Source organism: Sabethes cyaneus, chromosome 2 (assembly GCF_943734655.1).
Source record: "Sabethes cyaneus chromosome 2, idSabCyanKW18_F2, whole genome shotgun sequence".
Lineage (NCBI taxonomy): Eukaryota > Metazoa > Arthropoda > Insecta > Diptera > Culicidae > Sabethes > Sabethes cyaneus.
In genome coordinates, this window is record NC_071354.1 from 150,896,595 (window position 1) to 151,040,448 (window position 143,854).

Here is a 143,854-nt window from a genome sequence, read left to right on the forward strand (position 1 = left end):
AGTGAAGCTGATAGGCCGAACCACGATCATTTGTAGGCCGAACTAAGATCAAAAAATTAAAATCGTATTTTCTCAATAAGTCGTAATCTCGCTTTTTGTTTGGAATAAAACGATCCAATAATGGAAGAATATAGTTGAATCTATATTTTAAAATTGTTTTCAACCAATACTTCACAGACTAAAACACTTTCTAGGCGTTTAAAAAGAGAGCTTTGATGACGACATTAGAAGCCGCTTTTACATATGTTATAAATTTAATTATTTGAGATAGTTACATTAATTTTTATGGCAAATATATGAAGGCAATGCATAGGAAAATATTATAAGCTGCTTATAAAATTATTTTACCTTTAAATCTGTAAATATTTAATGAATTATCGATGATTATGCTAATAGGCCGAACCAGGATCAGTTTTTGCATAGGCCGAACCACGATCAATAACCCTAGATATTTATCAAAAACAGCTGGAGCTGATAGAAAACTGATGTCATATCTGGAGTTCGAAGACTATTTTACGTGACAATCAGAAGAAATTGTGTCAAGGTACGATAAATTTCTTTTTTACTATTGACATGTTGACTTTAATCGTCTTCAAGAAGATATTGGAAAATACTGCGTAGTAGAAAATGGTCAAACATGAAATAATTAAACTGAAATTACTCGAGTTAGAGAAAAAACCAGTTTTTTATATTCACATATGTTTGAGATAAAACTCCAAGCTTTCAGAAACGGCCAAGTTTGATTTTTCTCGTTTGCCCCTTTTTGAGATATTCTATTCCAAAAAAGACTAAAAAAACACAGGAAAAACGTTAGAACTCGTTATACGTATGAGTTTTCAACATACAATGTTCTACAAAAATATGTCTTTTGATAAGATAACACACTTTGTAAAACATTATGATGCAATAAATCCACTGCATTTGAATAAATCAGCGAAAAAATGATTTTTGAGAGGTCTTGTTGTAAAACACTCTGTAAGTTAGAAACGCCTAAAAATACGCCTACTATGTCTTTGGCAAAGTTACTTATATAATCTTTAGCTACAACTTTGTCGAAAAAATTATCCTTCTATCTCTTTCTTATAAAAAGTTATTATCGATTATGTGTTTACAAGCCAAACTGGAACTTAGTCGTTGAATTCGCATTATTTGTCTTTTAGAGTTGAACAACTTTGCTGAACATTGTGGGGAGCTATTATAAATCGCTTAGCCGCAAAAGTAAGTTTCCACTTAACTTTCGTTTCTGGACCACTGTGCATTGGTCGCATCACGCTGAGTATAATTAATTCGCAAGTCATAACGTTCGTCTAGTTAGTTGCTGAGAACCTACGGCTGGGTTCGGACGTATTTGCAATACTCCTAGGACGAGGAAAAACACATGTTATTGCAGTTCCGTGTTCAGTGTGTACTGTTAGAATTTAGTATTCCTGAGAGCCAAGCGGGAGAATAACGTCGAGGGAAACCCAGTTTCACTGAGTACTTCACATGCGCGCAACATTTCTACTCGTGCTGCATGTACTGAGACTGCTGAAGTGCTGAGAGTGGATACAGTGGCAGGAGTAAACACAGAGAAAACATTCGCTGAACGACCGTGAATCGATTAGGGTAGAAAACACAGTTCGGTGCAATATAGGCTAAATCCTGTTTCGGGAAAATATCGTGTGCGTGACTAATATCGTGGTGATATTTATTTTGCTCTGAACGACTAGAAAATTCAGTGAAAAGTTGCATCCTAACAAAATGCCTTCGGAACAGAAGATTTTCAATCCGCATCCGGATGTAGCGGCCAAGGCCTACATTAACAACATGGAGCAGTACGGGGAGTTCTATCGACAGTCCATCGAAAATCCTGGTCAGTTTTGGAGCAACGTGGCGAAGCAGTTCCACTGGGAAACTCCCTGTGACCCGAAAAACTTCTTTTCCTTCAACTTCGACATATCTAAGGGGCCTATTTTCGTCAAATGGATGGAAGGTGCTTCAACTAACATTTGCTATAATTTGCTGGATCGAAACGTAAAGAACGGATTGGGCGATACGGTGGCTTATTATTGGTGAGTTTCAGTTATGTAAGAACCAAAGTTTGATCCTTTTTGTGGACAATTGAGAGTGTCCTTGTCTGTGCGAAGGTTGGCAAAGGACGGAGGAAGAAGCCTGCTTTTCGCGATTCAGGAAAATGTATGCTGCTGTTCTGCTTACGTCAGTCATTGATTTTTTTGAGTTTCGCGATTGAATGTTCATAATTGCCTTTGTCTGCTTGTCAGTTTTTTTTTTGGTACGACAATAACAGAGCAAGTAGGTACATTACTAGCGAACAAACACTGTTTTCAAAGCCCATCATCCAATGCACAAAAAGCTACCGCATTAAGGTAGAATTTCCAACCGTCAGCACGTTGAAATTAATGAATAATTGAACTGCGCCTCGACCGATTAAAAGGGTGTTTTTTATATATTCAGGTCAGTTTCAAAACCGACGTGTGTTCCGATGAACACTAAGCCAAACAGTGTCGCAAATTTCGTACTCTCGATGCTGTTTTATTCTGCATACGACAGTAAAGGAGTTCAAGCAACCTTTGCTAACTGCATGCTAACGGCTGGGTAATATGCTTGTAGGAACACGACAAATCTTTAACACCACTACCGAATCGTTGATTCGGTAGTTCGAAATGTTGATGTAATCGTCAGACTCGGCAATTTGTCTATGTTGTCAATAATAAGTCGTGTGACAGACTTGGAATTGGAAAGCGAATTTTAATTTGTGATCGACAGGATTGTGCCGGATTTACGTCCTACAAAGTGGGTCACAACTAGTTAGTAATTTTGTCTATGTTGGGAGCTTTTATAAACATGTCAAATATTACCTTAACTGCAGTCTAATTGTTTCTTGTTTTTACTTTAACAATGATTGGGCGTTGGTTGTAGTTTTAGATATTCTCTCTGACCTACTGTTAAGGTTAAAAGGTTTAGTGCAGTTACTGGATCGCTTCATGAATCCAAAGTAATAAATTAGGTATGTGCTTAGAATAGATCGCGGGCTGTTTTTCCTTCCTATAACGTCGGTTTGATGCACGACAACACGATACTGCAATGCCATCCATCGACGTTCTAACCGACAAGGTCAAGTGCTGTTCTAACGTGCGCATGCATTAATCGTACCTTGGTTAGGTACCGAGTGGTAGCACCTGCTCTTAACGAAACGCGCTATGTGCTCTTGATTCTAATATAAAACACGGTAAAAATCAGAACAAGGAACGGCTTTTACTAGCCCAGGGCTGCATGAGGTCAGTGCCAGATGCAGTGTAAAGTGTTTAACAATCGGATGATTTTGAGCTTTAGTTTGCAGTATCTATGTTAGATCGAATAATAATAAAAAATAGACATATTTATAACTGTAAATCTTTGAAAATCTTTGACATCTATCATGAATACAAAAAAGGATGTATTCCACGGAACTAAGATTACATTATAAGCTACTGAAACATTTAAAAGTATTTTCGTAATGTATTAGATTGTTTTATGTATGCATAATGTGCTAACGTATCGTCTGATGATTGGTTTCTAATTAGTGTACGAGTTTATTTTGCGTCAATTTTAAAACATCCATTTGTCCGATAGCACCAAATAATCATTTATGTCTCAAAATGATTTTTTTGCAAAGTTTATGAAATTTTGAAATAATTGAAATTGACAAAGCCGGAAAGTATATTTTTTACACTTTATAAATACTACGTGGGCCATGCTACAACACAACTTGACCCTGCAGGCAGCACGCTGCAGAATATCCGTTAAATAACGTTTGCAAAGTCTTTTTATAATTACAAAACTAGTAACTAAATTTAAGTATTTGTATCACCATTGAGTGAAAATGGCTTTGGTAAACGATTTTCGTTCAACATCGCAGTGAAAAATATTATTTGTGAATTTAAAGTCAAGTTGTTAGCTTTTCCAATTGACCACTGAGCGGCATTCTATTCCGCCGAAGTTGTTCCACGCCGCACAGGAATGCTTAAGTGTATGATCGTTTTTCGGCCACTTCCCGTGGTCGGATCATTACAAATTTAGTATCAAAATAAGAGGAAAAGACTGCAGAATCAAAATCTGAAATAAAAAAAACAATGGTTTTTTCAAAATTTTTGGTCGTTCACGTCCCCTTAATGGAATTGAACTTCGTCAAGTGAACCATGAGAGTGATCTAGGTATTTTACTCCACACTATACATTTAATCTACATCGCAAATTGATTATCTCAAAACCAATTCGTCGGCTTTGCTCCTTCTTATTTTGCAGTTTAAATACCCGAGTAATTCATGGTGTCTCAATAACTTCCGATTTTCGTCAGCTGTACGCTTGGAATCTTCCCAAAGGGTGCCTGCAGCTCATAGTTCATACGCTTGCGCCGCTCTCCGTTTTTCGTGTGTACTTCAACAACGATATTCCGCAACTCCTTTCGTTCGAACGCGACAAGTTCACGTTCTTCCAGGCATAACATGGCTACAGTCTCCAGTCCGTAGAGGACTACCGGTCTAGTTAGTGTTTTATAAATTGTCGGTTTTGTACGGCGGCGTGTGCTTCTTGATCAAAACGTCTTGCGAAAAGTAAAGTAAATCCGCCTTCCAGCTTGAATATCCAGCTTCCAGCTAGAGCTGCGAACGGACAATGCTTGGGACTAGATGGACAGGCATTGTAAATAGCTACAGCTGAGGGCCTATACTTATTTTTGACTGCGTGCAAGAAGTGAAAAGGGCAGTCAACCCTTTCTCTCCGGGGGCTACCAATCGAAAATTGTTTGGCAGTGGCAGTATAAATAAGCACTTCAAAATCTTTTTCATGCCTGGTCGCTGCTCATTTGGTTGAAGTCCACGTTTGCCAGTTAAATTTTCTTTTACATATATGCATGAAACGTATTAACGTTACTTGAAAAGGTATTAAATTAAGGTATTACTTGATTTCATAAACATAACATAAAAGTTACTTCCGCAAACCGAATCACTTCCAATTATCAGTTTTTCTGTACGTTATCAAAATTTGAAAGTTCTGAATGATGATGGGAACGTTAAGACATCATGAGATAGCAAGAAAGTTGGATTCCCATCAAAAAATTTACGAATTTTAATCCTTAACTGTAAGAATCAACCACCTGTCCGTCTTACCCACAGTTCCCCTACGTGATTAATCATTGTGTAATCAACGGTTCCCTTTATGTTACCTTTATGGTACTCTCCGCTTAGATTCAAAATTTAGCGGATTTGGTGTGCCTTGTCGCCTATGTAATCTATAGTCTCTGTAGGTGCCATTACTGGTGGTTCCTCGCCATGTTTTTAGAGTTCTTTCGGGAGTCTGTCTCCGATAGCTTAATTGATCTATAGCTGCCTAGCTACTCCACAGATCTCCTCAAAAAGCCTGGGCACTACTATCGTTCTTGGGCACTCCCACGTTGGGCTTTTGCCGATCCTTTTTCTACACCAGTTCTTTCAAATTCTTAGCGTCTGTTTTGTGCTGGAGTTCGGACGCTATGCCCCGTACCGCCATACTTCGTTCAGTCATATCTCTGATTGTACAGCAGAACGAATGCGTTCTGATATTTTTCAACATTTTCGTTTCGATCAAGTTTCCTTTACCGTTTGGAGCTGCCAATGACTGCTAAACAGTCAATTGACTAGCAGTTACCACACTAACGAATGGCAATCGCGATATCGTATGAATCATTACCGTCATCCGGGGATGCTTGCAACACTTTTGAACTTTGACTTGGTATAACTTTCTAAGTGTACCGTTTAGGTCCAAGTGTAAGTAGCCAAAACTAGTATAGTGGTCGGTACTTTTGATTTATGATTATGAGAAAAAATATCATCTAAATGAATCTGTCGAATGAACCGAAAATAGGGATGTTGCGAGTTTCCCACTACACGGGGTTACTTGCAACACTTTTCTGATTTGGCGTTTCTTATGATTTTAAATTTGATTTCAAACCGCGAATGACTATTTTTAGATATTTTGAGAACACTCATGTCGCTTTTTACGCGAAGGATACGTCCCGCGTAAATTCCGAAATTCGCGTAAAAAACCGCGTAAATTCCAAAATTCGCGTAAAAAAAACAAAATTTCGTGTAAAAAAAACTTTGTGGATTTCAACACTACGAGAAAAAATAGACATTTTGAGCACATCCGCATAAATACCAAAAATCGCGTAAAAACGCGTTAATTCCGAAATTCGTGAGAAAAAAACCGCGTAAATTCTGAAATTCGCGTAAAAAAACCGCGGAAGTTCCGAAATTCGCGTAAAAATAGTCACGTAAAAAACAAACAAACTTCAGTGTATATTTCTAGTAAAACAAGAGATACTAGAGGCACGTTTTGTTTCTCAATTTCGTCTATCGCTTTTTCAAAGATATTCGGTGAAAATGCAGCATGTCGGCGAACTCCACCATTGCCTTTTCAAGGCACGTGGAATTTTACACAATTCTAACTTTTCTGGAGATGGCTGGGTGCTAATTCCGTTATCGAAATTTGACCTTCTGTTTTTATACGACAGACTTCGCAACCAGCTGTTAGAATACAGGACAGTGCGTGGTCAGTACTACGATCCTATTGACTCTAACAGCCTCTCCCAGGCGAGATACGAACATACTACGACTGGCTTATTAGACCAGCGTCTTACCTCGAGGCCAACTGGGAGGGTTCTGGAGATGGCAGTAGACAAAATAACATCGTACAGATGCAAATTTACTATGTGCATACTGTCTATTATGATAATTATCTATTTTACAAGTGTTGCAAGCCGCGTCATATTGAAAGTAACAACACGAATTCATCGTTTCTTCTGCAAGTTCAAAATATAAACAAAGCTCGAAGTTGCTATTTGTTAGTTTATATGATGCACTAAGCGTGTACAGGAACCAAACGATAAAAAAATAATTTCATATCAATAAACTGACGCAACTTTGCATATCCAATTTTCCTACTCTGAAAGGGAAATTAGTTTCCAATCGTATAAAAACAAGTAAAACAATGATATAATGGATTAAGCATAACTAAACAATAGGTAAACGTCCTTTCTTTAAAACGGCATTGGCTGCAAATGGTTATGTTAGCAAACAAATGTATAAAAGCTGCCAAAAGCGCGAAGCGCCGAAATGTTGCAAGTAACCCCGATGTTGCAAGTATCCTCGGATGACGGTACTATAAAAACTGCTCCCAGTCAGTTTGAAGTTTACACTCTTCAATATGAACTGTTGGATTCCCTTGAGAGGTCACATATAGATTGTAGGCTGCAGTCTCGCAAGTGGTAGATTGATACATTCAAATGGTCGTTTTGGAAGCGCAAGTTGAATGCAGAAAGCGTACGCATTCACGCAGTCACAGTCAACTTGCAATCCCTTTGAAACCTTGCTCCCACGTTAACTTCCGTTTCGTTTCCTTCCGTTATTTTGCCATTAAGATGCTCATCGAAGAACTTCTTTCACCTATCGACGCTGACACCTGTTGGAAACGTCTTTAAACTGAAGCATTGTCAGAACGTATCTTCAGCCTATTTTCCTTTTTCTTCGTAAAATAAACATTGCCTATGTATAACTCTACAATAAGTCGTAACTATTTTCTCAGAAATGTAAGTAATCTGCTGTTTTTTACTGAAAGAACATCAAAAGTATCTGTTCTTCTACCAGAACTAGGTTTAGGTCGAAGAAATGGAAGCAATCGCTTAATAGGCTAAAAATATCCTCTTTTACCCTTACATAGGCACATTGTGAAGTCCAAAGAGACTAACGCGATTCACTTTCCGTTACTTAAATCAAATATTTTATAGCAATTTAATCCCCTCTGATACAATTAGTAAGACATCGTTACTAGCGCTACAGTGGAATAAAACATTTAAGTAAGGAGCGGCAAAAGTGCGATAGTCTAAAAGTGCGATTCAATTGCACTTTTGAATGCTGAGTTACGTGTAAATGTTACGTGAAAATACGATATCAATAGGAAGATATTACTTGTTGAAAAATTGTATCAGTGTTTTACATCACTCACATATCTCTTTTGAAAAGGCGGTTTAAAGAATTTACAAAATATATTTCGCTTTTCCATAAATTCCATCAAACTCCGTCAAGTGCCTAGCGGGGCAAAAGTGCGATTCATGGATGAGGGAAAATGCATTAGTAATTATATACAGTTTTAGACATTGTATTACATATACTAGAAATAGAAAATCTGCAGAATACTGTGTGCTCTACAGATGCTGGCCGAAGGAAAAGAGTCTCTATCTGCTAATAAAACAAAAAAAATGTTTGGAAAAGTTTCGATCTGATGGAAGCAGCAAGCAGCGAAAACATATCGCAGATTGAAGATATTATGGTTTTATTAGCTACTGATGTGCTAATTTTATGGATGCAGGCTTGCAACTTTTGCCCCGCTGACACTTGATCAGAAAAATGAAGAATTTATTTTGCATAACACTATTACTCCAAATAAATATAAATAACAGAACGATTCTTCAGCGAAACCGACACCGATATGAAGAATGCTCTTAGTCGCCTTTTTGTTGAGAAGATAGTACTAGTGTATAGTGTTACATCTTTTTGAAAATAGTATAGGATAAGGGAGTATTTTGAAAAGGGAGAAGTGGAGAACCAATATTCAACACCCTTTTCGCACCTGTTCCAACGTTTTAAGGTTTAGTGTTTAAATGTATTCAGCGAACTTTCTTGAAATATTTTTTTGAATTTGTTGACACATTTGTAATGAACTATCAATTTCATTCGAATGCTGATTCGATGTAAACAAAATGATTAAAAACATAAATAAATACTAGCAACTTAACATTTCCTCGATAACCTCTCGAAAAGGGAAATTGAACAAATCAAACTCGAGGTGAGTTGAAAACTATTTACGGGAAAATTTATTGCATACGGTAATGTGACTTTGACTGTAGGACGCCTACCCGCGCGTAAAGGCGCGCTACTGCACGTGATGAGTAATCATTTACCGTTGCTTAGCCCGTCCGTGTCGTATCAGATTACTATCACCAGGTTATTAAATAAATTGTGATGCGATTATCACAAAATCGTGACCGATAAGCAGATTATACAAGTACGGATCGTAAACAGGTCATCCATCATCTAACATTGTTGAAGCATAAGGTTACTAGGAGCTACGCAGTTTTGAAATTGATAGTTATATTCATAAAAATTAATTACTAGAATAGGAAATTCTATCAATTTATATAAGTCGCTCAAACTTTTAGCTTTTTAACTATACAACTACTAGCAGGCGTATGAAAGTCACTTGAATATATTTACAAACGCGTCGAATCAAGTGGGAATCACATAATGTAGATAAACAGGCGCGCGTCGTTCGATTGCCCGATAGGTTTAGGTAGTTGTCGAGGGCAAAGTTGGTCGACGTCATCCGATTATGGCCGGAGAACCAAAAGCTTTTCGTTTGGATAGTGTTAATAGTTTACAGTAGAATTATGCAAACAATTGGAATGAAAAACTAACGTGCTAAGAGCAAATAGGTAGTATACAAACAATGATAAAGCAATAATGATTGACGCACGTGGTTGAGTTTGAAGAGGTAGTTTTTGATCACTCTAGTCGGGTTGCCTCGAAGAACAACAATGATGAGCTGAAAAGTCAGTCGTCATATCTTCGAATATCTTTTACAACTATGTTTTGGTCACTAACAGTAATCCCGTAATCTTCACAAAAATAACCAATCTAATTATAACCAATAACAGTTCTCAGGTGATATTTTCCAGTAAGTATATTGCGAAAACCAATTGAAAACTGATCAATAATCAATGAACAACGGTTCAAATAACTAGAAAAAAAAGTTGATGTCATTAAATGTTACCGATATATGATTCGTAACTTTGAACCATTACTGACACGTGCAGACAAAAAAGTATTAATTAAACAAAACTTGCAATTCATAGCAGAAAAAATGATCTAGCAGAAGTGAGCGAGGGATATGTTAACAACATAGTGATAATTGTCCGTCGAACAATCGACTCTCGTTCGATTAGGTCTGACTTTCGACGGTCTAACTGGGAATATATCAGATTTTTAAAGAAAGGGTCATTTGCCATAGAAATTCGTACTCTTTCTTATGCATCTAATGTCTCAAATAAGACACTAGATTTCATATTTACTGTGACGGAAACTAAGTCTGTGAAAAATTGATAACTTTCTTAATACACATTGATAACTTAATAACACAATATCGCATTTTAACAATATTTATTTAGGCAAAAACATCAATATCCATCATATCAGTGCTTGTTGACAAGGGATACTTTATAGTCATTCCAGTCGGACGTGATTTTAGCTTCATTGAACAAACGCCTATCTTCTCATCTGAGGTAATTTAGATTAGAGTTTTGTAGTGTAGTCATTACAAAACGTATATCAGCTGAGGAAAACCGTGTTTACTATCAGTTTCGAGGCCCTGAGTAATATATGACTAACACAAATGATCAAAAACAACTGGTTATCTGAAACTATCCTGGAAAAAAACATTCAAACCTATTTGAATGGAACTATAAAGCACCAACGGAGTCCCAGATCCCACTTACGCAAGGACTCGGGTTTAAACCTCATCCCCATAGAAGTCACGAACGACCAAAACTGCCAAAGCGACTATAGTAAAATACAAAAAAAAACTATAGAAAATATAAACCGGTAGATTTTATGGAAAATTAAAAAAAAAATCAAACTTGGAGCTCTTTGGAAAATACTAGGCTAGAAAATAATTCATACATACTGGGTTTAGACAAAATGTTTCGAACATGAAGAATTTTGACAAAATTCATGCGGACGAAGTATTTGTAGATCTGTGATGGCCAGAAGCACACTATTAAGGAATATGATTAAAATTGATTTTTTCCATCGCTTGTATTATTTCTAGTACGGTAATTCTCTAACATTTATGTTTTATCCAAAAACTACTAGAACACGTAATCATATACAGCATCTACACATAAATCAAAACAAATTGTACAAAAGATCGGATCGGATGGAAAAGATCGAAGAAAAGCCCAATAGTGAGAGTGAGAAGTAAATGATATTCATATTATTAGCGGGAAATATATATTTGCCAATATGAACTTACAGTGAAAAGTATGATTACATTTAGCTCAGACGCTGCGATTTTTCTGGGTCAGGTACAGTCAATCCACAATCATGGGTCACACACAATTATGGGTCATTTTAGCTTTTTCTGCTGATTAATGCGTGAATATTATTCGAAGTGATTGATAAAATTATTACTCGTAAGTGACACTAATAAATTGATCAATCATGAGGTGATATTTAAACGCTAATCAGCAGCTAAAGCTAAAATGACCCACAATTGTGTGTGACCCATGATTGTGTTTTTACCTATATAAAAACATTTTTCCTAGACCTTTTTCCGTCCTTCCTTCTGCTCCAGTTCATGCATCTATTCATGTTTTTGCTTTTGTCCATCAACGTACTTCATTGCGCCTTTGCTTATCCACAACTCCAACGGGATCGGACCTGAAAGAACGATTCAATGCTAAAAAATCTGACAAAATGATGCTTTTAAATGCGAATTACCGAGATATATGACAAATTCAGTAGCTGTCCAAATGGCCCACGGCTTATATTTACGGTTACCACTATAATACACATGAATCAATGCCAACATAATAAACATAAACATGACCAGTATCGCAGCTCCCCGATAGAGTATGTATTTTCGAAAACGTTGTATGTAATTAGGGTTGTGATATAGTACGCCATTCAACATGCAAAATGACAAAGCCGCATAATACGCAAACTGGAGAATTAATGGTACGAGGACATTGTTCTCAACTGCAAAAAGTGATCAAGTTTACAAAACATAGTCATAGAGGCGGTTTCAACAGTGAGATTACTTTGTGGTAAATATCTCAATGATGCAAAGATCACAAAGACGGGATTCAGGACGGCGTACAAAATTGCAAATTTCCGATACCAGCGTATATCCATGGTTTGTTTATGTACAGAATCGAGACAACAGAATCCACTAAATCTCAACTTGTCCGCTACTGCTCTGCTGGTGCTAAACAATCGACTGTCTGTAAAGAAGATGCTAGCAATTGTTGTATCGCATTGTTTCAAAAGTGGAATTTAGCGCTAAACCGCCTTGTTGCCAAACGATTTTGTATTTTCGGAAAGGGTCGCTCTATATTTTCCCAGTAAAATTAAAAAAACAATAAGGCGTTGGGTTTATGGAAATTTTTGCAAATACATGTGGGATATTTTGAAAAAAGATATCAGTGAGCAAATTTGAAAAACAAACATGAGATTAATGATACAATATTTATAGGTATAGGTATGTATGATCGGTTTGGAACGTTGGTTCAAATTTTTTATTTCAGTCTTCAGAGGTATAGACCTTATAGCTAGAGACCGGAGAAAGCCATTTTTGTCTCGACTACTTTTGATTGGTATTTAGCTGATATGTTGCATATCACGCAATAACTTGAAAAGTTGTAGGAAATAAGGTGCATTTTTAGAAGAAAAAAACTCTAATAGAAACATTTTTGCGAAAATATATAATACTAGCTGACCTGACAAACTTCGTATTGCCACAAATTAAACTATGTTGTACATAAATCCTGAACTGTGGATGAACTTTATCACAATCTCTAGTTTTGCTATTTTTTAGGAGTTCATGGGTGTTTTAATACAGTAGACTCTCGGAAAAGTTAACTCTCTGAAAAGTTAATTGTTCAGAAAAGTTAAGCGAATATCAGCTCTCATGCAACGCTCTAAAAAGTTAATTTTTGCCTTAACTTTTCTGAGAGTTTGAATTTATTGGTTGTCCAAGCGTTCGTCCACGCACGTGAGTTTACCTTATATCTTTATTTCTCATTTTTCGGTTTATTGTCGCCTTTCCACAGTTTCATACAGAGTCGCATCATAATTGGGATTAAATTAAACTTTTGTACTGGACCGTCGCAACAATTGTTCAATACGAGCATATAGTTACTTCAGAATTATTGATAATGTACTGGAAAAGCGCAAACTCAGATGAATTTTAAATGCAAAAGAAGGAACAGCAAGTAACTAAAAATAAGCGCGAACATTATCAAAACGTAGTCGCAGAAAAACAAAAGTAAACTAGTGTAACCGATTATTTTAAACTTACTGAAAGGAACTAAGTATTATTTCATAAAGATCTTGCTACATATTTCTTTCCATTACAACTTCCAAATACATAAAAATGTGTATCCTATATCCCGGAATGCATTTTGCGCTTTTGTATTTATAATTTTCAATGATTTTTAGGAATACTCGGAAAAGTTAATAGTTCGGAAAAGTTAATCGACCAATTCCCCAATCGATTAACTTTTCCGAGAGTCCACTGTATACAAATTTTCCTCACAGTAAAATAGAAAACAACCCCCTCATTGCTTAGCCTGCCAATTCTCGATTGACCATAAAGCGGAATATAGAGTTTCGCAGAATACCATTTCGCGAAAAACCTTACGCGGGATGTACCATTTCACGGAAAATCTTTTCGTATAAAGTACCATTTCGCAAGGGTAACCCCACTGAAGGAAATAATAGAGGTTACCTAGATAGAGGTGATCTCTACGGGGGGCCTACATTAGCCTACAAAAACACCCACATGCCAAATATGGTTCCATTTGATTGATTAGTTCTCGAGTTATTAGGAAATTTGTATTTCATTTGTATAGGAGCCCCTCCTTCTAATATGGGGAGGGGTCCATATTCAGCGTAGAAAGAATTCTTGCCTCCAAAAACCTTCACATGCAAAACTTGGTCCCGTTTGCTTGATTAGTTCTCGAGTTATGAGGAAATTTGTATTTCATTTGGATGGAAGCCCCTCCTCTTAAAGTGGAGAGGAGTCATAAGTCCCCTTCTAAAGAGGGGAGGGGTCTCAATTCACCATAGAAAAAATTCTTGTGTATGTATGTATGCACGTAACCAGGCTGAAAAAAAACCAGCAGCAATCGCTTACGCGTATCTGCTCTTGATGATGGTTTGAAAAACACACAATTATGATCACGTTTACTTATTCTACAAACTAAACAGCTGTGAATATGCTATCACAGAACAATTCTACTTCTTTTTATCACGGAAGAACACAAAAATTCCCCTCTGATATGAAATTATAAATCAATTTTCATTCACTAGCCATTAGCAGCATTTTGTTTTTAATTCCAGCATATGGTGCGTTATTTACACTACTACCAATATATGAGGCCTGAAACGCCTGAAATGCTTCTATCGTGTTGACATAGTTGGTATTTGAGTGACAAATGGCGCTAATGTATATGAACGATTCAATGATACACTAGCGCCAGCAGCAAGCTGTTGTCACTGCAAAACTAATTATCTTCAATGAGCTCGGAATGTAGGCAATAGCGAGAAGTTATCCATCAGTCTCTTTTTTCTTGTGTCTTTTGATCTGTTTTTGAAAAGCATTTAATCGCTGTGCTGGCTATTTCGGCCTGTCGGATTTAAAAAAACACATACACCACTATAGAAAATGGGCTCAATTTAGCCGCAGCGACTTCATCATTTCTCGCGACTATAACTCAAATTCAGTAACGTTTTATTAAGACCAAAATACACGCCGATATTCAGTAAATATTATTCTATCAACTGGTATAAAAATCTTGTCTCGAAAAAATATAGTTTTAACCAACGTATTTCTTGAATATTGTTCAGGCTACCGCTTAATGGGCTGGAAATACCTACCCGTACCCTATATGAATATACATTATATGAAGATATATAGACAAAAACAGAACAATCTCACCAGCAGTCCTTCGAATGGAATAGAGTTGCATCATTTGAGTTTACATGAGTGCTTCCATTTTTAATTTAATTTTTTCTTCTGGTATCCATGAGCATTATTTAAACTTTCTTCGGCCCGAGTTTTCACTATATAGTAGGAGGTGCTTACTTCATGAGCTAAAACGAAACAAATCATTAAAATTACTTATGTTAAGCTTACCTATTAACAAGGTCGTGTGGCTCAGTCGTCATCCAAACCCGCAGTCAGGAGGGCGGGAACCACCCATCATCGCACCTCCTAGCTTGGCTACTCAATAGAGCATTACCGGGTAAGGCCACGTGGAGGCGCTAGGTAGGGGCTTGGGATGGCTGGAGCTATGCTGGACGCTTCCTCATTTGCCTTCCCCATTTCAAACCATAGAAAAAATTCTTGTCTCCAAAAACACTCACATGCCAAATTTGCCTTCCCCATTTCATACCATAGAAAAAATTCTTGTCTCCAAAAACCTTCGCATGCCAAATTTTGTTCCATTTGCTTGATTATTTCTCGAGTTATGCAGAAATTTGTGTTTCATTTGTATGGGAGACCCCCTCCCCCCTCTTAGTGGGGCGAGGGGTCTAATCATCATAAGAACCTTTCATGGCCTCAAAAACCTCTACATGTAAATTTTCATGCCGATTGGTCCAGTAGTTTTCGATTCTATAAGGAACATCCTGACAGACGGACAGACAGACAGACATAAATTCATTTTTATAGGTATAGATAATGTTTTAATAAATGTTATAAATGACTTGCTTCATTTTTTTTTAAAGATTTATGAACCGAAGTCGAATGAAGACCTATTTATAGATACTCTTTTCTTCTACTTTCAAAAGATCAAACATATCCAAATTTTGCATTTTGTTTTGTTAAACCGAAAAAGAAAATAATTTTTACCCATCATTTTGAACAAATTTTCTTATATAGTAATGGCTCGATTTTGTCACCCCCATGATGCATTTAGAGTTGACAAAAATGGAATAGTACCAAAACTACTGAAAATCGACAAAAAAATTATTTTTATTTTTTTGTTGATAATGTTTAACAAACTGCTTATAATTCACGTTGACCACTTTTAGAACATTGAAAATATCATTCTAGCTCTCTGTGGACATTTGTTGCTTTTGTGTCTATATGGTCAATTCTTGGAACTATTTTAACTCTTGATCCAATCATTTGCCTTTTAATTAGCAGGTTCAATCATTGTTGAAAAGCATTACAGTTGGCACGGACAATATCCTGAGACATTTCATCTCAACTCTTCCCCAAACGTTCCCTGAAAGTTAATCCTTTGGTGCTCCCTAGTTGCATAGAATGCATAGAAGCCGAGAGGATTCAAATGAAGCGAAAAGGCAAGCTACTTTTACGAAGAAATAAAATCCAGAAAATTGTCCTTACCTTAAGCCTGTGAAGCTTTCGCCTGGTGAGGCAATGCAGAATCTTGTTGGAAGTAGTATGGTGCATGTTTATAGTATTTTTTTTGACGATGTCCAAACATCCCGACGAAACCCTGAAAACTTTTTGGAACCTTTGAACAGCCAGTTAGTTCCGAGTAATATCAGAAAGATGTGCTGCATATTTCCGGTCATTTTGATGGTTGTGGTGATCCTGTAGCAGGAACAGTTTTTTTTGTCCGAAAACAGTGTTTCCCAATCACAGTGCCGCTTGAGCAGTACCTGACATCTTTCGACTCTTGCAACCTTCTGATTTTCAGTCAAACCGTGCATCCGGATACTTTTTTTATAGAATCAATCGAAGAGCAGTTTTCAAAATATTGGGCGTCTCACGTCCAGACTGATCTGGTTTTCGTCGAATTCGTTCTCTCACTCGTTTGATGGCTTCCTTACAGTGCGTTTACTACCAGGTTTGGGGAGTATTTTTTAAGAACCGCACAGTGGTCCAAGTAGCGGAATACGTGATCGTGTGATATTGCGCCGAAACTTGAAGTTTTTCGCATGTAATGTCTTTAGGTATATTTCTGGGTATAACAAGCCCCTTCTTGTGAGAGAAATCTTAATTTCCTTAAAAGTAAGATACGAAATTTATTTTCTCGTATATTTGAGATACAGGTTTAGACAAAGTTGTCGTAAATATCAATGCAAATAACTTCGGAAAAGACACCATACTTATATCTCTTCATCGGAATTATCTATGAAGCGTTATTCGTTATGCGTTATATATACCCTGACTTAATCTGGTCAACTTTTACGTGTTCACAGTGTTCTGGAAAGTTGTTTATCTTGATAACCAGGTTTGGGGAGTGTTCAACGTTTTTGCAGAACATTATTATACGTTATTTTTAGAAGTTTCGGTAAAAAATAGTACTTCTTTTAGCTTAAATATTTCCCAAGGTGGCAAATGGTGGCAGACCAAACAACTCCTACTTAAAAGTACAATAAAAAAAACCTGTAAAAGCAACTGCCTCCGTCTCTGTCTCTGTCTCTGTTTGTATCCTCAAAAGTTATAGTCGTTTTTAAAATCCATCTCAGTCATGTTTACAGAACAATTAAAATGTACCATTTTGTTAACCGTGACAAACTTTTTCTAAAAAGTTAAGTTACCAGCAATTTTTTGCCTATTTTCGATTTGTAGTCTTAAAATTATTTGACGCAATTAATAAGAGAAAAGCTTCCAAATGCCTATTTTGTTCAATACTTTCGATTGGTGTCTTTTCAAAAGATCACATACATAATGGGTTGGTACCGAATTGCCGAGACACAAATGGTCGCATCACGAATGGCCGAAACCCAAATGGCCGAATTTCAACAACAGTCACAGAAGGCCGAATTTTCTCGGAATGACTAAATCTCGGGTGCTTTTCATTTCATTTTCATTTCAGAGTTAATAATGATCTCCAATCTGCCAGATCCTCTCTCGAAAGACCAAAAAACCTCTTCTACAGAACCGAGATTACTTTATATCAGAACAAAGCACGTCACAAAAGCTTCTGAGGTCTCGCCCGTATGATTACCCTAAGGTTCGTTAAGTTTAAACAAAGCAATAAGTGCACTTAAGTCTAATATATTGAAGAGCAATGGTCCGACAAGTCGGCCTTGTGGTACTCTAAATGGAATGTTAAAAGAACGAGAGCATGTGGATGCGGTGCGCTCCGACAGTAGCAAAATTCATCAGCCTTTAGTAAACAAAAATGTTGTAAGTACGGGTTCGACTACTTCAATTTGAGCATGCAGACTTACCAGAAATCCCATAGGGCTGCCAATCTAATCGCACTTTACGAGCCTATGGGCGCAGCGTGGGATTATGGTTTCGAGCTTAGATTTCGACACACGTCCGATCACTTTGACTGCAACACAAGAAGCCCCGACCCGCTTGCCATTACCAAACAACTCCCTCTTGCCAGCTTTAGCGGAACTACCTTCCTTGCGTTATGCAGAACACCTCTGCTCTCGGTCGGATCGCGCGATGGAGGCATTGGTGACCACGCGTCTCAATAAGGGGATTTTATTTTAAACTTCACCAATATTTCGAACCTATCTCCTAACATGCAAAAACAAATACAATAATTTTTATCATGATTTATGTATAATTAATATGGGACATGGTCACATGTTAAAATGAGTAGTGTCTTCTATCTTCCAATTACTGAACCGAAGAATTCCTTCTTCTCAACATGGACATTAGAATGTCGAAGGTCAAAATACAATTGCCATAGAATTGCACGGGTTTGTCTTATAGATTTGTCTTTTTGGTAGCTTTTTGGTATGCTGAAGTTGAAGAATTTGACCTCAACACGCTTCCATCGGATGACTTTAATCTTATAATTATCTAGCACTACGAAACTGACTCCATGTTTCGCTATATTGCTATTTACTACTGTGCTTGATGATTCATTTGAAAGACCTGTAGGCCAACTCTCCTGCTTACGCTTTCTCCCCTCACTTACTTACAAATCTACGAGTGCTTATGTCCCTCAATAAATAAAAAATGGATCTAATGGGCAAAATTGTGTAGATGTCGGATTGTTTTAATAAAAACATATGCACAAATCACTCGTTTTCAAATAACAATTTTAATTCCAAACACAATGTTCTACACATTCTCATTAAATTGGTTCAAATTATTCCTCTCACAGGGAAGGTAACCATCCGGATGACTACAGCCGGCTAACCTATCGCAAGCTGCTGGAGGAAGTTTGTCGTTTCTCGAACGTGCTAAAATCACGTGGCGTCCAGAAGGGCGATCGGGTGTCCATCTATATGCCGATGACGATGGAACTTCCGGTGGCGATGCTAGCCTGTGCTCGCATTGGTGCCGTCCATTCGATTGTCGTAAGTTTCTATTGCAGAGCTCTACATCATATCAAGGTTAACGATTTCTCATTTTCGTCAAACAGTTTGCCGGTTTCTCGTCAGATTCGCTGGCAGAACGAATGCACGATTGCCAGGCCAAAGTACTGATCACAGCTGACGGTGCATGGCGTGGTGAAAAGATTCTCCATTTGAAGGATCTTTGCGATCAAGCAATGACAAGGTCGGAAGAGATGGGACACCGCGTTGAGTCGTGCATCGTTGTAGCGCACATCAATCGCGTTACTCCAGGAAAGCAGGACTGGGATGGTGTATTCGATGTAAGTGGACTAGATTTTAATCTTTTGCAGCTAAATTTGATTAATGTTCACCAGACTCCCTGGACTGACGACCGAGACTATTGGTGGCATCAGGAGATGGAAGAAGCTGAACCAGCTTGCTATCCAGAGTGGATGGCAGCCGAAGATCCTTTATTTATGCTCTACACCAGTGGATCCACCGGTAAACCTAAGGGAGTGTTGCATACAACAGCTGGTTATCTGCTGTACGCTGCTACCACGTTTAAAATTGTATTCGACTACAAACCTCATGATGTTTACTGGTGCACCGCTGACATTGGCTGGATTACCGGTCACACCTACGTACTGTATGGCCCGCTAGCTAACGGCGCTACTTCGGTGATGTTCGAAGGCACTCCATTCTTTCCAGATAACGACCGCTACTGGGAAGTCATTGACAAGTATAAGGTTACACAGTTCTATACGGCTCCTACGGCAATTCGGTCGTTGATGAAATATGGCGATGAACCAGTGCTAAAGCATGATCTGTCTACTTTGAGGTGAGTTTGCCTTCTTATTCCATCGGAAAGCGTTGCAATTTATTCTATTTATGCACAGAGTTCTCGGAAGCGTGGGTGAGCCTATCAATCCTGAAGCATGGATGTGGTATTATAAAGTTGTTGGAAAAGAAAAGTGCTCTATTGTGGATACTTTCTGGCAGACCGAAACCGGAGGACACGTGATTACACCGTTGCCGGGAGCAACACCAATGAAACCCGGATCGGCAGTATGTAACTTTGAGCGCTGCATATTTGCAAAATAAATCATCAATTCACTTCTCTCTTACAGTCATTCCCATTCTTTGGAGTGAAGCCATCTTTGCTGGATGAGAGCGGCAATGAAATCACTGGCGAAGGAGAAGGTTATTTGGTATTTTCACAACCGTGGCCAGGAATGATGCGGTCATTGTTCAATAATCATCCACGATACGAATCAACGTATTTCTCCAAGTTCAACGGATATTATTGCACTGGCGATGGTAAGTTACATTATTTTCGATTTTTCTTGGGGTGTTTTCAATATAAGCCCTTCACATTAAAGGTGCTCGACGTGACAGCGATGGGTACTACTGGATTACGGGTCGCGTAGATGATATGCTTAACGTTTCCGGTCATTTAATGTCTACAGCGGAAGTCGAGTCGGTGCTCACAGAACATCCGCGAGTTTCGGAAGCAGCAGTTGTATCTCGACCTCATCCTGTCAAGGGCGAATGCCTATACTGCTTTATCACGCCCAATCAAAATGAGCCTTTCGACAAGACGCTTATCAATGAATTGAAGGTACTGGTACGGGAACGGATCGGTCCCTTCGCGCAGCCCGATGTAATCCAGAATGCACCGGGTTTGCCGAAGACTCGGTCTGGTAAGATCATGCGAAGAGTGCTGCGTAAAGTGGCGGTTAATGATAGGGAAATCGGAGATACCTCGACCCTGGCGGACGAGGCCATTATCGAGCAACTGTTCGCCAACCGGCCAACAGCTTAAAGCGGCGTCTCACACGAAAGATCTCATAAATTCTTTGCATCAACTGCTATTACCTTAACACGATCTGCGACGAGTTAAGTTTAAGCGATATCAGCCGATACAGATATTAGGCTCTAGAATAATCTAAAAAGATACAAGTAGCGAACCCGGCTCGTGACTCACGCATATATCGGAAAGACTTTATCGGAAACTACTAGAGAATGGTGCTAATAACTTGCGATGGGAGACTCTACAAAAGATTAGCGAAACATTTACATTATAACAATTATATCTATGTTGTCATGAGTATTCAGAACTCATCTGCCAGATTTTAGCATTTGATAATTTGTGTGCTACACAGCATTCAGTGTTGAGTGGAAATGCGTGAAAGGACATCACATTCCTCCAAAAGTGACAAAATGAAAAGAAAATCGATTGCGGCTCGCCGATATAGATGTATTCGTGCTTTGCATAATGTATGTTTTAACTCGTAAGATTAGGATTTGTTTTAGTAAAACAACAATATGAAGTTTGAGGATAATTCGTTTAAAACGAATCTGTAACAATGTAACGTTGCTGGAAGTACATCGAATGGTATGCAAATAACACAAACTTAAACTATTAAGAAGTAGAAACTTTGGCACACATTTTAGTTTTTGGTAACGCAAACGCTTTTTATGTTCTATATACTAGTTACTCAATAAAAGAAAACACATAATGATATTATTTTCTCTTAAAACCCACACACACCATTTTTTATTTGATCCTCACAAAGTAAACTCCACAACTATCAATGGTTACAACGTTACGGTTTCTATATGTAGCTTTCAACATCGGAACGACATTTTCTCATCACTCGAATACATATCATTTCCTTTACTGGTTGCAACCTAGGATGAAGGAAACTAATAGCTGTAAGTATATGAAACTCAACTACTCAGCAAAAGGTTACCAAAGAAATACCACGCATTGGCTGACAACATACATATCAAGATGGGGTGCCTGAATTAACGTTTCATGCCACCAAACTATAATAACTATAGAATATCAGAAATGTTAATTGTGCACATATCATACAACTGATAAAATTTACCTTAAACAAACAATTAGCCACGGAATACGATTTCAAAACTGTTATTGTTTGATAGCTTTTAAAATGTTCGTAGAACAGTAACTATGTACCGTATAATAGTAATAAACGAAAAATGTAACATTAATGCACTGACTGATGACGATGTTGTTTTGCTTCTATTATTACAATATAAACCCGTTTCACGAAGTAATTCACGAAGTCTTCAAATATTGAAACTTTTGTGCTTGATTAGTTGAAAATTGTAAAAAACTTTTAGAATTAAACTTTTAATATCTCGAAATAGTGGACAACCGATTATCTTTCTTTCCTGTTATCGACTTAACATTTCTTTAGTAAGCATTTACTCCTGCCATAAAAATAATAGCAAAATTTCACAGTTTTCTTATCATTATAATTCTCAATATAATTTTTCAAATTCGCTATGAAACAAACAACAAACAACACGGTTTTGTAAAGAGGAAGGATATGCCTTTCGAATAAGATGAAAAAAGTTGGCAACCATCTTAGCTTTAGTCGCCATATTGGATTTTATCAGATAATCATCTTTTTTTGCCATTACCGGTACACTATCCGATTTTAATTTTCCAACTGGAGCATAAAAAATTGTTTCACTAAGAAATTTAAGCTCGGGAATATTATATCTGCCTAAACGGGTGCACATGTACAGAATAGAAGTGTCAGATTCATCTTACGTGAAAACTTGAGTACTTGCGGATATAATTCTTTAAAAAACTCGCATGGATCGTGTTTACGTGTGACGAAGGGGGTCCATAACCCTTCCCAAAACGGTAAACTTGACTGCGAGACTAGGCATCGCAACACTTGTACTCAGGGATGGCACTATCACTTTGACTCAATTCACATTCATTTGACAGTACCGTCTCATCCAAGCCAAATTTGACAAAGTTTTATATGGGACATTTGTAGAATCAGTTATTATCTACAATTTTGCTGAATAAAGTTTTGCTTTATCTCATTAGTGACTAAATGAACGTTCACTTAGTAACTAAAGCGATACTAGCAGCGTAGCACCGTAAATACAAAAGATACAGCAATACTTTATTCGGAAAAGTTGTAGATAATAACTAGTTCTTAAATCGTCCCATATGTAACTTTTTCAAATTCTGCATGACTGCGACGGTACTGTCAAATGAATGTGAATTGAGTCAAAGTGATTGTGCCATCCCTGCTTGTACTACAAACAATTTAGAAAATAAACCACAACCACGGGGCGAATCACTTCAAATTTAATATCCCGCATTTTGCACCTTACTGGACACCGCTGTTTAAAAGTGCGACTGGCACAAAAAGTGCGACAATGCGAATGGTGTGAGTAAGAAAGAGAAAGACTGGCAACTGCAATGTTGCTGTTTTGTTTTGTCATATACATTGGCATTAGAGAAAATATTCTGGATTAACCCAGGTACAGCTGCAAAGCACAATCAATATATTAAATATATTTATGCTTATTTACCTCGATATTTACATACGGGTCATTCCACGGGAAATTTACAGTCAAATTTTTTTTTCTCTTCGGAATATTTTTTTTACGCTTTGTCCAAAAAAAATCGACACGTATTTTTCAGATCCCTGTCACGACAGTTGTCAGCTGAAGCCGCCTCCGATAGTGGTGGTAATAGAGGTAGACAACAAATTTTGAAACAAAATTTAAACGAGACAACGCATGTATTTAATGCTGCGCAGTATGACGAAAGCAGCGTGTTGTTTCCCTTTTTTTGTTTGTCGTAAAAAATAAGACTATCAAAAGTCAGAATTTTTCCTATCTTATGTTGCCAATAACACAAAAAACGAACATCGTTCATTATCTACATCCTACATGCAACATATTTTCTGAACCATAAAACCCTATGATTGCGTAATTCTTACAGATGCTGTCAAAATCGAGCCAGCAAGCCTGGCTCAAACGGCTTCAAGAAAAATGTATGAGAATGACGTTTGTGCCAGGGATGTGGTATTTTTCTATTTCGATGTTACTGTTGGAATTCGCAAGATATGATTTTTGAAAGTATTGTAATCTGAAAAAATCACTATTTTTTAAATGCTGATTGTAAACATAGTTTGTAATATCAAAAAATGACTTTCTACCAGATGTATTCACTATTCCACAAGCTTTCAAAATTGGTATAACATACCCCCTTTCGATTGTTTTTCAATAGTTAAATAGTGCATTTTTATAAACAATTGCAATTTTTTCAAAGTTGGAACTTTTTTTTCTCGATTTTTTTTATTTTAAAATATTTCTTCATCTTTCTCGAAGAAGCATGCAAAATTTGGAAATGGAGAAATGAAAACTCTAGAAGCTATGCATGTTTATATCGAAGCGCGCACATTAATGCAAACGAGCGGTTATGCTCAATCGATGCTCTAACCCACGGGCAGCTTCATAACGAGGCCGCCTTTGATGCTATTAAGTGTAACGTGTCGTAGAACCACGCGCGTTCGTCCGGTCGTTTGCATTAATGTGCGCGCTTCGATATAAAAATTCATAACTTCTAGAGTTTTCATTTCTCCATTTCCAAATTTTGCATGTTTCTTCGAGAAAGATCAACAAATATTTTAAAATAAAAAAAATCGAGAAAAAAAAGTTCCAACTTTGAAAAAATTGCAAATTGCATTTTTTGATATTACAAACTATGTTTACAATCAGCATTTAAAAAATAGTGATTTTTTCAGATTACAATACTTTAAAAAATCATATCTTGCGAATTCCAACAGTAACATCGAAATAGAAAAATACGTGTCGATTTTTTTTGGACAAAAAACGTAAAAAAAATATTACGAAGAGAAAAAAAAATTTGACTGTAAATTTCCCGTGGAATGACCCATACATACTTTTACCCGGGTGCTAAATATATTTACCGGTATTGATAAATATTTTACGAAAGTTTCCACCTTTTTCATACGATCTTGAGCTGTCAAGTCCCATCACAGTATGTAGCAAGAGTTGTTATGATGAGGTGGGCACATTTAAAATAGTAAATATATTTATCAATATTTATCACATATTCAATATTTATGCAGGAAGTGATTTACCCCGTGACCACAACTGAATAATCGGTCTGAATCCAAGCGAACGAAAAAGTACACCGATTGTTGGAAACTCGGTAATTAAAATGTCAGTACTCTACTGGAGCCGGCAGGCGCGTGTCAAGTGAGCCGTAGAAAATGAAGTATGAGATGGCAGTCATTCAGGAAGTACAATGGCCGAAGAAAGGGAGAATGCGAAGTCCGCACAGTAGATTCGCGCAGTAGATGTGTCTGGAGGATAAAGGGTAATTTTTTTAACTGCATCTTGATAAACGACATGACGAACGACAAACCCCATAACGCGAAGGAGGAGTTCTAGGGATCATCTATGCAGTTCATAGGACCCGAACCCTTTTTTGGACTATCTTCATGTGCCCTTAAAATGGAACTTAGGAATTGGGAAAAACTAAAGGCACAGTCCCATGCCCTTCTGGCATACAAAAAAAAAAAAAAAGGCACAGTCTAACTGGAATATTACCTCGAGTGCCCGCCAATCGAAACGTTTTATACAGCCAAATGCTCTTCAATCACAAAAACTATTAAACCTTTCAAAATCCCGACTTGAGCACATACACCGGTTTGATGACAGGACATTGTCCTTGTAAGTACCACCTGAAACTCATCGGTAAACTTAATGAAGCTAACTGTCGCTTTTGTAATCATGAGATTGAAAGCTCCGAAGATTTGTTGTGCGACTGTGTTGCACTATATCATAAACGACGTAGATATCTTGAGAGGGGCTGACTCAGCCCTGCGATATTTGGAATGCTGCTCCTAATCAGGTGATAAATTTCATACGAAATGCATCACCTGATTGGGATAAATGCCGACAGTAGTTGAGGTGGCCCATCAAACTTTGATAGCTCACTGATACGACATGGCATAAATTAAAAGAGGACACACCACAATAGATCAAAATAATGGTCGCGGTGGTAAGTCCCCAACAGGGGAAAAAATGATCTTCTCCAAACGACATATGGGGAGTACCCAAGGCATGACATAAAGATCATCATCAGGAATATAAAAATGCACAGGCCAGACGCGAAGAGTTCTTTTGCTCCGTTACTAGTAGAGATAGCCTCCATTCGATCATAAACGATAATGACCTTAGATTAATTAACTTTGCTACAGCCAGAGGAATCGCTACCTGGCTAGTTACGCACAACGGAACATCCGGAAGCATATCTAGAAACACCCTAACGAAGAGGCTTGCTCTCAGATCGACCGCATTCTGGGCACTTTTCTGATATCGTAGACGTGCGGTCATCCCAGGGACCAGCATCTCGTAGTAAGTAAGCTTCGCGACAGATTGTCCAACGTATTCAAATCGAAACCAACGACGAAGATATGACTGAACATTTGGAGATTACCAGTGGAAGGAGTTGTTTGCAGTTACCGTAGATTTACCAATACGATTCCATGCAACGGAGCTTTTTAAAAACTTCTTGCGGATATAGTTATCCGCCATTTACTCCATCAACTTGAGAAGCGTTGATGTCAGACTTATTGGTCTGGAATCTTTTTGCATTATTTTCAGTTTTTTATCTGTCTTAGGTATGCCTTTGGGTATCTGCCTTCTTTCCATCAGTTCTCCGTGATATGTCACAAAGTGAAACTGGTATGAAAAATGTTGATAAGCTCGGACATTCTATCGCTGTTCATTTTCTGTAAGAAAACTAGTAGCATTCCATCCGGATCTGAAGATTTCATTTGTTCAAAAGTCGCTAAGTCCCATTTGATCGAAGCTTCCGTAAACAATCCGCGTGCAAGCAAAGCCGTGTCGTTTGGCACATTACGTAACGACACATTCCAAAGCAGCGAGGTCTAATTTCATCAATGTTTTCTTAACACTTTACACTCTACATTTAAATAAAACAGGAAGGTAACAATCGAAATCATGCAAATATTTTTTAATGACCAATTGTGTTGTATACAGCCAGGGATTGTCCATTAGAATTTTTAACATTTTTTTCTGGTCATCACCAAGCGCGAGGCCCCCCTGAAGCGCGAAGCTCCGTTCCACCGCACGGGTTTGCCGGCTCTGGGTACTACACAGCATTAATTCCACATTTGCTTTTTTAACTGCTGCTGAATTGTTCCTTGGAAACTTCTTTACTGGTAAACCTCGATAACACTAAACGAGTATGCTGGCTATATATGGTAGCTAGCATACGTAACCTAGCAACAAGTATGGATTTTCTCACTCCACTGGGATCAGTCCTTACGATCTACTGTTACATTGATATCCCTCATTTTTCACCTTACTGGCCACCGCTGTTTAAAAGTGCGATTGGCGACTGGCGAATGCTGTGAGTAAGAAAGAGAAAGACTGACAACTGCAATGTTGCTGTTTTGTTTTGTCATATATTGTCAATTGCAAGGAAAATTGTAACATCCAAAGATCGATATCGCTCATAAAAGTGTTATTTTGCATTAAATCGTTTCGGTATCTCAGCGCACTTATTGCTTGGAAGATAACGAAAAAGTGCGCCGAAGACCCCGAAACGATTTAATGCAAAATAGCACTTTTATGAGCGATATCGCACTTTGGATGGTACAATTTTCCTTGCAATTGACAATACATTGGCATTAGAGAAAATAATCTGGATTAATCCAGGTACAGCTGCAAAGCACATAGTTCATAAACATATTCGTATGGTGCAGATATATATTAAGGTGCAGAGTACACTCTATGAGAAGCATGTACTATTCAGCCTTGATTCACAATGATGAAGTAACAAAAAGAGTAGGTTAGAAATAGAAACCAAATCTAAAATGAAACAAAAAACTTAACTCATATCTAGCCTGCGGCAAAGCACTCAACTATACAGTATAGGCCTTCCACACCGCAACCGCTACACATTGAACATGAACCACCACAAACCATCATATAACTTGGCCGATAAGGCTGATACAAAACTTATCGTTTCATTTCGCTTTCTCTCTCTCACGTGCTGGACGCGTGATATTTTGACATTTTAGTTTTTTTTGTATAAATACAGGCGTTTGCTCTTTTTTGCTAATAATTGCCATTCAAACCTAGTCAGCTGTTGCAAGAGGACGTGTTTTTAGGGAAATAAAAATTTATTTTTGTTTTTAAATAGTGACTATACTAATAAACAACTAACAATGACGTTGGATCTGAACGAGTGTTACGCTTATGTGTTCGGTTTGGTAAAGGATGCTGGAAAAGTAAGTATTTTCATTAAACCTCTGAATATATTTTTTAATCACTTGAGAAAGATAGTCCTAATTAAATTATAATCATTCATACAGATAATCGCTGCCAGAAACAGTGAAAAGAAGAGTATGGTCGAGAAATCAAGCGATATTGATTTGCTCACAGAAACTGACCAACAAGTTGAACGTCTGCTGATGGATGGAATAACAAGCAAATATCCCGATCATAAGTAGAGTGCTGTAAGTATTGTTTGGTGTGTCAATAACTAACATCACCCGATATCGGTAGGTTTATTGGCGAAGAAGAAACTAGTGCAGGAAAAAAGGCGGAACTGACAGACGCGCCTACCTGGATAATTGATCCGGTCGATGGAACCATGAACTTTGTCCACAGCTTCCCACATTCGTGTGTATCGATTGCCCTATTGATCAATAAAGTATAATCAGCATTCAACAGTTAGGTGTCAAAATTAAACAGAGTTGTACAGATTACAGAAATAGGCATAATTCACAATCCAGTGCTCAACCAAACGTTTACCGCATGTAAAGGAAAAGGAGCATTTTACAACGGCGAACAAATTAGAGTGTCGGGTGAAAATAGACTGGGACACGCGCTAGCTACAACCGAGTTTGGAACTAGTCGAGATGAGGAAAAAACCTCTGTAGTTCTGGAAAATATCGGAAAACTCGTACGGGTTGTGCACGGGTAAGTTATCAATTAACACTTACAATTAAACACACCTGGTAACCATTTCCATCCAGGATACGTAGCACTGGATCAGCTGCCCTGAACATAGCAATGGTCGCTCAAGGAGGCGCTGATTTCAACTACGAGTTTGGTATTCATGCATGGGATATAGCAGCCGGAGATCTGATCGTGCGGGAAGCTGGCGGGGTGTGCCTTGACCCGGCTGGCGGGCCACTGGATCTAATGTCTCGTCGTTTTCTTTGCGCCAGTACGCAAGAGTTGGCCGACAAAATTATTCCTCTGCTGACGCAATACTATCCTCAACCTAGAGATTAAAGTGTAAAACTATTACCGGATCTAGCTAATTTGTCAGTCTATGTAGTGCTAGTGTTACAATTTAATTTTTAATTAATGTCATATGTGCCGTGGTAAATCAAACACCTGGAAATGTAGGTGTACAAGTTTTAGCGAACTAACTATTCGAATATAATTATAACTTGGTTGTGGGTGTTCTATCAATATTGCAATATTATTGATTTCTCAGTGACTTTAGAACAATTCATTAATGTATTGTGTAATTCTAAGACATGAAAGTTAAATTTTCGCAGAATAGATTCCCTAAAAAAATCAGTTAATTTTCAGCGTTATTTTATGTTTTAGGTAATATTCGTAGAGAACTTAATTTGATGAACTTATGGTACTTAAGTAAGTAGCTTCAAATGTTTTAGATCATTAATATAGATTCATTTAATACATTTTTATTATTTTGAACGTTAAAATATATTTATATTTTTTTCTGTATTTCTTTCTATATTTGGGTAATGACCCAAATATATCATGATACATAATTGCGAATATTAAAACTTAAAAATTTCGAACATCCTTTATCTTAATGCCTCTATTTTGATTTTGACATTCGGTCTTCAATTATTAAAATGGTATCCAAGCACGAGGTGTAGCGCATTAAAAAGTTGATCACGCATCGTGGGATTCGGAACTACTTGCACGTTAAAAATGACCAAACAAACGTTGTCACCAATGTAATAGAAGTGTTTAGCGAACATTTATCAATAGCCAGGAAGCTTGGATTGAGGGAAATTCGAAAGCCGGATGCCTTAGCGATGACAAAAAGTGTGACCAGCGCTTTCAAGCGGAACCCCAGCACTCCGTCCAAGATTTCGCAAACAACCTGTGGGTTTACAAGCATACTTACTCAACTTTACTTTATTTTAGTGGTCACGGTCCGTTGTCGATCCTTCGCCGAACGAATTATAGTCCTCCAGTACTGTCGGTCCTAGGCTGCCGTTCTCCAATCCCCTCGAACACCAGCTGTACGTGCATCGACCTTGACAGCGCACACCCATGATTCTTGTCCGTAAAGGGCTACCGAAAGGATTAGTGTTCTGTAGAACGCTAGTTTTGGCGGTGTTAACAAGTTTCGTCGGAAAACCATGTTCTAGTATAATCTTTCACAGCTAATTTGATTTGGCTGAATCGTATGCCGCCTTAAAGTTCACAAACAGATGATGGGTCTGCAAGTTGTACTCCCGAAATCGGTCTAGTAATTGACGCAGGGTAAGCTACTAATCGATCGTGGAGCGATCTTCACGAAAACCAGCTTTGTACTCGCCGACGAAGAACGTTGCTAACGGTCTCAATTTACAGAAAAGGATACGAGAAAGCACTTCGTAGGCAGAATTGAGCAATGTATTGCCTGGATGGTCTTGCACTCCAGTCGATATTCTTTTTTGAAACTAGGGCAAATGAGGCCATCCAACCACACCTCCGGCATTTGTTGTTCCTCCCAGATTCTGACAATGATGCGGTCACCTTCTCGACATTGCTATCTTGGTCTACAGAATTTAACAGTACCCCCATTAATATGAACCTCTCGATACTGAACCCCAAACAACGATGACATTCCCATTGAATTTCTACGAAGTGATTTCCCGTTCAGTGTTTTTGACGTTTTAGATTCAGTCATAGAAAAATGGCGACGGGCTGGGGGGTCGGTTAAAACTCCATGTGTCGTTGCCGGAATTTGGCCACCGAACTTCCTGAATAGCAGCGATCTCTACTCTGAATCGATGTAGCTCTCGAGCAAGAAAGTCAGCTCGTGCGGGTTCATGGACATTTCGGACATTACTAGTACCAAATTTCTAATCATTATCCATTTACCGTTTGCTTGTTCTTTGCCGTGTCCAATACCAATTGATCCGTTCCATATTTCCATAATCATTGTTCGTAGTAAATAAAAGTTTCGGTACACTACCTCACCGCGGTCGCGATACCTATATCTCGCTGATGGGTTTGCCATCTTCGATATAGCTTGCGGAACACAGCATTTCATATTAAGGATGGGCGAACAGCTCACGATCCGGTCAAATGAACCAGTTCACAGAAAAGAGCATTCAAAGGAACGGCTCCTGAAAAAGAACCATGGTTCTCCAAACCTACCTGAAGGTGGCACGAGACGAGACGTGAAGAGAATCTCTCATTGTCACATAGGTCTATTTGAAAAATTACCCGAGAAGAGCTCTACCGAGAATGGAAACTATGTAAAGAATTACCAGCAACTAACTGACGCAAAGCAGCAAATGAAATGCGCAAAAACTATTCTCGGTAAGACAGTCGCTGATTTTTCTCGCTTTGAGAAATGCTGTGTCACGTCACATGCACTAATATCCCTTCAGCCCTGTTTTCGTGCAAGACAACAGTTCCGAACACATTCTTGCAGAATCGGGATGCAATCTGGAAAAAGGAAAGAATCACCGCTCACTTTTCTATGATGTTTCACTTTTAGGACAGCAAACTGGACTAGTTTCAATGTTTAAAGATAAAATCGGTTGAAGAAAAGGCGTGGTTTTATACTTTAACAAAATTGTCTACTTTCAGGACATCAAATTAGACTAGTTTTAACGATTAAACGATAAAATCGGTTGAAGAAGAGAGATGGTTATGCGCTCTGATGTACTTCCCAAGCAGAGATATCAAATTGGTATAGGCTTTAATGTCGTAAAAAATCTTTGACCTGTTGGGACGGTTTGATTGAATAGTTTTTCCAGAGGCGAAGGATTGTTTCTCCAGGCACGCTGTAAGCAGTTTCAATGAAGCAATCAATGGCAGACGAAATCAGACCGTGCCAAACCCCATAACGTGTATCGACAGGAGGCAAACTGATTACCGATAAATCGGAAATGACCGTTTGATCAACAGTTTGATCTACTGTTGAATGACGTAGAAAACGTTGTTGTTGAAAGAATCTTAGAAGAGGTGAAAGAAAAGATGAATGGCGAAGCATCTGAAAGTTTACCCGTTTACGTACTTTTGAAAGGTATTCGTTACTCTCGTTAACTCCACATACAAAATTTTCTCTCAAATCCTGATTTATAAGCTGAAGCATTGCAGAAAAAAAATTATTTGCAAATACCAACGTGATTTTTGAGGGCGTCAGTCTACAATGCACGATCCGACAGACCCTCAATAAATTTCAATGATTTGACTTGCAGCTGCAGCACATGTTTATAGACTTCAAAGCAGCGTTTGCATCAGTTAAGCGAAATTAATTATATCTGCAAAAAGCAAAGCCTTGGGCTTAAACATCTTTCCAAAACTTGACTCTTTATCAACAGACCTCGCAGCCGGTTTTTAGAGTACAGGACCATTACGGGACTCTATCTAGCCGCACAGCAAGCAGTTAAGTCAAGCAGGTAAGTTATTTTTTAAATTATGTCGAACCACTCTTAATTGTTTCACATCTTGATCAGGATGGCGGTTGAGATATCTGACTAGTTCTCGCCGTTAGATAGTTTTAAGTGAGGCTACGAGCTGTTAATCTTACCGTTTAACATTGCATTGAAAGGTGCTAAACGAAGGCTTAAATGCAAAGTTGTGGTAGTATTAACGCCAAGTCTCACATGCTGTTAGCGGTATTACAGTTCAAGTGAAGTAGTATTCCGCCAATCTTCGGTGGATTGAGGTAGATCAAACATTTAGTTCGTTTATTGGGATACGTAAGAAAAACATAAATAGCAAATCGGATCATCTTCATTCCTTTATTGGTTTCTTAAGAAGTCAGATATTTGCCAGGCATTAAAAAATTCTTACTTTCAAAATTGAGATTCATAGCACGTGAGTCCAAAAAAAAAGAAAAACAAAACAAATAATACAATCTACAAAAATTGCTTATCTAATCAGTTTGCAGTGGCGTTTCGTTTTTATAAACTTTTCCGTTCACAGTTTTCTGTTTTAATAAGAAGCGATAAAATACGCATTTAAATCAACAATCAAATTATAGTTCTACACAGACGGTATTATATGTTTTAGCTTCTTTCAAGACCGTATAACTTTCATCATCTGTCTAAAAGTCCTATACGTAAATAACAATACATATAAATAGATACTCCATTTCGCTAAAAAGATAAGTTCTCTTCCATTGTTTCAATGTAAGCAATGTATAAAAAGTCAATAAAATATAGTTCATTTCTACTTACAATTAAGCGAAGTGCCAGTTGAGCGGAAAGTAGGAAGCGGTCTCTTCATCTTCGATGCGGTATTAACTTTTAACGGAATCTAATACGCACATGTATAAAGTAGACTAAATAACAAAATCTGCTTGTGAATAGTTTCTGCAGAAATAGCCGAATAACACTTCGATTTCACAGCAAGTTTCGTGCCTTGCGGATTGTTTGTGATAATTTATCGCTTATTTCCGTAACAATCATTATCTTCTGTGCACTAACGAAATGCCTTAAAGCTACCATTCAGTTTAAAATTTGCCTAAAATTACAATTTAAAGGTACAGCACCAGTTCATTACTTATCGCTTCCTTTCACATCTGTGTGTATGTGAGTATATTTGTGTACATATTTTTTAAGTGTGCAGCACGTGTTTGGATGTTGATTGCACCCAAACGTCAATTTGAACTAAGGAGAGTCTTTATCAATTGCGCAATATACGTGCACTTAAGTTAACTAATCCTAAAAAACGGTATAAGTTGCTCAATAGTATCTTACTTTTCAAAAGTGGCTCAATTCACCAGGAAGGAATTCACAGTTGTAGTTATGTAGTACATAGTTATTTGTCTTCGATACCGTTTTCGTGTGGTTCTTGTTGCTCAAGCAGGAATGAGATGAGAAATGCGATAATTCATTTGTTTTTTTTTTTTCGACTAACCAACGTTGTGAAACCACCATTCAGCGGTTAGCTATTCATTCTATTAACCTAACGTATATTTTTGTTGTTGATAAGATTGGTTCTATATAAGCACCAAATGGCATGTTTCGTAATAGATAAAACGGGGTTCCACTTGTTTCTAAAGGAAGTAGCAGGAAAATCGATCGTGTGTTGCGGTTAAGGTCTAGTACTTTCAACTATACACCGATATCAATGATATGTAAATAGTTTATGATTCTGATATTGTGGTTGTTGCTCTATTAGCTTACTTTTCTATACGACAATGTTAAGTTAAATTCGACTATCTATGTATATAAGTGATAATTAGAGTCACGTCCTACTACAACCAGCGAGTTTGGAATGATTGTAAAGAAGCCAACAAAAACTCGAGTCAACTAACATTGATCTAAATTCTCTACGGTTACATAGATATATTGATATAGATTTGGCAAGTCTTGATTCGTCCGATATTACTATACCTATACGAAATATCATCAATTATAGAATGTATTGGCCAATACCGCAGTATCTGACTACTGCAAATCTTCCTCACATTTGGGAACGTCGAAAATCTCCGCGAACAACGGCGGCAATCGGATGGAACTCCAGTTCTGTCGGAACCATTCCAGGTGGATGAAATGTTTCTCACCCAGGGTTCGCAACTCGTGGATTTTAGCCTCTAGCGCTGGCATGATTTGCAGTGCACTAACTGCATCGGATCGTGTCCTAGTAATCTGAACTCGCAATGCTTCCGCAATGCATTCTCGTGTCTTCAAGATGACCTTCGTTTCGGTAAGACCGGGTCGATCTGAGAGAAGAATTAGCGCAGAATATAGCCCTATCTCGGTATCACTCAAACAGCAGTTGTTCAGTCCAGTAATAAAATTGAATAATGCGTTTGCGTAATCAATCTAGAATGAGATGTGTTTGATAAATGTTAATAATCGAAATTTGGTTTAATGATAGAACAGGACTTACGTCGTATATCACCTCTAGCTGTTGCCTTGTAACGTACACTCCATCATCGAACGTAAGCGAACTGTCGTTGGATGCTTTGGCCACATGACTTAACCATACTTCGAAAAATCCGAGCTTTATTAGTATCAGTTGGTCATCTTGAAGAAATTCGCTAAACCCAGGAACTCGTTTAGCGAACTCGACGATCCGCTGCACCGATGGAGTCATTCTCAGGGCATATTGCTGCCACAACCAAACGCGGTGATCCTCAATTGAATCCAGTGAGTGTAGTATAAGCTGAGGATAGCAATGCAAAACGTGAGTTTGATAGGTAGATTCGAAGTCGATTCAAGACTTAAAACTGAATCAGAAATTTGAATTAGGAACCATAAAATCAGAATTAGGAAATATGTAAATCAACCATAAAATACGCAACAGTAAATTTTAAACGAGATTATATTGTTTTTGCTATCCTGGTACGATTGTCGATTCTTCTTCTTTAGCAGCTCAGACCCGGGAAGGCTGCTGCCGTATTCATGAGTCCGTCTCCATTTCAAAGGAAATTTTCCGATTTTTTTAGATACCGCTTAATTGAGACATTCATAACTCTTGAACCAAGTACCTATCGCGGAACACATAAAAACGGGAATCAATTTTTTTTAGCAATTCGGAAAAAATAGTATCTGAAGATTGATTTTCAGAATAGGAAATCTGATCGAAAAGGATTCGATCGACCGATCCCTCAAAAATTTATGGCTCTTGAATTTCATCGTAAAGTAGATTTTTATATCAAAAATTAAACACATTATCTTATCAATTCAAAACACACTTAATAGTCATCTTAAATAACATACAGCAATAATTAAATTATACCATCAAACGGGGTAACTTGCAACAGCGGGGTAACTTGCGACAACGCTATATCGGTCGAATTTAGGCCATTGCAAATCATATTTAAAGTTTTTGTCACCCCCCCCCCCCCCCCCCTGGAAATTGGTTTGAAAAATCAGGGTGCAAAAAAATAATTTGTAGGATATGAGTCAAATATCTTTTTATAAAATCAATTGTCTCTAGGCTCTACAGTCTGAAAAACTCGAAAAATGAGTCTCCGAGTTGAATTAACGCTTCTAGCACGAAACAGAAATGGAAATTCGAACAATGGAATTTCCGAAAATCGTCTAAAAAAATTTCCTTCGTTCTTGTCTTTTTTCGTATATTTTTGCATAGAAAATTATAACGTTTCTATTATAAGCAAGAATAGATTCGGTTTTCACGTTTAAACCTTAAATAAAAATTCTTAAAATCCAGGTTTTATTGCTCGATTAAAAAATTCACTTTGATTTTTTTTCGCCCCCCCCCCCCCTTCAGTGGCCGAATACCGGAAGGACAAAAACTTTATAAGATATTTGTAATGGCCTTATTGTATTTTTTTACCGTTACTTAAATTTTTAATCTATATCAGTCACTGTATCTTGTTAATAACAGATCCAAGAAGCCATAAATGCTGTCCTCTTGGTTTTTTGCTGTTTTGGTGATTTTTGAAAAACCTCGCAACATGGTGTTAAATTCATTGTCATTTTTTGTCTGCAAAACTTTTGTTTCGCCATCAAGCAATTCAAATAATAGAAGTCCAATATACATTTTTTATAGTAAAGTGAATAATAGGGAAACAATATAATTGATCTATGATGACTAGTTTTGTTTATCCTGTTTGTTACCAAATTATTCGTAAAACAAGTGCTTAAACGGGGTAACTTGCAACAGCGGATAGATATAAAAAGCTGTGTTCCGTTAACATCTCGAGGCAGGTTATCATTTATTTTTGCATCAAGAAAAGCTGGAGAGTGTAAGATGCCTGCGGTGAGTCAGAAATGTGTAAGTTTTTCTCGGAATATACTGAGGATATATAAGAAGCAAAAAGAAAATATCACTGAGAGAGATAGGCCAGCAATATGGTAGTATCCAGTGATGATCAGTCGTAATGTAATGAACATTCATATATTACGTAACCAAAGTATCGATGATTTTCAACTCTCCCGCTCCCCTTCGTAACACGATTTTGTATAGTGGATTTACGACGTGTTATGCATTATTCACAACCCCCTTCTCCTAAGTGCATTACGTAATATGTGAATGGTACCTAAAGAGGGCAGCATTATCGGATCCAGACACGGAATATCAACTTCATGAATAACATAAAAACTTAAATTCGTAGTTGCCGTTACGGGGCTCATAAATAATTTTCACAAACGTAATGTAGGACATTTATGCGTTTCATATTTATGTTATTCATAGCAAAAGCATTAAAAATCTCATGTAAGATTACCGTTTGCATTTTTAAGTCAACAGAAACTTATACAAATCATTAAACTCATTCAATATCAAAAAAATGTAACTTGTTGCAAGTTACCCCGTCGAAGGGGCTACTAGCAACAAACCAGTATAAAATTTCTACAACAGCCAATATTGATTACATATTTTTTTTCAATACGTAAAATTTTTCTATCCTAGGTCTAATAACTTCGGGGTAATTAGATATCCTCAAATGTGCTGCAGATAAGTTTTTACCTGCACTCATAGTTAAAAACTGTTGCAAGTTACCCCGTTTGACGGTACTTCAGCAATGTTAAATAACATGTATCCTCTTACTAGAAATCTCAACGCGATTCGAAGAGATTTAAGAGTGTCCCGAAAGTATCGTCGTTTGATCTGGAAATGACACCAGTAGGGGCTTGGGTCCAATGGCACGGGTGTATCCGATCGACTGTATCATGTGCTGTCTTGAAATCGATAAAAGATATCTGGTACTCTCGATGTTTCTGAAAGATTTATTGGAGAGTAAATATCTGATCCGTAGAAGCACGGACCTTCATAAAACCCGCCTATTATTATCATACGAATTCCCTTGCCATTATGGACAGAAGACGTAACAAGATCTGGAAACATACTCTGTAGGCTGCGTTGATGCTAGTTAATATTGGTGGTGTCTCGGTAATTACAGCAATCCAGTCGGTTACTCTTTTTGTAGATGTTCGAATTTGAAATTTAATTTTAAATCTTATTTCATGTCCAATTTCATGTCTTTTTTCAAGTCCTATTGCCGTTCTATTCCAGTCCATTCAATTGCAGTTTTATATCCAATTTCCAGTTCAATTTGAAGTAAAGCTGCTAATTTAAATTGGTACACGTACAAGTTTAAGTCCAATTTTAGGTACAATTTCAAGCCTTCGATTTAAATGTAAATACCAATTTACAATTCAATTTGAAGTTAAGATTCAAGTTAGACTCTAAAATTAAGTTCAATTTCACGTCAAATTTTATGCCTATTAAGGGTTCAATTTCAGGCTCAATTTTAGATCCAATATTCTGTTTAATTTCAAGTCGAATATGTAGTCCAAACTCAAGTTCAACATTACCAGTTTACTTTAAGTTCAATATAAAGTCCACGGAGCTCCATAGCCGACAGGATTCAGAGTCTGCTTTGACAAGCGAGTGGTCGTGGATTCGAATCTTTATAAAATCAAGCCATTCGATGTCAAGTGACTTTATTATGGACTTTATTCACTGGTCTCTCATTCTTCCTTCATGCTGAATTCTATAAATATCAGTCGCTGAATCCTTTTGACAGTGCAAAAGTCCCTCCTATAGTTAAGTGTACTGGTCAGAGGAACGAATGAGTACTCTACAATTGATGAAGGGACGGTAAGGGAAAGTAATGAAGAATTACTTTCCCTTTCCGTCCCTTCATCAATTGTAGAATCATCGCTTCAAAAAAAATTAATATATGCCAGACCGCATTTCAAGGTCATGACTAAAATCACGAGTTTGGTTAAAGCGAATGAGTACTCACCAGGGACGGTTAAAATATGAGATAGTACAGTATGGTTCCGATTATATCAGTCCCCGATTACATCTACACCCGATTGTATCTACTCCCGATTATATCTACTCCCGATTATATCTACTCCCGATTATATCAGATTTTTTCCGATTATATCAGCCTCAAAAATAAATTTGCTGTTTGTTCTTTTTTAGTTATTTAATGATTCCTTGGAGGTCATATGAACAGTCAAATGAGTGTTTCAGGTGGTTTAACCCTTTATTGATCAGGCTGCTCAGTAGTGCAAACAGCGAAATCTGTGAACGCGTGAGACCACGCCGAAACGCGAGATTTTTCGCATATGGTGTCTTTGGTGGAAATATTTCTTTTTATAAAAGAACACTACGTTTAGCAGCAACCATTATGTGATTAATCCCCTTAAAAGTGAAATACGAAATTTATTTCTCACATATTCGAGATACTCCACGAGTCATATGATACCAAATGCGGCGTAGCCTGGGCAATTTTGTCAATCAAACAATAGCGACGCGAATACTGGAGCGGTAACCATAGCACGGCGGTAGAGGGAATGCTTCGTCAAACACGAGCGTCTGTTCACCAAGGGGGTGCGGCTCAAACAGCGTCTCTTCTCCATGTTGGGGAGGCTGATTATCATACTCGTCCTCGTACCAGCGGAGACTCTAAGCAGTGCTGTGCACGATGGTCCTCTGGCGAAACAGGGGGTTAGGGGCAGGCCCAACAAGCCACCCTGGAAAATAAAAAGTTACCAACAACGAAGAAGAAAATATGGATCGGAACAATCGGCGTCGACCTACGCGACGAAATAAGGACTAGGATTAAAAACTCGGGGCATGGAATTGCAAATCGCTCGGCCTCCCGGGTTGCGATACGATAATCTATGATGAACTACATCCCCGAAAATTCGAAGTCGTAGCACTGCAGGAACTTTACTGGACAGGACGGAAGGTATGGAAAAGCGAGCATCGAACGACTAGTTTCTACCAGAGTAGTGGCACCACCAACGAGCTGAGGAGAGATGCGCCAGCGGGTGATTGGTTAGCAACCGATCAACGCAAGGATGTGTAAGTTGAGGATTGAGGGCCGTTTCTTCAATTACAGTATCATCAATGTGCACTGCCCTCACGAAGGGAGACCCGATGACGAGAAGGAGGCGTTCTACGCGCCGCTGGAGCAGGTGTATGATGGCTGTCCGCGACGGGACGTGAAAATCGTAACGGTGACATGAACGCATAGGTAGGACCGGAAGGTATATATAGACCGCTAATCGAGCCAAACAGCCTGCATGCCGCAACGAACGACAACGGCCAACGATGTATACATTTTGCAGCTTCACGCGGTATGGTAATTCGAAGTACCTTCTTCCCCCGCAAAGATATCCACAAGCCCACCTGGAGATCACCAGACCAACGAATAGAAAGCCAAATTGACCATATTCTAATCAACGGTAAATTCTTCTCTGATGTTATAAACGTTCGCACCTACCGCAGATCGAATATAGATACGGACCATTTCTTAGTTGCAGTCTGCATGCGCTCAAAACTCTCGACGGTGTATAACACGCGTCGAAGTCGTACGTCACGACCCAACATCGAGCAGCTACGAGACACCGGAGTTGCCCAGGAATACGCACGGCAGCTGGAAGCAGCGCTACCAACGGAAGAGCAACTTATCGCAGCAACTCTTGAAGATGGTTGGACTGGCATTAAGACCGCCATCGATAGTACTGCTCTAGCGGCACTAGGTACAATGAATCCGAACCGAAAACACGATTGGTTCGACGGCGAATGCGAGCAATTAGTGCAGGAGAAGAATGCAGCACGTGCGAGAATGCTGCAACACCGTACAAGTGCGAATGTGGAGCGATATAAACAATCACGGAACAGGCAAAACTCGGTCTTCCGGAGGAAAAAGCGCCAACAGGAAGAACGAGATCGTGAGGCGATGGAAGAACTGTTCCGTGCTTACGATAACCGGAAGTTCTACGAGAAGTTAAACTGTTCGCGCAAAGGTTATGTGCCGCAGGCCGATATGTGTCGGGACTCAGACGGTAATCTTCTTACGAACGAACGTGAGGTGATCGAGAAGTGGAAGCAGTATTATGACGAGCACCTTAACAACGATGTAGCTGAACATGAAGGTGACGATATGGCAATAGATCTTGGAGCACGTGCAGAAGACGACAGAATACCAGCCCCCAACCGCCAGGAGGTAGCAGAAGAGATCGGTCGGCTGAAGAAAAATAAAGCGGCTGAGGCTGATCAGCTACCCAGCGAGCTGCTGAAATACGGCGGTGACGCACTGGCTAGAGCGCTGCACTGGGTCATTGTCAAGATTTGGGAGGAGGAGCTACTACCGGAGGAGTGGACAGAAGGCATCGTGTGTCCGTTCTACAAAAAGGGCGACAAGTTGGATTCTTGTAATCACACCGTTAAACGCCGCCTACAAGATACTCTCCCAACTATTATGTCGTCGATTATCACCATTTGCAAAGGAGTTCGTGGGGCAATATCAAGCGGGATTCATGGGTACCCGTGCCACCACGGATCAGACACTCGTGCTTCGGCAAGTGTTGCAGAAATGTCGCGAATACAACGTGCTCACGCATCATTTATACATCGACTTCAAATCGGCGTATGACACGATCGATCGAGATCAGCTATGGCAGATTATGCACTACTACGGATTTCCGGATAACCTAACGCGATTGGTCAAGGCGACGATGGATCGAGTAATGTGTGTTGTTCGAGTATCAGGGGCAGTCTCGAGTCCCTTTGAATCTCGAAGAGGGTTACGGCAAGGTGACGGGCTTTCATGTTTGCTGTTCTACATCGCTTTGGAGGGTGTGAATAGGAGAGCGGGGATAGACACGAGTGGCACGATATTCACGAAGTCCGCCCAGCTTCTTGGCTTCGCTGACGACGTTAACATCATCACACGTACCTTTGAGAGGATGGCGGAACTGAATCGGACTGAAAGCTGAAGCCAAACGAATTGGACTTGATTTTCAGACATAGAAACGGAGCCTTTCTCCGAAAACCCGCGCTGAGAATCGCGGCTAACACGCTGACAGACGAACAACGTCACGCGCAGTACCTTGCAAATCGTAAAGGCCTGCACAGTGCCGTCGTCCTGAAAGTAAAAACAAGTTAAATTAAAACTTCTCGCTCGCTAGTTTCTATAGTTGACGGAGGAAGAGGCACAATTTGTGTGTCTAAAAAAATAACCCAAAAACCAGATACGTCGCTACATTAATAAGGAGGGTTGCGCAGTCTCCTTTTGTCCAGCGCCTCTATGGTTCACAGGTACAAGTACCAGCGAGCCACACGCCCTGACGGGTGTTGTGGGTTCGAATCCGGTTATAATCTCTGATTATAGCTTGGTTCGACATATGCACCTTCCAGCATTGGACAAATGGTAGAAGACACAACGACAACGTTAAGCGTAGCTACCAATTAGGCCCCTCCCCCCCCTCTTACCTTTCCACTCTTTATCCTCCATTTTCCAAAACAAAAATCATAACTTTTCCCCTACCGTCCCTTCATCAATTGTAGAACCACCGGTTCAAAAAAATATAAAAGGATGGTCTATTTACGTTTATCTTGTCGACCAACTGATCCAAGCTTATTTGCATTTGCAATCAACTCTCACTTTTTCAACTGAAACATTCTTTTCTTTTCGATTTTAAACGCCGCTCTTTTACTTTTAATAACTTTTACCTTGTATTCTGTAATCCACCGAACACTATGTTTCTTTCTTTTTGACTGTGTCCAACTCGTAATTTTTCGATTCCGAAGACATTTTTGTACGACTGCATTGTGTTGCGAATACTGCTTACAGCATTGCTCGTAAATATTTAATGATAATTTTGTACCTATCGCAGCGCCGCCCTAGGTGATTATCGAAAACATGGATATTTGGGTTTCTCAAACAAACGGATATTTGCAACCCCAATTAAAAGGGGTTCGTGAAACTAACTTTGTCTAGAATTTTGAGGGAAGGTAGGATATCTATACCTTAGGATTCGAAAACTGTTAAAAAGTCAATTGTCATAAAAATGGAGTTTGTGGGGTTTATCAAACAAACAATTCATTTAGCCTTTCGGCTACGTTGAACATTCCCAAATTGTGTTGGGTAGTAAATTTAAACGATTGAATAATTTTGCAATTGATAAGCAAAGTTTTTAGCTAAAAATGTTTTCAAACCAAAATAGGTAGATAGGGTACGGGAAGATATTTTCAGCCCATTAAGCGAAGGCATCTATTTTTTCGGCCTATGGCCTAGTTCTAGTGGAAGAACATGTGGTTTTGACGTTCTTTGAAAAAAAATAGTAGGTTACTTACAGTCTTGAGAAAATAGTTATAACATATTAAAATTGTATGTCGGTATAGTATATTTATTGGCGAAAGAAAAGGCAAATAGGCTGAATTTAAAAACCTGCAGAAAATACCCTCCCGTACCCTATATGATTAACAAACCGTTGAAACAAAGGAAGTTACTTTTCTCGCAAATCACATTCCTGGACTTACATTATTCTTCTCACTGTAGTTGATCAGCGATATCCGGCTTAGCTCCTTGACCAGTTCCGTAGTGTATGTGCAATGGCCGCGGTGAGCCTGAGCCACACAATGGATGATATCGTAGATGGACAGTTCCGGAGGGCTGAGGGTCATCGAATCTGGCAGAATGGTGGTGACCGCGGCGGTCGACGTGCTGATTTCGGCACAGTTGGTCATGGTGCCGGGCCCAATTCCGATATTGTTATTATTATTATTGTTGTTGCTGTTGTTGTTGCTATTATTATTGTTGTTGTTATTATTTATATTATAATTGTTACTAGTATTATTATTGTTGTTGTTGTTGTTAGTATTATTATTATTATTATTATTACTATTAATATTATTGCTGGCACTAATCACAGCGACTGTCGGCGTGGGAGGACCACCGCAGCTGCTCAGCTGAGACACCGGAGTAGGTGTCGTCGAGTTTACACAAATGTTCATTTCTTCGGGACAATTTCCGGCTTCGCGAGATTTCTTCGGAACTCGTCCATAGCGGACGGCTGCAAAAAAAATAGTAGAAAAGAAAAAAGCCGGTTAGTTTTGTTTGCGAAAATCGAACATTTCAAACTCAGTGGGTGCATTTCATAAATGATAGTTGAATTTCCACTCCGTTGAATAGCACAAGAAAGGCAGTAGACTAATCGACGTGCAAAAACCGTGCAGTAGGTGAAACGGGCGGTAAACAGCCTGCATGCAGCATGCATTTTCCGCCTTTCTTCTGCGCCTATTGCAGCATAGCAACATAACATGTCTGCTGCATTGTAGGTACAGCGTCGAATATGCACTCGTGCTCCCACAACGTCTGTAAATAGGAACTAGGAGGCTGCTATTGAATTACAAATTTTCTCTTCCGGATTTTTACTGAATTGTTTGCAGTTCTCCTATCGTTCTCCTCTCATCTGGGTTTCGCTGCCGTTTTATTTTGTGTTATGCAACGAGTGTTGTGACGACGTGATAGTGCAACGCAGAAGTGAAACGGATTATTGTAGTAGGTAGCTTTCGGTAATAAACAAGATGTCCATAAATTGATTCTATCTTGGCAATTAGGCAAGCCTGTGTTGATTCTTGTTTAATGGTGTGCAGCATTTGAACTTGCATCCTTGCATTTTCATTTTTAAAGGAAGATTATTTTCTAAACATGCCTAATACAATGTAAGCATTGTTGTCAAGTACCATCAAATTTCATCAATAACATCATCATTTCAACTGCGTCAATTTTTTACTGAAACTTTGCTACAAATATAAATAGTAAACTAGGATTAATCTGGACAAAACGAAGCTGCTATAGTAAAACAATATAGTTGGAATCAATAACAAAGAAATAAACTAATCTAATTTCAATCAATTTCAATTTGCAGCTAACTTTAAGCTGAGAGTGACACTGAATAATAAAATAATATAATTATTCTGTTATACAGTACACATATTCTCCTTCGACGAAATTCTAATTTCTTATACGTGAACTATAAAGTTTCTGATGTGTTCTAAAATAATTTCTATCGCCCCTTCTTTGATTACAATTAGTTGACAATGTTCTTAGAAGCTTAAAGGCCAATGGTGTTCAAGCTAATTTTGCGCAAAATAAGTAAATGAATTTGAATTCTTCTAATTTGACCCAAACTTTACTTACGTACTTGATAGGTGAAAACACGCATCTCCAACAGGTATTAGCACCATTTTAATTCAAAACTCATTTGAAAAAGAGCGTATTTATTTTTATGAGTGTTATGTTCAAAAAAATTATCTCGAAAACTATCGATTTTTCCAAAATTATGTCTACGGATAAGTTGTGGAAACTTAATTTCTTAACATGAAAAAATGTTCACTAAAAAAATTAATATACCATTTTTTCAAAAATCAGAAAAAAACATCTTAAAACCAAAATACGTCATCTTCGATCTTTTTTTGCCAAAAATACCAGGATTTATGTCAACATATTGGGAGTGTCAATCCCTATAAACTGACATATATAATTGACAGATTGTTGCTGGGATTTTGCTTGCAACATGTCTGCAAGTTTCTTGCATTTCGCGTTTTTGAAGCAATTTGCAATAACTCGAAAAGACGATTATAATCTGTTTGTTCTACCATAATCAATACGATAAAGCTACAGATTAGATCATATTATATCAACTTTGCCTTCCCAGATTCAATTAGCATAGTTTATATATCTCCAGAATGTGACCATACTGTTTGATCCCTCATAAGCCATGTTAATGGACTTCGTTTTTGGGTTCTCTTGGTTTAGTCCATTTCGGTTTTATTTTAAAGTTTTACCGATTCAAAAATCATGTAGGGTATGTTGCTGCTTCGTCGTAATTGCCTATTCCTGTCCTATCCAACATAAATTATTAAAAATATAAGCATTTCTATGACACACAATGCAAACTTAGTTATTCGCTAATATTTTAGTTTGTTGTCTATCATACGCGATCAATCAAAGTGAGCTGAAATCTATTTATATGCTTTTTATCATTAAAGAAGTTCTACCAGCAAAATTTCCTACGTTTTTTCGTGCGACGAAGAAGAAAATGTCGACTAATCGTTTTAATTTCCGTCATTCATAAATGAAAGTAACTCATGCAAGGCATTGTCGTTATTCTACAGGCAGGAAAACTTGCCTGACCTGCAGAAATTTTGCAGAACAACATTTGTTATACCGGCCTACACAAATACTTGCGCGTTAGCTTTGTAAACAATGTTGTGATTTTTAGTTCGGACGATGAAAAATTTTGATGGACGGATTTTAAAACGGTACGACGAATTTAAAAAATAAAGTCAGTACCGTAGTTTCAATAATATGATTTAATAATCGCTTTTCAGTGATTTCAAAGTTCACGGATCGGAAGGTAAGTGTGTTTTAGTCGAATCAGCACAAGAACTTTTGGAGTATTCATCAAACCCATCCAAAAAATGCTGAAAATTAGAATGGCTTTACTTACTACGACGGGAATTAGAAATAAACCCTAATTGAACTGAAAATGTTCGTTAGTACTTCTAAAAATGCATTAAGCCAGGAAGTTTAGTGTTGAAACACTTTATTTTTAATAAGTCCCACTTGCCCCAGGCGCTCTGAAGTGCCGCCCTTATTTCAACCCATATATTTAATGCCGTGTGTCAAATTACACAACTAGTTTTCGAGTGTACCTTGTTAATACACTCATTATGTTTACCAACTGCCAGAAAAATATGTACTTTCACGAAAGCCTGCGGCCAAAATATCATATATACAAAGATACGTTAAACTTACAACGCAAATTCAAAACGTCGCTCAAATTCAAAGTTCAACTTTGATGTTTGGAATTCCAATTATAAATAATCTATCATTTTAATGTATGCGTTGGAGTTGTATCTTTCATTTCTTCTGATGGAGTTCAGTTGGAGAAAATGAGGCTGAAGCGAGTTATGAACTCTGTTCCCACTCAACCCGTATTCCTCCTTGCCCCGGGATACCTTATACATATATAGGGGAAGACTGTCCAGAACGCACCTGGGGGGGTAGAATGGCCCATGCTATTAATTGTTTAAAAACGCGGAAACTATTTGGTAAAATTATGAATGCGCATTTTATTTTGGTGTAAAACAAGCTAATTCATAATTGTATAGAATGTAAAAGCATCAAACATAGCCACATCCAATAAAATCAAGCGATTATCCGCGATCTCATTCCACATGTAAGAAATCACGGTTTTCTCTTAAGCTTTTACCACTAGTCGGTATGCAAATTTCATAATAAATACAGTCTATCTAATTGATATACTGTCATACTCGATGATTCATCACAAAAACGGCATTAACTAGGCATGTTTTTCACATACACCTATTGCAAAAAACTTCAAAATACAAAACAGGGGTAGAATGCATGACAGCGGGATCGAACAGTTATAAAATATTTTAAATTTGCAATACATCTTTTGTTTCGGATTATTTATTAAAAATGTAACAATATTTTGTATTGGTTAGGACTTAGAAGTTGCCTTAAACCTAATTTTACATTGTTTAACTTACAATATTTCATCACACATCAGTTGGAGAAAAGTAGATGATTAAATTTTATTGCCAACTAGCTGACCCGACAAACTTCGTATTGCCACAAATTACCCTGTGGTGTACATAAATCATGAATCTCGAATCATGAATCATGAATGATCTTTGTCACAGTCTCGAGTTTTGCAAGTTTCTGAGGAGTTCAACCTTAGATGATTCATTTTGGCAGTTACGTAACTATGAAAGCATCCCAGCTCCCAGGTAACCAATAAGCATCACCACTGCTATTCAAATATAGGCTAATAAGCATTTAAATCGCCCTAAATGCTATTTTGGCAAAATATACAGCTACTTTACTGATAACCTTCTTATAGTGCTGACAATGCTAATTTACAGCTAATTACCGACACGAAGAATTTGAATACAATTTTGGATGCCAATTTACAACACCTATGCAGTCAAAAAGCTAACATACAATAACGTGCAGTATAAAATGCCAGATACGCTGATATGCTGCTTACGTTAAGGCTATTAGTTACCTGGGATGGGTAGTTTAATATACAAATTTGCAATTTTTCCTCACAGTAAAGTAGAAAACAACTCCCCTGTCCCCTCATTGCATAGTCAGAAAGCGGATAGTAATATTCGCCATGATTGTACAACATTACGCCGAATATCATTTTGCGAAAAACCTTAAGCGGAATGTACCATTTCACGGAAAACTTTTTTGTGAAAAGTACCATTTCGCGATCCTCTCCTTACTCGCTGTCGCTCGTTCCAGGAAACCCAGGTAGACCTAGAAAAATAAATAAACCTAGACAGTAGTGATTTCTGCGGGGAGTTGCCTCCCCACAGTGGGCGGCGCTTCCGACGGCGGGTCGCCGGCAACACTCGCGGCCGTCTCGTCCTGAATGATCTAGTGTTACTATAGATAGTTTTTGTGGTCTTGTTATTGATTAATGTTTTATGGAAGAGTCTCGAATTTCTCGAGTTCGATTAGTTTTTGAGTTTTTGAGTTTCGCAAAAATTTATGTTTTATATGTATGAGAGTCCATATCCCCCTACCACCTCTACCACCAGAGACCTCTCACCCCGTCTCTAACTATCATAAAATAAATTCAAGACTCAAAAATCTCCTACATGCTAAATTTGGTTCCATTGGCTTGATTAGTACTCAAATTATAAGGAAATTTGTATTTCATTTGTATGGGAGCCCCCCCCTCTTAAAAGGGGAAGGGGTCGTAATTTACCATAGAAAAAATTTCTGCCATCTAAAACTCCCATATGCCAAATTTGGTTCTATTTGCTTGATTAGTTCTCGAGATAAGAGGAAATTTGCATTTCATTTGTATGGAAGCTCACCCTCTTAAAGGAGAGATGGGTCATAACTCGCTTTCTAAAGAGGAGAGGGGTGTCAATTCACCATAGAAAAAAACTTGCCTCCAAAACCACTTACATGTCAAATTTGGTTCCATTTGCTTGTTTAGTTCTCGAGTTATGAGGAAATTTGTTTTTCATTTGTATAGGAGCCCCCCTCCTAATGTGGGGAGGGGTTCTAATTCACCGTAGAAAATATTCTTGCCTACAAAAACACCCACATGCTAAATTTGGTTCCATTTGCTCGATTAGTTCTAGAGTTATGAGGAAATTTGTATTTCGTTTGTATGGGAGCCCCCCCCCCCTCCTAAAAAGGTAAGAAGTCCTAATTCATCATGGAAAAAATGGTTGCCTCCAAAAACACCCACAATGCAAATATGGTTCCATTTGCTTGATTAGCTCTCGAATTATGAGGAAATTTGTATTTCATTCGTGTAGAAGTCCCCCCTCTTAAAGTGGGGAGGGGTCCTAATTCACCATAGAAAACATTTTTGCCTCCAAAAACCTCCACATGCCAAATTTGGTTCTATTTGCTTGATTAGTTCTCGAGTTATGAGGAAATTAGTATTTCATTTGTACAGGAGCCCCCCCCCCCTGCTAAAGTGGGGAGAGGTCCTAATTCATCATAGAAAAAATTCTTGCCTCCAAAAACACCTACATGCCAAATTTGGTTCCATTTGCTTGATTAGTTCTCGAGTTATGAGGAAATTTGTATTTCGTTTGTATAGGAGCCCCCCTCCTAAAGTGTGGAGGGGTCCCAATTCATCATAGAAAAAAATTTTGTCTCCAAAAACACACACATGCCAAATTTGGTTCCATTTTCTTGATTTGTTCTCGAGCTATGAGGAAATTTGTATTTCATTTGTACAGGAGCCCCCCCCCCCCCCTGTTAAGGTGGGGAGGGGTCCTAATTCACCATAGAAAATTTTCTTGCCCTCGAAAACCTTCACATGCCAAATTTGGTTCCATTTGCTTGATTAGTTCTCGAGTTATGAGGAAATTTGTATGGAAGCCACCCCTCTTAAAGGGAAGAGGAGTTATAATTCCCCTTATAAAGAAGGGAGGGGTCTTAATTTACCATAGAATAAATTCTTGTCACCGAAAACACCCACATGCCAAATTTTGCTCTATTTGCTTGATTAGTTCTCGAGTTAAGCAGAATTTTGTGTTTCTTTTGTATGGGAGCCCCCTCCTCTTAGTGGGGGGAGGGGTCTAACCATCACTAAAACCTTTCCTGGCCCCAAAAACCTGCAAATTTTGCAAATTTTCACGCCGATTGGTTCAGTAGTTTTCGATTCTACAAGGAACATACGGACAGACAGACAGACAGCAGACAGACAGAAATCCTTTTTTATAGGTATAGATTATGTTGATATATGAACCCATTATATCCCAGCAAACAAGCGTATGTAACAAACGCTATAACGAACGCTTCCGCCATTTCGGCAGGAGGAGTTTTAGTTTTAGGAGGTTATACAACACGTGATTATATGTAAATTTGCTGGTTGCGTTTAACGCCTAGCTGGGCAAACTTGGTGCGTTTTGTTCACGGGATTTGGCGTTTTGCCCCACATAATGATTTTGACTCTTGTCAAAAATCGTCAAAAATAACAAAAAATACTGGTTTTTGTTAGGAAATTTCACCAGGAGTAAGTGCAAAAAAGATCCCAAAGTCTTCTAGAAGTTGAAAAACGTGGAACAAACACGCCGTTGCTCTGCAAAATGATGTTTTGCTTAAGCGATGCATTCTGCACCACTTTACCCTACATGGGGTAAAATCAAACTACATAATGTTCTCAAGCACGGACTAACTCTGTTAGAAACAGTTCAAGTTCAAAATCATACAAAAACGAAAACTAAAAAGAAACAATCATATTGATAGCATTCCCTACAACTTGTAGGCTACAAATACAGTTGTTATATAGTTGTTGTGGAAACATATTATATGACTAAATCCGGTTATAAATAAGTCTCTGCAACTGGAAGCATCAGAATTGTGTTGCTTGGGTATACATTAAAAATACAGCGGAAAAGTTGACTCACAGAAAGGTTCGGAAAAGTTAAGGGAATATTACTTCTCATGCAACAAACAAAAGTTAATTTTAATTTTTCTGGGCACAGTGTTTAGAAACCACAAATTCAATTTATGCAATGCACCTGAATTGATGCAATATGCTACTCATTCTCAACATACTACTCCTGCAGATGAAATGCACACAGCATTGCCAACCTGAAAACAAGGATTCGAGCGAATCACATGCTTTTTTTGCCGACAACGGCAAACGAAAATACAATAAACATAAACATTGCTCCAAAGTTTTAATAAATTTCCTTCAGCCAAATTTTGGTTGATGTTAAAATGCCGGCAGTTTGAAAAAATAAACTTTGAGATCTACATATTTTATCAGTCAAGCGCAAGAAATTTGACAGACACGTTAGTCGAGCAATCACTCAGCACTGCAATTCATGAATGAATTGTTTTAAAGGGTAGAAAACTAAGAGAGACAAATACTGTCAGCAGTTCAGTAGTCAGGTCCATGGCTAACAGATAAAAGAATACTACCAGGGGTAAAACTGTATGCGCTGAAAGCATTTTACATTCGCCTTCATGCAGGGATGTCAATTTTTTCGACCGCTGAGTTCACATACGTGTGTTTTTCTTGCATGTTTGTTTGTTTTTTTTTAGTGTATTGTCGCCTTTTAAATTAAACTCTTGTACCGGACAGTTGCAACTGTTGCCTTTTTATACAGGTACATAGTTACTTCAGAAGTTTTGGTAACACGCTGAAAAATCACAAACTCAGATTGAATTTTTGCATCTAAAATTCAACAAGGAACCGCAGGGAACAAAAAATAAGCGCAAACATGATCAAAAAGTAGACTACCGGAAAACAGAAGCAAATTAATATAACAGACTATTTTTAATTTACTGAAAGGAACTGGTATTAATTATATTTTGCAACATAGTTTCTTCCATTGTAACTACCACATGCATTAAAATGTGTATCCTATACCCGTGAATCTATTTTCCGCTTTGTGTTTATCATTTTCAATTACTTTGAAGACTTCTCAATTCTTAATCGCTTAACTTTTCCGAGAGTCCACCGTAGTTAAATTTGCAGGTATGTTAAGAATATCAAGCTATTAGCGCCAAAAGAAAGAAAATACTATAGGACATTTTTCAAAATTTTCGTCAAAGTGGGCTGAAGGTTGCCAGACTTTCGTAAAATTTTCTAAAGAAAACGGGCATAATTTATGAACTTATTCATAAAAGCAACATTTAAAAAAATTGAGATCGCTTATTTACTAACAAAACCAAACGAGAATTTTTTCAATTTTCTTGGATATCGTTGATTTTAAAAATTCATAGCTCTTGAACGAGCCAAATTTTCAATAGCTGTGGAAAAAAAATCGGAAAAACCATTGAAATTTTCAAAATATTTTTTTCATATTTGGTAAATCATAATATCGGTGCACCAAATTTCTTTATTTACCGCCATCCGGGGTGACATTGTGCCACGGGGGTGAGATTGTGATAAAAACCAAAAATGTTTATTTGTGAAAATTTATTATATCTATAGAAACTGGTGACCTTAATTCAAAATGATGATGAAAATAACATATTTATTCATAACTTAGAATGGAACACAGATAATATTAACAAACTATTTAGCCCAAACAAGGTTTCAAAGTTCGCGGTCAAAAATACTCGGAAATAACGCTTGTAAAAATGTCCCTCATAAGCAATAAATCGCATCAACTTGTTATTTTGAAGGTATATAAACTAATCATTTACAATGTATTGAAAGGTTATTATGCATTAGATAAGTTTTGATTACAAAAATAATATTTTTCGAAACTTTGTACTTTTCGAGTTTCACGGGGGTGAGATTGTGCCAAACCCTAATGATCGATTCATTTTGTGGATTTTACATACACGACAAAAATACGTCAGTATACACCAGTACACTCACATTCTTTACTATTGAGCACAATATTTTGATAGATTACATTGCATCATCCATTTTGGAGCAAACGGCATCATAGGTCTGCTAAATAATTTAAACTAATTTTTACTTTTTCTCTGGAAATTTCAGATGCTTTGAATAAACACTCTAATATAAGACCAATATATTATACCGTGTATAAACTGCCAGTTTTAAGGAGAGGAAGGGGGGTCGGATAGGCCACATGTTCTCGAACGAAGTAATGGTTACTTTTATTAAATGATAAAATAGGTATGCTCCCTTAGGATACACCCCTTTATATATCTCCCCCTTGTTAACCCTAGAAACGCTACTGGCTATATCTCGGAGGACCTTTATCACAATCTCGAGTTTTGCATGTTTCTGAGGAGTTCATGGAGGAAACAACTCACCCCATTCCTTAGCCTGATAAAATAAAGCGGATAGCATTTAAATATTCGCCATTTCACGAAAAACCTTACGCGGGATGTACCATTTCACGAAAAATCTTTTCGTAGAGAGTACCATTTCGCAGAGGTGGCCCAAATGAAGGAAAGTAATAGAGGTCAGTAGATTTAGGAGAACAAATAAACCTAGATAGAGGTGATCTCTACGGGGGGCTGAACCTCAAGGTATAGATTGACAGGTTTGAAATCAACTTAGTTCCTAAATTGTGTGTATACTGAGCTAAAGAACAAAAACATATGCTTTTGGCACAATCCCGCCCCGGATGACGGTACTTATTTATTTACTTTTTAATGAGGCTTCCAACCGGTATCGATGCATCAAAGAATTTCTCCAATTTTGCGCTTAGGTTCGATATTTTCACAGAAAGACCAATAAACTACCATTAATTGTCTATGAAAACGGATTAGAGAATTATTAAGTTTTTATTCGAAAATTTTTGAAGTTCCTTTATTTAAATCACCCTAACTTAGAAAGATGTACAGTCAGTCCACAATCTTGGATCACACACAATTATGGGTCATTTTGGCTTTAACTGCCGAAATGCATGAATTTTATACTAATTGCTTGACATAATTGTTACTCATAAGTAGCACTAATAATTTGATCAGTTATTAAGTGACATTTAAACGGAAATTAGCAAGTAAAGCTTAAATGACCCACAATTGATTATTATGATGGAAATCCCTTGTGATGAAGGGTAAATCTGCAGAGGATTATCGCTACCGTTATGGTCACATGATATGGAATGACCCCCAATTTCTATTGATTGATTTCTATAAATCGTGAAAGGTTGTGAACGGAGAATTGTAACTTTAAATCGATGACGAAAATTTACTCTGTAGCGAGTAAATGCCTAATTGCACAAACGTTTCAAATCAAAGTTATTTCCGTACATCGCCCGCTGCGGTGCCGTGTACCATAGCAGGCTTGTACAATGTAAACAGTGATATTCAACTGTGCAGTACAGTGTAACGGAACTGGTGTTTATTAATGTCCGGTATAATTCTTCTTTCAAAATAGTCTGGTATAACATTTACTTACAATTACAAAAATAATTTTACTTACAATTATAAAAATATGTATATTTCAGCTCTACATATTTTAACTGTCATTAGTGGAAGACCAAACTGCACTTACACCACTATCACCCAACATAAACATTTTTAGCCGTTAAGCTGAAATAATTCGGACACTTTCAGGATTTTCAGACTGAAGCACAATTACACTAGATGCACAAATTCTGCAAAGCAGTCAAATGCCTCTTCCCAGCACCACACACTAATAATATGTTACTCAAAGGGCTGCTTGTCACCTACTGGTCTATGTTTCACCCCGGGATTCAAACTCGAATTCAAAAAACCCACGAAAAACAATCGCACAAACAAGGAGCAGCAGCAGCAGCAGTGCCATAGAATGTCCAAACGAAAGTAAAAGTTGCAATTGCAGCGGCGTGCCCGTAAGAGTCGGCATACTGCAACGACACCCACCCGCGTCACCTTTCCGAGTAAGAGATTGCATAGCGGCAACTGCTGGCGTCACTGCTGTTGTTACTGCCATCGTCGTCGTAGTCCCCGCTTAAACGACGTAGGCTCGAGCACACTTCTGCCATTTTCACGGGTTTGGCTCACTAAGGTAGGCAGGAAAACCGACATACAAAAGTGAAAGAAAAATCCGGAAGAAAACTTCAAACTGCAACACCATGCACTATCAATGGCCACCAACTGTTGCTTTGCTTGCCTTAGCTCCGGCTTCGATCGCGGTCCGTGTTTGCATACATTAGCATGATCTGAAACCTTTTCGACACTGCCCGGAGAGGTACATCGAGTCCGCACCAAGGGTTGCTTCGGGATGGATCCGGCACTGATCTTCAAAGTTTGCAAATTTCTCTTCGCTAAATGGAGTTTCTTACTACTTCCCGTCGACGTCTTCGCACGAATGTCTTCAGCCGATGCACTTTTTCGTTGCACCGAGAAATGCACAACGCCTAGTTGGGTCTGCGAGCGCGTTTCTGGCGGAAGGGGGAAATTGAATGTGTAACGTAAGGGTATTTACTCTTACAATATACAAAGCATTATGTTAAGTCATTTCCATTTGGGTAACCACCGCCGCAAAGCTGGCCGTCTAGGGGCTAGGATTTGGAGTCGTATTCGGTCTAGTGCAACGCCGATAGCATCGATGGTAGTACCACCGACGGACGGCCGGTACACGTGTGCGAAATAGAAGTGTGCGGCTGCCGTTCATATAGGATGGGCAGGGCGCCATCATATCGACACCGCAAAACAGCGACGCTCAATACACGACAAAACGCTGTAAAGGCGCTTTTCCTCATTGAGATCGAACATGCTTTCGTCCCGAGTAGGAAAATGTTTCATGTATTGATCAATTATAGGTATCAATTTACTGCATATGCTTCTTAAATAAATTGCATTTCAACGATTCTAAGTTTAGAAATATATCAGACATCATATAAAAAGAAGGTTGTACCTACCTACATGTAATTTTATAAAAGCACAATAGAAATATATATTCGAAACTTGTGATATCCTAGCTACATCGGCCAATGAACAAACGCATCGTAAAACGAGAAAATGCCATTATTGCGGCATCGTGGCCGTGTAACCGATACAGCAGTTTAGCTGTATTCCCAAACCAGCCACACTTAGTCGCTTATCTTGCGAATCGAGCTCGAAATGTTGCACTTTCTCCTTGCAGTTTACAGTTTACACAACTGTTGATTTTGAATACTATTTCCTGGTTATTTTTACACGATAATTTGTTTATTTGAGTACATGCTATTTACCTGTAAGTATGTTTTTAAGTCGCTTTAAAACAAACTTGTACAGTATGCAAATTTGAGGTTTGTTATATCAAGAAATGGAGATTTTGAAAAACATCATCAAACATATACATAATAGAAATGTATCTTATGTCGCATAAAATCGTTCCGATCTAAACTATTAACCCTCTAACGAGCAACATCGTAAACACGATACAACCAAGCTAATGACTATTGAATGTACACTCAAAAGAATCTTAAGTTTTTTTGGATTTTTTTTTTGAAAAATAATTATCTAGATGAGTACCAGGTTAGAAATAGTGCTTTTTCTGTTTTTAAATTCCAACATGCTATCCATTTATTATTTCAGATCTAACATACTACAAAATTGAAATAAAGCATAGCAGAGCTTTGGGCTTAATCGTCTATTTGAGACTTCTTTATCGACAGATTTCAGTCGGCAGTTAAAGTGCAGGACAATTTCGGTGTTAGTTCAACGATCCTACTGACTCTAACTAGCAAGCACCGCCCAACCGAGATTCGAACATACGACGACTGGCTTGTTAAACCAGCATCGTACCTCGAGGCTAACTGAGCGGTTGGAATAAAGCATGTAGGTAAATTACTCGCAAAAAAATTGGAAGATTTGTTTTTCTTTTTTCCAATCCTGCATTAACCAATATCTGCGATCCACAGGACCTGCGGAAAAGTTGGGTTCGGTTCCGGTTCCGGTTAAACTTGGCTCTCATTATAACTTGGTTCGATCTGTGGATCCCTCAGCTTGGGTAAAGAGGAAGAATATACAAATTTAATAAGCGTGGTTTCTTTACCTAATTTTACCGCGCTTTCCCCTTCACGTCTTGTAGCGCCCTATGATAGAGTAAAGTGGTGCAGAACGCACTTCTTAAGCAAAACATCATTGTGCAGAGCCAATCAATCACACCGTAGATTGTTCCACATTTTTAACCATTTAAAAGACTTGGGGATCTCTTTATCCCATATTCCCGGTGAAATTTCATTACAAAATTAGGTATTTTTGTCACGATTTTTAGCAAGAATCAATATCATTATGTGGGGCAAGACGCCAAAGCCCGTGGACAAAGCATACCAAATTTTGACAGGCAGACGTTAAGCGCAACACGCAGCATTACATATAATTTCATGTTGAAAGTATTCAACTCACATTATATAAGCTCCTAATACTAGGCTAAAAAAATGGCCTAAGTTTCCGCTAAATGCCTGAAATATAATCCCAGCCAGCCCGTATATGAATGTACGAATATTACCGTAAATATTTCTTAACAAATTTGGATTCGAAAATTAAACATACATATTGATACGTAATTCTCACCTTATATAGGGTAGAGGATCCATATTTCGCCAGGAGCCATATTTTGCCAGTTGATGAATCCAAAGCCTTTTTGCATATTTTTGGTAGACTTAAAAGAAATTATTTGACGAATTGGTAAAATTGATGTCCTCAATGTCCGGTCGATAGTATCATATGCGGCTTTGAAGTCAACGAACAAATGCGTGCGTTGGAACTTGTATTCACGACCCTTTTGGATGATCTGCCGCAGTGTAAATATTGGATCCATTGTAGACCGACCTTCGACGAAACCGGCTTGATAAGTTCCCACAAATCTGATCGCAATTGGTGATGGCTGTTTTGATGGTGTTCCAACAATCCTCGAGAGAGGCTTCGATCCACACGTCCTCTTCCGGCAACTCAGCTTCGAGTGAATGCGCGTAGTTTGCGGCGACGTCTGGCTGCTTGAGCCGCGCGAGATCTAACCGAGGCTGGCTTCGGTACCGAACGTTGTTCACAACGGAGAATCTTGGGCGCATCTTAAACATCACAGGGTACCCTTCTAGCACAGTTGTTATAAACTAGTTGTGGTAACCGATTAATGACTGATTTCAGTCATAAATAGGTTGCAGCAACCAGAAGTGACAAAAGTGTGCTACTTGGGTAGTGGTCCAAATCAACGTTAGCGCTTCGATCGGCTCTGACGTCGATAATGTTTGAGAAGTGCCGATCGTCGATCAAAACGTGGTCGATCTGTGATTCTGTCTGATTTGGTGTGCTTGTGTACGATTCTGTCCTGGCAAACGGTACTACGTCAGGCCGTGTTCGGAGGCGGCAAAGTCGATAAGTCTTAGGTCCATTTCATTGGTTCGCTGGTGTGCGCTGTACCTTCCAATCACCGGTTTGTATTCCTCCTCCTAGCCGACCTGCCATTGAAATCCCCGATGACGATCTTGATATCATGTTTTGGGCAGCCGTTGTATTCACTCTCCAACTGGGCGTAGAATTCATCCTTGTCGGCATCGGTACTTCTGAGGTGAGGGCTGTGTACGTTGAGGATGCTTATATTGAAGAACCGGCGCTTGATTCTCAACCTGCACATACGAGGATTGATTGGCCACCACCCAGTCACCCGTTTCCGCATCTCGCCCATCACTATGAAAGCTGTACCCAGCTCGTGTGCTCAGCTGTTTCGCCGGAGGGCCAACGAAGCTCGAAAGAGTCCTCCTTCCGTGTCGGCAGACGACCTTGGTTTCCACCGGGGTTGGTTACCCGATCTCCACCAAGGTTGCTCGTATCTCGGCTGGTACCACGAGGAGGTAGGGATAGGAGTTGCTGAATAAGAGGCTATGAACGACTGTAGGGTCTATTTTATGCCTACAGGTGCACAAGGCATCGACGGTACTTATTATTAAGCCGTTTACCAGCCCGAATCGCGTCAACTCGAAGGTGTCATCGCTGGATGAAATTGTAGCAGCCATCAAGAGTCTGAAATCCAATAGAGCGCCAGGGATAGGCTGTATTTCAGCCGAAATGCTCAAAGCTAACCCATCTTTGTCAGCCCAGATGATGTATCAGCTTTTCAGCAATATATGGGACACCGCAACTTTTTCGGTGGACTGGATGCAGGGCATATTGGTCAAAATCCCTAATTAAGGAGACCTAACTGAATGCGGTAACTGGCGTGGCATCACGTTGCTCTGTATAACTCTCAAAGTACTCTGTAAGGTAATCCTCAACTGGATCCAGGAGAAGATCGACGCTACTCTCCGGCGGCAGCAAGCTGGATTCCGTGCTGGCCGATCATGTGTAGACCATATCACAACGCTCCGTATTATATTGGAGCAGATCAACGAATTCCAGGACTCTCTTCTGCTGGTGTTCGTTGACTTCGAAAAGGCGTCCGACCGACTCAATCACGAAAACATCTGGGGCGCACTTAGGCGTAGAGGTGTTCCAGATAAGCTAGTCCATCACATCGAGGCTCAGTGCGAGGCGTTCTCGTGAGAGATGTGATGAGATGATGAGACATTAGTTGGAGCAATTGACAGTAGACCAAATCGAGTCTATGGTAGTGAACACTGACAAATCCACCAACTTCACAGTAATGGGACAACAAGTTGAGCAGGTAGACGCCTTTCAATATCTTGGTAGCCAGACAACGCCCGATGGTAGTACCAAGACTGATATATCCATACGGATCAGGAAGGCTAGGGGTGGTTTTGCATATCTGCGAAACATTTGGCGCTCAAACCAGAAAACCCGAATCTTTAATTCAAACGTTAAATCCGTACTGTTGTATGCCTGCGAAACGTGGTGCGTCTCAGCGGAGACAACGCACAAACTGCAGGTATTTATTAACCGGTGCCTGCGATCTATCATTCGTGCCTGGTTGCCTGACAACTGGATATCCAATGAGGAACTGCATCGTCGGTGTCATCAACAGCCGATAGCCACAGAAATTCGTGAACGTAGGTGGAAGTGGATCGGACACACCTTGAGGAAAGGAGTAAACGAGGTCTACAGAGAAGCACTCGATTGGAATTATAAAAAAATAACATTTGTTTTGCTATTTTGCTTCATTTGGTGAGCAGACATTTGCAAATTTTTTAACAGTTTTTTCTATCAAATTTCCATCTTGCTTATAATTTCATGTGTAGAGATTTTTTCTATTATGCTTATTCTATGAACTACAAACCAGGACGTAACGTGGAGCAGGTTTCACCACATCTTGACGGTTGCTTTTCAAAATTAAATTGAACTTTTCTATCAAATTTTTAGTAGAAGGGTAAAAACTTTCAATCGCCGTCAGTTGAAACAATTATCAATTTCAATTGATGCTTGCTTGAATAGTTCTATTCAACAAATAAAACAAGTCACTTCATGTGTAAAGCGAAGGAAAGTCAGAATCAGCTTCATTTATTTGTCTCGATAATATCGTGCTACGAGTTTCTGAAATATGATATGTTCGAAAATCAAATTACATTGATAAGTGATGAATGACTGAAAAATATATTTTTGTAGCCTTTTTATAAATAATTTTTTTTTCGATAGATGTCACATTTGTTTACACCCCCTCTCCCCTCTGTCACAACTTGTAACAAAATTGACACCCCCTTCCCCCCATAGGCCGTGAACGTCATTATTGAATGATCCCCTTAGAGCGTTTAACAATTGTCGGGTAATTTTTCAAATAGACCTATGTGACAATGAGAGATTCTCTTCGTGGCTCCTCTCTTCCGCTTTTTACGGCGATACTAATGCGTTTTAATACATCAGCTTTGCATGAATCGGTTGCCGGAGTCACTAGTTAGCTAAATGTTTTGAAAATTTTCTTTTCTTTGCATTTATGTAGCCGTGAAAAACGGAAGAGAGGAGACGCGAAGATCTCATTGTCACATAAGTCAATTTGAAAAATTACCCGAGAATTGTTAATTTCAGGTATTAACCCATAGAGAATATGAAAGCTACCGGTAAGTGATTTAAATGTATGTTCATTTAGGAATGTTTAATGTGATAGACAAGAATAACGAAGAGACGAAAATCCAACAGGGGACATAGTATGGAGACGGAGGATGAACCATGAACTTGCGTAGCTGTCTGACGAACCCAGATACAAAAGGAGACTAATGCTAGGCGGATACGATGAGCTAGACATGTAGCAAGAATGCCGGATAACTAGATGCAATCCTTTGTTTACTTCAACATTGGTACCCAAGTAACAATGTGAGTTTTATGGTAATCTTATAGTGGTTTTTATGACTAATTTTGGTAATAAAAACCATCATAAGAGTGTGATAAAACCCAAATTGTTGCTTGGGTAGGAACAACCAGGGCGCAGCAAGCAAGATGGTTAGACTAGGTGAAGCAAAATATGGCAGCAAATACATGGTGTCCAAGGAATTGGAGTGTGGAAGTCCACAACCTAGTGAATTTGAGAGATTTTGATCATCAGGCTATTCCATAGAACGGAAAACTGATTTAGTAAATTAAATAAATAGTAATAAACAAATAGTAATTGGTATGTTATAAGCAAAGTCGCAGCGCGCGGTTGGTCAGACTGGCCGCCGATAAGGGCACTAGCCCTTCTTTCCGACTTCTTGGTCGGTGGTTTCTACAGTAGGTGGAGGAAGAGGCACAATTTGTGTCTAAAAATAGACCAACCCATGTCGCTATGGTTAATAAGGGGGGTTGTGTAGACTTCTTTTGTCCAGCGCCTCTGTGGTTCAAAGGTACACGGGTACCAGTGAGCGACACGCCCTGGCAGGTGTTGTGGGTTCAAATCCGGTTATAATCTCTGATTACAGCTTGGTTCGACCCATGCTCCTTCCAGCATTGGACAAAAGATAGGAGTCACAACGACAACTTGTTAAGCATAGCTACCTATTACCCCCCCCCCCCCCTTCCTTTCCACCCTTCCCCTTCATTCCCGAAAAAATCCTTCTTCATTACTTTCCCTTACCGTCCCTTCATCAATTGTAGAATCATCGTTTCAAAAAAAAAAATATTAAGATTATCAATGTACATTTGGCGAAAGTCGGTAAACTACAGTGAACTTGACACGTCGTAAGGAAAACGGTTCTATACAATCCAAATCCAAGATGGCCGCCAATTTTTTTTCACTTCGTTTATAAGTCCTATCTCTCCTCTTTACAAAACCGTGTCATTTGTAGTTTGTTTCATAGCAAATTTTGGAAATATCACAATAATTATATGAAAATTGTGAAATGTGCTTTATTCAGTTAATGCCATTGCACTAATTGCCTAATTTTATGAATGTTTCTTATAGCATTTTTTCTCAGCTTTCCAATGGCGATCTTGAAATGAAAATCGGTTGGGAGGCTCATGGTGAAAACGGCCATTTTTTGATAAAATCCAACATGGCGACCAAATGCAAGATGGCCGCCAAAAAAAATTTACTCCATTTGAAAGCCCTGTTCTTCTTCTTTACAGAACCGGGCCATTTGTTAGTTGTTTCATTGCAAATTTATGAAATATAACATGATATAGATCTCAAGGTTTGCTCAAAATTCAACTTTTTTTGGAACTGTTAGGCCCCTTGGCGAACGAAGGGTCCACTATTTCGAGGTATCAAAAGTGTAATTCTTATTTTTTAACCATTTTCAACCAATTAAGCGCAAAAGTTCTAATATTTGAAGACCTCGTGTCAGTAGTGGCCCCATTTCAGCAAGAATTACTCAATAGCATAGATCTTTTAGAACCGTGGAAAAATTTCGAAAAGAAAATTGTAAAGAATTTGGTATAAAGTATATCCAAAAGTGCATGAATAATTCATATACTCAATTGTAGTGTATGTTATATCCGATTCAAACGAACCATGATTATATATTTAATTGTCTAGTTAACAAATTCAAAAAATAAACAAGCAGATAGGCTTGAACCGCTGTTTTTGCTTCGATTCTGCTCTTTTGAGTAGACCGCCTCAGCTAAGCCGAATTGGAAAAAAGTGGTGTACCGGGCACTTTTAGAGTTAGCTATTATCTACTATATTGCTGAAATAAGCATTGCTATATTTTTTGTATTTATGGCGCTATAGAGTTGCTAGCTCTTGTCTTTTTGATATCACCATCCCTAGCGCTGCGTCTAAATCATTATGTTTTTATTAAACCACATCAATTAAATTGTGGTATATTATAGGATACAAATATAAAAAAAACAATGCAATTTACTTAGCATCTGAAAGACCAGCCAAACAAATTCTCATAATCTATCACCGTCATAAGCAAACTTACTTTGAAGTCGTATAAACTTCCAACATGCTTATTTCGGATTAAGTACGAGAATCGCGAGCAAATATGAATATGAATTGAATTGAATTGAATTTACTACTGCCGGCTTCAGTTCGGTAACGGTTTTGTTTTCGGACGTTCCAATTTTTTGAAAAATTGAGGAGAAAGACTCGCAAAGACCGTGTTATTTTTAGAATCTTTACAAAGAAATGGACGATCTCGCGGAGCTGTGCAATTGTATAATAGCCATTTTTTATTCAGGCATACGCCAGCAACTGCTTTGCTTTGTGTTATTCCAATTTACAGTAATTATAACGGACCCAGATAAAGGTCACGTTTCCATACATTTTAATAATACTTTACTGCCTATCTGCTATGTCAAACGTTGAAGTTTAGTACAAATGTAATAAACTGAGATACGGAAGATCCTGTTTCTCAACAGCAGACACATTAATCGCACAAAGTTCGAATGCACAGAGTTGGTCCAGTACTGCAGAGTGCATTCGCCTTTGTTGCAACATAATTTCATTCCCATTCTTGCCACCATTCCCTTGCCAGCTCACGGTAGGCGCGGGGCAGTGCGTTTAAATGCAATCGCGCATGTTCTTCGCGGACAACAAGAAACCATCCTCGATCATCTCACGCTTGCCAGGCGCAAGGCTGTAACTAAAACCGAAAGTTTAACTGTACTTGATGAGTTCAGCCCGGGAAGGGTTACTGCACGAAGATATGTTGCAGCATGAAGCTGCAACCGGGATCTGATGCTAAAATAAGAAACTGGCAAAGAAAGAAAAACATTCAGGTTTTTTCTTGGCTCGGCAAGAGGTCCACCGCAGGAACGAAGGAGAGCTTGTTTCTTTTCTCGCCGTATAGGACGTTTCTGTTAAATCATTACATCATATCACATGGTCGTTCATAACGTCGCACTCTGTCCCACTTAGACGGTGCAAAAGTTGCACTCTGTTTGATTACCAAACAATCGTATTAATTGCTCGCTTGTAAGGAAATTGAACCACCTAATAAATCTGTTTTATGCTACAAACACCACTTACAGTCTCTGCTCATCCCAACGGCTAAACATTTCTTAAAGCGACAGTACTGGCACCGGTTCCGATTGAGCCGTATCACCAAACACTTTCCGTCACGCAAGCAACGGTACTCGATCTGCTTCTGGATGCTACGTCGGAAGAATCCTTTGCAGCCCTCGCAAGATGTCACCCCGTAATGGTAACCGGAGGCCTTATCTCCGCACACTTTGCAGGCTACGAACGTTTTCGAGGAGGTCGTTGAGCTGGCATCCGAGCCGGCACACTGCTGCTCTGGAAATGAAAAAGAAAGGCGTAGTGAGAAGGGGTGAACCAAATATGGAGGCGGGAGGATGAAATGCGTACGGTGATTAACGTTCTTCGGATGAATGTCCGAGTCGATCAAAGTCGATAAAACTGTTGTTTTCTGGCGACGAAAAATACCATTAGGAACGTAATTAGCACTAATGAACATGGAGGAAGTGAATTAATGGACTGACCGACAGTTATACCAACTTCAGTTTGATTTCGATCGAGGATTGGAAAAAATGCGAACAGGAAAAGAGAACACCATTGGGGTACTGTTTCATAACAACCATTCGATTTCAAATGATAAACGAACCCATTGAAATGCGAGCTTAATGGAAAATAGAGCATAAATTACATTTATGACGATCAAGTGTTAACTAGAGTCTTATCTTCCGTATTGGTAAAGTAGTTTATAGTTTTACCGTAGTCGTTATAAAGATCATTCCTAACTCACAATAGCCTCAGCCCAGCGTAACCTACATAGACGCAAGGTGAATGATTTTGTGATGTCTCAAATAGATTAAGTATTAAAGCGTAGAGCAGATGTCCCATTGCATCTTGGCGATAGCAACGCTTCCTGTGGTTGGATATGCAAGCTTTCAATAGGGTTTTTTTTTGTTTGTAAACAGGTTCTACCCGGTCTACATTTTTAAAGTTGAAAGCTAGTGTAGTTCCGAGATATTTAAAAACGAGCAACGAAAACAATTGTGCACAGTCACCTCCAAAATCCATGAGTTGTAACCCGGGAGCAAGCAAAACTGCTGGATTATCCTAAAACTACAGTGACGCGAATGATAAAAAAGTACAAGGAAGTTCTCGCGACTACCCGTAAAGTGCAAAGCATGCGTCGCAGTCCATTATCCGAAAGATATCTTCAAAAACATTAAAGTTAGTTGATCGTTAGTGTTTCAATTTTCAATACTTAAGTTTTGTAGCAAATATTTATTCCTCAGAACAATCAAGACTGTAAATTTGCAGTACTACAATACGGACATTTTTCGGCAGAGTACGAACAAAAAGCGAAGAAACTGGAGGTACTACTTAGGGCGATTCCCATCATCTGGGGATGGGATCTGACCGTTTTCTTGTCCGTTGCTGTATCCTATGCCGATTGATCCGTTCCGTATTTCCATTTTCGTTTTTCGTGGTAGACGAGAATTGCGGTATACCTTACCAAGGTCACGATACCAATACTCCGCTGATGGGTCTACTATTTTACATCTAGCTTGCATTCCATGGATACGGCATTCCATATTCAGCTACTCGCTCCGAGACAGACGCTGTTTGAGCTGCCCCTCATCTGGGGAACAGGCGCTAAAGTTCGCACCCCCTAGCCTAACTGCTATCATACGTACATGAAGTATTTCCAGGTATGGACATCGATCGTCATCGTTTGACTTAGATCGAGCTAGGTAGAATCTTGAGAAGAAAAAACATACCGTTTTGGTATAACACTGAACGTGCCGCTTGCTCCGACGGTCGGCACCCGAATGCTCGCTTACTCTTATCACACTACAGTTGATAACCGTCTCTCTTCGCGGTGGTAGAAGTGAAGGGCAATCATAGAAAAATAGTTACCGTCGGCGGGGGAGCGTATGTGTGCGTGTATGGAATGGTTAAGACTGGAGGGACAAACTAATAGAAGGGTGTGGCTGTAGTTTAACTGCATAAAACACTCGGGTACCAACCGAGAGAGTGCGGGTTGAAGTCCCACCTGCCAATGAACGACCCAATATATTTTTGGCTTTATAACGAAATTTCCCAGCTTCATCCAGTTTACCATTCTTCTCACAAAACGCTCCTTCACTTTACTGAAACTCGCTACCAATTCTAAGAATTATTCTTAGCTATTGTGTTATTTTTTTGGTAATCATAATGTAGCCTAAACTTTAATAGTTTTTCCAATACAGCTCCAAGATAGATAGCCTTATCATTACGTTGCAGTAATCATATAACAACGTACGTTTTTTTAGGAAAACTGATTATGGCACATTTTGCGATGGGAATACACATACAGTTCCCTCATGTGCAGTGGTAATATGCCGTTTAACACACTGACATGATTTCGCGCTTATGAACATAGAAAACAATAGCGGTCCCGAAGTGCTACCCGGAAGCACTCCAGCATTGTTTTAGAGCCATCATGATAGAGTAACCGCTTAGTTGGTTTCGAGGTACGATGCTGGTCTAACAAACCAATCGTCGTATATTCGAATCTCGGCTGTGCGGTGCTGCTTGATAGAGTAAGTAGGATTGTTACACTAGCCCCGCAACTGTCCTGTACTCTAATAGCCGGCTGTGAAGTCTATCGATAAAGAAGGGTCAAGTCTTAAGAAAGACGCTTAAGCCCATGGCTTTGCTTTTTATGATAGAGATGCACTCAATTTAACAACTATTCTGCGGTCTTGAAAATAGGTATCAGACCAAGCAATTAAACCAGCAGAGACACCCAGCTTATTGAGCTTAGCGAGTAAAATTCCGTGGTCAATGAGTTCAAATGCTACCTTTAGTGTATATGGCATCAACCTAATGACGGATGACGCTAGTTCATTGCACATAAGCAAACAGAGGTAAACTCCAACAGATTAGTTGGAAACTGATCTTCTAGGAAAAGCCATGCTGCGACGTAGATATGTAATTCGTAACTTGAAATAAAAGATTCTTATAAATAATTGCCTCCAAAAACCTCGAGCAGGCGCACTGAAAAGTAATTCCGCGGTAGTATTCAACATTATGCTTGTCGCTTTTTTTAAACACAAGAAAGATAAAGGAGACTAACAACTCAGAGCAAATTGAAGGCATTACATAGAGAGACTGAACAATGAAGCCATTGGCGATTTTAAAGTCTCGCGACATTCTGTCAACAGCACGGTAGGGCCCAGAGCAATAGCACTGTTTCATTCTACTAACGGCTTCAGCAACTGCCACTTCAATAACTGTGAACGTTTGAGCTTAAGGGCTAAAACTCTCGAAATATATTCAGCAAAAATTACATTTACGGTTTACGATAAAGGCTTCGTCATTTTTAGAAATACGCTGCAGGGAAGATCTTACGTATTGAGTAACAGACTTCCAAAAACCTCCAACTTGTTGTGAAACTCCATGCCAAGCCATTAAATTTCATGATTAGTTTTTAAATCCGATTTGACTTAAAATTTTAGGTCCAAATTATTCCAAATGCAAACTTAATTTCCCATTTAATACTTAGTCCAGTCCAATTTACGATTCAAATTTTTTTTTAAGAGACTTTGCCTATTTGGCATTCGCTTCTGGATTCAAATTAAAAGATTGCTTTAAGTCCAAGTTTACGCTAACTCAAGTTCAACTTTAAATGCCATTTAAATCCTATTGCAGTTCAAATTTCATGACTAATTTCATCTCCAATTTCTAACTCAATTAAGTCCAAATCAAAGTCTATTTCCATGTTCGATTACTTACAAGCCCAATTTCAAATCCAATTTAAATTCTGCTTGTGTTCAATTTCGAGTCTAATTACATTTTTCATTTTCAGTTGAATTCCAAGTCGAATATTTCAAGTTCAATTTCAGGCATCGGGCCATGCTAGTCATCATGTCAATTTAATACTAGTTTCAAGTAACATTTCAAATTTTGTTTTAGGTTCGATTTCTTGTCTAATTTTAAGTAAATGCTCAAGTCTAACTTAGTGACCAATATTAAGTTCGGTTTCTAGTAAAACTTTAAGTCCAATAAATCCAAATTCATGTACTATTTCACATGCAATCTCAAACTCAATTTCAATTCCCTTTTCCAGCCTAATTTTCGGATCAATTTGAAATGGAACTTCAAGACTAATTTGTAGTCCAATTCAAACTTAGATTAAATAATATGGTACCCGGAAGTCCGGAGTTAACAACAACATCGGCCTGCAATTCAGTGATAAATAAATATAAATCCGCCTTCCCACGATTACTTGATTTTCCGAGCCAAAACCTGCTTCTGAACTTGAATTGTACTAAAAAACGGACATGGAATAAAAGAAATCTAAAATAGGACGCAAACTGGACTTCAAATTGTACCTAACTTTTGGACCAATTTGCACTTGCTTTATTTCAAACCAGAGCCGGCGTTTAGGGCGGCAAACCTCCCAAGCAACCAGAAGTTCGAATATTACTTGACACGCGAACTCGAAAGTTCACAATTAGTTCAAACTATACAGTTCTTCAACTAGTTCAACTTTCTTGCTGATTAGTAGTGTATATCAATTATACGTGGAACTAAATGCTTTAAGAAGTGCTGTGAGTACTTCATAGATACTTCAAAGCTATTAGGATGCTACATGAAGTTCTGAAGTAACTTTAGTTGCTAACATGTTCTGCGTGCATGCTTCTGGCCACTTTCACTCGAATAAATTTAATCCTCGCACATTTCTAATTACAACTATAAATTAGAATGCAATGCTCTTCATTATTGTGTTGTGTTGTGCTGTGTCGCATATGCTGTCGATATCTCATTACTACTTAATTGCTTGGCTCCAAAGTTTATGTTCTATAATTAACTCGCGCTGCATAAAGCTGCTGCAAGTTCTAAAACGAACTTTTGTGATTTTAATTAAGAACAAACTCATTGGCAAAATTCACATCGCTTGTATACGACAAAGGTGACGCAGTGGATCGGTATGGGTTACAACGCGGAACACCCGGGTTCAAACCCAACAACAGGCAAATGCAAAGAATATAGAAGTTAGGTAGAAGTATAAAAATAGAACATAGAAGTGGTGCTAAATTTTAGTTTTTTCTTAGTTCTTGACAGTTTATTTCATAGCTGCTTAGCGTTCTATGCAACGAACCCAAGACAGCTTGAAAGTTCGGTTAATTACTTAAAAGTGACGCTGCTTAGCAAGCTTTAGATTAATATACATAAAGCTGTTTAACCCTCGTTAGACACCATTATTTGAACTCTTGGTTACTTGGGTAAATTCTTACTGGGTTTTTCAAGTGAAGTGCGTTAAACGTATCCAATCCTTTGACAATCATTTAGATATTGAGGAGGGCGTACAAGCAGTAAATCCTCCAATTAGGTGGATGAGGCAATGCAGCGTGGTAGTTGGGACTAGCCGAGTTTTTGAATGTCGGAACCGGTACGGAAAACTTTACTGACATTGTGGTTTTCGGGAGACGAATTCCGTACTGGACCAAACATTTATCTTCCCACAATCCCTAGAATTTTTTTTTTTTTGTTTTATTTGGTTGGCCACCAGCACACCGAAAGGCTATTGGGCCGTTGGTTTATATAATTGTACATAGTTACATAAATAAACACTTACAAACTAACAAACTTACAATTTTTTTTGTACAATTTAAATGAGATCATACAAATTAATTTCCTTTATGAACCTTATACATTTTTTAAGAGAGCCAATATCATCTTTAAGAGCCTGGCGACATATTGAATAATTATTTCCAATACTCGATAATTTTGTACATTCATTAAATATATGATTTACTGTTAAAGGTTTTTTACAGTTTTCGCAGTCTGGGGGTAAGTCACGTGACATGAGATATGAATGAGTTAAATTGGTATGTCCTAGCCTAAGTCGTGTAATTACAACAGTATCTCGTCGATTTAAAAAATCTATACTGTTCCACCTTTTAGTAGATTCTCTTAATTCCTTATATTTGTTATTAGTTGTATTCGTCCAATTATAATCCCATGATTGGGCAATTTTTGCTTTTTATTTTTATTTTTTGTAATCGCTTGATATAAGTTTTAAATCGTTCGCTGGTTCTCCTAAAGCATTTTTAGCTGCATTATCTACTATTTCATTACCATAAATTCCGATATGACTAGGTACAAAATAAAAAGTTATCTTTTTATTAGTAATATAAATCTCTATAATGTTTGCAAATATAGCTTTAACAATGAAATTTTTACTAAATTTGTTTCGAAGTGCATGCAATGCACTTAATGAATCAGTTACAACTATATTGTTTGCAGAGTCGTTATGTAGAATTTCAGTTGTTACTTGCTTTATAGCTATTAGTTCGGCATTATATGACGAACTATGATCTGGCAGGCGGTACTTGCATATTTTGTTATGATTTTCGCAATAAAAGGCACAAGCAGAAGTTTCATTACATTTTGAGCCGTCAATATAGTAAAACGTACTATCTTTATGGTTTTGTTTGAATGCGGTGAATTTTGTTTTGAATACAAATGGATTAGTTATATTTTTTTTGCAGTTCACCTAACTCTATATTAATTTTCAATGTTGGAACTGTCCATGGTTGTTTTAAAGTAAAACTATTTTCGTTTTCTATGCATGGAAAATTAATTTGATGGTTTTGTAAAATTTTTCCACACCGCGCAGTAAAACCATTGCCTTGCTGATCGCGGTCAACAGGCAATTGCGTTAACGATTGATACATAGGATGATCTAAGTTTCTCAAAACCCGCGTCATCTGATCGAGAGTGTGCTTTTCTCTTCTGAAACTGAGCGATTGGAAGTTCGTATCCACTAACATACTGATTGCTGGACTTGACCTAAATGCTCCACAAGATAAACGAACACCTTGATGGTGAACTGAGTCTAATGACCTCAACAGTCCAGCTGTTGAAGAGCCATAAACGCAATCACCATATTCTAATAATCCCTAGAATTGCATAATAAACGTCTACAGACTTCAAGGCAACGTATGAGATAGTCAAGCGAATCGAATTATGGCAGATTGTACTTGAACATGAAGAAAAGGAGGCCAATCAGTAATCACTAGGCATCAATGCTAGAGAAATCCGGCTCCGTTAGATTTATACCAGGAGCTTCCCTCCGTTTTCCCGTTATTTTCCCATGGAAAGTTCGGAGATATTCCCGACTAAAACCAACCGGTCGACGAATGGAACAGTGTCATATCTCGATGCCAATTGGGACATAACTTGTCTGTGATGAAACTGAACCTAATGTAAAATAATCAAAAAATAATTTTGGTGTCAAAGTTAGCTTTATTTTGTTTCTATTACGAATTTAAATATTTAATTAGGCAATCTTAAATTACGATAGAATATATTTTGTAAATAAAAGTTGGAAGCTCAAAATCAACGTAAAATTCCAGCATTGCTTTTCTTATCTTATGAACAAAAATACGCTTATTCCTCTGGGATAATCTGCTCAAAACCTGAGCACTTTTTGGGTCAAAAATATTGCTCAGGGTAGGAGCTAGACAGATCATTCCATCCGATCTGCGTCGCTGTGCCTCGTAAGGGTCAACCGAACGGCAAACACTGCGGAAAGCGAATTGATTTGTTTTTCCAAATATTTACGTCGTAGGTCAATGCCGAGGGACGCTGAAGTTTGCATAGGATATAACAATGCATGAAGAGAAGACAGGCGGTTTTCAGTCAATCAGTTCTGCACACTCACTGCGAAGATAGGTTGGAATAAAATCTTTATTCAAATTGTAAGTAATAGAATACCATTCGAAACTGTCAGAAGGAAGAAACGCATAAAATTGGATTATATTGACGCTATTGAATTCACATGGTATTCATCAGCTCGACCTATTCAGTACATAGAATGCATCAAACTGATTGCTATGCTACAACAGTCCGCGACCATTACGGCCATGATAATGTAGCGAAATTCCGGAAGGCAATCTTGAACTATCACAGTTTCATCAGTTCCTTATTGTTTTCCTGAAGCGCATTGCCTCGCGATACCCCCGCGAACCCTCACTTGAAAATGTTTTGCAAGGGTCCATTTGACGGTCACCGATCGTGCGGTAGCAGTGCATTAAACTTGCAAATATTTTAATTTAAAACCCATTGATCAACATGATATCGCCCCGAAGCTCAGGCCGCGGGTTCTGTGTCTTTTTCCCTATGTACACATATTGATACATTTCGTTGTTTTTGCCATCCCATACACCTTGTTGTTGCTGTTGTAGCTTTTCTGTTTCGTTACTTTTAAACTACACACCTTGGTAGATCGAGTGCTACCTTTGTACCTTTATGTGTATTTTGTATGTGTGTATAGTTTTTTTTTTGCCCGGTGAAAGGTTCGTTGAACTTATTATGTTTATTTTCTTCGCATTCCTTCTGCCTGGTTTCCTTCTTTGGTTTTGTTTTGGTATTTCGTCCGCCATTCGACGCTCCGGGTTGTCCCGTTTGAAGCCGCGGTTGTACATATTTGCCCCCCAAGCACCCACCACGAGTTCGTGCACCGTCCTATGCTGGCGGAGATGGATGCCCGTTCGTACCAACAACGGGCGATCTTGTGCTGATTTCTATGTTGTATTTGCAAATTCGCTTGCTCAAGTTCAGTCTATATTGCAAAGTGGGATATCAATTAGATGGAAACCATAATGCTGATTCCATTGGACAGTATTGGTGCTAAATTTTGCAACAGAAAAAATTGAATAAATCCTATCTTATTGCTTTAAGCGCAGAACAAGGTTATGATTACAAAGCTGCAAAATCATTAAGAAAACATTGCAAATTTGAATCGCACAAGTAAACCGATAATTTCACAGCTCTATACGATCATAAATCAATCTGCAGGATTCATCTTAATTGGCTAGTTTATGTCGATTCTTATGTAATAATTTATGAATATTTCTAGCCCTATTTTAAAAGTGAAGACTATTCCATTCCGGTTTTCCATAACGAATATTAATGCATACATATAAACATAACGGATAAAAGCTGTAAAGATTAGAAGGTTGGGACAAGTTGAAATTTTTACCTGCGCACACTCGAATCTTTTGACCTACTAAAAGCCATCCATTCGAGAGCGTTGTGCTCATAAAGTGAAGAATTCGATCAGAAAGCTGTTATTTACTAGGCAATAGGTGATCTTGTCGCTATCCGTATCCGTCGTCATTGTGTACCATTCATCAAAATGTATTAAATGTTATCTATTTAAAACTTTGTAAGTTAAATAAGAAAACACAAAACGAAAGGACTCATCTGTAGTGCCCCCTCTGGGAGATTTCTGATTCATTTAATATGTAGGGTCAAAGGTTTTTATAACGGAGTGGTCAACAGAACAGATTCAGCTCGCTGAATCGTTACCACGTGATAATTGATAGTGATCTGATTTCTGCTATCTCGCTCATCACTTCTTTCTAAAGCGCTAACTAAGATCCGCACATAATTACAAAGATTTCAAGTTAGAAAACCACACAGCGAATAGGATTCTTCTAATTTCAGCTCATGACAGTAAACACCAACGCCCACGTGTCCTTTGTACAAGGAATCGTCAGTATAACAGACAGCTTCGTCGAAAAATTTCTTTTTCATAAGCACATAGGATGATAAGCACATAGAGTGATTGTTCGTGGTTCGGCCCATTCACATTGTTTCACATAGCACCCATGTACTTATTCACGTAGGGTTTATTTCTAATTCCGGTCGTAGTAAGTAAAGCCATTCTAATTTTCATCATTTGTTGGATGGGTTTAATGAATACTCCAAAAGTTCTTGTGCTGATTTGACTAAAACACACTTTCCATCCGATCCGTGAACTTTGAAATCACTGAAAAGCATATTATTGAAATTACGCAACTGACTTTATTTCTTAAATTGGTCATCCCGTTTTAAAATCCGTCCATCAAAATTTTTCATCGTCCGAACTAAAAATGACAAGAATGTTTACGAAGCTAACGCGCATATATTTGTGTAGCATGGCGTGGCAAATGATATTCTGCAAAATTTCTACAGGTCTGGCAAGTTCCTGGCTGTAGAATAACGACAATGCCTTGCGTGAGTTATTTTCATTTATGAAAGACGGAAATTAAAACGATTAGTCGAGATTTTCCTCTTCGTCGCACGAAAAAACGTAGGAAATTTGGCTGGTAGGACTTCTTTAATAATTTAAAAAGCATTTAAATAGATCTCAGCTCACTTTGATTGTTCGCGTATGATAGACAACAAACTAAAATATTAGGGAATAACTAGTTTTGCATTGTGTGTCATAAAAATGCTGATATTTTTTAATAATTTGTGTTGGATAGGACGGGAATAGGCAATTACGATGAAGCAGCAACGTACCCTATATTTACAAAACCACAATGTTTTTCAAAAAAAAAACTTAGAATGTATGGCAAGAATAACTAAAGACGATTCTATTTCTTGATTTAGCAGAAACCTTAGAAGACTAGTTTATTTATAATTTGATTTTTGAAGACAGTCAAATTATGATCCTGGTTCGGCCTATGTTGATCGTGGTTGAGCCCATCGATGACTTATCCCGATCTAAACTTTCCACAACGAATGTTTTTATATATTAAACAATCAGAAATGGTATACAAATACTTCTGGTGCTTAATATAGTTTCTATCTTCAATTTATCTACCTTGCAGTGTTAAGCAAAGTTGTACATGGTCCATATTCTGACTATTTCGAGTTATATAAATTTAGACAATTGTTTACTTTCTCCGGTCATATTCAATGAACACAAATACATCCTGTTAAATTTTGAAGCATTACAAACAGCGCAGACGTACTTTTGTTGCTTAATATAGTATCTTTTTTCACTTTATCTACCTAGCAGTGTTAAAGAAGCCTGTACATAGACAATAATGGTTATTTCAAATAAGATTAATTTAGATATGTTTATTAACTTGGCTCAAGGTACAACGCTGATCTAACAAACCAGGAATCGTATGTTGTAATTTCGACTGGGCAGGCTTCATTTTGCTCATCTTATGCATACAGAGGCAGAGCAATCGGCTTCTCACAACGATCAAGTGCTTTCGTTTTCTGTTCAACCGTTTCCTCTCCCTCCGAACGATGTTTAAATTCTCTGTTTTCTCCTACGACGTATACGTATTTCGCCTACAACTTGCAGGCTTCATCAGTGTCTATTTTCGAAGCCTATAAGTCATAGGCGAAATACGTATCTGTCGCGAATTGAAATAGTGGAATTTGATCGGAAAAAGTTTTTTCTTTTCTTTAATTTCAGGTTTCGTACTCTCCTAAGATGCTCCAAAAACTTCGGTTAATTGGCATATTTCTCGCTTTTCTTGTATTCAAAAGCACATTTAAAAATTGTAAATTTTAAACACATACACATACATATACGCACACACATAAATACATGCCTACATACATACACACATACACGAATACATTACTCATACATTGAATACAATCAACATTTGATTGATATATTTCAATTTTACACGTCTTAGCGGTTTAATACATGGTGCTTAAGTATTAAAGTTTGAATAACTTTTGATGAATAAATCGTCCGATTTTTAATAACTCGGTTTCGCTTTTCGGTTACTAAAAATACACTTAATTTTCTACAAGTTTACATATGACTTCATTTTAATCAAATCAGTAGTTTTTGAGCCATAATTTTAAAAAAATAATACCCTCATTTCTAAATACGCCCTTTTTAAAAGTTACTCTTGCCGAAAAATGATTCCTTACGTGATAACCAATATCCAATAGTTTTGCTAGCTGAGCTGGAACTGCTCTATAATACAACCACCACAAGTATTGATGATTTTATGGTTCTCCTCTTAAAGAACACTTGACTTGACATCATACATTTTTTATAGACTTTATGTCCTGAACGGGTTTGTTTTGAATTGACTAACTATCCACAGATTGCATTTGCATTGCATTGCATTTTTTCATGCACACTTAAAAAACTCAGCAAAATTTGCCGAGATTTGGACAGCCGAGCGTTCGGTAAAATTTTAAGTTTTGCAAATCGACGTTTACGGATCTTTACTAACGTTTGGCATCATAAAAAAATTTACCGAACGCTCGGCTGTCCAAATCTCGGCAAAATTTTGCTGACTTCGGCACTTTTTTTAAGTGTGATCACATCGTGCCATCGGTAAAAAGTTGGTTATTTACATGAACTCTCTACACACACAAAGTTTCATTGAATCCTGAGAGGGTCGTGCCAACCTTTGGTCGAGTTGGCGTGAAATCCGTCTAAAATTTGTTTCAGTTTTCGGGTAATTTTTCAAATAGACCTATGTGACAATGAGACATTCTCGCGCTCCTCTCTTCCGCTTTTCACGGCGACATAAATGCATAGAAAAGAAAATTTTCAAAATATTTAGCTAACTAGTGGCTCCGGCAATCGATTCATCCAAAGCTGATGTGTTAAAATGAATTAGTATCGCCGTAAAAAATAAAAGAGAGGAGACACGAAGAGAATCTCTCATTGTCACATAGGTCTATTTGAAAAATTAATACTCTGAAAATTTAATAGCAATCGGATAAAAATTCGAATTTTGCGAAATAATTTTGTGTGTTGGGTCATTCGTGCTGCTTTTCTAATAAAAATAGTTTGGCGGAATAGTAATATAATGCACTGTATTTTTATGTAACTATCGACAATCATTGGGGCTATATCGAGCCCGTTGATTTAATAATAATAAAATAAAAATAAAAAATAAAATAATGCTGTGAAAGTGAGCCAAAAAAGCATGTGGTCAAATCACCACTTCACGGTATATTTAGTGTTAAATTACGTTCCACAGACGCATCGATTACTGTTTTGTTTAATGAATATGTTGGTATAACAAAAACTGCTTTCCTCATTAGGTGGATTAAAACGAGTTTTTCCAATTTTTTTAAACTTCAAATTCCAGTGAAAAACTTTATTATAAACTTATCCCGACTAAATTTTTTCTAGATTGCTAAGAAAATTTTCTTGCGTTTTTACAAGAATTTTTTTGTTCTACGATGCTTCGTTTAAGAGTTATAAACACTTAAAATAAGTGATGTTCGAGAAATTGGGAAAATTTCACCGTGAAAATTTCTGGGAAAATAGAAACCCTCAATTAACTATAGTCGTATGCAAGGTTTTTTTTGATATTCTAGGACCCTTTGTCCCATTTTATACGATATTTTGAAAATGTCCCAGTCATTTTTCTGTCAAATTTTAATCAAAAATTTCAGTGTATAATCCACATTTTGAGAAAAAATAGTCAGTAGGCAGTAGGTTTTAGGCAAATGTAAGTAACATTACTAAAAACATTTCATTTTTAGTAATGAATAATAATGCAATATTACCTATTACTATTACATCTAAAGACATATCCAGTTCATTCGACAACTTCGGTTGTCGTATGCTAACAGGAAAAGGGGCACAGTGGCTCCCGCCCACATTAAGATGGCAGCCCCATCAGCGGGATAAGGACCTTAGGTTAACAGCCTACTGTACCGGAACACAAAAAAGTTACCGAAAATGAAAGAAGAAATCTCTCTGGATTATTGGCAACGACCTTTGGTATGAAAACACGGACACGAATCGGAACATGGAATATACTGACCCTTGCCCAGCAGGGCAAGCTGGCTCAACTTGCAAAGGAAGCTAGCCGCCTGAAGCTTGAATTCCTGGGGCTGAGTGAGGTCCGCTGGCCGGGTATTGGCGAACACAGGACATCGTCCGGGCAAGTCTTGCTCTACTCTGGCATACGAGGTGAAAATGCTTCTCGAGAAAGAGGAGTTGGATTCCTGCTGAGCCCAGGGACACATGCGCCCCTGATGAAGTGGGAACCGATAAATGAGCGAATAATCGTTACCAGATTCAGAACACGGGTTAGGAACCTTACAGCAATCCAGTGCTATGCGCCAACGGATGCTGCCGACCTGCAGGAGAAAGTAAGTTTTTACAGCCAGCTGAACAGCGTGGTTGAGAAAATCCCGAAGGGGGACATCCAAATCCACATGAACGACTTCAACGCGAAGATTGGCTCAAACAACGCGAACCTTGAACGCGTCATGGGAAGCCATGGCCTAGGACAGATGAGCGAAAACGGGGAACTGTTTACAGAATTCTGTGGTTACATAAACATAAACATAAACATGGTCATTGGTGGATCGCTCTTCCCCCATAGACCAGTACATAAAGTCACGTGGGTTTCCCGCGACGGCCGAACAGAAAACCAAATCGACCACATCTGCATCAGCCGGAAATGGAGAAGGAGCCTTCTTGATGTAAGCAACAAATGCAGCGCTGATATTGCATCCGACCATCATCTTGCCGCTACGACGTCCGCCGATTGGAGAATTCTGAGGTGAAAAGGAACTTGTCGAGCAACTTGAATCTCGAGCCTCGGAGCTGCCACCTGGTGGAACCATCGAAGAGCAATGGACTGGCATCAAGAACGCCTTCATCACGACCAGTGATGAAACCCTCGGCAAAGCGCGCAGCGGGCGGAGGGAGTGGATTTCGGATGAAACTTGGAGGAAAATCGACGGGCGGAGAGAGGCGAAAGCCGGCATTGAGCGAGCGCGGACCAGATCGGGTAAGACAGCCCGTCAACGATACGCCGAACTGGAGAGGGCTGTTAAACGTGCTTGTAGGCGGGACAAGAGAGTCTGGACTAACTCCCTAGCCGAACAAGAAGAAACCGCCACCGCCAATGGTGATACCCGTTTGTTGTACGATATTTATCGCCGCCTTAGTGGTACCAGGATGAATACAAAGATGCCGCTAAAGGACAGAGCTGGTCATTTACTGACTGACCGTTCAGAACAGCATAAGGGATGCACTGAACATTTTGAACAAACTCTTCCGAGTTTCAAATGTTAGAGACCAACAAAACCAGCAGCGTATGACGCCTACAGATCGTCGAATTAAACGCGTCAACTCGGAGGCGCCATCGATGGATGAAATTGTAGCAGCCATCAACAGTATGAAATCCAATAGAGCGCCAGGGATAGATCGTATTTCAGCCAAAATGGTCAAAGCTAACCCATCTTTATCAGCCCAGATGATGCATCAGCTTTTCAGCAATATATGGGAAACCGCAACTTTTCCGGTGGACTGGATGCAGGGCATTTTGGTCAAAGTCTCTAAGAAAGGAGACCTAACTGAATGCGGTAACTGGCGTGGCATCACGTTGCTCTGTATTACTCTCAAAGTACTCTATAAGGTAATCCTCAACCGGATCCAGGAGAATATCGACGCTACTCTCCGGCGGCAGCAAGCTGGATTCCGTGCTGGCCGATCATGTGTAGAACATATCACAGCGCTCCGCATTATATTGGAGCAGATCAACGAATTCCAGGACTCTCTTCTGCTGGTGTTCGTTGACTTCGAAAAGGCGTTCGACCGACTCAACCACGAAAACATCTGGGGCGCACTTAGGCGTAGAGGAGTTCCAGATAAGCTAGTCCATCTCATCCAGGGTCAGTACCAGGCGTTCTCCTGCAAGGTTTTGCACGACGGCGTCTTGTCCGACCCCATAAGGGTTACTGCTGGCGTGAGACAAGGCTGCATTTTATCACCGCTTCTGTTTCTCATCGTTATGGATGAGATATTAGTTGGAGCAATTGACAGTAGACCAAATCGAGGATTGCCTTGGAATTCTCTAACGATGGAGCAGCTAAATGACCTCGACCTAGCCGACGACATTGTCTTGCTCGCACATCACCGAAACGGTATGCAGAGCAAGTTAGACGACCTCTCCGAGAGCTCCCAGGCAGCAGGTCTCACAGTCAATGTAGCGAAAACTAAGTCTATGGTAGTGAACACTGACAATTCCACCAACTTCACAGTAGCGGGACAACAAGTTGGGCAGGTAGACGCCTTTGAATATCTTGGTAGCCAAACAACGCCCGATGGTGGTACCAAGACTGATATAGCCACATGGATCAGGAAGGCCAGGAGTGCCTTTGCAGGTCTGCGAAACATTTGGCGCTCAAACCAGATCACTCTACGTACGAAAACCGAATTCCGTTCCGAAAACCGTAATTCAAACGTTAAATCCGTACTGCTGTATGCCTGCGAATTGTGGTGCCTCTCAGCGGAGACAACGCAAAAACTACAAGTATTCCTGCGATACATCATTCGTGCCTGGTGGTTTGATAACTGGATATCCAATGAGGAACTCCATAATCGGCGTCATCAACGGCCGATAGCCACAGAAATTCGTGAACGTAGGTGGAAGTGAATCGGACACACCTTGAGGAAAGGAGCGAACGAGGTTTGTAGAGAAGCACTCAACTGGAATCCACAAGGGCAGCGTAGAACAGGCAGACCCAGAGGTTCATGGCGTCGCAGCCTAGCCAACGACATCCGGGCTGTAGACGAGAACCTGTCCTGGAGACTGGTAAAAGCCATGGCGGGTAACCGTCAGCAGTGGAGATCTCTGATTTCATCCCTTTGTTCTGCCGGACCGGCGGACATGGTCACATAAGTAAGTAAGTAAGTTACTTTACAACACATTAATCAATAAATTATTTTTTCTTAAGGAAGGCAATTGAGTAGCTCATAAATTGACCAAAAATTTCGCAATGACCAACATGCTAAAGCCGAAAAGCGACAATTTTCTTCTGCTACTGGTACTCCCCATAGGATTAGTTGTAGTTATAGGGTGCTGGACGGGTTCGTCTACGGCGGGTTTTCGTCTAATTTCCAGACATATAGACAACAAACCAGCATTATAACCAATTTTGATGCGAATTACAATCTAACTAACCTGGTATTGATATTTATAGATTGTCTTTTCGCTATCGAGGAAAAGAATATGTTAGAAAATTACTATTTTTCATTATTTGTTCAAAAAATAGAAGTCCTCTTGGTTTTTTTACCAGTTTTGGGCATGACGAAGAGAATCTGCTGATCGCTGATCGCGGAGTAATTACTTGAAAATTTGAGCTGTGATTCAAACTATTTCCACTTTTTTATAGTAGTTGGGTTTTGGGTAGCTCTTGCACACGGCTCAAGGAATACCGTTCTCATTCAAACTTAGAACAGTCTCAAACTTCGAACACTTCAGAATAAAATGATCGTTAGTATCGCTAATATGATAAAATATTATGCTTATTGTACACCACCGTGTTCGTTAGAATGTCCTCTTCCCGGTGAGGTACGACATTAAACTGTAGAACTCCTTGTAAGAAATTAGCAGGTGCTGGAAAAAAGTGAGAACTCAGATTTTAACTTCGTTCGCATACTCTTAGCGTTTCTTGCAAAAGTAGCTGTTTTTTCGTTTGCATTATTTTACCAATTTTAGAATATTTACCTTCCCACTTCGCGATTATTGGGTAAGTGCAAGATATATATGTACTAAAGCATAGTTAAAATACAATATTTCATGCATTATTTCAAAGATATTAGATAAATAAAAAATGTTCGAAGTTTGAATCACGTTTTGAAGTGTGATTCCAACTTCGAACACCCACGAATAATATCCGGTTTTTCCTTCGGGAAAATAAATTATCTGCATTGTAAAGCAGAATAAAGTTAACTTGCTTCAGATGTGGTACATAGAGTTTGAAAATATTAGCAATTGACTACAGAAATACGGATTGAAACTAATTATTGTGTGTTAATTTAAATCATACTGTTAGGTGGATTTAAAAAGATAGTGTTTAAAAAAGGATGAAATTTCACTTATTTAAGTTGAATGACACTAAAAACATTAATATGTACTTTTCAAAGTAATACAAGTGTTCGATGTCTGAGACTAAAATATTCGAGCTTTGAATGTCGACCATGAAAGTGTTCGAAGTTTGAATCAAAACCGAACAGCAGTTTTTTAGTGTTTTTAAATGTAAATTAACATTTTATCCTCATTTTTAAAATTTTAACACGAAAATAATTAAATTGTCATGCTATTAAACCATTTATGGGAGTAGAATAAAGATATTTTCGAACATTTTTCTTTGAAGAAAGTTTCAGCCTAGCTTAAGTGTTCGAAGTTTGAATCAGAACAGAACGTACATCCATAGATTTTTGTAAATAATTGCTGTCTGTCCATGATAAACGGAAGAAATCTTGCTTATGACGAAGTGCAGTTTTCGTATGAGCATGAAAAATTGTTCCACTGAGAAATGTTTCGAAATATTTTTTCAGGCTAAATGTGTATACATGTACAGGCAAGATGTGTCAGATTTACCTGGTGTAAACAACTTGAGTACTTGCGGATTAATTCTTATAAAAACTCGCAATGAAGTATGGATCGTGTTTACATATGACGAACAGGGTTCGTAACCCTACTGCACTTTAGAACTAATATGATTATCATTTGTTTTATTGCTTCGTAAAATAAAAAGTGTGTTTCCTTGTAAAAACATCGAGTTTGATATGATTTAGTGTGAACAATTCATATATGTAATTGTGATTATGTGTGTTCAAATACATCTGTATACATGCATACTTGTGTGAAACAATGAACTATTCACCTCTTTGATTAAAGCTTATGATCAAATCATAAAGAAAAATGAGTATCGTATATACACTAAACTCGACGAATCGCGTATGCTGTCTGTGAATTGGTTGGCTTCTCGCGGATCGATTTTATGTTTTACGGAAGCTGTGTAGTAATGACAATATAAAAAAATTAGGTCAAACTGCCACATCCAGTGTGAGACACGATCGATTGCTTAAGATGTGCAAATTACCTAATCTAGAACTTGGTCTTGGCTCGAAATTGCTGGACGATACTTTAGCCAGCTCCGAGGAAGTTATCACTAGACAAGTGGCCGGATTGACCAGTGTCATCGGAGGCGCAGAAGTTGTCACCACGATCGTGCTGGAAATCGGATCTTGGTCGACTGCGATCGCCAGCGAAGGCAGCGGTGGTGCATACGAAGGTGGGCCGGGGCTGGATGCGGGTTCCAGCGAGCTCGATTCCACCGACTCGTCATGATCGCTCAGGCCGCTTTGCGTGTTGGAATCCTCCGGCGTATCAAAAAAGTGCAGATTAAATTCTGATCCCGCATCGAAGCTCATATCCGCAATATCCTCGTCTAATTTGGCTAAACTCGAGCTCAATCCACCGCTCGGAGAATTCAGATAGATATCCATGCTAGATGTATCTTCTTCGGAAGATATTTTGTAACCAATCTCATACATGGAGTAACTAGCGGGTACACTATGGGAGCATTTGCAAATATTTTCGAACTAATTGCGGCACAAGCATGGCACTTGATTACTTTGAAATTTGAAATTCCAGCGAAACAAAACTTACAACAACACTATGCTTTGCGTACAAATCACATCTTCACATCACTCAACATATCGACGTGTATCCTAGGAATCGATCAGCACCACAGAAAACATCACGCTATTCAATGTAATCACACGCAACCGGTTCCCGTGCACCACGAAGCACTTATTACCGACGACCGAACCGGGACCAGGTATCCATTCTAGTGAGAATCTTGCCGCAGACTGAAAGGTAGAAAGCAAAATAAACATCGAACTTAATCCAGTCCATTCACTGGCCAACCGCGCCTTCCGCTACCGCCCGGCGATCGTCGAACTTTGTATATGTTACCACTGTTAGGCAAAGAACGGGAGAAGAAAATTTACTCGGTTCCTTCTCGCTGTGAAGTACTTAACCCGAGAAGCCACCAATCTGTGCGGGTCCCAAAGAGACGCAGCCAAGCCAAGAGGCACTTCATCGCAGCAGCAAATCTTTGACGAGTGTTAGTCCCTCCGCGTGTCTATTGGAGTCCGTTCAAACGCATAAATGTAGGTGCGATCTTTGGTTCGGCGCGACGGTACTGCCGCGAGCACCCTTGGGCAACGATCGATAGAGACTAAATGGACTACGAACATGACCTACATAGGATGAAGTCGTGCTGTTTGCTACGGGTAGCATAATATCCTTCCAGTTTTGCGAACGCTATCGGGAGTTTTGGATTGTTTTTCGATCTTGGTATATGCAGGTTGTTGAACGATTTCAATTGTCTCGATGATTTTATTTTGACAAAACTTTTGAATAGCGGCGTCGAAAATATTTCACACGCAATTTATTATAAATTAGTTTCAATTTTAAACTAGTTTAAGTGTTGTTAATATACTTATCCGTCGATTAACAGATATTCGACCATTATTGAGTTCCATTATTTTTCCAAAAATATACGATTTTTGAATACAGCAGTATATCCATCATATCAATATTATTAATATATCAATATAAATCTGTGGTGCTATGTTTGTCTGTGATTGGCTCCATGCTCCATCGGACATCCGGACTCGTTTCAATTTTCATCTGATTTTGCTTTAACACTCAAACACATCTTTTGATGCGTGGAAAGTTTACGAGCAGATATCTTTCGATGATAGTAATGCAGAGAATGCAGTTAATGCAAGGAGATTTCATTTTATCTGACTTTACTTCCGTATATTCTCTTACATATCTCTCAATTCAAACCTCTTGCGTGGTTCATATTTTAAAGGTCTGTTGAAATTCTCTCTAAATGCTAGTGCTTCACTAAATGCTTACCTTGCGGCTTCAGGAGGCAGCTTAAACAAACTGTAACCCTCATAAAACAGTAAGTTTTGTGTACACGTTTTCCTGAAATTTAGCAGTCTTAGATTGCCAGCATGTCTTGTAATCAAAATCTTTGCATTTGTAGTCAAGAAACGATTGATTCTATACAGTACACCAAACTTTTGAGCAACCATACAGATTGTATGATTAAGGTGCTCATTGAAATTTAATTTTTCGTCAATCATCACTCCAAGATACTTCACAACCTGTACTTGCTGAATCACTTCTCCGTGAATTCGAACTGTCCTATCTCGGCATGTAGTAGCACTAGTAGTACTAGTCAACTTTAAGAAACTGGCTTGAAACTGGTATGCTAAAACGGTTGATAGCACCATTCATTGTGATAGATTGCTTTGAAGTATAGTTGTCTTTCAACTAAGATGTGGACAGCCTAACTTAGGTCCAGCTAACTAACGTGCTATGCATGTTACTAGTTCCTTTCGACACTATACTTTAAAGCTTTTAGCATACTTGACAGAAATAAAACTATGTAAAGAATTGCAAACAACAAATGAAAACCATTTTCAGAGGACACAGTCGTTGATTTTTTTTCGCTTTGAGAAATGCTGCATCATATCATATGCACACATATCCCTTCAGCCCTGTTTTCGTGCAAGACAACAATTTGGAACTCTGGCAGTTTATTATGCAGTCTGGCAAAAGGAAAGAATGGTCACTCATTTTTCTATCACGGTTTACTTTCAGGATATCAAATTGGACTAAGTTTAAACCCTTTATTCTGTATTAACAAGTTCGACAGAAACTTATGCGCTGACAATGGTGGTCTTTACTTCCCAGCTAGCATTTTCATATGTATAAAAAAGGTAAAAATCACCATTACGTACAGATATACATGCTTAATAAATCGTATTTCATGCGCAAAATTGGCACAGTCGTACTATTTTGGAGGCTATATACGTGATTACGAATAATTTTGAGCGTTACGACTATATATACGACAGAAAATCAACTTGATCCCACTTTATCCAGCTTTAGTTACGATTTTGAGTTTGTTAGGAGATATTTAGATTTACGATAGTTTTCGTACATTGATATACGAGTTGGTGCTAGCTGGGTTATGGGCTATGGGTTATGGGTTATGGCTGCTAAAGTAGAGCCAAGAGAAGATTCCTCTCCATTGCACTCGGTGCTGGGCTACTCGTCGCCTATTCCTTGCGTGTCTCGACACACGCAAGTCGGCTTCAACCTAGTCGAGCCATCTAGCACGTTGGGCCCCTCTATTCCTGGTGCCAGCGGGGTTCTTGAAGAGATCAAATTTCACTGTACAGTCGTCCGGCATCCTTGTGACGAGGCCGACCCATCGCAGTCTCCCAAATTTCGCCAGGTGTGGCATTCTCTCGCTATGGCATTCTCTCCAAGCAATGCTTGTAGCTCGTGATTCATATGCCTTCGCCACTCTCCGCTTTGCGTTTGTACCCGCCAAAAATAGTCCGTAACTCCTTTCGTTCAAATACGGCAAGTGCACGTAAGTCTGGCGTAAGCAAACTTAGTGTCTCAAGTCCGTAGAGGGCTTCCAGTTTGCGTTTTGTACATCGCCAGCTTTGTGTGGCGTAGGGTATGCTCCTTGTTCGAAGCGTCTTACGGAGGGAAAAGTAGTCTCGATTTCCATCTTGAATGCGTCTTTGGATCTCCTCACTCGTATTATTGTCGGCGGTGACCAGAGATCTCAAATATATGAACTCATCATCCACTTCCAGTTCATCGCCGTCAATAGTCACTGTCCGTGGGAGGCAAATGTTGCTTTCTCTGGGGCCGCTTCCTACCATTTAGTTTTAGTCTGGCGTAGGTTGCCTCTGCCGTCACAAGGTTTCTAGTAATGATGTCGAGGTCAACTACGAAGGCTAGGAGTTGACTAGCCAATAGGAGTTCAATAGCCATATTGAATAACATACAAGACAAGACACTGCGTTATTCGAAAGGACTCGAAAGTGCCCCCGAAACGCGCACGCAGCACGTCACTCGCTCCAGAGCTTTGACCAGCCGCGTCAGTTTGTCCGGAAACTCGTACTCGTGCTTATCTGCCATAGCTGTTCTCGTTCAACTGTATCGTATTCTGCCCTGAAATCCACGAAAATATGATGCGTGGGCACGTTGTATTCCTGACACTTCTGGACGATTTGTCGGAAAATAAAAGTTTTATCCGTAGTAGCACGGGCTTCCATAAAACCCGCCTGATACTGCCCTACGAATTGTCTTGCTATTGGGGATCGACGACGCAATAAAATCTGGGAGAGCATCTTGTAGGCGGCGTTGACCAACGTGATGCCGCGTTAATAACAACAATCTAGGTGGTCGCCCTCTTTGTAGATGGGACACCCTCCATCCACTCCTCCGGTAGTTTCTCCTCCTACCAAATCCTAGAAATTATCCAATGAAGTGCCGCTGCTAGCGGTTCTTGGCCATTTTTGAAGAACTCTGCCGGCAGTGGGTCCTTTCCGGCGGCTCTATTATTCTTCATCTGACGAATTTCTCGCCAGATCTCTTCGAGATCGGGAGCCGGATCGCTGTTGTCGTTTATAGGTACTGCGAGGTTAGCTTCCGTTCTGCTTCTTCTGCTACATCGCCGTTGGAGGTGCTCATCGAAATACTGCTTCCACCGCTCGATAACCTTGCGCTCGTTTGTGATTAAATCCCCTCCCTCGTTCCTACACATGTCAGGTTTAGGTGTGTAGCCCTTACGAGTTTGGTTCACCTTCTCGTAAAACCTACGCGTGCAGCCCGGAATAGTTATTCCAGTTTCTCACGATCTTTGTCCGCCTTCTGGCGCTTTTTCTTTAACATCGTGGTCAACTCATTCCGCGCTCGTCGATACTTGGCCAAATTCTCTCTCGTGGATATGCTTAGATAGTTTTTCCAAGCTCTTTTTTCCTCTCGATCACTTATTGGCATTCCCCGTCAAACCAATCATTTCGTGCACTCGAGGTTTAGGCCTCGTTGACGGCCGAGCATATCATACTCCATCCGTTTTCGAGGCACGAAGCATCTAGCTCCACAGAAGAAGACAGAGCTTCATCCTGTAAAAGGAGGGCAGCTTTGTAGCGAGGTATAAACCGTCGATAGTTTTGAACGCACATACACTGGTACTAGGTAATAGTCCGAGTCGATATCCGTACCCCGTAGGGAGCGTACGTGAGTGATGTTCGAGAAAACCCGGTTCTCGATGAGAATATGGTCGATTTGGTTCGAAATTCGTTGGTCGGTGACCTCCAGGTACTTTGAGGATATTTTTGTGAGGAAAGAAAGTGCTCCTGATCACCAAGCCTTGGGAAACTGCAAAGTTGATGCATCGCTGGCCGTTATCGTTCGTGTCAGAGTGCAGGTTATGGAGCCCATTGTTTCCCTGCCGATCTGGGCGTTCACATCCCCGATGACGATGTTGATTTCCCGTGGTGAGCGGCTGTTGCTTCTCACCGTCGGGTCTACCTTCGTGTGGACAATACATATGATGGTGTAGTTAAAGAAACGGCCTTTTATCCTCGCTCCACCGCTCTGGAAAAATTGGGCTTTGCCGCCACGGATCCTCCACACCTTCTCGCCTTTGCGACAGATCTCCTGCAGTACCACGATGCCAAACTTTCGGGGTTCTAACTGATCGAGCAGCACCCTGTCGCCACCAACGAAATTTGGCGATCTGCAGTTCCAGGTACCAAGTCTCCATTCCGTGTTCTTATTTCGTCACCTCTTGTCCATGCCGAATGTTCCGAGAAGAATCTTCTTGACTCTTTTTAGGGTTCTGTTTTTCTGTTCGAGTCTTGTGATGGGGCGGCCATCTTATAGTGCTGATAGGACACAGTACCTCCTTCCGGTGGAAACTAAGGTCGTAAGTGTACGCAGCGCCGTAGCGTTCGGTTGGCCAGACTGGCCTCCGCCAAGGGCGCAAGCTCTTAGGAACGCCAAAAAGGGCCTACCAAAAAAGGTTGATTTGCATGCAGCAGCCATAGTGAAAACTGTCAAACAACTACGCTCGATGCTTTGTTCGTACTTCCAGCTCCACCCGTAGCGAAGAAGTTGGGCATGATGAAGCACTTCGTATTCACCGAATAGAGCAATCTAACATTCGCAACATTTTTTCTCGCGAGAAGCCTGGTTCCGGCCGCCCGACAGTGCTGTGCGGCCGTGCAGCAGAAGCTGAAGATGAAGACCGAGAGCAATAAGGTCTCATCGTTCCGCGTCTTGAGCCGGGAGGTCAAAGAAACCGGCTAAACGGTAAAGAAGTACTTGGCCAAAATGGCCATTTTTATGCGGAAGCGTCATTTGAGTCTGAGCAGCAGGCAATCGCCCAGAGATGATCACCAACTGCGATCAATAGTAAATTTTAGGACGAAGCTCAAACGGAGTATTTACTTCAATAACTTTGTAGCCAAAACGGAGAAGGACCTGATCGCCAAGGCCTCGAAAGAGTTGAATAATATGCCGACGTCTATCTTTTGATCGGCCATAGCGAAGATCTCGGTGAACAGCTGCAAAGCCTCGTTGCAGGGCGTCGAAGCATTTTTATAGAAGGCTTAATAAACGTAGTGTTTAAAACAAATTTGTTTCATTGAATTATCCTTTGTATTTTTTCTTCATCGTCAAGTGCATCTAAGTGTTGGATAAGGGGCGCATACGAAACCGCCCTAACTGGCCTAACAAGCCAGTCGTCGTAAGTTCGAATCTCGGCTGGGAGCTGCTGCTACAGAGTCAGTAGGATCGTTGCCATAGCCCCGTAATTGTCCTGTACTCTAATAACCGGCTGCGAAGTCTGTCGATAAAGAAGGGTCATGTTCTCAACAGGACGTTTATACCCATGGCTTTGCTTTGCTTTGCGAATACGAAAAAGTAATAAACCTGAAACGAGTACTGATTTAAAAAATGAGGGGGCGCCAAATTGGGTATCAGCCAAGGGCGACACAATGTCACACTACGGCTCTGAGTATACGGCCTTAGTTATAGACTAATCTCAAGTTTTTAGTCTTGACCTTGGAATGAGGTCATACATATATTATTATTTTTTTTGAAACGATGGTTCTACAATTGCTGAAGGGACGGTAGGGAAAGAAATGGAAATTTTTTTTTTTTTTTTGGTGAAGGAGGAGGGGGAAGAGCGGAAAGGAAAGGGGGGGGGGTATTGGTAGCTATGCTTGACAAGTAGTCATTTTGACTCCTACCTTTTGTCCAATGCTGGAAGGTGCATGAGTCGAATCAAGCTGTAATCTGAGATTACAACCGGATTCGAACTCACAACACCCTCCAGGGCATGTGGTTCGCTGGTACTTGTACCTTTGAACCATAGAGGCGCTGGACAAAAGGAGACCGCAAAATCCACTTCTCAAGGATAGCGACGCGTTTTGGTTGGGTTATCGACACATATTGTGCCGCGGCCTTAGTTTCCACGGGGGGTGGTCACCCGATCTCCGCTACAGTTGCTCATAATCCGGCTGGTACCACGTAGAGATAGCAATAAGAGTTGCTGGATAAGAGGCTAAGTGGTCTCTTTTACGCATTATCCAACCATTAACCAACCCAAGTGAAGTCCAATATAAAGACTAATTTTAAGTAGAGTTTCAAGCCCAATTGAAGTACAATTTGAAATTCAATTAAGGCCCAGTTTCAAGTCCAATTTAATGTCCCATTTTAGAACCAATTCCAAGTGAATTTTTATTCCAATTTCAACTCGGATTTAAAGTCGAATTTCAAGTTCAATTTAATATCCGATATAATGTCCAATTTCAAGTATGCTTTCACGTCTGCTTTCAAGCCCCATTTTGTGTTCAACATTTTCTCTAATTTAATTCCAATTTATGTTCGACATAAGTCCAATTAACTTCAAATTCAGGTTCAGTTCGAATTTTGAATCGAATATTAAATATAACGTCATGTTTAAGTTCCAGTCTGAATTCAAATTCAACTCTAAATGCTAATCTAATGTCTAATTTAAAAAAGTTCAATTTTTAGTTCAATTTTATTTTTAAATTTCACGGGTTGACCCGAATAGGAACACACATCCCGGTGAAACTCCGAACTTTGGAGTTTTTAATTTAATTTGCCGAAATTTTTTCGCTGTATAAATTAATTGGGTTAAAGCCGCCATTATCCGATTACTTAGTAATTTTCTGTCCAAAATATGACGATCGATTGAAAAGTACCCCACCTTCTGTTTAGGTCTAGGTCGCCAGTGGCCATTAAGCTCGGCTTCAGTGTTCAGTAACATTGAAAATAGTGAAGGTCTCAAAATGCTATTTTACTTTTGCAAAGCTAAGTGCTTAGCTAGAGAAGCATGCTAGATAAAACTTCCAATTTATCAAGTTTGGCTAAATGGTCGACTCTATCAAATACTGCTTTCAAATCACTTTTTTTTACAAAAGATTACACGATTTTCTAAATGAATATTCAGGCACCAGTTCCCAACCAGTTGCCAACGTTGATTTCTTTAGCACATTTATGAAAATCTCCAATCCTTCTCTGGATTTTCTTCACCATTATGTTACGGTAGCGTGCTTTTAACTGCATGAATTTGATACGGAGCCAATGTTCATTGTAACACAAATGCGTCAGTTTAAACCTGTTGCACGAGTTTTGATTTCCCGATCACCACTAGCAATTTTTTTCACATATTGAAAAACAACTAAACAAACAGGCCTAATCATACGTCATAGTATCTATTGTCCCATGAATCATAAATGATTCATTTTAATGCAAGCAGCACACTTTAGCCACTTTTTTTATAGCAACTTGTTTATAACTTAAATTAGTCATACATCGGTTGTCACAACTGTTTTGTAACAACAATGTTAATAGGGAAACATCGATGTGGGAATTTGAAAATTATAACATAGATTGCCTATTGTAATTAGCGTGAATTAGATTGATTTGTTTCCAAGAGTATCGTTCCGATTCCAATTTTGTACACTTAGGCTATGCTGCAATTTTGTTTAAAGCATTCGAAGAATTATTTCATAATTTATTTATTACATAATTTTTCTGACTAATGTCTACATGAAGTATAATAATTTTATAGTTACTGGAGGTTTCTATCGTCTAATGACAATTTATTTATTTTCGTGTTGTTGAAAGTGAATATAAAATTATGTTTTATGTCGACAGTACGGTAAACAGTTACAACTCGATTTCGAAATAATGCTAATGAAAAAGCAGCAACTTTTACACCAAACAGCAAGAGTAAGCATATGAAGTGAAAAGCTGAGTTCTAAGTTATGATCATGATATTTTCCAATTAAAATTAATTGTCATTAATAAAATTGTCTTATTTCGAGGTTACTTTATGTCGGGGTATCCTTAGTTCGAAGTATCTCTGTACGTATTTTTGATATTGTAGACTGTTTATTTTCAGTTTTGCGTTTGCAGAGTTTTGCAGATGTATTAAACCCTTTAAGAAACTTAATTAAAATGAGACAATTAGCTTACACAAACAACAACTTGTTTTCTCGTTAATAGTTGTGCAAGTTGATATCCGACTCTAAGAATTTATAAATTCGTGCATCTGTTAGTAAAAATATTTTCTGCAAAAGGATTGAAGTAATTTGGTTGATTTGTGGAATTCTCAATTACATTTCAAAATTTGAAATTATTAATTTGAATGTCCGGGTTCGGGTTATACTGAACTACATCCCAGTTAGAAAGTATATTTTCATGTTCCGTGTTCCTATAATTTATTAAATCGATGCATTCCGCATGCGGAACTACACGACCCTCACGGTCATACTTTACGCAGAGCTACATAATGGCAGTCAAGATATGCGGGAACGCTTGCTGCTTTTGCCTAAGCAGTTCAGCGCGCGACAATAATGATGCCAAGGAGTGAAGGGTTGCCGGCGGAGTAGCCAACAGAGAGCATTAAACAGCAGAACTAAAGGTAGCACTATTCACGTGTTTGCCAAGAGAGAAGAACCCAACCCATGGCACACGCCCTCCCGATGATGCCGCGCCAAAGCAAAAGTTCTCCGGTCCACCCGCTTGCGATCCACCGAGACCGACCGACCAAAGCGAGATGAAATGGAATAAATGTTGTGAAAACATTACTAATCTACTAGCCTAAGGCAACCTCACAGGAGTTCCCATCTTCTGGCATGTATGTGTACTGATGTTTATTATATGTATTCATCTAATGGGAATAAAAAGGCAATTCCTCTTTGAACCTTCCTGAACATATGTAGAGATTCTTCGCCATATGATTTGCCAGAGCAACGGACCGAGATCGGCGCTGAACCCAATGCCAAGTTCATTGCTGTAGGCTTTATTCTCGATCCTCTATAATTGGCCGAACCGGGAGGGGAAAGGGAACTGGGTGCAAACTGGCCACGGAGGATCAATGGAAGAATAAATCAACTTCGCTAGATTTGCAAATAGTTCGGTTAAAAGCTCTAGCGATCGGAGTGAACATTCGATCCTAGGGTGATATGCTATAGCTGTGAAAATAAGGTGTTCCTACCAGTTGTTGAAAATTGAAGAGAAAAAAAATCAGAACGAGGAAATAATTCTAGAAGGTGAATAGTAAAATTAATTTGTTTTTTTCCTCTTTTTTATTACATTTGATATAAAATATAAAGCAGTAATCCAGTAATTATATACCTGCATGCAAGTCTGTCTTTGCTTGAAATACAACTAAAATCTCCGCATAGTTCCTACTAGGTAGTTACGATCATTTGTATTATATTTCAACGGAGTATAAATGGTCGAAAAAAACCGAACAGCCATTGTAAACACCCTAAATAGCCCAGACATAGAAGTATCGATAGACGTGGAAATCTAACACATCGAAGCCGTGGTCCAGGGCATAACACAATTATCTCTACATTGCCAACGGCACCAATTATTCTAGCGTCCTCTTTCATAGGCCGCATACGAGAGGATGGTATGAAAGACGCAAAGAATGAAACAGAATAGAGAACACGAGAAGCTGCAACTACAAGGAGAAAGATCAGCATGCTAGAGAAGATACAAGACCAGAAACGAGCCTCTGCTTGTTCCTTCCTAGCATAAACATGAACCCATTGAAAGCCTGCAGCACTCTAACGATGATCTCAACCCTACGCATATACGATCTGGCGATCAGTTCTATGGATACATTCAACAAGAGGCAAAAACTATTACAGTTTAAAATAATGTTAGAAAATGTTACGGGCACTGACGGAGGGGAAGTAAACGTGGTCGAGCTCGAGATAACCATAAGATGAGCCCAACTAGGAAGACTAAAATTAAAAGATAAAAAATCAACCAAACAGGAACGAAAAACCAACGATCAACTTTTTACACACTCGTGCTTTGTCCGAAGAGGTCACTGACCATGGCCGCGGATTTTTTTTTTTGTTCTGGTCTGTTCTGTTATGACTTTCCGTCATTTTCTCTGCACCGCTATTCTTTTCTTTAGTCGATGATTGAATGTTTTAGCATGTCAGCATCAGAAGGAAAACATTATGCAATCAGCGGGGGACGCCACGAAGCCCGAATCAGTTTGATTGTTGCTGTTGTCGGGTGATGCAAGGGAAAACAAAACTGTTTGAATACAATTAACAGATCGTTTCAATTAAGTTAGTGAATATTAATTAGTAATAACCAATGGCATAAATACTTTTGTCATCAAAATGCACTCTAATTTAAGAAAGTTTGAGATAAGTAAATAAATAGTATCTATGCGAATTACCGTCGGATCCTAAACATTTCCGAAGTCCAAACTAATTGGTTTAAAATTTTGAGGACGTGCCAATAGCTATAATTTGTCAACTAGTGGATTGAATTTCATCCATACTCCAGAGGAATTATTCCTGATAAACAATATTAGAATCCGTACTGTAAACTGTGGTTTAAAACGCGAAAAACGACATCGTCATTTAAGGGGGCATGAACGACTAAAAATTTTGAAAAAACCATTATTTTTTCCGCTTATTTTGATACTAAATTTGTAATGATCCGACCACGGGAAGTGGCCGAAAAACGATCATACACATAAGCATTCCAGTGCAACGTGGAACAACTTCGGCGAAATAAAACGCTGCTCCTGGAAAACCATGATTTTTAAACTTTATGTACCGTCATCCGAGGCGAGATTGTGCCAAAATAGCATAGATTTTTGTTCTTTAGCTTAGTATACACACAATTTAGGAACTAAGTTGATTTCAAACCTGTCAATACATATTAGATTGTTCAATTAATAACTACCGTAGAGATGGTTTAGTTACAAGGAAACATTATTTTACTGGAAGTGCATGAACTTTGGCACAAACTCGCCCCTTCTAGGGGGTGACATTGTGCCAAAAACACAAAGTAACCAATACACATAAATATCAGTATAAAGTAGTTCATATGAGGCCGTCCATGAACTAAAAGTAAAATAAAAAATTTATTTTTCGTCAATTTCCATATAACACATTGATGTGTTCTGCAAAGTTTTAGAGCATATTATTATAAGAAATTTTGCTGAATACAGTAACCTTCTATCTCCTCAGCGAAAACAGAAAAATCCGAAGATTGAAAAAATCGTTAAACTCAGTTACTCTGTTTTAGCTCTTTTTGTAGTTGTTGTATGACTTTTTCATGTTCCATAAGTTGTACAAATAGTAAAAATACACAACTATGCCAAATGTAGTATGCCTCTATCTTTGCTTGTTTAGGAGCTGTAGAACTTTCAATATAAAAAATCCCAATATCGGCAGCCGGGAGTCGAGCAATTCGGGGTATTTTTTATATTAAAAGTTCTACAGTTCCTAAACAAGTAACGATAGAGTTATGCTACGTTTAGCAAAGTTGTGTATTTTTACTATTTGTACAACTTCATAGAACTTGGAAAAATCATACAACAACTATAAAGAGAGCTAAAATAGAAAAATTGATTTTAACGATTCATATATAAGAAATAGGATTTTTCTATCTTCGCTGAAGAGACAGAAGATTACTTTTTTCTGCAAAATTTCTTATAATAATATATTGAAACTGAAGAAAAATTCCATTCCGTGAGGTACTAACCGGAATCCTGAACATTTTCGCAGATTTCCGTGCTGAACAACCTTATTTGACTTTCTTCAACATGTCTACAAAGTTTTCTGAAGAGTAATGCATATTCTGCTATCCGTTTTCCCCCCGATATTATCCTGCTACATCCGCGCGGATTTATAAACAACACTAATTTAACTGCTCTTAATTCCGCTCACAACTAATCTTTAAACAAAACAAACAAAAAAATGAGTTATTCATAACTATTTCCATAAAACAGTTAAATATACATCTATGTACCTGTGTAGTACAAATTCATCATAAAAAATACTTTTTGGAGCGAAAAAAACCTTCCGATAATTTAGACCTCCGCTTAGAACAATTGTTAAGAAAACATTCGGAAATCACGTTTTGGTCAGCGTGCAATGAAATAGCCTTTGGTTTGACCAGACTAACGAAGCAAAAGTTGTCAGTTTTTAACAAAAACAATAAAGGAACATGGTATACCATGATAGTATACTTATTAATGATGTTTTAGTGAAATTTACTGTTGAAAAATTGATTTTTAGGATGAGTGCGCGGAATACCCTACTAGCACGGTTGTTTCAAAGTTGTTATGGTAACCGAAATATGTATGACTAATTTTAGTCGTAAGCCGGTTGCTACAACTAAATGGACCTAAAGTGTGCTACTTGGGTAATGTGCTGCGCGGAATTACCCGCAGGCACGGTATTCGTCTTATATTCAAAGTGTTCATTAAAAGTATCTGAAATTTCCAGAGAAAAAGTAAAAATTAGTTTAAATTATTTAGCCGACCTATGATGCTGTCTGCTCCAAAATGGATGATGCCATCTAATCTAACGCGATTACAACACCATCTAATCTGTTTAAAAAATATGAGTGTACTAGTGTATACTGACGTATTTTTGTTATGTATGTGAAATCCACAAATCGATCACAATTGGATCGATCATAATGGCTTGGCACAATCTCACCCCCGCACAGTGGCGCTCCTCCATACAAAGGTTGGCCAAAAGCCAAAAGTTACTTCAAATCGGCTGAATATAACATCTTAAACTAATTTTGGGTCACTGATTTGAAATTTGGGATCAGAAATCGAAAAAACTGATCGCTCATTAGGGTGGTTCACAAAATTAAAAAAAAATAGTTTCGTTTTTTTACTTGTTTTATTGTGGTTTTTGTTTTTGAGATGGCAAATTTTGTATTTGCCGTTGAAAATACGAAGAACTTGTATAATAATGCATTAGTGTGGTTCACAAACCATAAAAAATTATTACAAAACAAAACTTCAGTAAATTGCGCTATCCACTAAGCTCGTTCAAACTTTAGAATTAGCTCTTCGAAGCGCCATCGTAAGGTATCTTAACTATATAAAAATAAATTCAAATCGGTTCAGTAATTCAACAGTTACGAATTTTTAAAGAAAGAAAATTGGTCAAAAATAATGATTTTTGGCATCACCCTAACTCAGAAAAAGACACCCTAAGCGCCAAGTAAAAAGTCAGGGGTCTAAAACTTTCGGAAAAGAAACAACTACACAAAATTTGAACACCCCCGAGCAGTTCTAATTAGGACTTTCGTGGAATTCTCCTATGGAAGAGAAAGTCATTCCTTCATGCAAGAAGAAGAAATCGCATCTAATATACCCGCCAAAAAGTCGATATTCCTTCCTTAGCGCAGCAAAGCGCAGAAATCCACCTAGATTTCCAAAAAGTAGAGAAAATGTCCTATAAGATGCATTTAACGTGATCGTTTTCTGACGTTTCCCGCCATACTTTCTTGATCGCTGAATATTGGTGTTGAGTTTCCCATACATTTTGTATGGAAGAACAAAATACCATTCTTCAACATGTTCAACTTCAGACATTTGTCAAAAATTCATTTTAACTTCAAACTGGCTAGAATTTTCAGGTTAACCTCCCAAAGTATTCCAGAAAATGATAAAAATATAATAATGGAAAAAGCTTGAAATTGGATTTTTGACTTTTGGCCAGCTTTGCGCCATAGTGCCCCGTGAAGCTCGAAAAGTACAAAGTTTGGAAAAATATTATTTTCGTAATCAAAACTTATCCAACGCATAATAACCTTTCAATACATCTTAAATGATTAGTTTACATACCTTCAAAATAGCAAGTTGATGCGATTGATTATTTGGGTTGGTTTATGCAGGACATTTTTTACAAGCGTTATTTCCGAGTATTTTTGGTCGCGAACTTTGAAACCCTGTTTAGGCTAAATAGTTTGCTAATATTATTTGTGTTCCATTCTAAGTTATGAATAAATATCCCGATCAGGAGGGCATAACAAGATAACATCAAATTTATAACACATTCTGATATTTATAACACATTGTGTTACAAATCGGAAATAAACTGATCAGGAAGTGAAAACAAAAGTTTCAAATTTGTAACAGATTCTGATAGTTATAACTCATTGAGTTATATAGGAGAATTAGGGCTTTGACCACTACTAAAAATGTTACATATCATGACTGGTGTGCCCGGGACACACAATGGGGAACGTGCCATACATTTTCTATAAAATTTAAGGCAAATTTTATGTGTAATTTCAAATCTGATTTCAAGCCAAATTTTACATGCAATACCAGCCTAACTTCAAGTAAAATTTCAAGTACTATTTCAAGTCAAATTTCATGTTTATTTTGAATTCAATTTGAATTCTAAATTTAATTCGAATTTAATGTCCAATTTCAAGTTTAAATTTTGGTCCAATATCAAATCCAATACCATGTACATTTGACATGCAATTTCAAATTAAATTCAAAGTAAAATTTCGTGTCTAATTTCAAGTGCAATTGCAAATTGCAAGTGCAAATTGCAATCTAAGTCCTATTCAGTTGTTCAGTTTTCTGTGTTCAGTTTCAGTGCATCAGAACGAAATAACGATTACATGTAGCGAATTCTTATATCTATCAATTTTGCATTAAGAAAATTTTGTTGTCAATTCTAGACTTTTTTTGTTTATTTGGATAACAATTTTTTTAAGCATCCAACAACAGCAAGTATATAAAATGAAAACATAAACTATTCCAGTTAGAAATATACTCGATGCAAAATGCCGCTCCTGTTAAGCCATCTTTTATGTATTTTCTGCACTTTATTAGGTTCTAACAACGAATTGAAACGAACAACGAATTAGGATTAAAAAGAAAATCCCTCAAACTTTTATTTTGTTGGTAGATGCTTGGAACCAAACGTAATCAAGCAAACACATTATGAAAAAAATAATTAACGATAAAATAAAATGTTTTAGTTTTTTTCTCGGTTTACGTCTTGTTTACAAAATTTAAAAGCAACAAGTGTTTTCTCCAATCCTTTACTAACAAAACCTCGTATAATTGAGAAATATTTTCTTCCACGCATCATTAAAATCATTGATTCATAATTGTTTTTAATCTTTACTGTGGTTGGTTCCTACCAAAATCAGCAATAACATTTATAGAATCAAAACCTGAAATATAAAACTCATTCAAAAACAAAGTTTGAATGGCCAGGTTCACTTCAATATATTTTCTGATATATTTGAAAGCACTTCGAGCAACACTGTCAGAACGGTGCAACACTGATAAAACGGATTCGATTTCTTTTTTCTTGATCACAGTCTCGTACCAAAAGAGATCTATTTATAGACAGCTCGAACAGCAAAAACTGACAACTGACAGTATAAGCTATCGGTCAAATCATATGAGCATTTAAACTACCTACATTCAAGAGTAGTTCTGGTACAGTGGTTAAGACGATGGCATCGTGTGCGGTGTGTCGTGAGTTCAATTCCGACTGAAAGGGTGCGGTTTTTGAAATTGAAAGAATGTGTGAAAATCTTTTTTTGTTGCTATTTGTAAATGTTCTTGATAAATAGTTGTACTATTTTTGACAATAGGTCGGGAAAATGTCGATATAGCAGACAGAGGTAAAGAAGTTTTTGTTATATAAAAATTATAACACAATTTGTTAGAAATATGGTAACAAATTTTGATATAATTTTGTTCAAAACATAACAAACTTTGTTATATTTTTGCTATCACTGCTAAGCAGTTTTGTTAGAATTTGAGTTATTTTAACCACTTGCAGTAGCTAAATTATAACAGCCGTTGTTAGCAAAAAATCGGTCGAAAAATAACAGGATCAGTTATAATTTTGTTATGCTCTCCTGATCGGGATGTTATGTTCATCATCATTTTGAATTTAGGTCACCAGTTTCTATAGATATAATGAATTTTCACAAATAAACATTTTTGGTTTTTGACACAATCTTACCCCCGTGGCACAATCTCACCCCGGATGGCAGTACAGGTATACCTCGATAGTAGGTACGTACCCTCGATAATACGTACATTTTGCCTCGATAGTACGAACATTTTTGAGCAACACTTGACTTGTTTCATTCCAAGCTTCACAAAGGGCAAAATCATTGATTTAAAAAAAATAAAGATAACTGCTATACTAAATCAACACCACTAAAATATATATTTATTCAATAGTGTATGCTAATTTGCAAATTTTATGCAATATTAAGCATAATACAACCATGCTTCAAAGCCCAGAATCGTGATTCGATAGTACGTACATTTCGATAATACGTACGCTAAACGAAGCAAAGGTGTACGTACTATCGAGGTATACCTGTACCTAAAATTGATTTATTTCGCTTTACTTACATTTTTTTCTTTTTCCAGGCCCATAATACCGCTTTTTCTTCCGTTTTTCCGTTGTTTCTGTGGCGCTTTCTTGGTTTTTACATCCACTTTTTTATTTACCTCTTGTTTTTCCTCTTTAAGAAAAACGCGAGAGAGATAAAGAAAAAAACCTGTCGTGAAAAAAACAACGGAAACATAGCATCGAAATGGGAGGGAAAACGGGGTGTAAAAAGAAAAAAAGATGGAAAAGAAGCAAACGGGAGAATTGAATAGAGAATTGAACTCGTGATTTTAGTCATGACCTTGAAATGCGGTCAGGCATATATTAATATTTTTTTGAAACGATGATTCTACAATTGATGAAGGGACGGTAAAGGAAAGTAACGAAAAAGGATTTTATGGGAATAAAATCCAAAAAGAGTTTAAAAGGCGAAATAAAAACAAGAGAAAAAGAAAAAATGGCAGGAAAAAGAAGAAAAGTGAGAGCAAAAACCAGGAACACGATACAGAAAAGAATAATAAACGGAACGAAAAGGGGAATCGGGACTGGAAAAAAGAAACTAAAAGGTAAAAAGGAAAAAGAGATAAAACATGTGAAAGAGACGGAAAGTGTCAAACCTAATTGCGAGTAAAACATTGTGTCTTATTTCGTGAACATGTCCAAATTATAGGCTGATATAATGCCCGATTTCAAGTCCGATTTCAACTCTAATTTCCAGTCTAATTTCTAGCACAAGTTCAACTTAAGATACACATTTTAAGATATATGAAATTTGCAATAGGAAATATGTAACAAGATGTTTATAGAACTTTATCAGTTCGTTTCAGCAAGTTTAAAATAGTCTGTTATACTAGTTTGCTTTTATTCTTTGGTAGCCTACGTTTTGACAATATTCATGCGCATTTTCTGTTCCCTGTATTTGTATTTAAATTTAACCTGAGCTTACACTTTTTCAGCATGTTATCAAAAATCTCGAAGTAACTATTTGCCCGTATCAAACTAGGGTTGCAACTGTCTGGTACAAGACTTTAATTTAATCTCTGCTATGATGCAACTCTGTAAAAACTGTGGCAAGAACCGAATTAACTTAACTTTTCTGAGAGTTTACTTTTTCGACAGTCTATTGTATATTCATTTGATTTATATATAGAAACATTTTGATTCTAACAAAATGTGAACCACGGATTTCCGTCTGGATCGGTTGTTGACGACGGATGGGATAGTAAAGTTCATGTAATTCAAATTGCTACCACACTGTTTACGAAACGTAATTCACAACAACGTAAAACACACTTCCTTCATATAAATAAGCAGTCATTGCAGCAACCAAATATAAGTCAAAGCTGAAGAGGTCGTGGGAAAATGTCATTGAACCGGTCCGCTCGCGAACCTAACCGCCCTGTGCCTGCTGTTGTGGTATACTTGCTTCGTGTGCACACGCGGGGTCATTGATCTGCGGTTCTTTCTCTGGTAGAATAAGATAGAAATAGTTTTGCACAATCACACCGGGAAGGTCACAAAATGAAACCAATTAAATATTTTACATCTCGATAACGGATGACCAAACAAAAACCCCAAACATTAATCGTAGCATGAGTTTCGGTCGTGCGTCGTACGTCAATCGAGCCAGTCGTGCCAGGTAACCGCAGGCCGGAGTCAGAATGCGACCAGCAAAAGCAAAGATCAACCGCAATGATTAAACGGGACTTTGTTTCCCTTTTGTTTTGAGGCAGTTGTATGCAAAAGTCAACACAAAGAGGGGCATGGAAACTCGGAGTAAGTTCAACTTCTTGATACTAGAATAAAAAATTAAGTATGCAGATAGGGGAGCAAAGAGTGGAAGAGAGGATGCAAGTGTTTGTGTTTTGATTCCAGCTTATGTCAAAACGTTGCCGCGTGGATTACTCCGTAGGAACGCTAATAGAGACCGCCTTAATGGATACTTTAATTTAAATCTGCGTAACATATGGGAATTGACTTAATTGGTTCCAACATAGAATGCTGACCATGCTGACCATATAGAACGTTAGTGTTTTCGACAAAGTTGTTCAATAGATCAAGAATTTTTCGTTGGATTATAGTATTTCGAATTGGTCACTACATGGCACTAGACTGCATTTTGCGCTGCAGACTATCTTAAAAGTTGCGCCATGCAACAACGTGCAGTATAAAATGCAAGATATGCTGATTTGCTGCTTATGTTAATGCTTATTGGTTACCTGGGATGGGTAGTTTAATATACAAATTTGCAATTTTTCCTCACAGTAAAGTAGAAAACAACTCCCCTCATTGCTTAGCAGATAGCAGTATTCGCCGTGATTGTACAGCATTTCGCCGAATACCATTCGCGAAATTTCGCAAAAAACCTTAAGCGGAATGTACCATTTCACGGAAAACTTTTTCGTGGAAAGTACCATTTCGCAAGGGTGATCCTCTCCTTACTCGTTGGCGCTCGTTCGTACCCAACTGAAGGAAAGTAGTAGAGGTCAGTAGACCTAGAAAAACAAAAAAACCTAGACAGTGGTGATTTCTGCGGGATGGTTACCACCTCCCCTCTCCAGTGGCTGGCGCTTCCGACGGCGGGTCGCCGGCAACACTCGCGACCGTCTCGCCCTGAACTGAACGCCCTGATCTAGTATTACTATAGATAGTTTTTGTGGTCTTGTTATTGACTAATATTTTATATAAGAGTCTTGAATTTCTCGAGTTCGATTAGTTTTTGAGTTCCGCAAAAATTTCTGTTTTATTTGTATGAGAGTGCTTATCCCCCTACCACGGAGGTGAGAGGTCTCTAACCATCATAAAATAAATTCAAGACTCCAAAATCCCCCACATGCCAAATTCGGTTCCATTTGCTTGTTTAGTTCTCGAGTTATGAAGAAATTTGTATTTCATTTATATGGGAGCCCCCCCCTCTTAAAAGGGGGAGGGGTCATAATTCACCATAGAAACATTTTGCCTTGTAAAACTCCCACATGTCAAATTTGGTTCCATTTGCTTGATTAGTTCTGGAGTTATGAAGAAATTTGTATTTCATTTGTATGGCCCAAGTAGCACACGTTGTCACAATTGAGTCGCAGCGGCTGATATGCGACAAATTTAAATGTAAAACTTCGGTTACAGTAACCTAAAATATAACAGTTGTGTAACCGAAATAGCGCAACTTATGTAGCTAAATCTTGTTGCATTAACAGTTACTCAATAACCAATATGTAACATGTATAGTTACAAAATGGTTACTATTGAAGTTACACATAAACTGTAAATTGACTTTCAATTGGTGGCAAATTAGTTATCTTGTAACTTTTATTGCATAGCGAAAATGTAGCAGGTTTATTATTTCAATCTATGGCTGTCAACGTCAAGCAGTAAATTTAACTGTTGAATATAGAAGAGTGTATAAATTATTATCAACACAAATTTTAATGCAGTTTCAAATTTATGGTGAAATGCATGATTCTAGCTTTGAAAAATTCACGCGCTCTTATTTAATATAGCTTTTCGTTACTTACTTCTTTGAAAAATTGATGTTTTGTAAATCAAATATAAAAATTTAAATTTAAATTTTTTGATTTTTTAAATTTATTCTTAGCAATAATGAATTAGTGGAGCATTCACCTAGAAACCATTAAAAATCAAGTTGTTTTCGCTATCACTTCTATCACAGTAAAATTCATAGCCATTTTGCCTTTGGTTCTAACTACTACACCATCGTCCTTGAAGTTTTGTATCGTTTTCGGCATATTGCATGAAATGATTTTAAGCAGCCATTGTTCATTGTTCACATTGTTGATATCGGGAAAAGGTATATTTTAGTGATTGTTGTGAAAAGAAAGTGTTAATTTAATATCAGAGAATAGTTTCAGTTTGAATAAAACAGTTACCACCAGTGTTAATCATAGAAGGTTACATTTCAGTTACATTCTAGTTGTACGTAACCTTAGCCTTCGACCTGGTTACGGTATCGGTTATACGGTAACCAATATTAAATCTGTTGTGGTCACTTATTTCTTATGTCGTCATTTCTAAGTTACACTGTAACCTATTTTCATTGCCGGTTTCGTTTCGATGTAACTTGATCGTTTTGACGTTTGAGAATAATCATCATTTGTTTACTTAATACCAATGTCTGGGCGGAGAAGATTCCAAGTACCATCAATTAAGTAAATAAACGCATTTACAAGAGCATTTCACAACCCGTGTACCAATTGTTTATCTTTACCATTAGCAATATTCTTCAGGTCTAGTTTTTCCTTAATCCGTTGTGTTTACAAGGAACAGTGAACAAATTGTTGCGAAAATGTTACGAGCCGACTTTTTTTGACTTCGTAACTGCTCGTAACGGAAAATTAACTGTTTTGCGACGACCAAGTTGTTGACAGTTCGAAAAAAAGGTTTCAATTTGGTCATTTGGTAACTACCTGGTAACTTTTTGAGATTTTTGTCACTAGAAAACTAAAAAGTAACTATTTTTAATTTTATGTAACCTAACTCGTTACAAGTATCCTAAATGTAACTGCTGTGCAACCTTTTTGTATTTTTTTATTTTTATGATTAGTTACAAGTGCTACTTGGGGGGAGCCTCTCCTCCTAATATGGAGATGGGTCCTAATTCATCATTGAAGAAATTCTTGCCTCCAAAAACCATCACATGCCAAATTTGGTTCCATTTGATTGATTAGTTCTCGAGTTATGAGAAAATTTGTATATTATTTGTATAGGAGCCTCCCCTCCCAAAGTGAGGAGGGGTCCTAATTCACCAAAGAAAAAATTCTTGCCTCCAAAAACCTTCACATGCCGAATTTGGTTCCATTTGCTTGATTAGTTCTCGAGTTATGAGGAAATTTGTATTTCGTTTGTATGGGAGCCCTTCATCCTAAAATAGTAAGGGGTCCTACTTCATCATAGAAAAAATTCATGCCTCCAAAAACCTTCACGTGCCAAATTTGGTTCCATTTGATTGATTAGTTCTCGACTTATGAGAAAATTTATAAATCATTTGTATAGGAGCCCCCCTCCTAAAGTGAGGAGGGGTCGTAATTTACCATAGAAAAAAATCTTACCTCCAGAATCTTTCACATGCCGAATTTGGTTCCATTTGCTTGATTAGTTCTCGAGTTATGAGGAAATTTGTATTTCATTTGTATGGGAGCCCCCCTTCCGAAATATATTGTTAGCTACTGCTGGGCTAATTTCATGGATTCTAGCTTCGAACTTTTGCCCCGCGGTATTCGCACTTTTGCCCCGCTAGTGGGGTAAAAGTGCGAATCTGCACTTGATCAGAAGAAAGAAGAATTTATTTTGCAAAACACTATTACCGCAGATGATTTATAGTTGAATGTGAGAACATTGAGTTACTGCGTCACTATAAAATAAATTAAATTGTTGTCCTTCTTTATATCTCACGAAAATTGATGACAACTTCAAACATCGCACTTATGCCCCGCCCTACTCTACATGGTTTTTTATGAATCATGTATTAATTAGAGGCAGTTTAGTTATGATTTTTGACATTTTGACTACTAGTGGAGGCTAATTTATACCAACGATTGTTATAATATGATCAAATATATCAAATTAATAACAACTGTTGTCAGAAAATTTGATAACAAAATAACAAGATCTGTTATAATTTTCTTAGGTCCACCTGATCGGGTATAGATGCATTATTTCAATGGCAAATCGTAGTTTAATTTGGATTCTGGACATAGTGATGTCAATTCTTTTGTAATTTTGATCGTAAAGGCGCATCATGTTATTGACTGGTCCATTTTTCGCATAAATTTATGTACGTTTTGGTGCTAGCCGAGCTGTTCCTTTTTGCTTTAAATCGGCAACTGCCAGTGGTAATCCGGTTCAGATATCCTTGCTAGACAAACATCCGTGCAAGCTACATATTACATTCTTCTCCATCATGCGTCAAATGTTTGAATTTTGATAACATAGACAAGTTTTGTATCAAAATGAAAAATATGGTTTTCTTCCGGTTGCCAAAGCATTATTGAAGAGAAGAGAGTAAAATTTTGTAATCCACCGAATAGATTTCCGAAGAAAGCAATTTCATAGATTTCTAAGATCATAAGTTATGGCAGCTATAAAGTCATACATACATTAACGCAGTCCATAGAATAAATTTTGAACTATTTTTCATGTTATCTTAAAGATGAAAGTCACTTGAAAAACCTTCCCGAAGACCGCAACTTTCTTCATAGGTAGCAGCGTAATTTATAGCCTGTACAAGAATATTACATGGACGCTAGCGTCACGTAGTGAGACAATTATGTATCTATTTTGGACATTCTTATTTGATTTTGCCGTAAATGTCCAATTGTCCGTGTACGCTAGAGCTACACGGTGAGACAATTCTGTACTATTTTCTATACGCTCTGCAAGGCTACTGGTATTCGAACAACTTTCCCGAAGACACGATCAGGATCATGAGCTATTCCATGTTGGAACCAATTAATTCAATTCTCGTATGCATCGTACACTCCAATAAGAACGTTCGACCGCTTTAATGGAATCACTCGAAACCGTCGTTATTGAAAACCTTCTTATTCGGAACTGTCTCATTCGAGGGACTGCTGTACTTACTTCAAAAATCCAATGGTTTCTCATCGGTGGTAAAACGGTAAACAACTCGGAATCGCACATTCAACCGGTCTTGATATAGGCTTTATCATTCATCCTATTGAAGCACGATTTCTAAGTAACTTCCTATACAACTTCCTTGCGCCTGATTTGACCTCACAAATATTTGCAATTGAATAGGTAATCTGAGCTAATCTTGGTTAATGCTAATATCCTTATAAAGAAAATGCAAAATTATCAACACTCCTTCAGAAAATGTCACCTAGATTTGTTAAATAAATTCGAACTATTGTCGAACATCAACTGAAACCATTTGTTGGAAAAATACGTTTGTCTAAATTTTTCGATTGCCAGGATACTTGGAATAAAAATATAAGTTTCAATTTATTTACGTCCTCTCTCATTTAAAGCAGGTATGTTGGTATAAAGCCATTACATCTCTCGCTCTTTCTGACCCTTGTTGAACATATAAAAATAGGTTTTTGTAGTAATACGTCGGAAAATGAATTTTAAAAGTCACATCCTATTTACGACCATGATGTAATGTATAATAGAATCATAATGCCTCTTACCTTCACATCTCAGTTCATCCACGGTCGATTCAGGCGAACCGGTCACCATGAAGAGCGGAGAAGCGACTGTGCATTCCTCCGGAGATCCCAAGCTGCATGTCGAGGAAACTTCACCCACCCCATTAGGGGTGCATTTCAACGAACCCACCGACGGTTCCTCCTTAATGCGGACATTTGAAGTGACACTAAAAGAAGGCAAAAATAGACAACTTTACCATCCCCTTTTACACTTACAGCATCCCGAGCATAGGAAGCCGCGTTGTCGGAACAAAGAAAACGTTGACCTATTTTCAGCTGATTGAGCCCACAGGAAAAATCACGAGAATAGTTGCATTATCGAAAATGGGTCAACCCGGGACTTCTTCCAGGAAAAGAAATTTTAAATGGACGCCGCTCTAATACCTTTCACAACTATCTGCGATGTTGGAAGAAACTAGCGATTCCATTCGAAAGCCGGCTTAATTAGCATGAAAATGGTTATTCGCCTGCTCGTGAAAATTTGCTTCCGCAGAGTTGTAAATACATTTTTCTATAGCCCACCACTTGCACCACATTTTCACATTCATTGTAACACACATAACAGCGACCCGTTCATTTCTACAGCGATTTCTTAAGGAATAGGTTACTAAAAATATCAACACAAACCACTATAATCTACAGATAAAAATCCTCAAATGATCGAAAAACCATCACAAACACCCAATTTGTGCCACCGCTACCAAGGATCGCCTCCCTACCGAACACGGAAGTAACAATCGAAAGGAAATGATGACAGGCACCTATACAAGTGCAAACGAACTGTCTTCGCTGCGGCGGTAGGATGTTGTAACTCCTGTATGACCTGTGTTCTCAATTATTATGACTCGCAGGAAGAGAGTAAATAGCGTCAACTTCTCTGGGAAAACAGCGTGGAAAACGCTCTCACAGCCTACACTTGACATCGTTTCGTTTCTGCCGTAGCTATGGATGTGCAGTTTTAGCGAATGCACCGAGTGTTGAGTCGAGTGCTTGCTGGCTGAATGCATCCTACCGACATCCTTGCCGCGTATGTGTGTCACCGGTTGATTTTTCACAGTCAGTTGGTTGTTCTAATTTGGATTTTTCATTTTCGTCCTTTGGACAAAGACGATGCGATGCTGCGTTTCTGGCACGGAACCAACAGAGCCCGCATTCATTTGTTCCGGTGTATAGTACCGAAAATACTTAACCATCGCGTCGGGGCTTCATTATTACGCTGTAGTAAACCATGTTCGCTTACAAATAAGTTAAAGAATTTAATTTGCTACTTGTTTCCTTGCTTTGGGATTTGGGCCACAGGATTTGGCAAGCTGAGCGGAAATTTTTGACGGAAACATCCAAAATTTCGAAACGTCGCTGGAATGGATTTATGTTTTCACGTCACGTTTAGCCTTTTACCTAGTTTTGCCGATGAAACTGGATGTAAAAGTTAATCTTTGGATTGCATTAGGATAAAATCGATCTTTTTTTTCTTGAAAGAAATTAATTATTATCTGGAGCTCGATGATACTGTGTTCAGTTACCACAATCATTTACGCTACAAAAAAGCAGATTCGCAGATTAACATGTCCTTCTCCTCCTCTCCCTGTAGCGACTTAGAGCTGGGGTGGCTCGTGTTGTCTCAAGAACTTGTCTCCATAGCACTGGGTCCTGGGCTACTCGTCACCAAATTGTTGGGCGTTTCGACACACGTAAGTCATCTATAACCTGATCGAGCTATCTAGCATGTTGCACTCCTCTATTCCTAGTGCCGGTACGGTTCTTGAAGAGGATAGATTTCACTGCACTGTCGTCCTTGCAGCCTGGCCGATTCACCGTAGTCTTCTGACTTTCGCCAGCTGTAGGATGGGAATCTCTGCAATGAGTGTCTGCTGTTTATGGTTCATCAGGTATCAGCATCTTTGGCTCGAGCAGCACGTTCCTCACAATCATGTGGAAGGATTTGTGCCTTGCCCATCTTGCCCGTGTCATCATTTACCTGATGAGGTCGGGAAGGAAAACAGGAGGAATAGGAAGGGGTGGATGAGGAATTTGGACAAACACAAACATATATATACCGAGAGATTTTTGTACCCCCGAGGGGATACTGCAATCCTTGGTAGTTAACTTACCAAAAGTACACCCCCTGGGGAGTATACTCATGATAAATAAGAGCTTATAGCTCAATACCGCTTTCGGTAAGAAACATCAAAATGTCTCGTAATTTTAGTTTCCTAAAATCCGATTCATTTAAGACGTAGGATCCAAAGATCCTATGACGCAATAATGCTACTGCAGGACAGTTGCAAATTACGTGATATGGTGTACCGTAGTCGGATTCACATAAATTACAATGAAACGATTCAGCTCGCTGAATCGTAGCCATATGATAATTTAGTCTGCAGTGACCAGTCAGTGATCTGACAAGAATACTGCAATTTACCTTTGAGTGTTGCAAAAGAAATTTCGCAACCTTCTCACAAGGCTTAACAATGAAACTTTTCGTTTGACGACAAGTTTCAAGATTTTCCCAATAACGTACATGTTCAGATGAAAACCAAGATCGAATCTTTTGTTTTATCCAACATGCCGCAATTGGTAAAGCAGGTTCCGGTCCGAAAACCGACTTTTCTGCTCCAGATCTTGCTAGTTCATCAGCCCATTCATTTCCGGTTATACCAGAATGGCCAGGAACCCAAACCAGATGAACGGCATTTAGAATGCTTAGTTCTTCTAATTGGGTGTGGCAGGCGATGACTGTTTTAGATTTAGAATTAGCCGCACAAAGGGCTTTTATAGCGGCTTGACTGTCAGAACAGAAGTAGATAATCTTGCCTATCAGTTCTTTCTGAAGTGCAAACTGAGCTCCGCACATAATTGCAAAGATTTCAGCTTGAAAAACGGTGCAGTAACTACCCAACGAATAGGATTCCTCCAATTCCAGCTCACGGCAGTAAACACCAGCACCCGCGCGACCTTCGTACAAGGAACCATCGGTATAACAGACCACATAGTCGGAAATTTTCCTTTCCATGTAGCCTGACATCCAAACCTCTCTAGGAGGAAAGTCACTTGAGAAAGTCCTATACGGGAAAGTACGCATGAGCGTTACATCGCTAGGAGCAAGGGCAAACTTGTCCTCAGCAACAATTTGCGACCACAATCGAGTATGACCAGTGGAACCGTCCACAGACTGCCAAAGGCCAATCGCGTGTAGTCGATAAGCACATATTAGTGCCTCTTGCTTCAGGTGGAAGTGTAGAGGTTTAATATTGAAAATAGCTTCTAGGGCGGCAGTAGGAGTTGTAGTAAATGCACCAGACATTGCCATTAAACACATCCTTTGAAGATGGTTTAGCTTTGTCTGGACAGTCACAACTTCCCCTCTCTGCCACCATACAAGACAACCATACGCCAGTATTGGTCTGACAACGATCGTGTATAACCAGTGTATGTATTTGGGTTTAAGCCCCCAAGAGTTGCCAATTGCTCGTCTACATTGCCCAAAGGCCATGCACGCTTTTTTAATTCGGAAATCAATATTTGTGGACCAGTCAAGCTTGGAGTTGAGAATCAACCCCACGTACTTCACTTCGTTCACAACATCAACATCCGAATCGTAAAAGCGCAGAGCGCGAGCTCCATTGGTATTTCTACGTCTTGAAAATAAGACGATAGATGTTTTGCTCGGATTTACCGAAAGTGCAGTTTCTTGGCACCACGTTTCCACAACGCGTAGTGCCTGCTGCATTAAGTCAAATAATGTGCTTATGCACTTTCCAACTACTAGGATGAGATAGTCATCCGCAAAACCATATGACGGATAGCCTAGACCATTGAGTTTCCTCAACAGGCCATCCGCCACAAGGTTCCATAAAAGAGGCGAGAGAACGCCACCTTGTGGACATCCACAAACACTTTGCTTCCAAATGCTTGCTTGCCGTAAGGACGAAAAAAGCAATCGGTTACTAAGCATTTGTTCTATCCACTTTATGATTATTGAAGGCACATTATGATAACGAGCAGCCTCCAAAATGGAAGCGAAAGATACGTTATCAAACGCGCCTTCAATATCCAAAAAAGTTCCTAAGCAAGATTCCTTTTGTGAAAAAGCAACCTCAATTTTATCCACCACATCATGTAATAAAGTGGTTGTAGACTTGCCACTTTGATAAGCATGCTGTGCTGAATGAAGAGGAACTTCTACTAAGCTTGTTTCGCGGATGTGGTGATCAACAATCCGCTCAAGTGATTTAAGCAAGAAAGACGTTAGACTGATTGGTCTAAAACTTTTGGCTTGCTCGTATGTCGCGCGTCCACCTTTAGGAATAAACTTAATGGTTATTTCACGCCATTGAGTTGGGATGTACCCAATAGCAATACTACACACAAACATCCTTCTCAGAATGTGTTTGAAGTACTTGAATCCTTTTTGCAGTAGAATAGGGTATATTCCATCTGTTCCAGGAGATTTGTATGGAGAGAAGCTGTTCACGGCCCACTCAATCGCTTCAGTTGTGACAAGTCTCCGAGCAAAAGCCCATGAGTCTAAGCCACCTAAAACGATTTCTGGATCGTTTCGAACTTCAGGTTCCACACAGCCCGGAAAGTGACTATAAAAGAGACATTCCAGGATTTCATTGTCATTCGAACAGTATTCACCGTTCGAACTTCGAATGTTATTAACCTTATAATCTTTCGATTTTGACAGTATTTTATTAAGTCGACTTGCTTCGCCGAAACTGGAAACGTTGCTACAGAACCTGTGCCAGCTCGTGCGTGCTGAAGATCGTAGAGCCTAGGCATAGGCATGCATAGGCTTTCCGGGCCTGCTTGAAAGGCTCCACGCCATCCCTCCGACGTCTATTCCAGGCTCTCCTGCATCGTTTCTTTAGTTCCGCGAGATGAGAGTTCCACCATGGTGTTCCTCTAGTCGTTTTAATAGTTTTTAGCGGGCAAGCTACTTCAAAAGCTTCCGCAATAAAAGATGTTGTGACATCTACAGCCACATCCAAGTCGATCGATGATTCAATCGTCGGTTCGAATCCTTGAAATTTCGTCGCCAGTTCCTCCTCAAAGAGTTCCCAGTCAGAAAATCTCGGATTGCGAAATGTTGCAGCGTTCAAGGAGACACCTAAATGATCAAAATATATAAAGCAATGATCAGATATTGGTGTCTCATTTGAAACATGCCATTGTGCCAACTCATGACTGATCCTGTTAGAGCAGAGTGTTATATCTAACACTTCCTCTCTACCAGCTCGTATGAAAGTTGGACAATTGCCAATGTTGAGTATTCCAAGGTTGGTACTACTCAAATATTCCATCAAATTAAAGCCTCTCAGATTGATATCCGAGCTGCCCCAAATGATGTGATAGGCATTGGCATCACTGCCTACAATGAGCGGAAGCCCATTAGATTGGCAGTATCTCACCACATTTCTGAAATCGTCGCTGGGAGACGGTTCATCGTGTGGCAAGTATGCAGAACAGTAGACATAGCGCCTATGGACATCATCCTCGACGAGTTCTACTGTGACTGCACAAATATCTCGAGTAGTCAACTCAGAGATAAGGCATGCACTAATTGACCTATGCAACAATATGCATGCCCTGGGCATCAAACGAGGATTTGTCATACCAGTTTTGCTGAAAACAGCAAAGTTCTGGTTTCCAATATTCGTCGAATAAAAGTACCCCTTGCGAAAATATGGCTCCTGAACCAATGCGATGGTGACAGAGCCATTAAAAAGTTTTTCGCATAAATACAAATTTGCTGCCCGTTTGTGTTGAAGATTTATTTGTGCGACTCTAACTATTTGACTAGCGGAGTATATGCACAAACAATCTCCAACACAGATCAGACAGCAAATTGTAAGCGAAGCCAATTAAGTTGGCCAGAACGCACTTGGCGTAAAACCCATAAGGGAAATTGGGCAGGACTACTATGCTGTTCCCACGAAACGCAAGGGACAACAAAGATCGACCGTACCAGAGCCCCGCATGGCACAGTAGGGGCTAGACGCCCAAAGCACTCCGTTCGCGACTGGCATGTTTTCACCCCTCCAGCCATTCAGTCATCGGCACGGAGATAGACCTTGACTTAGGGGCACCTGATTTGCCGACTCCCGGCAGGATCAGGTCCCGTGGCTCAATTTTTGCCCAAACGTACAATTCGGCACCAACCGCCAAAGGGCGTAACTGCAGATTGTGTAAAACAGACCGATTAAGAGTCTCTCTCTCTCTGTGCTAAGCCAGCTGAGAAAATAACTCTCTCCCGGTGTGCTCACACCCCGCAGCCGCGCCCTCCGAAAAGCCTGCGCCGAACTGCATGATTAGGTAGCCGGAAACCACACGGCGAGTGTTCCACCTTCTCTATCTGCATACGACAACCAAGGTTGCGTACCACCAGGTGCGCAACTTTGGCTACCGTACCCCAGCCGGCACCTCGTGGAGGTAGAGATAGGAGTTAAAAAACAGAGGTGATATATTTGCACATGTTCACTCATTTGCCAGCTTATGGTTCATACGTCTGTGCCACTCTTCGCTTTTTGTTTGTATTTCGCCAAAAATAGTCCCCAACACCTTAAATTCGATTACGGCAAGTGCACGTATTTCTTCAAAAAGAAAAATTACTGTCTGAAGGTCGTAAAAGGCTACCGGTCGGTCTGATTAGTGTTCTGTACCTCGTCACATCGTCACACACCGCCTACTTAGCTTCGAGGTACGATGCTGGTCTAACAAGCCAGTCGTCGCATGTTCGAATCTCGGCTAGACGGTGCTTGCTTGATAGAGTCAGTAGGATCGTTACACTGGCCCCGTAATTTTCTTGTACTCTAAACAGCCGGCTGCGAAGTCTGTCGATAAAGAAGGGTAATGTCTAATGACGGTTTAAACCCACGGCTTTTCTTTACATCGTCACATTTGATCGGCGGTGTATTCTCCTCGATCGGAACGTCTTGCGGAGTGAAAAATAGTCTCGACTTCTAGCTTTAATGCGTCGTCGAATCTCCTTATTTGTATTATAGTCGGCGATGATCAGAGATTATTGAAAACTCGGCTCTTGGAATTAGGGACTCTACTTGAACTGGCAGTCACAGATTGTTTGTTTTCGTTTTCTTCTTCTACTTATATTTGATGCAGACAATTCAAATACCTAGGACGATTAAAATCAAGTTAGCACCCTCGGGTTTGCGAGGAGTTTGAAATTTTATCGCAAATAGCAAGCCCGGTTCGCCGTAACAGTTCAAACCCGGTTTCCACTGACAGTTCGATGTATAAAATCAAAATCAGCTGGCTCCTCTCTCTCACGTTTGCAACAAGCTTGTGTACGCACCGACAAATGACAAACCCGATCACGTGATGAAGGAGTTCTGTGAGCTTCTCAAAAGAGCATGTGAAGAGTGCCCAAGACACGATTTAAAGTTACAGTGATCGAGGATACAAATGCACAGGTCAAACACGAAGAGTTTTTCGCCCCGTTACTCCATTCTACCACAATCGACAATAATTGCATGACGTTTATCAGCTTCGCTGCCGCCAAAGAAATGGCTGTCTGTAGTACCTATTTTGCACGGTGGTACATTCCTGGAAAACCCTTAATAGAGAGACTGGTTGATGGTCGGCACTTTTCGGGTGTCGCAGACTGCTGTCCTTCCGAAGTCCACACGTAGACTCGGATCACTATCTCGTAGTAAGCATCTTTCGCGCCTGGTTGTTCTACATACTCGAATCGAAACCAACGAGGAAGATACGACTCAGCTTTCGATTGTTATCAGCGGAAGAAGCTACTGCAGAGTACTTTCGGTAAACTGAGGAACGGATCTGTGAACGAGTTGTAGAGAATCTAAACGAGTAGTGGAAGCACATCCACGATACGATCATTACTACAACGCATTAAGTGTTGGATGCTACTGCTGCAACCACTTCCAGCGAGTGACGGACGAGGAGAATAGAGGTAAACTCTACCTGTCGGCTGCAACTGTGACACGCCAAAGGAGAGAGATATATTGATGCGGAGGAACAGAACTGTTTTGAGAACTCCCGGCTTAAGCACGACTGCAAGGAAGGTGTCAAATGATCATTCATAACACAAGAAAATATGCCTTACTGTTTACGAACCCTTCCAATTAACCATCCATCCCATTTCGCTTACTATTCGATTTATGAATTAACTGTAATATGAAAGTATTAATAGCTTAGAACAATCACACTTTATTCTAATTCAGAATTTGATTGAACAGGCTTTCAGTACGGATACTCTAAACGGAATAGTTTTACTTATCCCAATCAGATTTCTCCCCTCGCATCCAGTTTCGTAGGCCGTCTGGCCACAGCGGCTTAGCCGCGTAGTAGGGTTGCCGGATGAGCGACCAGCGAAAACAATATTCTGCAGAGAACCGGACAAAGGCCGACGAGGCAGAACCCGTTCACGTTGAATGTGTGCTGTTAACGATGTTGCTGGAACAGCGGGTGTTAAGGGTGATTGGCGAATGGCAGCCCAATACCGACAAACGTGGAGATGGATCCTAAATTCGGCACTGATTTAATAATCAGATTGTCGTTGCAAAGGTTAAGTAAGTACAGTACAATCCATTTCCTTACCTCAACTCTCTGCGCGAGGTCTCTCGAAATACACGCGGCACATCGCTTGCTCCAGGGCTTCAGTAAGCCGTGTTAATCTATTCGGAAAACTGTTCTCGTGCATTATCTGCCGTAGCTCTCTGCGCTCGACTATATCACATGCTGCTTGGAAATTTTAGGTTAGGCATATTGAGAACGTTGCACACTCGACATTTCTAGAAAATGTGTCTGACTATGAACATTTGATCCGTAGTAACACGGGACCCATGAAGCTCGCCTCTTACTGTCCTACGAAATTTATTGATGTTGGGGATTGGCGACGTAACAAAATCTAGGAAATGGCGGCGATGATCAGTGAAATGCCACCTAATGCGATTACAACAATCGCGTTTTTCTATATGGGGCAAACCACACCTTCCATTCACTTCTTCAATAACTGCTCTTCATTCCAAATTGTGGAAATTACGTAATGAATAGGTTCCTAACCATTTTTGTGACGCTATTAATCTGCAGCTCTCTGACTTACTTACTTTTTCGGTGACAATCCGCTTATCGAATCCATGCTGAATTCAGGAGCCGTTTCCACATTTCTCGGTCTTAGGCTGCCGCTCTCCTGTCAACAGCGCTCATCCAACGGGGACAGTGTCTGCCTCGAAGTCGCCTGCCGTGTTTAAAGGGGCATAGTAGGATATCCAACGTATTTTAGACCCCATCAGTAGCTGTACATAATTCGTACACTTACGCACGCACACTTTTGTATTTTTTAGAGAAGTTTAAAAGCGGAGTACAGTTTTCATTACCACAGAGAACATGAATGGACAGGTACATTTGAAAGAGTGTCTCCAAGTGTGACTTCTTCCTCTTCTGAAGTCTTACAACTGTCCTACGATCTTCTAACCGGATTTTGTTTCATGTCATTCATTACACAAAGGACGTGCTGAAGTAGTATAAGGCAAATAATGTCGTTTTCATGCCGAAAGATCTTAACCAGTGTAGCGATATCCACACTCGTGTGGTCTAAATTTCTCACACACGCGTACTAATTCTAACGAACACGCCAGCATAAGCATCCCTTTCGGACTCTTATTTATTCATGCACTGCGCCTAGTTTTTGCGAGTGTGTATTTAGCTAACAGCTACGGTCGTCGCTCTCGTTCGTCATTGAAGCCCGAGATCCTGATACCGATTACTCGCTAGGGCTCGCACTCCCGCCCGTGAGAAAAATCGAAGGCGAAAATGAAGAATAAAAGACAGCGTAATGCAAAATCTATATCCCAGTGCGCCACTTGCCCTCACGGGCAGCTGATTTTTCACAAGTTATTTGACTCGCGAGTAAGCAATGTGAAAGATTATATCAGGCTGTGCTTTCACGAGTGTGTAGATAGCAGAATTTCTGCACACAGCACCGCCGGCTGTCTGTTTTACAGTTGCGTGGTTGCGTTGAATGCTATGCTTCTCACACTCTCTCGTGTGAGAGTAGACATCGTTGACTTCTCGCTCGATTTGCAACATTGATTAGAACCCCTCAAATACACTGGAGCTGCAACCAGTCGAGAAAAACCCGGATATTATAAAGTAGATTTTCTAAAAAAGTATTAAAGTAGGCAAAACAGATGGAGAAATGCAGAAAGCGTGGGTAAATATGCAAAAATATGTCGATTTTCAGGTTGTGCAAAGGTAGGTTTTAGGTAAGGCCAAAGTACGGCCATTCGGATATAGAATCGAAATAAAATTAAAATAAAGGCGCTAGAACTAAGTTTAATTGTTTGATTTAATACCCTGAAAATTTGATAGTAATCTAATAAAAACTCAAATTTTGCGAATAAATTTTGTGGACACCCTTTATTTAGTAGGCTTTGTCCATGCAGAATTTCTTGATTTTTCGTAGTAAGGTGGGTTTAGGTAGGTTGCCTTACTAAGCTGCCCATGGATGCATAGTTGACGTAAAAACCAAAATGACCAAAATGTACTTTATCGGTCTTACGCACTCTTAACTATGTTGTTCACATGCCCAATACTCAAACAACATATGTTTGTTCGAAAATATTCGAGAAATTTAGTAAAATTGAGCTACTCTGCTATTGGTTTCACGTAATGCTAATGGTTGACGTAATTCCCCGCATAATCAATCAGCATAGTAACCCATTTGTTTTTGTAGCTTTACGCCAAGTTATGGGCATAATCGTTCAAAAAACAGTCTGTTTATACGCATAAACTGGCGTTCACATTTTTTAAACACAATAAATGAGGAATGAATCATAAAACCTCATCAGTCCTGTTTTGATTAATAAACTCTACTAAATTGACAGATTATTCGATTGAAAAAGTTTATAGTAAAGACTATGCATCCATGGGCAGTAAGGCCACGCTACCGAGTCTCGTGATGGGGCTGCCTTTGTAGGCATAGTATCAGACGCTATTGTGAGCCGCTCTAAGCCTGGAGTACAACCGCACACTTGGTTGAGGAAATCGTCCAGCCTTCAAGAGCCGTCTCTGAGATGGGAACAGATGCTTAAGGCTGATAGGCCATTCCTCGTTGCTATATTCAGCGTTCGCATGAGTGCCTCTTTCTCTGTCTATATACTATTTTAATTTCCACCGGCGTTGGTCACCCGATCTCTGCTAAAGTTGCTCGTATTGCGGCTGGTGCCACGAAGAGGTAGGGATAGGAGTTCTTGGATTAGAAGCCAAGGACCACTATTTTATACCAGCAGGTATGCGAGGTACTGATGTTACGCATTATCCAGCCGTTTACCAACCAAAGAAGACCTTTTTTGTGAATATGCATTGCTACTTTTGGTTTCTAAACAAATTGAGTGATACAGCCGGTCATCGCTAGTGACTTTATTAATTAACTAGAAACGTTCAAGTCAAACGACGCAAAACGCTTAAAATACGCATGGAAAACTCCACATATGATTGCATAATATTGAACAAATACACAGATTTGTTGTCAATATTTATTTATTAAAAATAAATCTCATCCTACATATCTACTATTTTTTAGTTCTACGAACATGCACTTGTTATAATTAATTCCAGTTAATTGTGTTTTCTTGTGGACAAATCTGTCCCTAAAAATCCGTATTAATACTAGTTTTTCGTAAGACACTGTGTGTTTCATATGTTACTTAGTTGTGAACATCAACGAAAACATAAAAATTGTTTGGGAGTTGTGTTGTTCTACAACAATTCCTAGTTGCTCAGACAGTACATCCTCCTATTTCTAGCCAACTGTCAAGAACAGCACAACACACAAACGCTAAACAAAACTGAGAATTGTAGGTTACTTATTGTCATTTGTACACTAGGAAGAAAAAAACCTGGAGTTCCTGGATTGGTAATTAGTTCAGCACACGGTTACGTTTTGGCAGAGTAATAGTCAGCCCTCGCTAGGACTTTCAATCAATATAAATAAGAGAAGACATAAAAGGCACATTTCTCCATATGAAGCCGAGCGTACTGCTCCCCACTTAACGTTTCATCTTTTCAAGTATCGGTATAATCATGTCGAACTTGGGACGCTTACCCGGATCTTCGTTCATACAGATTTTTATCAATTTGCACAAGTGTGGGGAAGTTCCCGGCGGAATGGTGACCCGCAGTCCTTCCGTAGCAATGCGCATTCCCGCTTCCATTGGTGAAAGATCAGCGAAAGGAACCTCCCTCGTTGCCAGCTCCCAGATGCAAATAGCGAAGCTCCACATATCGCAAGCTTCCCAGTTGCGATCGCTACGTTTCTTCTGCAGCATTTCCGGACTCATCCAGGCTGGCTGATAGGCTCGGCCACGCTCCTGGAAGGAAAACTTCGCATCCGCCATGTTAACGCGGGCCGTCAAATCATCGTCGATCTGAAAATTATCGGAAAAATTAAAACAATTTCATAAAAAATTATAGGTAAAGTTGGCTCACCATAACATGAAAACTATTCAGATGATATTCAGGTATAATCCTTTCGAGAGAGTGCAAATACGCCATTCCACGAGCCATATCCAATGCAAATCGGACAGCCTGTGCTGTATCAACAACAATGCCGGCAGCTCCATGCAGTAGATCATATAACGAACCCCTAGGCATATACTGACTAATCACAATCAGTCGTGGCGGAGCATTGCAAGCACCAATCACTGGCAAAATATTCGGATGGGAGAAGATTCTTAGTTTCGGAAATTCTTCGTTAAAGTCGCGACTAACTCGCGAATTGCAGTCGCGAATCGCTAATATCTTGGCCACGATGTCATTGTTTTGCCATCTACCACGCCAGGTTTCCCCACCCGGTGTAATGGCCAGCTTCGTATGCAGCATCAGATCTTTGATGTTGATACCCTTGTATCGAGACAGTGTGGCATCTCGTGAACGTGTCTTCATGCCTAACCAGCTCTGATCCTTGAAGCTGATTTTCTTCAACTCCTGCCCGCTTTCCACGGCCAAGTTGTGCAAGCTATAGAACCAGTGTGGAAAAAATATGGTCACAATTTGACAGTTTCGTAAAACTGTGAAATACCAACCGCGTAGCCAGTTGCGCTTTGGCTTTATCCAATGGCGTGTCGCCATCCTTATTGGCCAGGGAAACCAAAGCACCATTGCTAACCAGCTCTTCGGCGATCGGCTGATAACCCCAGAAGGCAGCATAATGGAGCGGCGTGTTGCCGTGTTCGTTGGCAGCGTTTACATCCGAACGATGACGAATTAACTGGAAAAGAAGAATAATTATTGAATGGGTTTTCAGAGTTTTAGTTTTGGGTACATTCTAGTGATAACATTGAAGTTATCTGCGAACTGCGAAGCTTAGTAGTTGGCTACTATTGTTAAAAATGATCTACTCGTTTTGCAGCCCAAATGCCAAATCACACCATAAACGAATAATTTATGCGCCTGTTGCAAATCTCGGCTTGATTTAAAAGGATACAAGTGTGCCCACGAAACGAGCATTCGCTCTAGCATAAGCAGTACACTTACAATACTTCAAATTATCAATTAGTCTTATAACAGTCAGCTGAACTGGTTTATAACAACTCTGCTAGTAAGCAGGATAGATTTGAGCAGCCGCGTTAAATCCTGCTATTTGCGTTCGACTGTAGCACGTGCTGCCCTGAAATCCATGAAAATGTGATGCATGGGGACATTGTGCTTCCCCATGAAAATTTAATCCATAGTAGCACGGGCACCGATATGGCCCGTTGGTATTGTTCTGCTAATTAATTCCCTTACTATTGGAGATACACAGCGTAGTAAGATCTGTAGATCACGTAGAAGGGACAAACCACACCTTCCATTCACTCATGCGGTAGTTTCTCCTTCTCCCAAATACTGAAAATTATCCAGTGAAGCGTTGTTGCTTGCAGTTCCTTACTATTTTGGTAGAGTTCTGTTTGGTCCTTTCCAGCGGCTGTATTAGTCTTCAATTTTGTTTCCCCGACCAAGAAAGTATTTTATATGAGACATTCCCCTCCTTTCATTAAAAAGCGTCACTTTGACAAATACGGAGCCTTTCCCAAATTTATTTTGTGTTTAGAGACATATACTATAAACAAATCCACGGCCTCACGGCCACGAGGGTAGTAAAATTTCTCGCTCCACCTGGTCTTACCATCATGCTCGCTGCGCTCCTGGTCATCTTGTTCCTACCGGATTTGAGGTAAACACCATCTTTGCAGCGTAGTTATCCGGCATTCTTGCAACATGCCCTGCCCATCGTATCCGTCCAGCTTGAGCCACCTCCTGGATACTGGATCGCTCTTATCACTCGTTTTTCGAAAACTCCGAGCACTCGCAGGTCCTCCTCGAGCAATGTCCATGTTTCATGCCCGTAGAGAATAACTAGTCTAATAAGCGTCTTGTACAGGGTACACTTTGTACGGGGGCTTAGTCTGCTCGATCGCAATTGCTTGTGAATTTCATAGTAAGCACGACTTCTGGTGATAATATGCCTCCGAATCTCACGGCTGATTTCATTGTCCGCCGTTACCAGTGAGCCAAGGTAGACCAATTCGTCGACTACCTCAAACTCATCGCCGTCGATCATTATACTACTGCCCAAGCGGCGTCGGTCAGTCTCGGTTCCGCTGTCCAGCATGTATTTAGTTTTAGATGTATTCACTTTTAGCCCAATCTTTTCTGTTTCGCGGTTTAGTCTGCTGTACTGTTCAGCCATCGCCACAGATGTCATCGGCGAAGCAGTCGAAATTGACTAGATTTGTTCAAGATCGTTCCTCGTGTGTTGATATCCGCTCGAGTCATAACACCTTGTAGTTGTAGCACTATGTTGAACAGCAGGCATGAGAGACCATCACCTTGACGAAGCCGTCTGTGTGACAATACACCCGAAATCCGAAAACAGCACTGTGTACCATCCATCGTAGATTGAATCAGTTTGATGAGCTTCCTGGGGAAGCGGTTCTCACCCATGGTTTTCCATAACTTTTTTCGGTCGATGGTATGATATGCGGTTTTGAAGTCAACGAACAAGTGGTGCATGGAAACTCTGTATTCACGGCCCTTTTGGAGGATCTGTTGCAGTGTAAATATTTAATCCATTCTAGACCAACCTTCGATGAAACCGGCTTGATAAGTTCCCATAAATCTATTCGTAATTGGTAATAGTCGGCGGAGAATGATTTGGAACAGCACTATGTAGGCAGCATTGAGAACGATGACCGCTCGAGAGTTCTCACAGTCCAACTTGTCGTCCTTTTTGTAGATCGGGCAGATAACCTTATCTTTCCAGTCCTCCGGTAGCTGTTCCGTATTCCAAATCCTAACAAACGGATATATCCCCAGAGCATACAAACGGTCAACTTTTCTGATCCCATTTTAATAAGCTCCATTCCGATGCCATCTTTTTCAACTGATTTCTTTAGCCCAGTTCTTTAATTGCATGATGGCCTCCTTCACTTCGCCTATCGTTAGAGCTGGCACCTTTTCCCCGTTTGTTACACCATCGAAATCGCTTTCCCCGCCGCCATGTTTCTCTGCCAGGACGCTATTCAGTTGTTTATCGAAGTGCTGCTTTCACCTATCCGTCACCTCACGATGGTCCGTCAGAATACTGCCATTCTTATCCCGGCACATTTCGGCTCGCGGCACAAAGTCTTTACGGGATCCGTTCAGTTCCTGGTAGAACTTGCGCGTTTCCTGAGAACAGTGCAGCCGCTCCAGCTCTGCATATTCCTGCTCTTGCAGGAAGCGCTTTTTCTCCCGGAAGATTTAGTTCGCTGCAACTTCTTCCATTTGTATTCTTCCACGTCCCTCTTCTTCCAGCAGCGCTGCTTCAAGTGGGTGCGCATAGTTTGCTACGACGTCTGGCTGCTTCAGCCGCGCAAGATCTAACCGAGGCTGGCGTCGGTACCGAATGTTGTTCATAACGGAGAGTTTTGGGCGCATTTTAACCATCACTCTGTAGTGGTCCGAGTCAACGTTAGCGCTTCGATAGGATCTGACGCCGATAATATCTGAGAAGTGCCGACAGTCGATCTGTGAATCTGTGTGATTTGGTGACCTCCAGGTCTACACAAGTATACTTGTGTAGGAGTCTGTACCGAAAGAGGGCACTACGTAGGTCCATTTCATTGGTGTGCGCTGAACCCTAAAATCACCGGTTTGTGTTCCTCCACCTGGCAGACTTGAGTATTGAAATCCCCGATGACGATCTTGATATCATGTTTTGGGCAGCAGTCGTATTCACTCTTCAACTGAGCGTGGAATTCATTCTTGTCGTCATCGGTACTTTTGAAGAGAGGATTGTGCACGTTAATAATGCTGATGTTAAAGAACCGACCCTTGATTCTCAACCTGTACATTCGAGAACTGATTGGCTAACACCCAATCAACCGTTTCCACATCTCACCCATTACTATGACAGCTGTACCCAGCTCGTGTGTTGCCGCAGCTCTGGTAGATGGTAATGGTATGTCCATCTCAGAACGTACGTACTATTGCGCTCTTACAACATACCTCCTGCAGCGCTAGGACGCCAACTTGCAGCTCTTCAGTACACCGAAGAGCACTCGAGTACTCACTTGAAAATTGAAAGATTGGCAGTTTAACGTCCCGAGTTTCCAATCCATAGTTTCGTAGTTTCGTAATAACGTGATATCCATGTCATTTCTTTATCGGGTTGATGGCTTCAGGGTAGAATGGCATACTGATCCTTTCAATGCTGTTTTTATGATGCTATAGTGTGGTAACATTTTCTATGTTTCTTGTGCTCATAAATTATTTTCCGGAAACCAACATCCACTATATCGCTATATTACATCAGGCTCTAATCATTACGGCGTTCTAAAACAAGCAGCGTTCCATTCAATGATACATCGTCTCATCTTACAAACATTATAAATTTCCGGAACACATACATTTGGAAAACATAACACATAATTTCCGTAACACAATATAAAATGTCCAGCATTATCAACCCAGCAATCGTGCCCGTACGCACAGATTTTTATATTTTTTGAATAGAACTCGATGGTTATTGTATAACTAGAAGCATAATCACTAGCTCACTAGTGACTTCAACTCATTTGTGCAATAAGTAAAACCCATAGTTCAAAATACGTCACACAACTTAATGCTTTCCTTTTGACAATTTTAAGCCATTTTCAAATAAAATACATAAGTTTAAACCAAATAGCACTCACCATTTGTACGATCTCCAAGTGCCCGTGAGCCGCCGCCAAATGAAGCGGAATATCGTCACCCATGTTGGTAGCATTCACGCGGGCACCGCGATGCAACAGCATTTCCACGAGCTTCGTGTGACCTTCCTTGGCACACCAATGTAGCGGACTGAAACCGTGATCGTCACTAAAACGAATAAAATCGTCAACACAGAATAATTACCTTTTCTAGCGCAGCCGCCGAAAAAGAAACAACGCATTGCTCGTTTTTGATTACTCGCTTTCATTCATAAAAACGGCGACCGCTATAGTAAACACTAAAGAAACTGACTAAAGAACTGACAAGTAACTCATTTTCGTTTCGTCGTAACCAAGTGCGCATGAATCTCGATGAAACCTTCTGAATCTTTTGCTCGAAAACTTGCGGAGTATCAGTCGATGAACGCGGCAGAAATTAATGATTGCAAGCAAACGGCAACAAATATCATTGTATCACCACGAAATCGGTCCGTGCTGCCTAACGAAAACACCAGGCAATCAAATTTGTATCGTACATTTCATAAAATCGCCTAAATGTTGAACTCGAAAAAATATTGTTCGAACTTTTCCTAGCAACTTTGAACAGAGTCACGCACAACAATCATCGTTGAGCAAACCAGGTTTAATGATGACAGGAGGCCGCGAGTGACTGAGCTCCAGTGTCTTTTCTTTAGTCAGTTTCTTTAGTAAACACGCATTGATGCAACGCAGGTTCGTATGTAAACAAATCAAATCAATGACGTCAACATTGCCCACACAGTACCATTAAGTGAAAAATTGGGCTGACAGGAAATACTGAGCCTACGCAAAATAATACTGACTTTAAATCGAACTATCCGAGTTTGAACCATCAACGATAGAACATGTCAATAATTAAACTATTTTTAATTACTTCCATTTATGGAAATTCGTTCATTGGGACCGTTGCCTACTTTCGACAGCTTTCTAGTTTTTTTTTCGGGATTTAAGTTAACTTACCCTTGATTCATATCATGTTCAGTATCGTCCAACCACAGGCGAACCTGTATAGAATTCCCCTCACGGCACCAGTGAAAAATATCTTCCATTCTGTTACACTTATAACCTTCGTGACAACTCCCAGTTTTTTTTTTTTTTTGACGAAATAAATATTTTAATTTAGAAACAAAATCTAACAGACTCACATAAATTTTCACTTTCGATTGATTATTTCACACGTATATCGGCTTTTTATGTTGTTTCGGTTAAGTTCAGTGATGTTTGGAGTACATTTTAGACCAAAAATGTACTCACTTGTACCGTCGATAGCTGCCTCTGGTTCGTATTTTTTCACAAATGTCATTCGTCTATCGTCTAGCAAACAGCTTTGATATATTTATAGCGATGACGTCACCGGTACGAACTATGCTGCGCAAGGAAATGTCAAAAAGTATGTGGCATTCTATGAGGCGACGCTTCACTTTGGGAACTGAAAACATAAGCAGTAAAACCAGTAAAACGCCAAAACGTATACACACTGCACAGTTCGGTGAAAGATGTCGGAGCAACTAGAGCAGGCAAATTTACCTCCTGGGTGGGACTGCAGATATGACCCTCGGACAGGGCGGTAGTAAGTTGAAAATAAGTTAATTTATTAGTACCATAGATTAGGAATCATCCTGTAGTAATTGATTGTGGTAGGATATGCTGGAAGTCAGATTATTAGTCTAAAAATATGAGCGATTAGGGGAAAACCAACATGGCGGCTGCGTAAAATGAATATTTACATGTCTCAGCATATCCTGGAGTGAGAAGATTGCATAACCACAGGCTATTAATGAGTTTTTGAATTTTTAATACAGCTATTATGTGAATCTTTTCACCAAAACAACAACATGGGAAGATCCTCGGGCTAGGATTCGACAACTTCAGACAGGAGCTCCTTTACACATTTCGAACGACAACATCTCAGTGCAGCAGGTAATACTTTTTGAAATGAGACCAGTTTACCAGTGCATAAAGGAATCCTGCCAAGTGCTGCATTGTACATATGTTTATTCAATGTTGAGAATCTCTATGTATATGTCTTCTTTCTCTTTCTATGCTATATACTACCATCGTAATGTCGCACCACAATTTAAAAAAAAAATCCAATCAAACCCATACTCATCGACGTAAAAATGTATTCTGTAATCAAAGCCAGTGCATGGTTCTCCCTATCATGTTTACCCATCAAGTAACTCGTTCTACCCAGCTCAGCAAGCATTCCAGAACCCACCCTCCGGTGTTCCCAGTTTAACAGCTAGTCCTAATTTTGCTACCAAGCTACAACAGCAGCAGCTGGTAAGTAGCCAATTCGCGCTAGCTTTGCAAACCAATCAACGTTTTGTGAAGATGTGCCATACTAAAAGAGGTTTTTAATCGCATTTCACGCAGGAACTGGCACAAATGGCACGATCTAGTCCCCACACCCCAAGAATGGGTCTCGGGCGCCATGCTATGCAAGAAACTTCTTTCTCCAGTAATGCGAGTGCCGCGGACACCGATGCCACTGTTGCCAAAATCAATTTAATGTTCCCCACCGTCCCGGAGACCCACATCCGGATGCTACTGAAGAAGTAAGTATGCCTGGCACTAGTTTACTGACGTCTTTCTACGAATATTGTATAACAACACCACGCTTCACTTCATGCTAGCAGCAACACGTTCTCGTCACACTAGCTTTTGTTACAATCACGTATGTTCACATTTTTGCAGATTATGTTTTACACTCAGTATGGCAGTAAAATTTTGCAAAGATTGAATGGAAAGGCAAGGTAGTTAAATATTGATTTTTTGAAACTAACTCGACATGTGTCACTATTTAGGTATATGTGTTTCTTCAAACTAGACGCTTCCTGTTTCGCTTCCTGCGACCAGTATCTTGTTTGTACTTTTTATATGCTCTTCCTGCTTTCACTTACACCATAAAAGGATTTTTAATTACTGTTTTCTCTAATGTTAAAAGCTTTTACTTTAATTTGCAGCTTGTATCCGTTTTAAACGGAAGACTGTTGTAAACACTTAATTCTAGCCAAGTATGGGTGAAACAGACTTTTTTCCTTCAATTCTACTCTAATACTATACTGTATTTTGCCAAGCTTAACTGAACGGGTTTTTAATTCGAGTTGATTACTACCGGATTCGGACCCAAAGGACCACCTAAGCCTATATGATTCGCCGGTATTGCGTAGCCACTGAACCTTATGAGAACTGTCTAAATTCAATCTCTGTATATGCGTGTAACTTATTTAGACTCAAACAATGCTGATTGAGCAAACCTATTTTACGACACACATGTTGTGTTCACTGTGCCTATTGATTCGACTATCGAACGAGAAGTTCTAATTTAAAATGTTTTCTAACCGAGACGTTATAAGCATACAACCTTTCCTATCTCCCAGTTGTCCACGATTCCACGAAGTCTAACAAGCCAGTCACCGCATGGTTGAAGTTATAATAGTTCATACGATCGTAGCACTAAACCCGCCGTTTTGAAGGAAAACAATGATTTTCTCAGGCATCATAATCATCATTATTGATTACTTCGTATCGGTTTGATGTTTTCGTTAATGTTAGATCACTGAACTCCCAACTAGTACATTTATTTAGTTTACAACCAGTACATCACGAACAGACACACCTACACATCTAGATATTGATTTCTAACACACGAGTGTATTTTTCTACCGCACGCTGCCTTTCGTAATCGAAAAATTGTATCGCGAAATTCGGCAATCGACTAACAAATACCTGATTCATGCGCACCGATCTAAGATACTACAATCGGGAAGCGGTCGTAATCAGCGCGTTACAGGTGGAGAAACATCCGCTAACGACACCGGGACCATACTCAACGCCCCCTCTGCCGCAACGTCACTTCCACAATACGGCCATGGGCGTGGTATCGGCCTTCCAGATGACTCCGGTGTTGGGCGGTCGCAGTGAAGTTTCGACATCGCGCACCGGAAGTCCCATCCCGCGGCCGGCCAGTTGCGCTAGCGGAAGTTACTACGGCTACCAGCAGCACGGATCGCCTCGCAACAACGGAATCGACATCCGGTACAACTCGCCGAAACCGCACTCGTCACCCAAGATGAAACTGAGGTTGTTCCCTCTTCCAAAATTCTTCCACGGAAAAATATATCTAAACTTTTTTGGTTTCGTTATGCCACAGTATTCTTAAAGTAGCTTTTATCGTGTTTTTGTTTTTGTTGAGTTCTGTGTTTCTTCTTCGATTATCAGCAGTTTATTTGCATGGTCTTCAAAATATTAAGTTTTATTATAAGTGTTTCATTAAACTAATAACACAAGCAGAAACTAAAATTTACCCCAACATTTTTCAGATATCTGAAAAGTTTTTTCCCCAAAGCCGAGGAAACCTTGATATTAGACATCCTGGCCAACGCTGACAACAATGTCCAAACGGCATCGCAGCAACTTATAAAACTTGGCTACGAAAAGCGTGAACAGCAAACCATCAAGAGAGGTTCATCCCGGAAGGATTCCGAAAAAGATGGCCGATCATCGCAGACCGAGTCCAGGCGGTCGGAGTCGCAAACGCCGACACCGAAGCCGAAGACACCTGAGGAGAAGAAAAAAAGTAAGTAAGCTCGAAACAAGTAAAAGCTAGTTCTATCAATCGTGTCCTGCAAATTTCTGCTCGTTATAGTGACACTGATTGTCCACGTTTTATAGTCATTTCTCATAACCATTTATTTTCTCTGAAAACGTTTAAAAACTGTAAAATACCGCCAGTTTTGTGCGATTTTGCATACCAAAAGGGCCTCAGCCGACTACGTAAGCCGAAGAAAGCGCGATTCCCCGTTTTACTTGGCGGCTTACATCGTTGTCACATGTCTCGAGCGTACCAAGGTATATGAATTCCTCCACTACTTCATATCGGTTCCCACAGAGCTCCACCTCGACGCCAACACGATTTGGACTGTACTAATGCAATGTCAAATAAGACTAGAGGCTAGAGAGTGCATTCCCTGGCTTCAGTCATCCAATGCCACCTAGTCTCGATCCTTCCAGCTTAACTAGTTTCGTCGGAAAACCATGTTTCAGCATTATCTGCCACAACCCATTTCATTGGACTGAATCGTACGCCGCCTTAAAATCTACAAACAGACGATGAATCTGCAAATTCTACTCCCGGAACTAGTATAGAATTCATCCATCGTGGAGCGACCCTTAGGAAAACCAGTTGATACTCGCCGACGAAGCATTCCGTTAACGGTCTCAGTCTACAAAATAGGACAGAGAAGCGCTCCTTATGGCAGAATAGAGCAATGTAAAAATAAGCGAAGCCTTGAGCTTAAACGTGTTTTCTAAAACTTTTTTATCGACAGACTTCACAGCCGGCTATTAGAGTACAGGACAGTTAGGAGGCTAGTGCAACAATCCTACTGAATCTATCTAGCACCAATGTAATTCCTCTATAATTTTTATACGTGTCGATATCCTGTTTTAAAAAGAGGGTCAACCAATCACTCCTCCAGCGTTTGTTTTCCAACTCAAATTCGGAGAATAATCCAGTGAATTGTTTCGTTTAGTCGGTCGCTCCTCGCTTTTAAGAGTTCAGCAAGAATACAGTCCTTCCCAGGAGCCTTACCGTTTAACAGCCCACTAATTGCCTTCCTAAATTCCTCCTGTGTTGGTGATTCCACAGCTTGACCATCGCTCAAAATTCTTATTCTGTTCCTGCTGGCCTCCGTGTTTACCTTTCCTTTTAACACTATCTAGAAGTGATCTTTCCACCTGGTTGCTGGCGCCCTTTTGTTAATAAGCAGGTTGTCAGCATTAGACAAACAAGCATGGCAAAATTCTTCCACCTCGCATGTTTCGAGGAAACTCCGTGTGACGAAACTGGCGATTCGCTCCTCTGCACCCGCGAGCACGTGCTCCTCGACTCACGTTTGTTAGACGATGAGTTCTTTTTCCGCAGCTTTAGTCTCTCAACACTATTCTCTCTTTTGATGTGTAGCCGCAGTGACCATGCGACTCCTCGCGTGGTTCTTTTCATCTGTCACTCTCCGGCATTTGGCATCAAACTAGCTATTATTGCTGTCTTCCACTCGTGGTGCCTACCGCCTCTCTCGCAGGTGTTTCAATGGCGCCATGGATGTTCCTCCACAGCCCACTTATATCTTCTCCCCTTGTTTTTTCACTACTGTTCTGCGATCCGTCACCGCGTTGCGCTAAACTTTTACACGGCGGGATAGTGGTCAGAGTCGATATTTGGTCCCCGAAGAGACCGTTCATCGATCGATGACATCCGATAAGTATCGACTGTCAATCAATCTAAAGTCTCCATTTGGTTGCTTCCAGGTGTGTTTCCGAATATTCAAGTGTGGAAAGTTGGTGCTACATATGGTTATGCTTCGAGCCGCGGGTAAATTTATAAGCCTCAGATCGTGATGATTTGTCGGTGCGCAAATATTGATTAAATACGTTGCAGTTGAAGAACTTGCCGTTAGTTCTCAACACACATATACGGTCATCTATGGGCCTTTCCCGGATAACACGATGGGTTTTACTACGGTCAACACAACGAGCCCGACTCCCGATATTCTGCCTTCTACCGCCACTGTAGTAGATGTGGTAATTGAACGAAGTGTCTGCAACAGGTCTACTTCTCGGTATTTGGCCACCAAACTTTCTAAAAGCAGCGATCTTCAATCCGAGTCAATGCAGCTTTCGAGCAATCAAATCAGCTCGTGCCGGTTCATGAAGAATTCTGACAACCCAGGTACCGAGTTTCCAATCATTATCCATTAGTCGTTTCCTTGTTCTTTGGCCGATCCTAAACCGATTGATCCGTTTCGTATTTCCATTTTCGTTGTTCGTGGTATGTGAGGATTTCGGTATACAAGCAAGGGTCACATCCCACTGATGGTCTTAGGTATAGCTTGCGGGATACAGTATTTTATAGTCAGCCGCTCACTCCGAGATAGACGCTGTTTGAGCCGCCCCTCCGCTGAGGAACTGCCACTTAAGTTTGCACCCTCTAGATGCTTTAGTGTATACATTAAGCATTTCCAGGATGGCTGTCGAGTCACAACAGCAGATGGCCTGCCAGCTCTCACGTGAATTCATCAATAAACATATATTAAATTTTGTTTAATTTAGATTTAATTTGAAGAGCAATTTCCCGCTTTTTCAAAACATTTAATTCCCAACTAAATGAGTTTAAATTTTTTACAGTTAAAGCTCGCCTGCAGGCAAAATACAAAGACATTGCTGAGCGTATAATTTTGATGGCACTTGAAAGTGTAGATTATTCGGAAGACCGTGCAAAACAAATTCTCAATATTGTTATTCAAGAGGACAAGGAGAAAAAGAAGAGCGTTAAAATAGACGCTCCCCACAAGCCGGAGGAAAATAAGGAAAATGCCCAGACAAGTAGTGCAACGCCAAGGTAGGTTAATCTGCAATATTTAACGTAGAATTCCTGTCGCTAAATGAAAACAGAAAGTCCTCTGTTCAAACGCTTAGAAAGCACTCAAAATTGAACATAACTGCATGTCACATTTCGCTGTTCATTTTCAACACCTTCAAGAATTTGAAAGATCGTACAATAAAACTTGACACAAAAAATGCTTATGTTTGCTATTTATGTTTCAAAATTATCTTTCCATTCTTTTTCTTTTATCGTTTTCATTCGAAAAAACGCTGTTGAAATAAAAACAAACTCACTTATGTCACCATGCGCCATGTCACACGAATGCTTCATCAAATTGATCAACGCCTGCGACGCGTCTTCAAACTTAGCCGATGCAACAGCACATCTTCCACCCAACGAATGCGCACCAAGAAAGGTAGTGTTGGGTCCGATGACCATACCGGAACCGAACTTATCGGGACCGACAATCCGGTAGATCAGCAGCATAGCTCGCAGCCAGATCCCGCCCGGGATGGCGAAATAACTGCCGAAGACAATGAGAACGAAAACGATACTTCCATTGAAATCACCACTTCCACCAATTCCACTGCAATCATTAATGATTCACCAAAATCACCACCTCCACTAGAGCAATCGCCTTCACGACAGCAACAGCACGGCACCGATTTAAACAACAACGACAGTAATGCTAGCGCTGCACCGGCACCGGCGGCAGCAACGGCCATCGTCAACGGAGGCAAGCCGAGCCGCACTAGAGCCAAGAGTGATCACGCAAAGTATGGTTTGAATTTTGTTCTATTTTGTTTTCTGTGAAATAACGATCGAATTTGTTGCACTATTATCAATCACCCCGTCACCCGCAAATGCCTCGCACTAATGTTGAATGTTGATTATATTGTAAGGAAATTACTATATAATGGACGTTTTTTTAATTCTGCATAATCAATGCTTTTGTTCTAAATTTGCTCACTTATTTCGATTAAACAGTTAGTGAGTGAGTAACAAACAGTGAGTAGTCCGTCTTTTGCCAAGGTTGACTCAGTTCCTAATTCTTATCAGTTAGCAAACAAAGTTGGTTCTTTACTTTCGGTTCGTCAGAGCCATACAATGAGATTATAATGAAGTTACAATGCTAGTGCAATGAATTTAGAATAAAAGTTTTTTTTTGTCTGCAATTTTTTTGAAAAAACTGTGATTTTTCCATAAACTTCCACGCACGGTTCAGAAAGCTGCTCAAAATCCACGAGCATTTTTGTTTCTTCAATTGGTCTTAATTTTCATTGAAAAATTGCCTCACATCGCTACTCACTCATCGATAAACGAAACGTATCCGATAAGCAAAAATAGATAAGAAGTTGAATTATCATAGCTTTATTCAGCTACATTTTCGTGCTAATAATCAACGCACGTGCCTGTTATAGTTCGTGCAACCTTTGTGTAACTCTACATTTTCAGCAACAAAAACTCCCAGTTATCAAGTGAATTATTATTTCTTTCGGTATAAAATAGCAACAAAATTGATCAAATAATGCTTACCTTTCGTTATCCGTCGTCTCACCACGTCTCCGTTCTCGATTCGATTTTTCTATTTTTTTCCTCTCGTTCGGCTATCCCTGCATTACCTGTTGGCTTGGTGTTTATCCATCCCCATTCGGTGTAATGTTAGGTATTCTATTTTTAGAAGCTCCTCCTCCGAGGACGAATTGGATGGTCCAAACGGCACCGGTAAATCGATGAATTCATCAACGAATAGTTACAATGGGCAAAGGACTGCTACCAACGGTCCGAATGCAAAACTGTTCAAGGGTCCCAACGATGATCTGCTACTGTGAGTATTGCTTTTCTCATCTTAACAGAATCATTCAAACCGGATCAATTCACAGAGCGGACTATGTGACCTGGAATGGGGCCAATCCAGATTTGGCCAAAGGAAGTCAGAAGCTTGCTCTCGGTCCGGATCGATCAATTCGCATCGAGCGGAACTACAAGGCAATCGGGCCGAATTCGGAACTCTGCAAGGGCCCTGCCGGGCTGGCAAAGGGCAGCATCTTTGCTCAGCTTAACTGTGCAATGAAGGATGTCAAGTGCAACTAGGGGCGATTCAGAAGCCGTTCCGAGCCCCGACAAGTGCACTCCAGTTGCTACTCTTAGGGGGTGTAATGGCCAAATAACCATTCCGTACTATAGTATTAACGTAGATGTATAGTTTTTCACTATCTGTCCTAAGATTCTGCTCGACAATTTCACTCCTGTCTCGTTGACGTTGTTCTGACATGACGAGTATTGTTCTAACGAATCTTAAAAATATACAATTTGCAATAAACTTCTCCATCAGAAAAAATAACTTAATTACTTTGAGTGCTAACAAACTACTACAACATACAATACTAGAAAGAGTAAGCTATTTGTCTTAATCATCACTATATGTCTTGTAAGTTTGATCTTTTTTAAAACAAAGTCTATATTTTCTACTGGAAGATGAAAACAATGTTACAATAAATTTCCACATAGGCCGGAATTCTCTTACAGAGTTTACTGTGTATTGTATATCGTAGGAATGTGTAGAAGATAATAGCTCTACAACCTATAACATGAATTGCCGTGATTTAAAATTTCGAACCTTCAATACGTAGCTCGTGAAATTCTTAGCACTAACGACGAAATTCGGTTTCTCTTGGCTGATTCATTATACTGTGAAATGTAAAATCAACTTACAATTATTTATATCAATTTTGTTTTGCCATCAAATTGTGATTTTTTGTTGTTATTCACCGTAAAAGCAAACATTCCATTAAAGTCAATACAAAAAAATGTCTAGATCGAATCAATTATTACTGAAAGTATTTTTATTTACAATTTATGTTAAAAATAGAGATTGTAAGCAGTATTAATGCAATTTAATTTTAAACGTAACTGTCATTGTTAAATGCAAATGTGCAAAAAGCATTCCTGAAAAGAAAGAAGAGGATAAATTATTAAATTTCCACTATTGTCAGCAAAGAGAATCGAAGTTACAAACAACAGCGAAGTATAAAAACGTTATTACCATAATGGATGCATCAAAATGCAACAGCATACAGTAACGGCTTCGTCACTATTAGATGAGTTAGTTAGAAGCCGAAATAGGGTGCAGGGTAATAGGCCACCAACCAGCTGCTCAATTCCCGGACAACCATTGCCTTGTTACTACAACTTGAAACATTTGATATTAGACAAAGCGGCTAAATACGTTATTTTTATCTAATTAAATAAAATAAGAAAGAAAATGTGCAAATTTGCAGCAAAAATGCTAGAAATGTTAGCAAGTTCCACTGAAACGCAATGTTACAATCCACTGAACGAAAAGTTTCCATTAATTAAACTATGATATAAGATAAATATTATATGCAGATGTAATAATTAATGACTTGTATGTGATAGTCTAACTATTTTCCGATTACCACGAAATGATTTATAATATTTTGTGAAAATAACATACATTTAAACTAGCCTAATTCGATCCGTAATGTACTGGAGTATGAAATACTATCTTGCTATATTTGCGGTCACGTATATTAGTATAAGCAAAAAATTGTACCTTATTCGTCCCACAAAACTATACACAGACTAAAACACGAAACAACAACACTTGAGCTAGTCATGACAGAAAAAAATCCACTCCGAATTGCGTCCATCTCAAAAATTAGGAAAACGATAATTTGTAGAAAATGTCAACATTTCTAGCCCATTTATAGCAACAAGAAGCAACTGTTCCAGTGAAGAGCACACCCATTTATATTTGCAGTAATTATCAACTAGATGTAAAACCAAAATTTTCAAATATAGATTGCCATATACCACAAATATCTACGGATCTTTTTATTTTCTTTTGCCTTACCTCCACTAAACCTCATCCTCATTCAGCAACATGTTCGGTATGCCGTCACTGATCGGGAACAGTCGTCCAGTTTCCGGACACTCCAGCGTGCCCTCGACGATGTCGACTTCCAGCAGAATGTGGTGCAGCTTTTGCAAAGTTTCCGAATCGGATGAAATGTCTTCTGGCATGGTGGCTGGCAGGTCGGCGCCAATCTGAAGATTAAGTAAAATGTAAGTTTCGAAATTTAGAAAAATCGTGTTATGTATTGACGGCGTACTTCCGGTTGGTACACAAAAAGTGTTCTTCGTATAGCACGGAGTGTAAAACGGAAGTGCGCCGTAAATAGGATAATATGATTCTGGGGAAAGGTGCTAGCGAAAAACGGAAGCCTGCTTCCAGCCGGCCGACGGTGCTGCGCGACCTTAAAATGCAGCAGAAGGTGTAGAGCGCATGGCTGATGATCAGCGAGGAGGGAATGTGCAAGCTACTGATGTTTCCTTCGGGGCTTACGGTGAACGGGAAGATAACAGTACGAAGTGCTTGTCGAAAGTTGCTGTTGCTGCCTACATCAAGAAGTATCACGCGAAGGAGGATGTGGTCTTTGGCCGGACCTGATCACTAGAGGAGATGAACCATCTAAAGATAAACTTTGTACTGAAGACCGCTAACCCTCCCAACGTCCTGCAACCCATAGAAAATTTGTAGGTAAATCTTTAACGGATCTACTCACATAATTTCGCGGTTAAAACAGAGATGCAGTTGATCGCCAAGCTCGCGAAAGAGCTGAAGAACAGGGGAGGAATTGACAAAACGGGGAGAGGTCTCTAACCTAACAGCCCATAGCTTCGAAACGCCTGAACGGTTCTTTATCAAACTTGGCACACATCTTCCTTGACATACGGGAATTAGCATTGGGGGCTCACAAAAGGGGGTATCCCTAACAAGGGAGGAGGACCGAATGAATAAAAGGGGTTGGGTTTCTCTTGCATTTAGACCGATTGCAGTTGCACAAGTTGCCGAGAGAAAATATGGTGAGAAGGGGAGGGGTGGTAAAGTGGGGTTCAACCGAGGAGGGATATATGAAAAAAAAGCTGTGTTTTTCTTTCGTGAGAGGGATTTCCAGAGAGCAAACAGATGCATAATTCACGAGACAGAAGGGGAGCTGATTGGGAAGGAGCTGACTGGTGGGGGGCCAGGGACGTGAATATGAATGTACGTTTCGCGTATGTCCGCGTATCAAGACTATCGTGAACAAGATATTATTTGCTGTCTGTCGAAACTATATCAGTATAGTGCAACACGGATTTTTTTCGCGAATGTGCTGTGGAAACAAACCTTGTTGATTTCGTGTCGTTTTGCATCCAAAATATCGGTTCTAAAGCACAGGTTGGTCCCTTGCTATCCTTAGTATTTGTGAACGATGCAGCACTGGTCCTTGACCACGGCGGACGACAATTCCTTGCTTTGATTTAAAAAATATACCTCGCAATTTAGCAAATCGGAGACTGTATGGAACTGCAGACTTTGGTAAATCGATTTACCAATTGGTGTAAAAGAAACCAATTGTTACTGAGCGTGGAAAATTCCCACACGGTGAACAGTGCTAAAGAAATGCATTGAAATTGGAAGAAACATGCCGATTCCATCACTTTCTTTAACTATGCAGGGTATGATAAGTTCTACTAAGAAAAAAGTTCGAGATTTTATCAGAACCAGAGAAATGCTATGATGTAATACTGTGAAACTCAAAGCTGAATAAAGGTGCTACAATTCAGTTGTTTATGGTTTTTTTTTGGACAGTTTTGCTTTGCTAATTGTTGAAACAAGCAGTACACAGGGTCAACATGACCAGTTTCAATTATGAGAACCCGGCTTTTCGAGTGAATTTTTTAAATGACCTCGGAGATTATTGTAGGCAAGTCACAGCAATTTCGAATTGGTAATCAAATGATTAATCGAGGTATGCTGTTTTGTAGATATAATTACCTATGTCGGAATTGTTAGCCTATATTTCAAGTAAAATTGATAAAACCGTCAGTATTGCTTGTATCCCTTTTACGAAAGCTGTAGAAATAATCAACAAAACCGTTAGTGGCATTAGCAACCAGTTTCGAAGTGAATAGGAGTCACTTCTGTTAAATTTGTTTCATCGTGTTCTCGTTTTTTTTTTAAAAAAAACAACGCTAGGTAGGTCCTAGTGCAGGTGGTCCTGTCACCAAGCAATGTACCTTAAATCACACACTGTGCTTAAACTCTACCGCTTACTTTTTAAATGTAAATAAGCAGCTTTAATAATTGATAAATTGTTTACCAATTAAAAATTATTTATCTATCAATTGGCACTTGCACGAACAAAATTTACGATAACTTTTAGAATTTTAAAGACTTTCACGAAACAGGCAGATGTGATCTGTTCGGTGTAAAAACATGTTCATATTATAATCTTTTCGACTTACGTGAGTAGCAGCCTGTTTTATAGCACTCCAATCCAGACGAGGTAACATTCGAGCAATAAATTCCGAATTGAACTCCGAAGATACGACTTTTTTCTCAACTATCTGTAAAAGTAAAATACTTTAAAAACTGGTTTCTCAGACTTACTAATGTACCTACATTCAATTTAAGCGGAAAGCCTATCTTAACTCCACGAATACACTTCGAAGTTAAGAAATTGTAGGTGAGAAGCTTCATCTTTTGATAATCTTTTAATAATGAATTTTTATAGAATAACAGAGATCCGCTAAATAATTTTATCACTGCACCACATGCGAGATGCGACTCTTGCAAAAAGTAAATAAACACACTAATCAGGGATGCCAAACGTTTTGAATTAAAGCTTATACGCTAGATCGCCAATTTGAATGACGACGGTGATGTCCAATATAAGTTATCATTTACAAGGCACTGCACAAATCGGCGCAAAATCCGCGAAATACAGTGAAATCTAAAGAAATTTTAATAAAAATTTGCAGAAAAAAATGCAAAATAAAATTGAAATTTGCTGAAATCTCAATATTCCGAAAATCTACCCAGCTGGCATTCCTGGACACATGTGTACCTGCAGGCAGTGTTGCCACATATTAATCTGTACTCTCTGTACTGGAAGGGGTAAAAACAGGGGCTTGCGATGGGTGCCATGTTTTTGTCCAGCGCCTCTGTGGTTCAAAGGTACACGGGTACCAGTGAGCGACACGCCCTGGCAGGTGTTGTGGGTTCAAATCCGGTTATAATCTCTGATTACAACTTGGTTCGACCCATGCACCTTCCAGCATTGGACAAAAGATAGGAGTCACAACGACAACTTGTTAACCATAGCTACCTATTACCCCCCCCCCCCCCCCTTCCTTTCCACCCTTCCCCTTCATTCCCGAAAAAATCCTTCTTCATTACTTTCCCTTACCGTCCCTTCATCAATTGTAGAATCATCGTTTCAAAATAAATATTAATGTTTTTGTTGCCAACATCTCAGCACATCTCGACAAGGTTGGCAGCAAATCTACCTGTCAGACGGGCGCTATTTCTTGCGTTTCTTGAAATAGCGCCCTTCGTTAAGTCGACTGTCAAACACCGTTCGTTAAGATAGGGATAGCACCCCGCTGGGTAAAAATCTTTTTTATATATGTTACTTTTTCTCCCAAAAATCTATACCATAAAAAATACTTATTGTATAGAAAAAATTGGTTTGTTAGTATTAAAAAAATGCACGAGTGTCAAATCATTTATTTGTTTGATGATGTTTACACATACCTCTGTTAAACTTAGACATGTTTTGTTTTAATTGGGTCCTAAAGCCCTATGTCGTTTTTAGCTTGAAACGATGAGATTAGGGTTAGGAACACATATTTTAAAATTTAATTTTATATTTTTAGGCTATTGCCGTTAAAAACCTTTTTTTTTTAATTTTGTGAAATTTTTAACAAAAAATAAACATTTGGGCAACCTTATATAGACAAACTATAGTTGTGCATGGTTGTGTCAAGCGGTGTCTAGACAACACGAATTATAAAAAGAAACCATAGTACGTCTTGAAATGTCACGGAAAACTTTTTGTTTACCTTCACGCTCATGTGATAGTGTGTCAAAAAGTCAAAAGTTGCAAAGTCAGGAAATGGCTTGGCAATCGCGACCTAAAACATTTTCTGAGTTTACAGCTCATTTTCCGGTTCCGGTCATCTCAGTTTAATTAAGGCCTTTGTCAAAATCAGCAATAAGCGTAGTGACTGCACTTGGTCACAGCGTGGATGACTTCAGTTGTCGGATGCAACACCCGCCATCGAGATGCGACCGTGTTTGGTTAGAAACGCACAGAAATTTTTGGTCTGCCGTTCGCCCTACTGCTGATTCATATCGGAGTAGCAGAACATACCAATCTGATTGATAATACGGTGCCAGTTTCGGTTGGCGTTTTTTTTTTCATACTGTTCTGCGGGGTCGATTGTACCGAGATTATACTGTTGGCCATCAGTTTGACATCGTTTAGTCATTCTTAGCGCAAACTAGATTTGGACAAAGTCTAGCACCGTGAATCGATGGATTGGAATACATTACCCGAATCAAAACTTTTATCCGATAACTAGTACAAATTTGATGTTCCACTTCCTCACGACCAGCAAAACGCAGACAAGCACAAGAGACAACTGCGAAGCTGTAACTGTCAAAACGATCAGCTGCTCTAATGTCAAACCAGAGTTGCCAGTGAGAAAAAGTTATCATTGTTGCCAGAAACGTGTTATTTTCGTTATGTCAAGGAAGATCTCTAATGTCAAGGGAGAATAAATTACAATATTTTTGTTTTTTAATTTTTTAGTGCTCTGCATCTTTTTAAAAAAGAAAAAACTATACTCTGGTAGTCATAATGGGAAGCTTTATCGTTCCTTCTAAAAAAATCATCTTTTTATCACAAATTTTAGGACCCAATTCATACTAAGAATTGCGCTATTCTATATTCACTCAAAATAATCCGCACATAACTAATGGAAAATTTCCATATGAAAATCTTTATGATTATTATGTGCCACATAAAAACACAATCCGCCCAGAAGTACACATGAAAATTATATGCATATGAATAGTATGTACAAATTTTAAAGGTAAATTTTAAAAACACATACATGGTAACTGTTTGGCACATAAAGTTTATTTACTGGGCACATGGAAAAAATCTATGTGTGAAACACATAAAAACTATACGAAAAGTTTTCTCAGTGTTGATTTCAAGAAACAGCACTGAGAAAAAAGAATGGGGTTTTGACATATATAAAAAATCAGAAGGGTTGTGTACAAGACACGAACGCATGTATAGGTGACGCAGGAATACGTAAGTCTCTTTGTTGCGATAATAGCATGTATCTATGCTTGTAATCATTCGATCCTTCATGTATGCATGCCATATGCAGCATATATGCATGCTACATGCGTTGTATGTAATATTTACAGCGGGGTGCTATCCCTATCTTAACGAACGGTGTTTGACAGTCGACTTAACGAAGGGCGCTATTGCAGGAAAAGCGCCCGTCTGACAGGTAAATTTGCTGCCAACCTTGTCGAGATGTGCTGGCAACAAAAACATGGCACCCATCGCAAGCCCCTGAATATTTATCAAAGTAGTAATATTGCAATCCTCAAAAGACTTCAGAGTTTATTTCTATGTGCATTTGGAAACAATTTAACAAAATCAAGAACACAAACTATTGCTGTTCTGCTACCTTACAGAAATTAAAGATTGTTTTTATTACCCATGGTTCCCCACGTTGAAGGGATTTTACCAATTTTTTCAATACACTTCTAATGAAACGGCAAACATGCGTATGCATACATAACTTGATACATAGTCATATTATAACCGAACACTACAGCTGTAGCACATTTTTCCAGCACAGATATCAAATTCGCCTAGGTTTAATCGTCTCGCAATAAAGGATTTGCGATCTGTTGGGACAACGAAATTGTGTAATTTTTTCTGGTACACTTCCCTAACACAAACATCAAATTGGACTAAGTTTAATCGCGTTCATAAGAAATCAAGAGCAACATTTCAAATAGGCCGAAGTCAAAACTGACAGTTTCGAGAAAATCGATGTTGAAACTTGAGCATCATTTTTTAACTCCTTATTTGATATAAACAGTGTTGCTTAGAATTGAATGTCACATTATGATGCAAAAACATAATAGTTTAATGTGTAATGCAACAACTAGCAGAAAAAAACATTGATTTACTTTGTAATTTGCAAAAATATGCGTTTGGCCGTTTTCGGAGATCATTCGGTAAAACAACTTTTTCATAAGGCTGATTTGATTATCAATTGTTGATGGGGCCTTTGACATGAGGCTTTTATTTACTGTCAGTGGTGATATGATTTTGGTGTTGGGCCAGTTTTTAAACAGCGTTTCGCGTTTGGCCTTTTTTTTATCACGTTGTTTTGAAGCGCAATGGCTAGAAAAGGTTAAAAATTCGTAACTGGGACACCGATCAGCTTTATTATTTCTACTAGAAAAGTTGGGGTTTAATTTCATCGGCAAATCTGCCACCGTTCAACAGGTTTGTGAAGCGGGACGTGTTACCCGTGAGGTGCGGCAGTCGCTATTGGTAGTGTGAAGCAGCAGCAGTTCATTCATTTAGCATTTCTAACTCACCACAGCGTGCAAGTGCATCACGCCTTGGCAGTTCAGCGATAGTAAATGTCTCGGGCGCGCTACTAACGAACTCTGTCCGGTTCCTCCACAGGTGATATATTGTGCGCGCATTCCCTTACTGGACACGACGGTTGAAACAGTCGTGTTTCTGAACGGCCGTAAAAAGGGTCGTTTTTAGCTTTTGACAGATAAAATGTTAAATTGTGTCATCATCGCTGTTTCATTATTGGAACCAATCGAGCAAAGTAAATAAACCTAGGAATTACCGTTCTATCAGAAGAAACGGAATGAAATTCAGCATGAAATGAATTTGTATTTTCAACGCCGGTTTGCCGAAATTTCATAGTGAATAAAGCGTAGTTTATCCTTCATTATCCAAACAAGCAATAACAAAGCAATAACGTTCGTATTCGAAAACAATCTGTTTAATGCTTTTGTATGATTAACACGAAGTCACGATTAAGGTTGCGACAGAAACGCAATGAGCCTGTGTTGCCAGTTATGGCGATAAAACATTACGAACTGTGTTGCCAATTTAGTCATTTTTTACCTTTGGAACGTTTGAAACAGTACCTGAACTCCCCTCGGAATCCATCGATCAAGTAAATGCACAATATATATACAGCGAAATAGTTTTTTTCGTGTAAACCGAAAAGTAACTTAAATTTTTGTTGCCGCGCAGGCTTAAGTACTAAACATGTCGTGTCTGTGAATGACCGTGTTATTTATGCAGGTAGCATCGTATTGTTTTTTTCGGTCGTCCGTCGAGTCTCTCGCGCAATTGTACGGCGGGGATCATCTTCGCAGCAGCAACTGCAGAACTGGCTGTTTCTGAAATATTTAATTTGCACTGTTAACAATTGATTACCAACGGAAATTCAAAAATTGTGTATTTATTACTTACTAAACGTACTTAACCGGAGATGGCCAGTGATTATTCGCCACTATGCGTAGAAATCCCACAACAAAAATAGGGCCGAATGCAAAACAAAACACAAACTGCGTATAGGCTTTTTCATACAAAAGGCCCAAGGCACAAAATGAAAACTTTGTTGCCAGTTTTCACATAAGGCTTTTTCAAATTTGCTTTTTAAGACTCATAAAGTTTTCAAATCGCTATGATGTTTGGTATTATTATAGATACTTAAAAAAGCTTTAAATATAACCAAAAAACCAGTTTTTTTATATTTTGCACTTGGGCCCTATTGAAATGTTGCTCTTGAAATCTGTTGGCATCATCAGTATGCCCATCAGGGGGCCATCAGTATGGGGGTACTGTCAAATCATATGTGAGAGTGTATTGGTGACACCGGG

General features: G+C 39.2%; 6 protein-coding genes across 10 annotated transcripts; 3 read left to right on the forward strand and 3 right to left on the reverse strand.

The window, feature by feature from the left end:
* The first annotated feature begins 1,332 nt into the window (after positions 1-1,332).
* On the forward strand, positions 1,333-22,043 carry LOC128733805 (acetyl-coenzyme A synthetase). 2 transcript variants are annotated; one of them, XM_053827610.1, is made up of 7 exons: positions 1,333-2,051; positions 18,898-19,093; positions 19,159-19,392; positions 19,447-19,910; positions 19,969-20,137; positions 20,200-20,389; positions 20,452-22,040. In XM_053827610.1, exons 1-7 carry the CDS (start codon positions 1,741-1,743, stop codon positions 20,892-20,894), a joined length of 2,007 nt encoding a protein of 668 aa, XP_053683585.1. In that variant the 5' UTR covers positions 1,333-1,740; the 3' UTR covers positions 20,895-22,040. The 2 variants fall into 2 exon arrangements, with proteins under 2 accessions (XP_053683585.1, XP_053683584.1); XM_053827609.1 differs by having other exon boundaries at positions 19,159-19,910; positions 20,452-22,043.
* A 6,027-nt stretch (positions 22,044-28,070) lies between these two features.
* LOC128734524 (inositol monophosphatase 1-like) lies at positions 28,071-29,603 on the forward strand. The gene is made up of 5 exons (XM_053828767.1): positions 28,071-28,206; positions 28,291-28,424; positions 28,484-28,631; positions 28,683-28,900; positions 28,957-29,603. Exons 1-5 carry the CDS (start codon positions 28,144-28,146, stop codon positions 29,216-29,218), a joined length of 825 nt encoding a protein of 274 aa, XP_053684742.1. The 5' UTR covers positions 28,071-28,143; the 3' UTR covers positions 29,219-29,603.
* A 3,320-nt stretch (positions 29,604-32,923) lies between these two features.
* Positions 32,924-83,143, reverse strand: LOC128733618 (ecdysone-induced protein 78C). The gene is made up of 6 exons (XM_053827339.1): positions 82,862-83,143; positions 66,182-66,188; positions 64,120-64,386; positions 43,403-43,935; positions 35,036-35,311; positions 32,924-34,968 (listed from the first exon to the last, which is right to left on the reverse strand). The coding sequence occupies exons 1-6, from the start codon at positions 83,141-83,143 to the stop codon at positions 34,591-34,593; spliced, it is 1,743 nt and encodes a 580-aa protein (XP_053683314.1). The 3' UTR covers positions 32,924-34,590.
* A 35,801-nt stretch (positions 83,144-118,944) lies between these two features.
* LOC128734444 (integrin-linked protein kinase) lies at positions 118,945-125,945 on the reverse strand. Its single transcript, XM_053828648.1, has 5 exons — positions 125,622-125,945; positions 124,626-124,791; positions 120,495-120,679; positions 119,899-120,427; positions 118,945-119,837 (listed from the first exon to the last, which is right to left on the reverse strand). Exons 1-5 carry the CDS (start codon positions 125,708-125,710, stop codon positions 119,460-119,462), a joined length of 1,347 nt encoding a protein of 448 aa, XP_053684623.1. The 5' UTR covers positions 125,711-125,945; the 3' UTR covers positions 118,945-119,459.
* A 212-nt stretch (positions 125,946-126,157) lies between these two features.
* On the forward strand, positions 126,158-135,880 carry LOC128733380 (uncharacterized). Of its 2 annotated transcripts, XM_053826932.1 has the most exons (10): positions 126,158-126,231; positions 126,464-126,581; positions 126,801-126,944; positions 127,038-127,219; positions 128,418-128,747; positions 128,987-129,243; positions 131,850-132,063; positions 132,417-132,824; positions 133,730-133,876; positions 133,932-135,880. In XM_053826932.1, exons 1-10 carry the CDS (start codon positions 126,158-126,160, stop codon positions 134,140-134,142), a joined length of 2,085 nt encoding a protein of 694 aa, XP_053682907.1. In that variant the 3' UTR covers positions 134,143-135,880. The 2 variants fall into 2 exon arrangements, with proteins under 2 accessions (XP_053682907.1, XP_053682908.1); XM_053826933.1 differs by lacking the exon at positions 128,418-128,747 and having other exon boundaries at positions 133,715-133,876.
* Positions 134,860-138,648, reverse strand: LOC128733381 (multifunctional methyltransferase subunit TRM112-like protein). Of its 3 annotated transcripts, XR_008411930.1 has the most exons (5): positions 138,521-138,648; positions 138,364-138,465; positions 135,926-136,119; positions 135,095-135,240; positions 134,860-134,997 (listed from the first exon to the last, which is right to left on the reverse strand). XR_008411930.1 is itself a non-coding variant. In XM_053826934.1 (4 exons), the coding sequence occupies exons 1-3, from the start codon at positions 138,596-138,598 to the stop codon at positions 135,931-135,933; spliced, it is 369 nt and encodes a 122-aa protein (XP_053682909.1). In that variant the 5' UTR covers positions 138,599-138,648; the 3' UTR covers positions 134,867-134,997; positions 135,926-135,930. The 3 variants fall into 3 exon arrangements, 2 of the variants coding, with proteins under 2 accessions (XP_053682909.1, XP_053682910.1); XM_053826934.1 differs by lacking the exon at positions 135,095-135,240 and having other exon boundaries at positions 134,867-134,997; XM_053826935.1 differs by lacking the exon at positions 134,860-134,997 and having other exon boundaries at positions 135,091-135,240.
* Positions 138,649-143,854: the final 5,206 nt, after the last annotated feature.

Coding starts and splice junctions, on each gene's coding strand:
- LOC128733805 (XM_053827609.1), top strand. CDS start 1,741: ATGCCTTCGGAACAGAAGATTTTCAATCCGCATCCGGATGTAGCGGCC. Junction 19,094..19,158: donor GTGCCGTCCATTCGATTGTC/GTAAGTTTCTAT, acceptor TTCGTCAAACAG/TTTGCCGGTTTCTCGTCAGA. Junction 20,390..20,451: donor ATATTATTGCACTGGCGATG/GTAAGTTACATT, acceptor TTCACATTAAAG/GTGCTCGACGTGACAGCGAT.
- LOC128734524 (XM_053828767.1), top strand. CDS start 28,144: ATGACGTTGGATCTGAACGAGTGTTACGCTTATGTGTTCGGTTTGGTA. Junction 28,425..28,483: donor AGCAAATATCCCGATCATAA/GTAGAGTGCTGT, acceptor CGATATCGGTAG/GTTTATTGGCGAAGAAGAAA. Junction 28,901..28,956: donor CTCGTACGGGTTGTGCACGG/GTAAGTTATCAA, acceptor ATTTCCATCCAG/GATACGTAGCACTGGATCAG.
- LOC128733618 (XM_053827339.1), bottom strand. CDS start 83,143: ATGGATATCTATCTGAATTCTCCGAGCGGTGGATTGAGCTCGAGTTTA. Junction 35,312..43,402: donor ACTACAGTGAGAAGAATAAT/GTAAGTCCAGGA, acceptor TGCTATCCTCAG/CTTATACTACACTCACTGGA. Junction 34,969..35,035: donor AGCTAGAGGTGATATACGAC/GTAAGTCCTGTT, acceptor ATCTCATTCTAG/ATTGATTACGCAAACGCATT.
- LOC128734444 (XM_053828648.1), bottom strand. CDS start 125,710: ATGGAAGATATTTTTCACTGGTGCCGTGAGGGGAATTCTATACAGGTT. Junction 124,792..125,621: donor GAACATGATATGAATCAAGG/GTAAGTTAACTT, acceptor TATTCGTTTTAG/TGACGATCACGGTTTCAGTC. Junction 120,428..120,494: donor AAAGCGCAACTGGCTACGCG/GTTGGTATTTCA, acceptor CTGGTTCTATAG/CTTGCACAACTTGGCCGTGG.
- LOC128733380 (XM_053826932.1), top strand. CDS start 126,158: ATGTCGGAGCAACTAGAGCAGGCAAATTTACCTCCTGGGTGGGACTGC. Junction 126,945..127,037: donor AGCTACAACAGCAGCAGCTG/GTAAGTAGCCAA, acceptor CATTTCACGCAG/GAACTGGCACAAATGGCACG. Junction 127,220..128,417: donor ATCCGGATGCTACTGAAGAA/GTAAGTATGCCT, acceptor CACCGATCTAAG/ATACTACAATCGGGAAGCGG.
- LOC128733381 (XM_053826934.1), bottom strand. CDS start 138,598: ATGAAGCTTCTCACCTACAATTTCTTAACTTCGAAGTGTATTCGTGGA. Junction 138,466..138,520: donor GCTTTCCGCTTAAATTGAAT/GTAGGTACATTA, acceptor TTACTTTTACAG/ATAGTTGAGAAAAAAGTCGT. Junction 136,120..138,363: donor TAAAACAGGCTGCTACTCAC/GTAAGTCGAAAA, acceptor CTTAATCTTCAG/ATTGGCGCCGACCTGCCAGC.